This window comes from Lathamus discolor, chromosome Z, assembly GCF_037157495.1.
Source record: "Lathamus discolor isolate bLatDis1 chromosome Z, bLatDis1.hap1, whole genome shotgun sequence".
Taxonomy (NCBI): domain Eukaryota; kingdom Metazoa; phylum Chordata; class Aves; order Psittaciformes; family Psittacidae; genus Lathamus; species Lathamus discolor.
In genome coordinates this window covers 86,867,495-87,011,673 of record NC_088909.1, presented here as the reverse complement: position 1 = coordinate 87,011,673, position 144,179 = coordinate 86,867,495, and the positions used below count along the sequence as shown (strand labels likewise).

Below are 144,179 nucleotides of genomic sequence, written 5' to 3'. Positions count from 1 at the left end.
CCATGTCAGCGACAAAGATGTTGAACACAACTGGTCCCAACACTAACCCCTGAGGGACATCATTTGTCACTGCTCTCCCCTTGGACATAAAGCCATTGACCACAACTCTCTGAGTCTGGCCATCCTTATCCACCGAGTGGTCCATCTGACAAATCCATACCTCTCCAGTTTAGAGACAAGGATGCAATGTGGGACAGTGGCAGACGCTTTGCACAAGTCCACACAGATTATCAGTCACTCTTCCCTTATCTACCAATGTTGTGTCCCCATCATAGAAGGCCACCAAATTTGTCACATGATTTGCCCATAGTAAAGCCATGTTGGCTGTCACCAAACACCCCCTTATTGTCCATCTGCCATAGCAACAGAAACTACTAGGAGGATCTGCTCCATGATCTAGCCAGGCATTGAGGTAAGACTGACTGGCCTGTAGTTCCCTGCCTCTTCCTTTTTTCCTCTTTTTAAAAGTGGGGGTTATGTTTCCCCTTTTCTGGTCGGTGGGAACTTCACCTGACTGCCGTGACTTCTCAAATATGATAGATAATGGCTTGGCAACTTCATCTGCAAGTTCCCTCAGGACCCACAGATGCCTCTCATCAGGTCCCATGGACCTGTGCACCTTCAGACTCCACTGGTGGTCTCAAACCTGTTCTTCCACCACAGGCAGTTCTTCATTCTCTCAGTCCCTGCCTTTGTCTTCTGCAGCTGGGCAGTGTGCCTGAAGCTCTTGCCAGTGAAGACAAAGCAAAAAAAGTCATCGAGTACCTCGGCCTTCTCCATGTCCCGGGTAACCAGGTCTCCTGTTTCCTTCCACAGAAGTCCACGCTTTCTGACATCTTCCTTTTACCCTCACTGTACCTTCAGAGGTTTTTCTTCTTAACAAGGACAAGTTGTCCTTGTTGTCCCTGGTCAGATTTAATTCTATGAGGGCTTTGGTTTTCCTAACTTGATCCTGGCTGCTCAGACATTTTCTCTGTATTCCTCCGAGGCTACCTGTCCTTCCATCTTCTGTAGGCTTCCTTTTTGTGTCTGAGTTTGTCCAGGAGCTCTCGTTCATCCACAGAGACCTCCTGGCATTTTTGTCTGACTTCCTCTTTGTCGGGATGCATTACCAGTGAGCTGGCAGGAGGTAATCCTTAAATATTATAAAGCTTGCTTGGGCCCCTCTTCCCTCCAGTGCTTCATCCCATTGTACCCCACCAAGCAGGTCCCTGAAGAGGCCAAAGTCCACTGTCCTGAGGTCCGGGGCAGCAAGTTTACTGTGCACCCTCCTTGCTGCTCTCAGGATCTTGAGCACCACCATTTCATGGTCACTGCAGCCAAGGCTTCCCTCCAGCTTCACATTACCCACTGTGTTGGTGAGAACAAGGTCCCGCACAGCCTCCTTCCTCGTAACTTCCTCTGTCACTTGGAGAAGGATATTATCAACACATTCCAGGAACCACCTGGGTTGCTTATGCCCTGCTATATTGTCCCTCCAATAGATGTTGGGGTGGTTGAAGTCCCCCATGAGGTCGACAGCTTGTGAATGTGAGGCTGCACCTATCTGTTTAGAGTGCTTCATCCACTTGGTCTTCCTGGTGCGGCAGCCTGTTCTTCCCATGGCATCTCTCTCTGTGCCCAGTGTTAACAAAAAAAGCACTCCAAATAGAGTTAACAACAACTTTTTAAGAGCCTTCCCTATCTGCAGGGTGAAAAGACCTAAAGATTAATTTTGCTAGTCACTGGTATTGGTAAATAACCTAATGTGAAAATTAAAGTCTCTGCTCTAGACATGGGACTCTTTTATCTATGTCAGCTGTTTAGCTGTGATCTTAAATACTGTGTAGAATAATGTGGTCTCTTCATAAAACTGTATTTCCTTAGGCTTTTTCCCCATACTCACCACTAACTTAATTAATGCAGTAGGCAGGGACTAGCAGGAGCTGATTATACTTAACCTCTATAAACATTTGCAGCAAGCAGGGTGCCTACTCCTCTTTGAACCACTTGTAAAACTTGGATAGTATACCATCTGTTCTTAGTATTTTCCCAGGGTGCAAATGTGATCCAGGAAAAACACAATGTTTTGCTAACTGTAAACCAGATACCACAATGGTGATCAGATTCCTGTTTCCTTTAATGGCTTCAGAGTCTTTAAATATGGATCACTTAAACATATGATGACAGTAACATGCATGCAGAAAGCATTAAAGCAAAAAAAAAAAATAAAGGTGGCTCATTAGAACTGATGCTTCTGTTCATGAGTAACAACTGGAGAGCACTGCTTTATATGCACTCATTATTGTGTTCCTCCGAGAAAAGTCAGTACACAGATTTCTCTGAAAAAGGGATGTTTTAGAGACCTCAGTTAAATTTAAAGGTTCCGTCTGAGCAGGCACTTGCTGTGCTGTGGCACTGCTTGCAGCCCATTGCACCATAGAAGCATTCTAGGTCTGCTTGTTACATATCTCTGAGAAGGCAGAAGAGGCGCCCAGTGCTCAGGCTTCACGTGAGCAGTGCCATGACTGCTGCCTCAGTGCCCGGATGTGTCCACAGCTGCTGGGAAGTGTGCTCTGCAGGGGACAAAGCAGTCCTGCTCAGGGAGATGTCTGTAACAGGATGCCCAAGCCTGTGGAGAAAGGGAGGAAGGGGCCCTTCGGAGGAGAGGCTGCCTGCTCTATTGTGTCCAGGTAGAGACTGTGCCCTGCAAGGTCGTTTAAAGGGAGCCCAAGGCCTGGACACGGTCTGCAGCTGAAGCAGGAGCACGGTGCTACCACCTCACCTGCCCTGGCCACTCTGGGTCACTCTTCTCTTGTTCCTCCAGGCCTGAAGCCATGGTCTGCCTGGGTTCAAGGCCAGGGTGCTCAGACTGTTTCACAGAGCACCACCACAGTGTTAGCTGGAAGGGGCTGCTGGAGGGTTCTTGTCCCTTCCAACCCGGAGCAGGACTGTTGCTAGGTCAGATCAAGATGTGTTTAGCCAAGTCCCAGAAAACTTCCAACAAAGTGGCTCCACACTGTCTCCGGTGAGCTGATCTGGTTCTGCATTGCCCCCCCCGGAAAGGAGGCTCTCCCTGTGTGCTGTTTGAACCCCTACAGGAAGACCATTTGGGGTGTTTATCTCTTTCTGTTGAGTTTCCTGAGGCTGTGGGCTGAAATTCACTGCTGTATTTTCTTTCTACTCCACTTCCCAACCTACACGCACACAAAAAACATGCAAGAAAAAACTCCATCCAAAGAAGCACCTCTAGTGTTAGAGGATAAGTGGGCATATGTAACCAAGTGCAATTTATCCTTCAAAAGATCATCATAATAGGCTTTTCCCAGAACCTTTTCAGTGTTTGATACGCAGAAGAGCATGCTGCAGAGAAGAGAGGGTGAGCTGAGGATTTTATTTTAGTTGGTAATGCCAGATTTGAAAGCTCTACAGAACAAGGAGAAAAATCCTGGTTTAAGTGGTACATAATCAGAGCATTAATAAGCCTTCACAATGCTGGGAGATAATACATATGGTACATTATTCAGCACAACAGCTTATTTGAGTGTGCCACATATGCCAAGCAAGATGACATCAGATCTCAAGAATCTACATTGCACATTGCTAAGCTGATAACCATGACAGTTCTGAAAAGTGGGAGGAAAAGGATAAATAGAGTTTTGAGCAGAGGGTGGCAAATGAATTTCAACAACTGGAATATGAGAACAAAAAAGTTTACTTGGTGAAATGGGGGAACTTGAGTAGCTGGGAAGGATTCTGTCCTCTTCGGGTGTCAGAAAATGCAGACATCTAGATTGGGGTTTGGTCACTGTCACAGAGGCTAAGCTCTGGGTTTAACTGGCTTGTTTTTGGTGGAGAGAGATCTCTTTTCTTACGATTAGCATAAGCACAAATAATCCGTTGAAGAACTGAACATTTACTATTAATAACATGTTGGAGTTACTATAAATTTCTGTCATGAACTGCTAGTATATTCAGTAGGACACTATAAGCCCTATGCTGTGTATTACAATGGAGTTTTTTCCAGTCTTGCTACCTTGCTCCCTTCAGCATATATTTGTTCAGCACTGCAACCCCAGTAGTGATGGTAATAGCTACTACTGAAGTAGATCAAAGTATATGCTGCATGACATCCTTTCACCCACCACTGGGTATGAAATAAAGGAATTGTTCAAGTGTATGAAGTAACTATTTAAATCATATTTGAACATGAAATAAAACCTGTGCTGTAGCCAACTGAAACAGCATGGAAAATTTGTAGAGTTAGATGGTAACTGCCTGAATTGGAGTCCAGCCAGTAAATCCAAGCTAGCATCCTAATGCTAAAGCTTTACTAGACACTCACTCCTACAGAGAGAAAGGCATTCCTGAAATAGGAACAGCAATAAGCAGTGAGGACTTCTCTTTCATGCCTTATGTCAAAGACCTGCGGCACACTCCAATCACACTCTTTCAAAGTGGACTTTGCTTAGCCAGCCACTGCCACCACAAGTTGCAGCATGAAGTGGTCCTTGGAGGGCTGTCATCCAAACACTATCCTGCTTCATTGGCAAAAGATGACAAATGATGGGGTGGCTGCTGTTGACATAAGAGTTACTACGTTGCACAGATGCAGTCCAGCTGAAATAGTATGAAACTTTAGCAGATCCCAGTCCGGGGACAGGCGAGGTGGAGGCACAAGAGCACTGCCCAAGGAAGTGTCTATGTGGCAGTGTCGTGGTTTAAACCCAGCCACACAGCTCGTCCACTCACTCCTCCCCCTTCTTTTCCTCCCTCTACTCCCGGAGAGACGGAGAGGGGAATCGAAAAGAATGCAACTCCCAAAGGTTGAGATAAGAACAGTTTAGTAACTAAGGTATAACACAAATCACTACTGCTACCACCAGTAATGATAATGATAAAGGAAATAACAAGAGGAAATAATACAACACCTCAGCACCAGCCGACCAATAACTTGCTCCCCCCACACCCAACCAAGCACCGGCCGATACCTTGTCCAACCCTGCAGTGCCCCAGCCCTTCCGGGTAACTCCCAGTTACCTGGGCATGACGTGCTGTGGCATGGAATACCCCTTTGGCTAGTTTGGGTCAGGTGTCCTGTCTCTGCTTCCTGCCAGCTCTCCCTCCTCCCTGGCAGAGCATGAGGCTCAGGAAGTCCTTGGTCAGACTAAAACATTTGTGTTATCAGCTCTGTTCCCAGGCTGAAAGTCAAAACACAGCGCTGCACCAGCTACTAAGAAGGAGAAAAATGACTGCTACTGCTGAACCCAGGACACACATGAAACATGGTTGAAAGCCAGTGCAGAGCTCCTCAGGCAGTCCTGCTTTGCTGTTTGTTAAACACTGAGCTTCTCCTTTTGCTGGAACAGCTCTGGCAGGTGAGAGTAAACCAATGAGCACAGCAGGTCAGACCAGCAGGCAACCTTGGACAATCTTTGACATAATGGTCATCACACTACTCCCTGGAAATGAGAAAGACCAGGATGAACCTGGACTTCCCTCACACTGAGATGCTGAACATAGATATGATAGTCCAGGTTCACATAATGGCTTCCTGACAACAGTGGGACTGTTGTCATGGTGACAATATGGTGGAACTTCTGGGCCAGCATGTTTATGTCCAGCCTGCTAACTGCTATGGGGCCGTGCTGAGCACACGGCTGAGATCTTTCCTAATGTGGGGTTTTAGATGCTGTTGCCTCTTAAACACTATCTCAGCTTCATCTCATCTCTGTTCTAATTCTCATCTCCCATTGGCAGTGGAGACATCTAAATGATCCCCATGGCTGCACACACAGCCGGTATTCGTGGCCCTGGAAGCCCCATATCAGCCTCCCAGTGTGTCTGAGAGCCACAAGACACACACCACATACAGTGGAGAGCTGAGGTATGGTTAAGTGACTGGCAGGGAGAGGCTGACCAAGGTTCCTTACTTAATTATAGGCTGCAGCTGTGCACATAGCTGCATCCCAGTGCTGTGGAACACTGGAGTAATTTCTGCTGCAGATCAGGCCACCCAAACACTGCACACCAGCACACCTCCATGGGACCAAGCTTCCCTTTTGCACAGCTGTTCTTCCAGAGATGTGGCCAGCCCTCCCTGCCTCACAGCATTTCAAAACCAGCATGACAAGCTCTCACAAACTCACAGCTAAAATTCACTGGTTTCACACATTTTTGCACAGTGGAATTCCCTCTCAGGAGAGGAAAATCAGTGGCTCTAAATCTTCTCCCTTCTCTGCTCCAGTGGCTTCTCAGTTTGTCTCCCTGCTTCTAGTAATGGTCACTCCAGGGAAACAGAAACGAGAGATCACCTCCTAGATAGCACAGGGGATGAAAACAAACCCAAAACCAAATGCAGGGTTCATGCTCCACTTCAGAGCACTGCCTTCTCTGTGACTGCTGGTGAGGCCTCTGAGAGAATACAGAGAGCACCGCAACATGTCACGTCTTCTCCTTAGGGGCAGTGTGTCTTCCTGGCTGAGAATCAAATGAAAGACTAATCTTTTTCTGAGCTGTTTCAGAAAAGACCCATTCACCAGAGCACTGACCTAGCTGCCTACTCAGCTTTGGTCTGTGCCCAGAATGTGCACTGTTCACTGCAGAGCTCTGTTCCATGATCTGGATGGCACTGTGATATCAGAGAGGCTTGGGTAACGCTGTGACTTGCAGGAGGATGCATTTCATGGGGTGTTAGGTTAGGAGTTTAGGTATATTTAAATTGACTTTATTGTCTTCAGCCATTGCTGTTCTGACCACCTGAGCAGAGAACTCCATCTGCCCGTATCAGACCTTTGCTGGGAGATCAGACAGGACCCCAGTCGCCCTTTTCCATGCAGACTGGTGGTTAATGCGCATTTAACACTGGTCTGTGGGCCTGTTGATGTTTTTTGGAGGATGTTTTGGTCCACAGCATCAGCAAGCATTTCACACTCTTGGCACATGCTTACAGGATGCTGGGCTCAAACTCACTTGAGACTAACTGTACTCTGGTGGGAAATGAAGACCATCATCATCATCATCATCGCTTGACTTTGCGAATGAAGATTTGGGAAGGGCTTTACCCATGCTTACTACAAGCGTGCTGATGACTAAAAAGGCCAATGTGGGATAGGCAAATCCAGCTGCAGAAAGCACAGCGAAAGGTCTCCTTGGGTGGTATAGGCAGGGTGCAATTCTTTCTACGTTGTCTTTACTCCTCGAGACTAATTCTGCATGTGTTCTCAAAGGAGACAATGGCATGATGGAGCACCTGAACCACCTGCATGCAGGGTTGGGTCTGCGACTTCCAATGCCCCTTATCACCTGCCGTTTTGTCCCTTGCCTGTCGCTACAGGGCTTTGCAAGTGTGGGCAAACCCTTTGGGCCTGCGCAGTGGATTTTTTAGATGAGGCACAGCGTGCACGGAACTGACCACACTCTTTACACCTGGGGTTCATCTGCCAGCACCTAGCGAGCTTGGACAGTGACAGCAAAGTCCTCAGGTCGTAGGTTTGGTTAGGGTGTCCTTCTCTTAGATGGATGGCCTTGCAGGGCTATATGAGCTCCATTTCCTGGGTTTGAAGTTAGAGTTGTCCTTCTCCTAGGATGGTTGCCAGAAGGCTGGTGAGCCCATCCTGCCCATGGACACACTTTGTCTGACCCTTCAGTTGAGACCTGTCTGGCATGGGAGACCCTACTGGAGGCATATGCCACCACCAGCATAGCTCCTAACCTCACAAGGGCACAAAAGCTCTTTCCCCATGGCAAGGGGGTGTCTGTGAAAGAGAGATGAAGACCACTGGTGTGGTTTAGAGCTTATAAGCTTGTACCTCAGCTTATAGACTCGAAAAAAAGAGAGGAAAAAGTGCAATAGAAACTACTAAGGAAAGAAATAGAGGAAGAATTTATCATCAAGTAGAAAGGCAAATTCTTGAGGAATTCTTGAGGAATACAGGAAACTGTATTTGTACTGCAGTCCTTTGGAAACCAGAGATATTTCAGAGCAATTAGAAGTTACACTTGTTATTTATTTAAATACCAGCAGTGCTTTTCTTATGCCTGTTACCCAGCCAAGAAAAAAGAACAACTGATACCACGCCTGAAGCTGATACTGCCAGGCTTTCCAGGGGCTACTGGAAAGTGTTTTGAATGGATAGAATCACAGAATGGTTTGGGTTGGAAGGACCTTAAAGATCATCCAGTTCCAACCCTCCTGCCACAGGCAGGGACGATGCCCTGATGTCTATATGATCGCTTCTTAACACTGTTGGGGAAATCTCCACAAAGGGGTTCCTGAGGCTCTCCTGTTCCCATGAGCTGCCCCGTTCTGTGAGCTGGAGTGGGGTTCGTGCTATGGGACAAGTTGGTTGTGTCGGACAGCCTTTTCCCTCCAGGTGGAGACAGTGACCAGCTTTGAGTTTGTTTTTTTCCCCAAAGTGTTTCCAGGGACAAAATGTTGATGTTGTAACTGCATTTCTTCCTGCTCTGAAAAAGCAGATGTGCTTTTTCAGATGAGCAGAGCTGATTGTTGTATAAACACTCAGCATTTTATAACAAAAACACCCTTTGCTTCTTCCTAAACAAAACCACTCAGCTGTGTCCCTGCCATGGGCAAGAACATCAAACTTCTCAAACATCAGCAGTTTTTGAACTTTTGGAAAGTTAACACCAACTGAAAAGGCAATCGAAGTGTTTTTGTAAGGTGATCTTAAGTATATGCCTTTGCATTATACCATGTCTCTGACAAAAATATAAACTAGTATTCATTAGGAGAAACATGTCTTTCAAGCTGGTTAGCTTGATGGGACACTGAACTAAGGAAAGGAAAATTCTATTTTTTCCCAACACAGGATTGCTTTGGACAGCATTGCTGAGTTTATAAACTGTGGAGCTAGTGAGTCCTTCTGCAGCAGAGGAAGATGGGGGTGACAGACGTCCTAATGGTGTCCTGCCCTGCCTGGCTGTGACTGCAGGGCCTCACAGCAGCCCTTTGCCTGCACCCAGCACATTACTCCATCCCCACCCCAGAGCTCCCCATCCCCTCCAGAGTATGGAAGTGGAAGGGTTTGTGCTGCTGTCCATAGCACTGCAGGGCATGGTGGGGCCAGCGGACTTGTGCTGTGTCAGTTTTGCTGTCACCTCCTACAAGCCTTTTCGCTAGGGCTTTAGATGAATTGTACTGTATGTAGCAGAGAGTAAAACCTATTGCAAATTCAGTGTGCTGGGCTTCACCAACTGTGGATTTAAAATATGAGCAGATGGAGAAAACCTTCATATTTACTTCTAATTACTTCTCACGTTGTTAAAACCCTCCATAGAAAGCTAAACTAGAAAAGATGGTGAGAAGCATGAGATTTTAGGTTTTACAAGGCACAAAAAGCCTCCCCAGTCAAAATGGTTATACAACAGTCTTTTCTATTTACATCAGCATTTAAGGATTATCACCCCTGGAGCTAACCAACTGCTCCATGACCCCGCAGTCTGGAAACTGCTACAATAGGAAGACATACATACACCTGTGTACAGTGTCACCTACACTGGGCCATGTGCTACTCTGTTGTACTTGGACTTCTTACCGTCTCTCTGTGCTGTACATCATTTGACAATACTGTATCTCAAGAGTTTCCCCATTACGAAATGGGCCAAAAAATAGCACGAGAGTGTTGTCACATACTTGAGATTCCTTTGTTTTGTTTTTATCCTTGAAAAAAAGTGATATTCAAGGTCCTAATCTTTGCTGAAGGACCCCACTCCCCAGGCTTCTAAAGTCAATCCAAAAGTACTCGTAATTGTTTAAACTCATCTTCAGATACCAATTGCTTTTTGTTCTGCCCCTTACCTGGTTATTTTACCTTAGCATGGCCACTAATCCCATTATTTCTAATCACAGGTTTTGCTTACCTTACTGAGATTAAGTGCCAGGCAGTGCATCACTGCCTGAAAGCTCTACTAGAAATGACACACATGGGTCGATATGGGAATGTATGCTACAGTTCTTACTGGCACCAGAGATAAGGTTCCCCTGGAGTGCAGTAGGAATGGGTCATGAGACCCAGGGACTATAATTTGCTACAACTTTGTGTCCTGCCTAGTGTTAAAGGATCCCAGCCAGCAGACATTCAAGGCACCATTGCTGTGAAAAATATTGCAGCAGCAGGACTTACTGATTAAATGAGGCACATCACAAAATAGGTTAGAGGTTGTAGTGGTGTCAGAGTCATTAGGTGGCAATATGCATCCCTCCAATAGCTGGTGTCATGCAGCCCAACCAGTCTCAGGATACCTATTTCAACAAATCCCCTCCCATGCCATCGAGAAAGGGGAGGAGGAAGGCTGTGCCAGTTATAGCAGCTACTCTCAGTGTGAGGAGCAGTGGGATTTTCTTTGCATTAGCCTCCATTCATCCATGCTTATAAAGAGTTCTTTCCTTAACAGGATAACCTGGCAAACGTGAGCCAGTACTGTATATTAAGTAGCAAATGTTGCTCATTTTGGTATACCAATGTCCTTGGCTTATTGAGATCATCACTGAAAAAAATATTCCCATTACCTTGCTTTGGAAAAAGCTCACTTTCATTCTCCACCATTTAAGTCCTGTCAACATATATAGTGTAAAAACCTTGTGGTTTAACACAGCTATTTTAATATTGATTCAGCTTATGTCAGCTGGGACTAGATCTCTCCCCAGTTCATCTATTTGCCTGTCTTATCCATCTGTCTATAAGTCTAATTTGTTACGCAGACATTTCATTCCAATATGGTCTTATTATATACTATGGGAACATCCTTTGCTGATCCATGCTTCAAGCAGAGAACAGCACTTAGGTTTTCAAAAGTTATTGCAGCCAACAGGGCAAATGATAGATAGCAATGGAGGATCACAGATGAACCAGTGCCTAAACACAAGAAAAATTAAAGAACAGCTTTCTTAAATCTCAGCAGAAACGTCTATGTGCAACATTCTGGGTTTGGCTGTTAAAACAGCCTTGTATGTATTTGCATTCAAACTATTGCAGTCTTTAGTATGTTGTGAAGGTAGCTACAACATAAAAAATGAGAATAGAGCATATGGCAACACTGTCCTGACTAGATTTCTCCGTTGTTTTATTTGCTTAATAGCTCATTACACAGAATAAAGAGTGAGTTTTCAAAGCCATAGATTCAGTTACCCTAACACTGTAGATTTAAAGAGCCAGAGATATAATAAATGCCTGGCCAGCATTCTTCAAATATAACCCCCAGATAGCTGAATTTAAAAAAAAAAAACCCTATACCAAGAGCTGGCCAAAAATATTTCTAAGAGTTAATAAACCAAATTATAATATTAACCTATACAGTACGAACTGTTCTATAAGAATGAAACTATTTTAAGAGATGAGAATGTAATATATTCCTCCTTCCCCCTTCCTGGCATTAAAATTATTAGGTTATTTTTGAAACATGAAAATAAAAAAACAACTCTTAAAATCGGTTTTGCCATAAACAGTACCAGCTCAGACCTATCCCTTTTATTACAAATAAAATTGCCATAGTATAACCCCAAGATCTACCACACATCTTTGCACATATAGCTTCTCCACCATTTGTTGGTAGAAAAAGGAGCAAAATGTGCCTGTTAGTCTACAGGCTTTAATTAGCTCAGATGAACAGCACATCCACGGGATCATTTTAAACATACAGGAATAGTAGGTTTCTGAAAGAAGCAAACCAGTGATGACATTTGGATGAATTCTGATGAGAACTCTCTGGGAGCTGAACAGACTGGAGAAAGTTCATAGGGCTTGTTCTGCTTTCCATTGTTCTTACACGCACACCGATACTAATTAATTCATTTGGTAGTCAAAAGACAAAAGAGAAAAGACATTGAGATATATTTTACAAGCTTTGATTCTGCAGTGTTTTTAGTACCTTAACAAATATAGCATTGCTGAATCCAGAATGGCCTTTGAGTGTATAACACAAAACTGAGTCGATGCCAGTAGCAGAGATGGGCTTTGGATGTTGTTAGCACAGCAGTCACAGCAACCTAGGGCTTGCTAAAGAGCCTGAGTGAGCATGGCAGCAGTGAGCCCACACAGATAGCTGCTGTGGCTAACTGGTTAGCTAGCTTAAAACATGTTCCCATGCACCTGCAGAGGAAGCTCAAACGTTTCAGCTATGTAAGGTGGCCCTCCCTTTGTCCATGCACTGCCTCCTGTGGGCAGCATGGGGGCAAACCCCGAAGAGAGGCTCTGGAGCAGATCCCACATTCACTGTAATCCAAAGCATCCTCTTCTCCATCTGCATTACTATGCACGGTCCTCTTTTGTAACAATCCTGATACTCAGGAAAATGGCAGCAGCTACAAGAGAGAGAGAAAAAAGGGAAGGAAGGAGCTGAAGAGTAGTCACCCTCCCTGCTGTTCCTGGACTGAATAACTAATACACTTTTTATATTCTATCACATTGCCTGTTAGCAGCACAGATGGTAAAAAATACCCCCGAATGCAAAGGAGTGCAAAATAAAGATGTAACCATGTGGTACCTAGACAGGCTGACTGTGTGGGGTAAGCAAACACAGTACATTTGAATACAGCTAAATGGCAAATCATCCATTGAAGACTGCAAAGCATAGTGTAGGTTTGCAGGATAAGGGAAGTCATCCCAGCGGTTTGAAGAAGGACGTGGGGTTGTAGGAAATATTTAGCTAATCGCAAGCTTCCTGTGTGACAGGGGGCCACAAGTGCTTAAGTAGAATGTGAAAATGGGCCTGCATCCAGTGCAGAGAAGTTGCCACATGTATGTCTGACATTGGTGCAACTCCTCAATTGCTCAGCTGGCTCCTGATACCTGCAGTTCAAGAGGGATGCTGGTGAATTAGAGGCTGTCAGAGCAGAGCTAGGACTGGTTAACAGATCAGAAAATGCCTTCTACTAAAGACTGCTGGAGCTCAAATCTGTGCAACTTAGAAAAATAAAATGGGGGTTTGGATGTTCTTGATGACAGTCTAAGAATACTTGTAAGGGCGCAGAAATAGGTTGTTAATTTTAATTGTTCTGACAGTGAATGGTATAGGCAGATTGGATAGCCAGGTATTTAGATGTGACAAAGTCAACCAGAAATACAGCACTGCGTTCTTCACAGGGAGAATATTTAGGTTTGGGGACCTCTTTGCAGTGTTGCAGTGGTTCCATCTCCATGTTGTAAAATGGAAAGGCCAGATTTTCTAACTGGTCCACTGCAATGCAAGCTGAAGTTAATTCAGGATGCTTATCTGACCTGAGTTTTAGAAAAGATCAGACTGGATGATCACAGCACATCTTCTGGGTGGTCAGCACTGAGATACCAGCCTTCCTTGGCCCCGCTTTCATGAGACTACAGCTCATCTACATGCACTCAGCCTCCATTTTAGCCACACAATTAAGGCTTGGTCCTGGAAGTATATAACTCAAGAGATCTGGCCTACAAACAAGGGAGAAATCAAAAGGTTTCAGTGCCTGAAATTAGATATTGCTATTGTCTGTAGCAGCATGCAACTTGTTTGCTAATGAGCTCATTAATCCCTCTCTCTCTGAAGATCTTGCCTTTCAGCTTAGATAAAAGCTTTTCTCCAAGGAGACTTCTTCCTTGGCTGCTTTTCTTCCCCAGGAAGTAAGGTGAAAGCCATGGAGAAAGGTGTTGTGTCTTGAGTCAGGATTTTGGCATTTGTTGACTAGGGCAGCTAGGGCATTCCCTCAACATCCCAAGTCATAGTAACACTGGATAATTTCTGATCTCAGGCCTTTGCTTGGGGGGTGTGTGTGTGTGTGTGTGCTGAAACTGCTCAGCAGTTGGAGGGGAGCTCAATCTTATTTGTGAGATTGTGCTTGTGCTCTTGCTTCCTAACCCTGAAACTTGGGTGGATCACAACATCTGTTATGGAGCCCTAGGAGCAGGTGATGCGGGAATGAAGCCATGTGCATTATACACACCACTATTTTTGTTGCTGCATCTAGCCTTTGAGAGGAATCCATGTGAATGTTTCCAAAGCCCTCGTTAGGATTAGCTTTTACATCGGGCCCATTCATGCTCCTGCATTTTTGTTTACTCTCTTTTTGAGGGACTCCAGAGGCCAGAAGACTGGAGTCCAGTAATGGGATTGAGACTATGGTCTATATAGGCCCAGGGACTCCACAGGGACAGGGCAGAGCTGCTGAAGATTGAACACTGGGATCTAAACCCCTTACCTATGATTCTGTAGGCAAACCTGACGTGATGGTTTTGCTACTCCCTAACAACATACTTGTGCTTCCCTGAAGGGGAGGTTTTGGCTCTAGATTTGGGGTGTGGGAAGGAAAACAGTTGCACTGCTTTGATAGGGAAGAACTCATCAGTAAAGGCCTGATCTTTACATTAGGGTGGAGGTGGGACTGAGAGGCAGTGGGGAGGAGAGAAAACCTCAACTATTTTGATAAGTTAAAGGTGGCAGGTGCCTATTTTCTAACACTGTTACACAACCATTTTGCATATCCCTTTTCTTCTGGCCCTCAACATATGGGAAGAACATTATTTCTTCCTTTTTTTAAAACAGATGGAGGCTGCTGGTCGCCACAGCTCTGTTGACAGTCAGTTCACTATTTGGAACATACATGGACTTGGTAAAATATACTCCTCTTATGAACCAGCTAATCTTTGAAATTAAAGTTTCCTGAGTTTCCTGCACCATCTTCAAAGAAAACAGTCAGTGCTTTTTTCCCCCCTTTTAACAAATGGTCTAGAAGTCAAATAACTCAGAAAACAGGAAATTAAATGAATTGCTGCAAAATCCTGCAGATGATTCTAATTTCATTTTTACAGCTAATAAAGAGAACATGTTTTTATACAAAACCATAGAATAACTACAATGCTAGATTTTTTTTTTTTTGCATGTAATTTATTTACTTACACTATACTTAGTGTCAAAGTCCTTTGTCTGTAACCTGTATTAATAATAAAAGGAAACAGGTATCCTTCACATAAGGTCTTTGCAGCACATGTCTCACAAGGACTTCATCATGACACTCTCTGGAAGCTTGCCAACTTATCAGTGAGATCTTTTGAGCTCAGTGTTCAAGAAACAGGCTTCTACAGACATAGCAGCAGAAACTGGAGTAGTTTTTAAATAAAGACAGGCCCAGTGATGATTTATGGAAGATTAAGGACACATCTTCCTAAAGAATGAAGGAAGCTCTGCTAACAGACTGAAAGTATTACTACTTGCTGTACCACTCCAACATTTCTGTTCACTGAAAATGATTGGCACACCTCTGCTATGCTGAAAACAGCAGATGGCACAGTGTCTCTCTGTTGGGAATGTTGGCCTCAACCCAGGCAGGTATCATCAAAAAAGTGGTCATGACTGCTTCATATCCTGGCTGAAGCTCCAGCCGAGAAGCCAGCTCTGGATATAAACAGCAAGTGAACCAATCTGAAGTGCAGCTTCCTACTGGCATATCCCTCCAATTTAATTTTCAGTTGTTTTTCTTAAAAGAGACTTCTTCAGGCCTAGCACCTTCCATATGAATCAAGAATTTGTGACTTCTTAAAGAATATAAAATGATGCTCAGTATTTTGTGAAACCAAGTACCACTGAGATACCCAGAGTGGGGTTGTATGGGCATTACTGTGTGATAATGGAAACTTGGTGAGAAAACCTGCCATATGGTATGGTTTAAAAGTCTTCACCCCCAAGCTAACCTGATACCTCCTGGCAGGTGCAGAGATTTGTAACAGAAATATTCCAATTCTAAAATGAAGTGAAAATATGTGTGTGAAAGCATGAGAAAAAAATAGAACAAGGGTTAGAAGAATGGCCTGTGCTCATAGCCAAAGACATGACTGTGAGATAAAGCCAGTAAACAAGGAGGAATGTGTTGTTTACCAAGACCAGAGAGCCTGTGCTCTGATAAAGCCATTCTCTGATGCCAGGAGGAATGACAACAGTACAGTCTGGTGCACTTGCCATTCTTCTTCAGCTCTCCCAACAGGACAACAGACCACAATTACACAGATAACTAAACTTGGAATAAAAGTCAGGAAAATTTCCTATATGTCTTGCTGCTTTGGAATATGTGCTTGTTAGAGTGTCAGTGGGTATAAGCAATTTACACACAGATTTGTAAACTTGTGGCCCTTTTATAGGGTCTTGTGCTTAGCCTTCTTACACTAATTTCCTACACAGACAGTAAATAACACTTTAATTTACAACTGGGAACTTCATCTAAAGGAGCCCACCCCTGAAGTTTTATTAAGAGATACTTGCTTTTCTCAACATTAGATCTCAAAAAGCAGTAACTGACAACCTGTTATACCTAGGGGCCACGGCAGCTAACTCCCACCTGCAAGACGTTTTGATTGTTGATTGAGAAGGATGACAGCATGTGGATTAAAAAAAAGAAAAAAGGTGTATTTGCACTTTCAAAATGTCATTAGTCAAATGGCAGCCTAGACCTGTAACTCCAAAGATGTAAATCAATGCCCATTTGGGAGCTCAGGGCACATAGTTCTTCTCTTTCACCTAGTAAGAAATTATCAGAAGCAGTCAGAAGGAAAACTCCCTGCTGTTCCTGACCTGGAAAGAATGCTGGGGCTGAAATGCTATTGCCTGAGGTGCCAACACAAATAGCTAGAAGGAAAAGTCAGCTCCATAGCATGGAGGGGTGGGAGAGGGGAAAGAATGGAGTAGGTTACCACAGTAGCAGAGGAAAGATTCAACACCGCAGGGTTCTGTTCCACTATTTAATGGAAATGGCTTCTGATGAAGTGAGAATAAACAAAGTGCCAGAAATCAAGCTTTACGCTTGGTATGTCTCATTACTAGCTGGAAGGTACAAAGGCCAAGAGAAAGTGTTTATAAAGAAATGAGAAAAGTGTCCATACTTTAGAAAAATAAGTAGAAATGTCTTTGCTAACTGCAAGGCAGGTAGTCTGAAGTAAACAAGTAGCAGTAAAAGGGGGAGCTTGCCCTGGGATCTGACTTTCTTAGCATTGAAGTGTATGCAGAGCAAGTGCTTTGAATCTGGGTGCAGGACAGAGGCAGCTGTAATGAAGACCCCACAAAAGGTGAGGTCTGTCATATTATTAGGAAAACATGGAGTAGCCTGACTGGAAGACAGAGTGAATCAAAGCAGATGAAACAGATTCCAACTGAGGGTGACCAGAGTGTCATTCCTGAGTTGCAATTCTGAATTGCAGAGCTCCTCAGGAGAAGTGGTATCTATAGCTTGATATCTGCAATATTCTTTTTATATTCAAAGCAATGCTTATACCAGCTGGATTACAACAAGAAACCTGGAAACTGTTCAAAGATGAACCTTCAGCCCATGACTGGAATGATTCGGGGTCACATTCCTTGGTAGCTGGAGGGGCTACCTTGAATCAAGGATGATTCAAAAACTTTGGCAAGCTGCAAAGGCAAGATGCATGCTAGGTCTGGACGCAGTCTGTACAGATTTAACTGGACCACTGAAACAGAATGGAGGTTTTGTATTGCCTATTTGGCACAAATTTCACTTGTGTACAGTATCAGTGTGTCACAGGGGCTTCAGAAATTCTTCAAAGGAGTGCAAGTTTCTAACACCAAGGAGGGACTTAACCTCTGTTTGTACGATGTTTAGGTAAGGGAAACCATCACATTCGTAACATGCAGTTAAAAGACAATTGAAGACACCAATTGAGAATTATGTGAAAGAAATGCACATCATCCAAAAAAGCCAGCTACTATTCTTATGGCCTGTGACTGATACATGAAGGGAAGAGCACACTCAAAATGGGTGAAACCTGAAATGTCACAACTAAAAGTATGTCAGAACTGCCGCAGTCCCCCATAAGATACACTTACAGAAGAATATAATGATTAAGCTGATCTCAGACAGTTTCTTGAAAGAAGACCCAGAAATGCCTGTGAGGATTTCTTCTGACCACATCCTGCAAGCTGTATTTGATGTCATTTCCAAGCCCACACCCACTGTCATGAGTTCTGCTGCTGGTGAGTGCAATACAAGCTATGCATAGATGAGTGGAAGCCTGGATCAAATTGTTCAGCTGGTTATCTGGCACTAAATATTTAGTCAAATTCTTTGCCTAATTCAGGGATCATTCAGCTACCTGTGAGATAGATACTTGCTAAGGAAGTGTAGATTCTCAGTATCTTCAAGAGCACAATAGGTCACAAGTACCTTGTAGCCTGAATAGACAGGAGCTGAATAGACTAAGAAGTAGTGATTCTCTCCCAGTATTTTCTTCTAACTCACAAGTAAATGAGCTGCCAGAGAGAGCAATGCATATCCATATGAAAAGAAAAAAAAACCAACAATAATTCAGAGACTTCATCTTGCTTACCAGAACAACCCTTTTATATAAGACAGCATTACAAGGCCAGGTCAGTAGCTACAGGTTGAAAAGATCAGAACAATGCACTACACGGTTTTAGGGGTAAACCCAATCCTGTTATAGGTAAAGCACATGGGGCTGAGAGACACAAACCTACAAAGATTTAGGCAAGGTAATTTAAACTGTCAGATGGCACAATATGACCAACCCAGACTTAACAAATTCTGATGAAAACCTGGATCATCAAAAAATACTGGGCAACACTGATTAAGAGCTGCCCCCAGGGAACACATCTAACCAAAACACAGCTGAGCATGCAATATGAAGGTTGAGAGGAATTTTCTGATGAAACACTTTCTCTCAAAACCTGCCCACTTCAGAGTAGCCAAGAGCTTGCTGGTCTGAGCTTGCAACAGGAATTGCAAGATGGTAGTTAAGTTGCCTGTTCTTAACAACAGTAACATCATTGAATGGTGTCAACTGCAAAGGATGTCTGAAGATCATCTGGTCCAGCACCTTGCTCTGACTCCATCAGTTCTCTTCTCTGGACCTACCAATCATACTTGAATTTCTGTTAACAATTAAGCATCAGAGTCCCAGTAACTGGAACTTTATATGATATGGCTGGACTCAGCAACTACTGGTTGGTTTTGGGTGGGTGAGACAGCATTTTTTTCCTGCCCAAAGCTCTTAGTCTCACCGCAGTTTGGAAGAGTATTACCACTGAAACCTTTAAGAAATCCTTGTGTCTTCCCAGGAGCACAGTGTCTAATAGGAACAGAGTAATTCTTCACCTGGCTGTAAACACAACTGAACGTATCTCATCAACAGCTTTATGGGCTTGTTGCAGGGAAGATTTGAGAAGACTTTCAGAGGCTGTAATGAGACACCTTCAGAAGATAAAAAAAGTGAAAATACTCCTGAGTGGCACATTACATCTCAATGATGGGTGAAGCTGGCAATTCATGCTAAGCATTGCACTATTTTAAAATAGCAGTTCCAATTAAAGACTGCTCACTGTTTTCACAAGTTTCAGCAAGTGACCACTGAATGAAATTAGCTCCCCTGCTACTGCAGAGGGCAGTCAAATGCCTCTGTCATGGAGCAGGCCTCTGTCTGGGAGGGATGCCGTACAAATGCAGACAAAAGCAAGTCTCCAGGCTCTGTGTCCTCACCTTTGTCACAGTGTGTCCTGCAGCCCACAGATACCAACAACTTATCTGACTAATACCTTTGCTCTGCTCTAGAACCCTTTGGGATTTTCTTGTTTTCCTGAAAGCCCATTGGATGTGCCCCTTTCTAGAGCCTCTATCTACATACAGGTTCTTCTGAATGAGATATCTGTTGAGGCATGAAGACCTGACTCAGAGGAATGCACAGAGTGGTGTTCAGACAACCTTCCCAGGGATTATCTTCTCAAGAGATGTGGAACCAATACTGCTTGTCCACAATGGTCATCATCCTTGGGCTGTTGTAAGTTTATGTATCATTACCGGAGTCAGTTCTTTTTTTGGTAAATCAGAACAGCATTGGGTTAAAATATTGTAAAGTCAATAATATCTATATGCTATGACAGGAACTGAATCTGTAATGGTAAGTTTCAAAAATAGCAAATCTGCAAAATAAAGACTCATGACAACTGGAAAAGATCAGAGCAGAATTAACTGCACCCATGGTTTGCAATAAAATCCGATTGTGGATATCAGACATCTGCAGTCATTATCAACAAGTATGACATATTATGGCTAAACTTCTCAGCAAATTTCAGACTACATTCCTGGTAATCTCCCAGTTTTTCCACTAGGTACCTATCAATAAAGCCTAGGGATCTGAGAGGATATCCAGATATAAAATTGCAATTTCTATTGCTTTAAGCCTGAAAGATGATACATATTTTTCTAGCATGTCGTAGTATCTGGAATTCTCACTGGTGATCCTTCCGACACAGCCTTTTGTGGGACACGCTTTATTTGCTGCCAGACTGCCACAGTGAAGTTTCAGCTATATAAATGTGGTGAAATTTAGCCTTTTCATGCATCCATTACCGGTAAGAAGGCAGAATATGACCTCACAAGGAATTCCTGCATTGTCTTATTATAGAGTATCTTGACCATTCTGGCCCTTTCTCAAACCTAGTACAAAAGCTGCTTATAGAATACATTCAGTGCAAAAAAAGTTCATTCTCCCTTATCTTTCTGATACCCTTTGCAGGTCTAGCAAATCTGAATTGCTGAAAATTTTCCATTTCTCAGTCCTTCCACTTCTCCTTAACAATCAGTTCAAACTAGCTCAATAAAAATTGAGACCAGTTGCTACTGAAGACAAAATTCATTTCTCTTGTAGGCCCAGAATAACACCCTACTTCTCTATTTGCCCAGACGTACCTTTTTCCAACACTTACTTTTCTTCTCTCTCTGACAGCTTATAAATTCAGGTCATTGATTTCTTCTATGTTTATACCTTCGGTGTAGTATAAAACAGCTGAAACACTAGCACATTACATTTTTAAGGTGTATGACCAGATGGTATCCAATATGGCTAGAAGCAAAGGGCAAAGGCAGGAAATCCAACCACAGACTAGTTGCTGGCTGAGGGAACGTAACATTCGTGCAGGGAGCAGAGTTAAAGATGGCACAGAGCTTGAGTTTGCTGTAGCATTCCTAAAGAGAAAGGCTTGTTCAAAATTCCCTCAACAAGTGGAATAAAAATGGTTGAAATCTAGACACTGAATGTGTTGATGTCTGTTCTAAATGGACAACAAATACAAGATGCTGATCTTACCACTGCTAGGCATGCTTTACTCTTACACAGTTTCTAGACAACGTGAGTGTGGGCTGGTGCCCTTTTCATGGCACAAAGGTTTGCAAGAACTTTGAGTTTTCAGGCTCAAGTTTTCCCTGTTCACGCTCAGAAAACAGCTTCCTAGCAAGCAACACTACCTGCTGACCATGACACAGAAGGATATCAGGTCATCATTTTGAACATTTTGGTGCTGCTAGGCTGTCATCAGAAGCAACAGCCATTCAGATAGATGCTTATTGCTGGTTGTTTGAAAAACGAAACTGAAATTCTCCTGTTCTCTTAATTGCAGTTTATGGTCAGAATATTTTTCTTTCATGGATGTTGAAATGAAGTTTCACCACAGCAAGCCATTAGATCAAGTAGTTGGGTAACAGCTAAAAGAGCTAATGTGGCAGAGTAGGTCTACACGATCCCATTCCTCTATTCCTGCTTTTGCTCGGCTTAGGTGGATGTGACAGAGTAAGGGTAAGGGTAAACCATGTCAGGATCAAAAGAATGTCTTCCTTGGCACAAATCAGAGTAAGTAAGAAAGAAAAAAATAATAACTAGAGCCTGCAAAGGGGATGCATTTTTGCAGCAGTAGAAAAGAGAAGTAGGGAAGCTCCCCCCACTCCATGTGTACAAGGAGAGGCCGTGTTGCTTGCAAAGCTTTGTCAGACCACAGTGGCAAAAAGAGGAGCACTTCTAGGTTTTAGCAAGGATGCAGGAACAGTCTAATCCACTACAACAGCCATACAAGTAGTTAGCTAAAACAGAGTACTCACAAGCTAATCAGACTACTGCTTTGGGCTAAGCATGCTTACTATGACACTGTCCCACTTCCTCACCCTTCATCAGGCAGTTTCTCCTTGTTTGCTCCCTGCAGAGCCTCACCCAAGAAGAGTGTCTTCTTGAGTGACCACGCTGGGAGCTAATGGAGTTTAAGCACATTTGTTCCTCCATCCTTGCTGCTGTTCTTGGTTCAGCTATTCATTGCATGGTACGTGATATAGAAGCACTGATACATTGAAATTGCTTTCCAAAAGCAAGAACTATCCACACATTGTTTTACTATGCACATGCAAATGATTATGCAGTCATACCAACTATAGTCTAGCCTTCCAGGTTATTTACATCTAGACTTCAAAGACTGCTCTACTGGGCAGGGGATATTTAGTGGTCCCTAGAACTAGTTATTTGGTTGGACTACTACAAACTCATGAACTGTAATGAGACAGCTGTTTGAGGCTCCTACATCCCCACACTTCATGAATCTCCACCCCACAGTGACTTGTACCATGTGTTATGAAGGTCAGTCATTTAGCAATACACACAAAGAGGAAACACTTTGTAACTTTCTGTAAGCCCAGGAGTATTACCAGACTAAGAACATCAGATGTCTTCACTAAGGTACAGACCTCCAGACTGATGGCTCATAGGAAGCCTCAGGTGTTACTCTGACAAATACTGGATTCCAAGAAAGAAATCAGAGCTCTTTTCTGCAACAGCTCAGTAATGAAGAGCACAAGAAAATACTTGGTAAACACATTATTCATGGAGAGGAAACAGCTCTTTCACAGTTCTGGGAAAAGAAATTATTTACTCTAATTTTGATGTTGGAGTCTGCAGACAATCACTCTAACATAGTTCTTTTTATCATCATAATAATATGCTTTCTTTTTGTACTGCTTATTTTTTCCCTGGTAGGTATGACATATTATGCTCTTGGGTTCCTTTAAGAACTCTTTCTCTCTCAGTGGTGGTTTCTAGAACCATTCATTTTTATCCTGTCCTCACTTTACTGCTTAAGCATTTGTACCACTTTAGCATTCCATCTATTTAAATTGAAATCTTACCCAATCCAATAAGGGCTGTTTTCTCCCTGTTTAGACTGATGATGTGGCAGGATTAGAATCTCATCTGGGCTGCTATAGGGTATCTTGGTGGGAGAGCTGGAACTCAGTGTTAAATCTCTGCAAGAAGAAAATGTTCCAAAACCATGCAGATTGCTCACAGCGCTTCCTACTCCAAACATCCTCACTCCCACTGGAAAGAAAAGCAGCACAGAAAGGTGGCAGTGCTTGTAAGCTATGCGACTAGAGCAAGATCTTCTCAGAGGAATAGCTTCAGAGCAGCCTCTGGCTTCACCAATTTGTGTATGACACCATTAATAAAAGTGAAGCTACAAGTGGGCCCGGCTGATATGAGATGAGGACTTTCCCTCTTGATTTTTTGTAACTGGTATAAAATCTCCAGTTTAGTGGCCCAGCAGTCATAGCTGGTGCTGAATACACAGGAGAGGATCTTTTCTATCTGTCTCAGGGTTGAGGCAAGTTGAAGACCTGGCATCTGAAGACCAGAGACCAGGACCTTCTAGAAGTCTACAGCACCATCAGGATTGGGAGACAAGTAAAAGCTACAAGCCCTGGCATTCTCATTTAGCACTGCCCCATTAAGCATTATTCTTTGCTAAAAATAATACCAACCTCATGTAGCTGGCCTTGGGAGGTATTTCAGTTAAAACTTTTCCCAAATAAGTGAAGAAAGGAGGGTGCTAAAATGTGCCCAGTTTGGGCAATACTAGAGTAAAAATAAATAAATAAAGTGCAATAGAGAGCATTTACTTTTTAATTTTTTTCTTCTATTTCTTAACTGTTTCTCCAGAATAGCAGTTTTGTGAAAGAGACATTTTTGTAAAGGGCCTGTTGTATATTGTACCGTCTCAAGGGTGTTGCCTCAAGATACCCAGACGGAGGATTTGAAAGTATCCTGACAGAAGATCTGTACTGAGGTTTTTCAAATATGGTGGTGCTCAAGTCAGGATCTGCTCCCCAGAGCACCTACTGTTCTCACTTGTAGGTTTAGCTCAGGTCTGTTACTGTCTACTCTGCTCTTCTGAACTGCCTAATATCCTCAGACTTTAAGAATTTAACCCAGTGGTTATTATATCTATATAACATAAATAAATATACACATATACGAAGAAAATATTTCTTCTTCTAGTATTCCCAAAAAAACCTAGCTGACTTCTTAACTCCAATGAGGTACTGGGTAACTAAAGAGTCTACTTCAGTTACCCTGGATACTCAGGTATCCAGCATACTGATGTAGTAGTCTGTAGTAGAAACATATCTCTCTCTGGTTGAGTTTCCAGATGATCAAACATCCTGCAGATAGTAAGTTTGAATTCCTTGAAGCCAGTCTTCTATTTTCTAGATGGATATGAAGCATTACCTTAGGTCCTTAGACACAGTCCTTCCATAATAACCTTCATCCCACAGAACAGAGTGAAAACACATCCCAAGCCAGACACTCGTGGATAAGTTTGTCACTTCTTCCAGGTGAACAAAGGGTTATGTTAATATCCTACCTTGTTAACTTGATAGTGCCTCTTCACTATTTTTCCCCTGAGGATTGCTTTTTTCTCCCCTCAGTCTTTTTGGGATCTCCACTTGTCTTCATGTTAAGGTGCAAGCTTCTTAATTTACTTGTGATACCTGCACTCCCCAACTTTTGAAATGTCCCATTTTGAACAGAGAATTAATGCTTTAAGTAAATAAAATCATTTGCTTTCTGGGCAGAATGTATTAAAAAAAAAAACCCCACCCTGCTTACTGTTATTCCTTCTTAATATTTTTTTTTTCAAAAGAAAGCCACAGTAATATTCCAGGTCCACATCTGTCAAGCATATACACAGATCAGAACCATACCACGGAACATTCAGCTGTTGAAAAGACTTGATTTCTAAATTTTCCTAATGTGTTAAGGCACTAGCTGATATAAAAAACTTCCCACAGAACATGGACACAATCAATTACACCATCAGTAAAAACAAACACCATTTTTCCAGTCAAATCTAATAAGTTAAGGCAACTCCACTCATTTCTGCTTAATAAAGATCCCAAATTGTTTGTGCTAGTATACTGCTTTTGTTTTAAATCCTATCAGTGCAAAAAGGCAGAAACCAATTATCAGTTTATTAGTGTGTTAAGGTGTTAGTAATTCTTATTGTATAATGAATCAATGTTTCTGTGTTAGCCTTCGGTCACTGATTGAGAAACACACTTAAACATAGACTTAACTCCAATTATGGGAACAGTTATCTGAAGTTAAGCATGTATTCAAGCGTGAAATTATAAAATGCATGTCATGTTCAGCATAAGAGCTATCAAACAAAAGGCACTGTGAAGCAAGATAAAATTCAAGCTGACATGTCTCCTACTGATGTAGCTTTTCAAAAGGTACAGATACTTCCATTTCTGTTCCTGTCCCCATTACTGTGTTGTTCGTTTGTGGCAAATCAATCCAGGATAGCTTTGTCGGGAGAGCAGCAAAGGAATTGCTGCAGGTCCCAGAGCGAACTGTTAGGTAGCAGTGCAAAGTACACAATGCAACGGTAGAAGAAGGGGCATGCCCAGCCCCAACATCTGCTTGGAGCCCCCCGCACTGCCATTGTAGCTTTGAGCCATCCATGTGTGAGACTAAGCTAAGAGTGCCCTAAGCCTGTAGAATGGTAAGACATGAAGAAGTTACTCTGCAAAGAGCTCTGTATGGAGATGAGCAGTATATACTTCTCACTGAGATTTCAGGCCTCCAGCCCATGGGGAAAACAAGCAGAGCTGAGCAGTGCCTGTGCAGCAGTCATGACTCTGGTCAATGCCAGGCTAAGTCAGGTGATTTCAAGCTGACGCAGCAAAGTTCACCAGCACCCAGTACTGATGGCAGGGTCTGCAGCCTGGTCAGTCCTGATACAGGCAGCATGATTGCCTATAGAGTTTCTGTACTGCAGCCTGCAGTACAGCAGCCTGCCTATATCCATACCCTGGAAGCGGGGATGCAGACAGCAGTATCACCTCACTTTTCTCCCCAGAAAAGAAGAACTAATAGGTTTCACTTCCCTGAAGTGATTAATTCTGTCAAGTTTTATCCTAAATGCAATAGCAAACAAGTAAAGATAGGTAACATTTGCTGTATCAGAGAGTTTTATTGCCTGCCTTTATAGCACTGCTATTTCTTGGGGCTGTCCCATATTGTACCAATCAGTGGCCTACTAAGCAGTACCAGATTAATGAAGTACAGTAAATTCACTGTTTTAAAAGCCTTCAACTTGACAGAAATCTTCATGTGAGCAGAACAATGCATTTTGAACCAAATAACTAATTTTAAGCATCCTTTTCTTATGTCAGTTAAAGGTAGTTCCTATTAGAGAGAGAGGGGGGAAAAAAATAAAAATGAAGAGGGCACAACTCTTATCCAGTACTTTTTCTTTGCCACGTGCATGTTGGCTCTATTTCCTGACATTTTGGGGTGGGAGATTTTGACTCTATTACTGTATCCTCTGGAGAATTCGTGACCTAACTAATGTTCTTACAAAGAGGTAAAAATGGGATGACTAAGATCAAAAGTGATTTCCTCTGTGTTACTGCTGAAGGCAATCTTTATTGAATCACTCATTTTTAGAGGAGGGAGAAGGAGAATTAAAATTCTTTGCCCTTAAATCTGTGGACAGTGTTTTTTACACTTAACAAGCAAAACATGATACAGAGGACCACAGCATTCACCACCATGTTACACCCTCATTGGGTTGTGAAGCCCCTGAAGGCACTCAAGCATGATGCTGCTCCAAATGCAAACCAAGAGGTTGAAGCACACAGATGCCTGTGCCCCTCAGACCCTCTGTGTCTGGCCTCTTCCCCATGCTTCTGACATTTCTGCACCTCTTCCACCATGTCTCCCAATCCTGCTGAAATGAGAGGAATACAGTTAACACACTCACTGGCTCCATCCGTTGTGTTAGCAGTCCATCTATTAGTAACCATTAGGTGATTTAGCTTCATGCTACCATAGTGCATCTATGGCATCTTCCACCCTAAAGATGCCCCAAAATGGCAGGAGGTGATGTTGGATGGGTGAAGCTCTTTACACAGTTCTTGGGAGCCTGCACCAGGTAGTAATGGTGGAAAAGCTGATGTCTCTCTGTGTCTCACAAACAGTGCAATTTCATCATTTTGCACCAGTGTTTGCCCTCCAGAAATGCTACTGACAATGCCAGTGTTTCAGTGGAAACATCTTGTTTCAGCCACATCAGTATGGCTTTTATTTCACTGTCATCAGCACCCTCTGGTTTTGCAGGGCAACCAAACCAAAAAATTCTTGTCAAAGGCATGTTTGTTTTTTGACTGTTTGTTTTTTGACACAAGGATCTCTTCACCAGATCCATGGTTCTTTCTTCTTGCTACTAGCTCCCTGCATTGAGCAGCATGCTGCAGAAACACAGGTGTATGTGAGGGCAGGTTCAGTGCCCACTGGCTGTATTGGTGGCATAGAAAAACTTGCCACTTTCCTTTCTCATTAGCAGACCAAAGTTATCAAAGGCACCTTGTAAACATGGGTTTTGTTTGTTTGCTTGTTTTTTCCCAGACAATTGTTTTTCTTCTATGGGCTCAAATCAATTTCTTCTTTGACAATAAAATAAAAAATCAATAAGATGTTTTTTAAATCTGTAGCTGGTAAGAAGCATTGCAAAGGCTGATAGGTGTTGCCATTTTGGGGTCCTGCAACATTTCATGAGATATGGCTTTCTCAGGAGCTGGTCTGAAACTCTTACACCATGCAATGAACTAGGGAGCATCTCAAAGCTCAGTAGTATTTACTAAAAGTGTGAAGGGTGCTTTAAAAGTTTGCTGTCTCTGATGTGGATACACAGCAAAACTAGAGGAAAACAACCTCCTCTAAACAAGCCTCAAGAGCTCACCAGACCATGAACCATAATCATACCAGTCTATGACTTTGGCAGAAAATGTGACATTATGGACAATATACCAGAACTGTTAATTTTATATTTCATCAGTTCTGGAAAGTGTTTGGGAGTTAGAGCAGTACACAGCAGACTAAGATGCAATGCTGAGTCTATCTCAGCTCCCTAGAGAAATGAGGTAGGATTAATTTTTACACATTCACATCACAGTTACTTGCAACTTGTTTTCATGTAAGTAATCAATATACTCTGAGAGGAACTTGCACAGCCTCTCTTGAACACCTATTTTGGTACCTAAATTAGGGATACAGACTTGGGCTCATACCCTCCTATCTTTAATGAGCTGCCTAAGGTGATAAGGGTGGGAATACAAGTGCTCTTTGACTCAGTAAAGGGACTGGAGCAATGTGCAGAGGACAAATGGGTCCAACTGAAAGCAAGATCATCTTCTCAGCTGCCACCTCTCTCCACTTACCTCACACACATCTCTGGGCAAACTCACTTCTAACTTAGGCATCTCGGTCAAGTGGGCCATATAGCCCTGTACAGACAGCTGTGGCAATGCATCCATGGACATGCCTTTAAGTGCTTGTCCTCAAGCTCTGGGATCAGTGCCACTAATTTGTGTCTAAATCTTAACCATTACTATGCATTAAATCTGCCAGTTTCAAGTCAATATATTCTCTTCCTAACAATCTCCTGTTTTGGTGTTGACAAAACCTTAAATATATACAAATATTTAAATATACACAAACTATTTTGAAAATAAGAAGCTTTAAGAAGAAGAAAACCAGATCCTATATTACTGTGGCCAAGTCTCTGTCCTGAGCCCAAGTATGCCCAGAGGCTGCAGCACTGAACCTGAAATGCAAGAGCACTGTAGTATGAGGACTGAAGAGGCTTAGGACACTTTTTGAAGCAGCAGAGCAACAAAAGATTGCAGAGATGTCTCACGGGTTGATTCAGAGTCTTCAGGTGAGGAGTTTCACCATCTTTACTGAACTGACAGCATACCCCAAGGGAGAAGCATGGGTTTAACCTGGGTGAATGTTCTTCCCAATTTGTTCACATGTCTCTAGAAGGCTCATTTCTCATACAAACGTTTTCTTCTTTTCTTTTCTTTTTTTTTTTTTTCCCCCGGTCTCATGCTCTTTGATCTGTAGAGGATAGAAAGTCCTTGACTGTAGGCTCCCACTTCTTCTACTTCCTACCCATGGATATATATGGTATAACATTTAAAGATGCAACATTTTATGTGCATGCTTACGTGGACGGAAAGTCAGGGGCTAGGTTGAGACACATCTGGAACTCTGTCCCTGCTCTGAGCCCATTTTCTGCCTACATCCTTTCTCCTTTTTGGCTCTCCCCAGATGATTTCACTCTGTTATTATTTTTGATTTTTGATGTCTTTCCTCCTCTTCCAGCCGCTCTTTTCCTTTCATTCACCTGCTTCTTCTGTAAGCTCCCTGAGCACCTTTGTTTCTCTCACAGAGGTGGCAGCATAGAAGTTGCTTGTCTATTTTTATCTCCATTTTATTTTTCTTTTTTTTTTCTTGGTGGAGGGTTTTTTTGTTGCTCATGTTGTTTTGTTTTTAGGTGTTTTTTTCCGTGGCCCTCCTTTTTTTTTTTTTTTTTTTGTCCTCTCTCCAGTATGTGTTTTTCTTCTTTCAGTTCCCCCTTCTGAATCACTTTTCTGTTTTGGTCTTTGCAGAACCATTATCCTCTGAATTGTCTTTGCTCTTGACTATTCAACACCCTCTGGGCTGACTCAGCCCAGGCTGTGTGGGAACTGATTGGGAATGAATCAGCAGCTCAGTGCTCAGAAGGGAATTAACAATCTATTTACTCTCAGATGATTCCTGTCTCTCCACCTCCATCTCCAGTGACCATTTTCCAAATAAAACTATTTATAATCCTCAGATATATGAACAGGCAGAGTGCTAGAGAGTGGCTGGAAAAGTTGCGTTAAGGCAGTAGGTGGCTGAAACCATTAAAAGTTTCAAGTGGCAATAGCTAAAATTAGTCCAAGTGGAGAGAAGATTATTAGCTAGGAGACTTAAGGGTCCTACGCAGCAGGTGGTCTGTTTCCAGAAATCAAAATGTTCTAAAACCCAGAAAATATCTTTCACATTGAAGTGCTATTTTTATTCAACTCCAATTACAAAAAAATGGTCTTCCCTCATGCAGAGGTATCACAAAGCAGTAACAGATACAAGTACATATGGAGGGTGAAAACATCTGTAGTATACAAGAACTTTCTGTGACAATGTTCTGAAGTACAGTTCCTGAATACTTCATCTCCAGCACCTCTCTAGAAAGAAAAGCCCCTTTCCAGACATGTACTTGGAGCAGCCAAAGGATGAAAACCATGAACAGAACACACAGAACCTATTCTTCAGCAAAGCCAGTTTCCTCTACCTTTGCTTCTGGAAAAATGCTCTTATTAATTGGATACTTTCTAATTAGTTTTCATAGTTTAATATTATTGTACTGCCTGCTGTTCCTAGCACACAGGATTTGTGAACATATGGGAATATACTGCCTACCGTTGACCAGGGGATATACCAGGAGGTAGGTCTGTTAAAGTCAGGTCTTGCAAAGCCATGAAGGGGATATAGGTGATTAGAGGACTGATTCTGCAGAAGAGGTGAAATCTATACAATGTACTGTAAAGACCAAGAAACAACAAAGTGAAAAGGTGAAGTTACACATAGGTAGAACATGGTTTTATACATCGGAGGACTTATTCTGCAGAGGAGAGGGAGCAGTTTCTGAATGGCTGTTTCTGGAATGGCTGCTTAGAGAAAAGGATAATCACCCATGAAAAATGTTTCTTGAAAATTCAACAAGACTCTTGTGCTTCCTGCTCTGTCCTTTGCCTCAGCTGAACATCCGTCCATGTCTGACCTGTAATTACAGTACTGCCAAATGAAAAACATGGAAGGGACAGTACAAAACACAATACCAAAGCTGGAACAGAAAGCATTTGCTTTGAGGAAGCATCCTTTGATTTGCAAGATGAAGGGGCAAACCCTTATTTAAAAGGAAATGCCTTAAAGTATTCTCCTTCTGGCATCTGGTAAACATTAAGTTTTTAACCAGTTCAGTCTGAAATGGGCTTTGAATATTAGTGCTAGAAGCAGCCCTCCTTGTTAATACACTATCATAGACCTGCCACAAAAGAATGGCAAGAGACCAAGACAGCATAAATTGCTAATAACCCAATTCCTTGAAATAAAAATGGAGCACAGGAGAACCACTTGCTTGGCTTCCACTTTCAAAATGATTCCCAGTTGATTAGAAAGCCACTTAAGAGAGCTGTGAGTACAGAAGAAAAATAAGACGATTCAGGTTTTTGATAGATTTTCTTGTCCCCACAAAGGCAGGTAATAGACTGACTTCAAGAAATATTTAGCAGAGTTGAAGGAATTACTGGTCCTTCAGTTATCGTTTGTGCAACGCTGGAAGGGAGCGGGGGAGGGGGGGGAAAGAAATACTAGTTTTTTAAAACAGACTAATTTCTTACAGGTCAAACCCATTTTAATGGCTTTTAGATTTCAGAGCCTAATGTTTTAATTAACAACAGCTGAGCTTTATAGAGCAATCTCTGAAGAAAAACAATTCAGCTGTTTATAATCACACTGACCTTCCTAGCAAGTATCTGGAGGGCTGAAAATAGAAATATTTTAGGGTAAAGAAAATATGAGATCTTACTATTTGCCTTTTGTTCTTCACTGCTTCACTTGAGGAACAATCCCATTACAATATCAAATCATCTAGCTGTTGCATAGTTAGATTATTAATAAAAATATGTCCTAAGAAAGTTGGCTAAGGTTTCCAAATGACAGCGTGTTTCAGTGTCACATGATGTGATTTTGTTGGCACTGGTTACAGAGAAAGAAAAACAACCAGAAAAGAAGGAACTCTGAATTAAAAAACAGAGCAGTTTTGTCTTTTCTCTGCAGAGAGAATCACTAAGGGATTGGCATTTCCACTCAACAAAAAAATCAATTGATTAGCCTTTCAGCCGCTTATGGTCTCAGTGCAGTGGGAGCAGGATACAGACTCCTTCTAGGCTCCTTTCTTCTGCCTGAACTTTTTTTTTTTTTTGAGGACCATCTGTTCTGCATATCAAATTCATAAGAGAAAAATCTTTTCAGTTTTAGAACTTTAAATCACTTTATCTCCCTCTTCCATTTCCTTAGTCTTCTTGTTAGTTCTAATTTTAAACATATACTTGATATTAAAAGTCAGAGAATATGTTCAAGTGAGGGGTTGTGTGGCCAGTCAGTGAGACTGTATACACTTAAGAGTTTAAGGATACACCTTTGGACTTTAGTGCTTGTTCTGTTTTGGCTTGCTGTAGCCATAGCAGAAGTACAAGTGTGGTGGGGGTAGTTTACAAAACCCCACACAGTGGTCTCCTGAAGCCCACTGTCTAAAGCACAGGTGGGAGGCAGGGACGTGTGTGGCTGTATGTGAAGCCAACCAAGAAGCATTAACTACCTACATAATGTTCTACTGGGGCTAAAGGTTCAGACTAGGCAGCACAAATATGAATCCATCATCTCTTCCAAAGGGCTGAAATTCTGTCAGCACAGAGCCTGGCCTGGATTTTGGGACACGTTTAAGAAGAAGTGGCATGAGAGAAAACTCAAATGGAGAAATAGACCAGAGCTCCATTGGTGGTAGCTGCTGCTGCCTATAAAGGACAAGGGACAGAAAAAAAATGGTTTAGGCTGTGCAGAGGGGAAAGGACAGCATCATGAAGACTGAAATATCTTTTTATGCACTTGCAGCATTGGGGCATAAAAGAGCAGACTGCCAGATGGCTCATCCCAAGCCTAGAGAAGGTGTGCTATGTCCCACACAAAGATTACCAACCCCACAAAACGGCAGAGTAATTGCGAGGTCACTCCTCATCATGCTATCTTTCAGCAAAGGAATGATTTTTTTTTTTTTCCCAAAGAGGGGATCAGGAGTGACTCAGACTGCCTGGTATTTAAATGGTATTGGGAACCTGGCCTCTGTAGACACTAATGACTTCAGTCATTGACACAGTGAAGGTATTTTTTGCTACAGTTTCTGGCATGCATTCATAAATGTTACCATACCACCAAAAATCTGCTCAGAGTGGACTCTCAGATGACAGCAGCTGGAACCAACCAAAACCTGTTAAAGACTTGCTTAAAAGGAGCAATTCCTTGTGTTCCATTCACAAGCACAGTCCTCAGTTATGTGGATCTGGACACTGACAATTCCTTAGATCTTTCAGTCAGTATCCAGCAGAAAAGAGGGTGTGACTGACATGGTCTTCTCTGCATGATCTTCCTTCTGGAACTATCACATAATGTCTTTTCTTGCATATCACTACATGCCTTTCAAGACAGAGAATGATCACTATAATGTCTTCTGACAGAAAATGGTATGAACAAACAGTGCCACATCACTGTGACATGCACAGGACCACACTACCAATTTTGCACCACAAAAAAATGATTAAAAAAAAAAAAAAAAAAAAAAAAAAAAAAAGGGCTGTGTCTAGCACAGGCTGGTGCCCTGGATGCCACAAACCAAAGAGTGCCATTGGCAGTGCACTGCTATAACACACTCCCAAACTGCAGTACAGGTAAAGGAAATAGGGTATCACTGGAATATCATCTTCTGTCTAATCCCAGCTGTTGGGTACTGATGGCATCTGGCCACAAGACTTCTTTATGTGAAGGATCAAGCTGGTCCAGGAATGGCAAAGTCCAATATGAGGTGTAAAACAATCTTTCCCTCTGCCAGCTCTATACAAAGCACTGTTATGAGAGCATAAAAGTAGATGAACTGTCAGTGAACTCACAGGATATTCCTCCTGTAATCTCTGCTAAAGTTCTTTTTCCAAAATCTTATAGTTTCAGATGAGCAATGTTTTTGTACTAGTTCTTGGTACGGCATACTGGAAAGGAAAACAGTTTTGCCCTGCTTACTTACAAATATGTTTTGCTCAGTCTTTAGAGCAAAACAAAAGATAAACACAGCACAACTGTCTTAACTGAAAGACACATTTGAACAAAATTTCATTTCTCAACACCCATCAGGTGTAATAACGTCTTTTAAAACAGTAACACCATAGGGCTGGGATCCTTCAAACTCCTTATCAGATGAAGGAAAACAGACACTCCAGTGGGAAAAGTAACGATGCACCTAATCTTGGGTCCTGACTACACTTCCATGCATTTCAAGACTTCTGTTCTTCTTGCAATACATTGCCCCCTTATGGACAATAGGTGACCAGAGACATCAACAAAACAGACTCTTGAAAAATCCCTATTATTTACAAACTATTTATTGGAAAAATAAGTGTTTCTCATCTCCAAAAGATCCAGATGGAAGAAGGATTACTGTAACAAGTAGGAAAAGGAGGCCAGGAGAGTTGTTGTGAATCCACTGCTATTCCAGAGCAACTTTAATGGTTTGGATGCTGGAACAGAAACCTACACAAGAGCTTGGTGACAGTCACAGTGACAAAAGGCTGTTGGAAGACCGAACTGGAGCCCAAAACTACCCTAACAATAGGAAGAGGGTGAAAATCCTGAGGAACAAGAATAAATTCTCTGAACTTAGGTAAGAATATGTAGTTGCACATGCACAGGGTGGGAAAGATTTGTTTTGAAGCAGTATTTCAACAATGGTTCTGTAGCACATTGTTCTATTGGACAAAAGGCAAACATTTTGTGGGGGTAAAAAAATGTAAGAAAGACTTAAAGAAAAAACCTCTTCTTGACTCTGTACTAGGTGGACTCTATTTCTTATACTAGGCAGAAATTCTTGTATTATGGTATGAAAAAAACCCAACCAAACAAAAAAATCCAGAACCACAAAAAAAGCAGAGTGGTTGGAGAGCATCTAAAGAAGGAAAAGTCATTGTTCAGAGGTGTGGAAAATATAACTCTTGAGAAAGCTGAATAAAAATCGAATTTAGGCAAGGATTGAGCAGAGACACAACAATGTAAAATCTGCAAACTAGAAGGAAATAGATGTTTTTGCATGCTGCTTATGAGAAAGGTCAGTGCTTATCTCATAGCAAGGAACATTTACATTTGGCACAAGTTAAATTCTGGAGCCGTAAGGAATACCAAGTACCAGATTGCTTGTCAGAGAGGTTACAGAATTTAAAATCCTGTTGAGCAAGAAAATCTCCTGGAGCAAAGAGATGATGAATTCTGCACAGCAGCCTTCAAGACTGTGGGCCTAAAAATAGCTCCAAAATGTTGCCACAGAGACCATATAAGATGCTGGTTAAGACTGCCTTAATATTTATAGAAGGAATTCCAAGGCAACTTCTTAGTATTTACAGAAAGGACCCTAAGAAGTGTTAGAGCAAAATAAATCACACATCAGAATGGACCTATTAAAGGACAATGAAAATGGCAGAAAAAAATGAGAGGTGTGGCATGAGTTAGCTAGAATGTTATCAGAGATTCAGAGTCAGTTTTTAACATAAAGAACATACGAACCACAGCTGAGAGCACATTTTTAACTTCTGTCTCCTCTTCATGTACAGTGTCTTGTTTTCATGGCAGAGAAAGAGCACTAGAAGAAGATCAGTAGACACTGCACCTTATGGAGCAGGTACCCTGTGGTAATTTTACAGGTCAGGTGAAAGACCCCACTACACCAAGCAAGTAGTGAGACTCAGCTGGCCCCAGCTCCTCACTGGGTGCATGGCCAATGTTTCTCAAGGCTGGGCTAATGCTACTTGGGCTGAGAAAATGAATAAATTGGAGTGTATAAAAGAGAACACTTTCAGAACAGCTTGGATTCTGACACAGGGCAGAACTATAAGCAATAATCTTATTGAGGAAAGAAGTGAGGCTTCCTTATGGCCCCAGAACATTGGGGAAATCTTCAAGGCAGTGGCTGGCTTCGAGATGTGCTTAGGTCAGATAGTGACACAGATAATTATGTGAGGAATAAAGCCATTGGTATCTTGGAAATGAGTGTGCTGAAAGCCACTCACTTTACAGTTTCAGCTCTCCTCCTTCTTCAGTGTAAGTCACAGCAACCAACTCCCAGGCTGCAAAAGATTAGCTTTCTCCTGAAGAAGCTCTTGGTTGCTAAGCAGTAACTGTGTGGGCACTAGGCCTCCACAAAATTTTGAGGATCTGCCTCACCAGAATGTCATAATGAAGCTCAAACATCCTACTGAGATGTGATTACAAGCAAAGTTTCCATTATACGGTACTAATTTTACTGCAGAAGCTTAAAATAGGGTTTTTAGAAGGGGTTAGAGAGGAGACTTTTGTTGAGAGCTCAGGCAGATGGATTCAGCAAGGCAATCAATGACATGAAATGTAGTTGGAAGATGGTAACTAACCCAGGGCTCAATACTGGGTTCGATATTGTTTGATGCCTTTATTAATGAATTAGATGAGGAGGCAGAATATACCCTAGAATGTATCTCAGAATATGCCCATTAGAAAGGTTGCTAAAGGCACGAAACTGAGGAGAGGCTGATATGCTAGGGGCTGGGCTGCCAAGCGGAGGGACCTTGAAAGGCTGGAGAAGGTGATAAGGTGGAAGGAACATCAAAACTTCTGCAAGGACAATTGCAAATTCCTGCCCCTGGGGAGGAATAAGAGCCAGTATACACTGGCGACGGCGGCAGATACACAGGAAAGGACCTGGGGTGTTGGTGGTCCACCAGGACTACGGACCTGCTCTTGGAGCGCTGCTTTTGTGCAGAGCTCTGTGTGGCTGGGGGGCTCCGTGTCCCACACGCGGCTGTCTGTGGCAGTGGGCAGTCCTGAGGACTCCTGGCCAGTTCCTCTGCGTTTCCTGACCACCTCCTTCAGGTACCCAGTGCCAGCTCCAGTCGTGTGGGTTTCCTGGGAGAGGCAGAGGAGTGGGGATCTGGGACGCTGGGCAGCGTCTCTGAGGGCAGCTGAGGGGGCCAGGCAGGGCGGGAGGGCAGCCCTCGGGGCTGGCAGCCCCCGGGGGCCAGGCAGGGCGGGAGGGCAGCCCTTGGGGCTGGCGGCCCCCGGGGGCCAGCAGGGCGGGAGGGCAGCCTTTGGGGCTGGCGGCCCCCGGGGGCCAGCAGGGCGGAGGGCAGCCTTTGGGGCTGGCGGCCCCCGGGGGCCAGCAGGGCGGAGGGCAGCCTTTGGGGCTGGCGGCCCCCGGGGGCCAGCAGGGCGGAGGGCAGCCTTTGGGGCTGGTGGTCCCCAGGGCCAAGCAGGGCGGAGGGCAGCCTTTGGGGCTGGCAGCCCCCGGGGGCCAGGCAGGGCGGGAGGGCAGCCCTCGGGGCTGGCAGCCCCCGGGGGCCAGGCAGGGCGGGAGGGCAGCCCTTGGGGCTGGCGGCCCCCGGGGGCCAGCAGGGCGGAGGGCAGCCTTTGGGGCTGGTGGTCCCCAGGGCCAAGCAGGGCGGAGGGCAGCCTTTGGGGCTGGCGGCCCCCGGGGGCCAGCAGGGCGGGAGGGCAGCCTTTGGGGCTGGCGGCCCCCGGGGGCCAGCAGGGCGGAGGGCAGCCTTTGGGGCTGGTGGTCCCCAGGGCCAAGCAGGGCGGAGGGCAGCCTTTGGGGCTGGCGGCCCCCGGGGGCCAGGCAGGGCGGAGGGCAGCCCTTGGGGCTGGCTGTCCCCGGGGGCCAAGCTGGGCAGAGGGCAGCCTTTGGGGCGGGCGGCCCCCGGGGGCCAGCAGGGCGGAGGGCAGCCCTTGGGGCGGGTGGTCCCCAGGGCCAAGCAGGGCGGGAGGGCAGACTTTGGGGCTGGTGGTCCCCAGGGGCCAGGCAGGGCGGGAGGGCAGACTTTGGGGCTGGCTGTCCCCAGCGCTGCTTCTGCTGCCGCTTCTCAGCCCACCAGCAGTACCCTTTGGGAGGCCCTTTCCTCCCCTGTCCCACCGCTTTCTGAGCCTTCTTTCTCCGTTTCCACTGCTAGCACTAGGAAAGCCCTGAACTTCTCTCCCTGCAGAAGATGGTGCTGAGTCCTGAGGAGCGTCTGCAGCAGAGCAGCTCTGCCACGATGGCTGGCAGGAGGCGGCTGGAGCGGGCGGGGAGGCAGGAAGCAGCGCCAGACGTCCCGTGCACCATCTGCATGAGCACCATCAGCGATGCAGCGTACGTGGACGGGTGCCTGCACAGCTTCTGCTTCGGCTGCATCCAGCAGTGGGCCGCCAGGAGAGCGGTGTGCCCCCTCTGCAGGAGGCCTTTCGACCGCCTCCTGCACACGGTGCGGGCGGACGACGACTACGAGGAGTACGTGGTCAGCTCGTCCGCCCGCCCGCCGAGGTCTGTGTCCAGGGCGCAGGTGTACAGCCACCTGCGCTCAAGGCCCAGCATTCCCAGGCCCGTGAGGAGGAGAAGGGGCTTTGCGGGGAGGCTCCGCGGGCCGTCGGCTGACGCAGCCTCATGGCGCTCCGGCTCCCCCACTCAGCAGGATGCAGGCGAGCGCCCGGCAGGCCCGGCAGAGGCACCCATCCGGCGCTACGACCTGGATGCTGTAACGGGGCAGCTGTTCACCTTCATGCAAAGTCAGTGAAGATCAGAACACCATTCTTTTGAGTGGGATTCAAGAGGGAATGGCACTGTTTTGTAAAGCAGGGTATATAATGAAAGCTCTAGACCCATCTCATTCGAGTTAATGGGTAACTTGCAATTATGCGACTCAGAAATGTTGCCCTGTCTTCTGCTGTTCTCCATTGAAGTTCTACATAGCCCATTTTTCTGATAATGAAATACCTTTCCTCTCAAACTCAGTTATGAAAACTCGTGTGCTGGCATAAAACTGCCCTAATACTCAGTGGGGGCACCAGGGTCATTCCAGGAGTGAGATCAGAGAAAAAAGTGTTCTAAAATTTGGCAGTCCTTATTGTGAAGCCATACTCGTATGATGTACTCCCATACATGCATCCTTTGACTCTGGAGACTAAAGTAGGAGAAAGTGAGAGCTCTTCTCACAGTCCTGCAGTCACTGGATTGGACACTTGCAAAACCAGAATTCAGTGTTGTCACTATAGGCTGCAGGAAAAATGAGAGGAAAATGCCATACTTGCTATGGCTCCTAGCTTGCTTATTGTAGATGTTGTATGTGCTGGTTATAGAAGTTACTCTTGGTGGGTGCAAGGATGATGCAAGCAGAATATAAACATTTTAAAAGTAAGAAGTAATCCCATACTGGCTAATTCAGGAAAGAAGGATTGAACAAGCTATTGGGTGACTTACCACAGTGGTGAGCCAACCAAAGAGGCTTTGCTAGTCAAGGAGGCTTCATTGAGGGGAGATGACATATTGTGTACTCTGGTGTACCAGATCTGGCCTGGATTCATGGTACAAGTACCTTCCACACCTCAGGGACTACAGAGTGCTAGATGAATACAGAAAGTCAAGAACTTCTATAAGAAGCAGTTTTTAATTAGAAAAAAAAAAAAAAAGGCTGTTTGTCAAAGATGGACTGTGCAAATTTCAGTAATACTTGCAGAACAATAATTGTACTCTTCCAGAATTACATAGCTGTTGAAAATTGTTGTTAAGGTGAGTCCACACCGCAGCTACCATTTTTGGCTGTGGTTAGGAGTTACTGCTTCATGGAGAACAGCTCTTTCACGTGCCAGCACATTCTGTACACTTTCTGCCACCTAATTTGAAACTTGCCCTTTGTCATTACAGTCTTTTTGTTCCTTTAACTATAGAAGCCATGGGCTGAGAGGAGTGATTTCACAGTTTACTCTGCTGCACCTCTATGGGACTAAGAAAGTGCAACTGCTTCCAGCATCATGGTCCTTTTCAGCAGCTCCCTTTGTGGCAGTCCTGAGGAAGCTGGCCTTGCCAGCAGCATCTGTCTTTCCTCTTACGGTTAACCTTGTGTCTGTTGGTTTATTCTCTTCTGCCTACAAAGCAGACTGGAAGCCTCAGCTGAAGCAAGTGGTGAATCGAGGACAGCTGTTCCACAGCTCTCAAGTGCGGGGGGTATCCAGGGAACCAGACTACGTCAAGCCATAGTGTGGGAACTGTCACTCTGGATTCATTTCAGTGCCACGAGTCTGCGCATAAGCAATTCATTGGTTTCATATACAGTCTGGTTAATTGTACATTGAAAAGACGAGTTAAATATGCAGTTACACATCTGTTACAGGTTGACAAAAAATATGACCCTGGTCCTAACATCCAGTGTATATCTCTTGCCTATTTGCTCCTTTGTGCAGTAAAAGTTAGCATTCACACCTTTGTTGGGTGAAGACTATAACATCTCCAAGCTTTTGCTTCCCTATGCTAACATCCTGTTGTCTACTTTGTTAGCATTCTTTTAAGTGTTATAGCCACAATGCCTTTTCCTGCAGCCATTACTTCATCATCTTTAATGGCCTTCATAATCACTGCACTGCAGATAGTAGAGCTGCCTTGCAGTTTCAAGGTAGTATATGACCAGAGCATGTGTGTTACCTTAAAACACATACTTATCTATAAAAGTCAGAATACTCTTTTAAGCTTGGAAAGTTAAAGCCAATCTGTTTAACTCAAGATCAAAACTATACTAATTAAGGGAAGAGTTTCACTACCGTGAAGACCCTAAATTATTTTTACTCTTGTTTCAAAACCAACAGTGTAAAAGCGATTACAAAGACAGAGCTCTGTATAACTACTTGGGATTTCTTGTACCTTGTTTCGCTGTTAGCAGAGATCTGGCACTTTTTAAAGATTAAGAATTAGAAGGCAAGCATGGGGTAGAAAAACAAAAGATGCTTCTTTACAGTGGGGTGCAACTGCATGGTACTCAGTGCAGTAACTGGAGAAGAGAACTTTTTTTGAGTTTTTTTGTTTTGTTTTGTTTTTTTTTTTTGTTTCTGGTAAAGTGAATGTGACCTACCTGTGTTTGTCCTGTTAACTCAAACAGAAGAACATCAGGCATGATTAAGGTGCGAATTCAGCCCTTCCAGCATGAATGTTTCTTGAAGCAGAAATACTCTTTGGGTGGACTCTAACTGTTATGGTCCTTCTGTGGGGATTTCCAGTATCCAGCAGCTGTGGAAGAATAACTAGAAGAAAAGCTGGTGGCATTTTCCCACAATGGATATGCAAGTATTCTGGGAATCCTGGACTTTGAGAAATTGTCTCACTTATTGCTCTTTAACTGGCTAAATGAGCCACATGTGATCAGCAAGCCCAACCCATTCAGGATCCAATGAACTTACTGAATGTGTGCAGAAATAACTGCAGTGCCATGCAGCAAATCTGAGTCTTGCTGCATTGAAATCACAGAATGTAGCATCAGTTTCTGTTGCAGAAGCGTAAAAAGAAATATATGGCCTCAAGCTAAAAAAATCATAGAATCATAGAATCATAGAATAGTTAAAGTTGGAAAGGACCTTAAGATCATCTAGGTCCAACCCCCCTGCCATGGGCAGGGACACTTCACACGGAAGCATGCTAACCAAGGCTTCATCCAATCTGGCAAATTTTAATGCAGTTAATTTAAATTTAAAATTAAATTTTAAATGCAATTTTAAACATAAGCTCTTTGTCACCCAGTTAAGAAAGCTCAAGTCCTGGTTTAACTTTCAAAATACACTTCTGTGCTCCAGAAAGTAATGTTTTTTCTGTACCTGGGCAAGCTATTAATATGTGATTCTGTGTAGGCCTGCTGTGCCTGAACCACAGAAAACTTTCAACACATTCTCTTTGTTTTGAAAGGAAAGCCCTCACTTGGTATGTTAAGTATTGATATAGATTACTTCTCAAGTCATTTAATAGTAATTTATACTGCTAGTGGCACATCTTGAACGTCGTATTTTTATTATTATACATTTCAGAAAAAAAAAGCCTTAATGTGTAAAGATAATGATACTGGTAGCCAGTGTGGGACACCAACAACAGTGGATTCTGCTGGAGCAGGAGCAAACCTCCCACTCTTGTTACAATGTAGTCAGAGTTTATTGGTATTTGTTACTTTTTTTGTCATTTTACAGCTAGAATTTTTTCAGCAACTTTCTTTTGTGTCTTTCTCATTCTACAGTTACAGTTTTTTTCCATAATTTTCTTTAGTTTTAAAAGATACTGAAGAGCAGACAAACACATATCTAAAAGACAACTACAGAATTAGGTAAAGTAATATCTGTTAATTTTACTGCAAAATGTAGTTCTCTGTGGTGAATATGAAAATAAGAGTTGTACCTTCTGAGCCAGGCTTATGAAGTGATGTGAGATGATAGATTTTTACAGCTTTAGAAGACTGGGTTATATGAAGCGATGCTCAGATACCGGTCTCCTTTTGCCAGCCCCAGCATTAAAAGACACACTGGCTTCCAGGTACTGTGCTGTGGAGTGGTCTCTGGTCAGAAAATGCTACTTTCCACTATGGCTGAAAATTGGACAAACTCAAAGTTTTCAAGTTCAATCTCTCTTCCACAGCACATGGCTGGAAGTGGAAGAGATGCTATCACTTCCTTGGTAGTTTTGTGACTATTCGAGCATACAGAGTTTTTTGATAGCTACTAAGTCCATCAGCAAAATGACAGTAATGGAATTGTGATTCCACCACAGAATGTGATTTTTCAAATCCAATTTAAACCTCAACACTGCAGAGGTCCTATTTATTATGCTGAAATGAGGATTATTCAGAAAAATCATAATTTCACATTCTTAAATCCATCTTTGCGTATCTATTGAAAACCCTGCAGTGCTAATAAAAATGATATTTCACATGGATATCACAGACAATATCACACTACTGTGGCTTTAGCAACAATTTAGTGGTAATGTGCCTTACTGGGTCTGTCTTAGTGATAACAGGCTTAGTGATAACATGTAATTAAGTTCTACAACAGTGTATATGTGGAGTTTAATGTACCTATTTCTAAAATAAGGTGTCACTAGACCATTTTCAGTACAAACCATTATATTCCACTGACATTTCCCTTTTAAAAAGGAGCTAGTAGAAAAGCAAATTTGTGCCTGCATGCACGTGCACCACACAAGCTGTAGTTTGCAGACGCATTGCCAATTTCCTCTGCCTGATGTTGCATGGAAACATTAAACTCTGGAGCAGAAAGACCTAAGTGAGGTTTGTGGATCAATACTACTGATACTAGCAATATTCCAGTTCAGCACTATTTTGACAGTAGAAATTAATGTTTCTCTTCTTACAGTCAGGCCTAGTCTCAGTGTGCAAGGGTTTATGAGCCTAATTGAAACCTGCTGAAATGAAAAGAGATTGTTCCTTTTAATGCAATGTGTTTCTGCTCAGTCCAAAAGTTTATTAACAATATTTACAGTGTTAGGCATCAGCTTTTGTACTTTCGTCTTTTTGGGGGTGAAAATAAACATTACTGGCTAAATTTTCTTACAGTTCTTTGTGTAACTCTTAAAATAAATTTCTGTGTAAATCTAAACATGGACTGATGACCAGACTCTGTACACATACCACACAAGCCTGTCAGCATTTGCACAAAGTCTTAGTTACTATCAACCAAGCTAACTAACATGCATTGCTGAAAAATAACTCACGCTGTTTCTGAGGTATTTCTAAATGCTAAATTCATGAAGCACAAGAAAAATACAGTGACTGGGAGTTTTTTGTCTTTCTTTGTAGTATACATGGCTACAAACTATGATGGCCAGAAAAAAAATGAATGAATAAAATCTCAGTTCATATGAATGCAAAGTCATATGGACCACACTGTAAATTCAAGCCTCTGTAGACAGTTACCTTCGGGAAAGTGGATTTCTGACCTTAGTGCCACTTCATGTCCACAAGGCATTTGAAAGATCATAGCAGATGTACCTCTTGGCTTTCCAAGGGCGTCAGAGTTTGCACCAGGTTTTGTAAGTCCTAGCAGCTTAATGGTGGCTTTCAGGATCCGCTTTCCTCACTAATATGAGTTTTCTCCCTGTACTGAATCTTAACTCTTGTATATTGTTTTTTTTTCAGTGTGCACTCTGTGTCATCTCTCTGCACAGGATATTCTCCCTAGGCATTTCTTCATTGCACATATCTTAATGCAGGCTAGATCTAGACATTCACGTTAATTCTGTTTTGGTTCTTTGAGTGACATTTTCAATTTAAAATAATTTATCCAGCTTTCACATAAACAGTAAATACAGTTTTTGATGCTGCCCAACCTAAAAGCTGAATCTTATACAACAATTATGAAGAAAAAAGAGTCAGGCAGCTTTTCAAAATGAACCAAATATTTCTAAGGATGAGGTGCCTCCAATAAAAACATTTTGTCAAGCTCAAATGTTGTAGTAGTACCTGAGTGATAATGCGTAACAACAGACAGAGCTTTCACTTTTCATGTTAAAACCACTATTTACTAATACACGGTTGCCTTCAGCAAGGCAATTGCTTCTTTCCTTCATTGAAAAAGCTACCTAAATAATTTCATGTCATTTTGCTTACCTTCTCACTGTTCCCTTGGCAATACATTGTGTTTGTGCCCATGAAGCAATCCCACACTTGGGTTAGCAGTAACCAAAGTGAGGAGAATGCAGATAAAATTGCCCCAGTGCTGGGATTTTTCAGGTTTAGTTTAAAACACCACATTAAGCTCTGGAGATAACCAAACATGAGGTGAGCTCACTGGCTGTGGGAGCCTGAGGAATGCACCCTGCCAGCACCACTGACCTGCGTCTTAGTTTACCACCATCTGCTCTGTGTGAGCTTACAGCCTGAGTGAGCTTTCTGCCTCCTCCTCCTCAGACTTCATGATAATGCTACCCCCAATACCCTTTCTGTCTTCCTTCCCAAGTTAATCCTGGACATTTTTCTCACCATCCTCCACACCTCTACAAAACACTCACTTGAGGCAACGGGGCAGGAGCCTGCTTTTTCATTCCACTCTCTCCCTGGCAAGGACTCAGAACTGGCACTCTTTAATTGAAAAGCCAAAAAGAGCTCTGGCTTAAAATAAATGGTCACAGGATCTTGTTTATCTTGCCTGAACTGTTTCACCTGAGTCTGGTACAACAGTGTGCAGTGTGACTTCTTCAGGACACAAACCATATAGCAGGCTGAAGCAGCACTCACATGCCTTGGTGGTGTTAAATCATAAATTAAACAGCAGCAGCAGACACCTCTTCTCAGCATAAAAAGCAGAAGCTTCCCTGTAGCTCATCTAAATACTCTCGTTAGAGGCAAACTGTCTCCGTTAGGATCCTGAAATCAGCTTTACTTCGGGGAGTACAGCTTTTCAGCTGAGCTCAGAAATGAGTCCGGCAGCGCAGTTCCCCTGCGGCAGTAATCTCCAGAGCAGGCACAGCTTGAAAAGCATTGCCTGCCTGCCTTAAGATTAATTTCCCCCCATTTCACTGGAGTTCTTCGGCACCACTGGCATTTGTGCATTCAGCCCTGGGGGCAGGCAAGAAGACTGCTGTACCACCAATGTGTGAAGTACTTAGAAAAATGGTTTGAAAAAGCCAAGAGGGAAAATCAGCATCCTATTCCTCTGTGAAGTCAATCATTTTCAGCCTGCCTGTTTTGACAGCCCTAAAACACTGCGCCATGCTGCTGTGATTGATGCCAGTGGTAGTGTACATAAGAAGAGAAAGCAGGGCAGACGCAGAGAAATGTCCACAAGCCTGACATTAGGAGCATCAAATCTGTGAGTGCAAAGGTAAAAACCAATGATGGAAAAAGAGTGGTCCACACAAGTTGCTGGTAATTTATCTGTTCTCTAAGGTCCCAGGTGGCAACACCATCAAAACCACTTATCCAACATATTGAGGTTGAAAAACATAGAGGAAGACTTTTACCACTACTCTTAAGTTTCCTCATACATGTGTTTCCTGAGTAGGTATTCGCAGGCACAGATACTTGCTGACACAGTTAGGTTACTGTCTGTTAGTCTGCTGTGTGCAGGTAGGAGTTGTAAACTCACGCTTTGTATGACTGATATGAAGACCAGGCTGGGACATACCATTTTATAAATGTGGAGGTTTCTAAGTTTCCAGGTTTTCTGAACTTGTGCATTTAAAGAGTTGGCAAACAATAACACAAAATATATTAAGCAGCAGAATGTTTCAGTTGTTGAAATCGTTGCAACAGTTTTCAAACATCACCTTTGACTGTCCTGGCAAATGATGAAATGATGGCTTTCATATATATTGCAGTGAGAAATGCATTTATTTCATATGCAGGCTCATCATACACTTTAAAAAGACAGCTAGCAGTATCATTATTTTCACAGGGAAAGTACATTTCCCCTGCTTCATGTTTATATCTAACAACACTTGTTTATCCCCTTAAAAGTACTGCTGTGTATATCACTAGGTGCTTCTCCATCTGAAGGACATGATTTTCTCCCCAGGCTCAGGGTGATTATGTGGCCGAGCACTAACTACAATTACTGGTGATGTTGGGGAGAGCTGTGTGTGTAGCATTCATCAGTGAAGACTGGACATCCTGCCCTGGAACCCCTCTTCCCCTCCCTGTCCCCTAACACTGTAATTGTCAGTTTTCCGGAGAGTGTGAAGCAGGGGATTAGCTGTGCTTCACGAACTCCGGCAGCTCCATGCCTGTGCACAGGGTAAGCACTCCAGCCTTCTCCAGGGCAAAGGCTGGGTGAGCAGCATCAGTGAATTTGTGCCTGATGGTGAACAGCACGAGTCCTTTCTCTGCATTGAAGAATAACAGTCTGCTGCCACTGTAATCCAACAGGATGCCAATCCTGGCTGGGTGTTCTGTCACACGAACATCGCTCATCACACCACTGTGAAGAAATCTATAAAGAAAGCTGTGGGAAAATGGAAACCAGAATACAGTGAGCCTCTTCGTGTCAATTTACCAGAAATAACCTACAGTTTAATTCCCACCTATTAACAGGTGGCCACATAAAGCAGCCTATCACGTGGCAACAGCATTTTGCTCAGTATGTAAGCAAAGAGAATATGGCAATGCTTCAAAGCCCTGCCATATCACTGGGCACCTGTGGACTCTTAGGGTAAAAGCAGACTTGCTGTAATCATATTCATCTGTATCTTTCTTATTATATATCTTTGTGGGGATTTAAACATGATCTATGCTTTGGCAAAACCTTTTGTATCTCAGATGTTTCATTTAGCTAGTTATGTTCATGCATCTATATGATTTCACACTAGAAAGAACCACTTATTTTGAATCAAGAGCATCTTTACACAATTAACAGGTCTCACAAACCTCCGAGCAGGCACTGGCCTGATAAAGACTACCTACACCACAGCAGTGGGCCTGCAGTCCTGCCACAGTGACTGCTGAGTGCCTATCACTGTGCAGAACAAGGCAAGAGAAGGCATTCCCTGTGGAGGCTTGACATCTCCTGAAGATGGAAATAGATTCTAAAAGACTGCATTTATGGAAATAAATACACTTGCTAGGATTTTGTGAAGCAGTTCAGGATATGAACATAGAATGACAAAGCAGTGGCAAATTAATTTTTTAAATTTTATTCACCGAATGGGTGGGGGGTGGTAAAGTGGTCTTTATTAATGTGATCTAATTAATTTGAGATTGATTTTATTTTTTAAGTTACTTTATAAGATTTTTTTATTTTAATTAAGAGCTTAAATTAATTAAATTAATATTTTAATTTATTTTATAAAGCTCCTTTCTAGCATCATAGAAATACAGAATAGTTAGGGTTGGAAAGGACCTTAAGATCACTAAGTTCCCCCCTGCCATGGGCAGGGACATCACACACTAAACCCAATATCACTCAAGTATCCTTTTCTTATTACACAAATTTGCAGAAAGAAAACAGAACAATCCTTTCTGCTCGTGATTCTTGAAGCTGGCCAGCTTTATTAATGTGAATGACAAGTAACTTCCCAAGCAGCTAGACTGACTTAGCTTTACCTGGTTTGTGTAGGACAGCACCGCATGCACCAAGAAATATCACTCATCCCCAGGATGCTGCTCTGCGGTATTGCCTTGTAACAAATCCCAATCCTGTACCTTCTGCAGCCAGAGACAATGATTTCCCAGTAATGATGTCCCTGAGCAGGCAGCAGCTCACCCAGGACTGAAGGAAACCTGTTTGGGGAAGGGGCATAGAGTAAAGTGAGTGTGCCAGTGGACCAGCCATATTGGTTTGATATTTCTTTCAGTCATGTCATGCAGCATCATCTAGAATTACTAATGGATTTCATTGTGTTCTTCTGACTGCACGGGTTTATGAAGGACTTGAATGTTGTCACTGAGAGTAATTTCATCTTTGCGCTGAGATGGACTCATCTTAAGGAGTAAAACCATACAAATTAACCCAAAATTATATGAAATCAGGACTTGGCTTCATATAACTCAGGGTAAACCATGACAAGCTAGCAAAAGGTGGAAAAGATGACTTTGGAGGCAAAAAGTGGATCTAAAATTTAGAAAGCATGTTCAGACTAGAACGTATGGTTATTTTAAGTAGACACAGTGACAAACATCTTGTGTGTGTTCAACTGTAGCAGTAAAAATAGTTCATAAGCCAGTAATAGCTCATTACCTTGTAAGAAGCCATATCAGCATGGCACAACTTACACAAGGGAACCTGTGCTTGTGGTGGGACTGATATCAATATGTTAAGAAAAAAAAATAAAATCAAAAAAAATCCTGTTTGCAATGGGTGGAGTTAGCCTGGTACAACTCTTTTAAGCATATCCCAGGAGTATTTCCTAGCTCTCCAAAGCCACAAATGCTTTGGAGAACATTACCAATAATGTACTTACTAGAGGAGCAAAGTATGGAAGATGGATTACTTTCAGCCACAATATATTAAAAAATAAGCCCACAAATCTGGCCTTCTTGAGGCAGCAACAAATTGCTTTGAGGCTGAAGTGCTCTGAAGGATGAGCAGTCACCACGGACTTAGGCAAACCCGGAAGTCCCAGGAGGTACCACTGCCTTTGACTTTCTGGCAACACTGAACTCTTCCCACTGTCTACCTCAATGCTACTGCTGGCTTTATCAAGGTATTGCAGTGCTTGATATGGGGGTCAATCACATGAAGTCCAGGGGCTGCATGACTGAAACAATTCAGTTCTATAGAATTAGTTACTGTCATATGAAAGCAATCTAAGGCAAAAATAAGAGTGAGGCACCCATCCTGAACCCCACTGGGTGATCCTGCTCATCATGCTGCTACTCACCCAGTGAATTTGGCTTTTTCAGGAAGGCGGATCACTGTTGCATTAGAGGAGATCTGCAAAGCCGGATGGGCTGTGTTACTCAGCAGGTGAAATCGAGTTCCTGGAATCATTAGTGGCAAAGAAACACCAGTTCTAAGAGGCTGGCCATGTTAATATGAGATGAATCATAAAATGAACAGTTATTGCCCTCTTAGTAGGATAGAGTTGTGCCTGCTGGCAGGTAGGAGTGACAGAAAATTTGGCGCAAATGCAAGGTCTTCTAGGTTGTGCCTGACTGAGATGGCAGTCCAATATTCAGAAATGTAGCTAGGTGATGAAGCAGTTTTTCAGTATTTGAGAAGTTTGAATAACTCTCAATCAATTGCTTTTTCAAAATAGGAAATTTGAGTTTTGAGACTGGTTTAGAGGAATCATAAATGGTTTAACACTTTTTACCTGGAAACCTTGAAGTTTAAATAATCCATTACATTTTAAAACTGCTTTGCATGCTTCCTCATCCCTGAAACCTAAAGTCCATAAGGTTTTAATTGTGAGGGTTTTTTTTAAGGTCATGGCATCTTTTATCAGAATGAACTCTGCCAAACTCAAGCAAACTGAGACCCCTGAAGAATATTTAATAATTTCATATTTCTGACAATTAAATATTTTTGCTAACCCTGGTCACATCAGTTGGTCGGAGGTCATATCAGTTTTACTTTTACATAAATACAAAAGTTTCAATTGAAGTAGTCCCTAACTTGCTAATTTTAAGCAGATGAAGTATAGTTGCTTTTATCTTAAAAACTTGCTCACTCCCATATCAGAAAGCTCAGGTATGGCTTCTGGAGGAAAATGCCATCTTTGTGTGCTTTGCCCCTCCATCCCATTGTTTTTGTATCATATCAGAAAGTGGCGATCTACCTTTAGTTGAGATGAGAGCTGCTTCACTTTGTTCACTTGTCCCAAATGGGTTGACAGCTCTCAAGTAGAAGAAATAGTTCACATTGGGCTCCAGGGATACTTTCAGTTCAGGCTGCTTTATTCCAGCAAAAGATCTGCAAATTTTGAAGATTTTCATACATTAAAATGTATCATATATCCAAACCAGGAAAGACTAATGTGTGCAAAGAGCTAGGACACCTAATGGTATTGTTGACTGCTGAAACAACAGGCATCCCAGAAAAATTCCAAATCAGAAAAGCAAACACTTTTTTCACAAACAACTGAGTTATGCAGGAGCTTTGGCATTTTACTTCGGGGATCCTCCTTACTTTGCCTGAGAAATTTTCAGGCCTTTGTTCCTGGACCACATTCTCACCCAGTGCAGTCATTTTGTGTAATGCTCACTTTATGTTCATTTTGCAGTGTAAATCATCACATAAAATGCAAGCAGCACAGAACCAAATTCTCATCTGCCTCCTGTGAAAAGTCTGCTTTACAAAATGAACAAACTTCTAAAGAAAGAAAAACCCTTTTAATTAATTCAGTTGCATGATAGTGAGTGCACATGCTGTGTTTGCACTGTCTGGGTAAATGATCCAGATCCAAAACAATGGATACCCTTATCTGAAACCACACAGAGACCTTGTACTTGTTATTATCTGCTCACAAATTGTTCATCAACAAAGCCTCATCTCTATCTCCCTCACAGTACCATGAACTCTAACAGGCTGGTTTTGTAAGAGGCATCAGCAGGGGAACTGCCTCTGCACAGTGCCCTGCTTTGACTAAGTCTCCCCTTTGCGGCGCCTCAAAAGCTCCAGCCTCACGTCCTCAGCGCTGATGTCTTGACACACTGCAGGAAAGCGAGAGTCAGCACCCACTCAAGTCTGCTTCACATGCGCTTTGAAGTGCCAGTGAAAGTACTTTGGGTGACTAGAAAGATGCCAATTTTATTTTCCATATTGTCAGGAGTATGAAAGATTGGCTTAAAAAGTTCACATACACTGGATCCTGACAGTATATACTCTCTGCATTGTATGACTGCAGGTAAAGACTATTTACCTATATAAAGTAGATAATTTCCCCTCAAAAATGCTTATAGGAATCTTCAAGGCAAGTGTTTAAATTCATGAGCAGGAGAAGTTCTTTGGAGAGCATGAACGCACTTTTCACGTCAGGTTTGACAGTGGAGCCCAGGATGGCCACACTCCTGTGGATAACATCTCTAACAGAAACTAGATTAAACAAGTTACCTTTTCCAGCACTAACTACTGTGACCCCAGAGAACGTAAGGCAGGTAAATAAGCAGTCAGATCATATCCCTGCTATTCATTCGCAGTGACTGTTTTTCTGCATGTGTCCCACCAGAGAGCAGTACAATCTGAAGAATAATCAGTGCTCATCCACCAGGACTTTTCACATGCCTGCCTCTGCTGCATTTCTCACAGAAAAGGTAAAAAACCACAGCCCTACACACACCAAATTCCTGCTAACACTACATAGACCTCTATGACTAAGAGGATGGTATTGTGAGGAAAGACTGGTGCATCATCCTTATTAGTCTGTAAGAGGTATTCTTGTACTAACATCTGAGATTAAAGAGATTGAAAGCATTGAGAAAAAGCAATGGTTTCTCCTGTGATCTATCTTTTTCAATCTGAAAGAATTTCGGAGAGTTTGGGGTTCTTGTGCCATCAGTGTGGGGCCATGCCACCTCTGGGGAATGTGTTACATTAACACTGGGACTGATGCGGTAAAAAGAAGTGGTTTAGCCAAACACTGTAGCAATTGAAGGGTTTGCTTCACCTCCAAGACTAATGAAAGTCCTGACCATGAGAGAACTTCAGCAAGGCACTGGGAGTTTGGCAGGCTGGTAGGTTCTTATTGAAAGGTTAAGGGAAGAGGTGGAACCTGAGGAACTGCCTGATGAGAACCTTTAGACTTGAAAGAGCAAAAAGGCTTGTCTGACTACAGGAGACAAGAGAAAAAGGAAAGATGAGTCACAAAGGAAAATACAAGATGGGAACTGAGCAAGAAGGCCTATGCAACAGAAGTAAGAGAAAGGAAAACTGGGATAGCAGTAGAGGAAGGGGAAAACTGGGCACATAGGCTTTGAAGAGATTTGTCTAGGCTTCATACACAGCTCTCACCCTATCTACTTCTTAAAGCACCATCCTGACATCTTTGATGTGAATCTGAAGCACAGACCACCAGAAAGAAGTTTTGAGCAAATAGTTAAAAGTGAGATAAAGGGAGGATACACTAAGCTATTTGTCAGAAGCTGTTTGTGGGAACATGTAGATCAACATGTCTTAAGCACAGTGATGCCTTCCATATATGACTCTCTCTTCTGGAAAATGCTGTGTAAGTCAGTATCCTTCCAAAGAAATTGGATCTTCTTTTTCACTATGTGCTTTCTAACTGATTATTAACTAATAAAACAAAAAATCTTTTATAAATCCAAGTAGACAGATACATTCTGGTGTAATGAGTAGAACTGGGGTATTCATATTCTGCGGCCTGGATCCCAGAGCCTGGGTATTTAGAGAAGATTTTGGGTCCAGCCAATTGCAGAATAGAGTCAGCTATCAAAGTTCAGACTTTGGTCTCTTTCAAGTCTGAAATTCTCCACATCAGAATTTGGTTTCATGTTTAGATCTGAGAGCATGTCTCTTTTCAGCTGTAATAGTGAAACAAAAAAAGTCTGTACATTAAGCAGACCTGGCCAGTAAAACAGCGATCAGATGTTCAAATAGCATTCTCTGCTTGGTAATCTATTTTAGCGAGCTCTAAGCTGCCTAAGAATAAGAGACTATCAATTTTAGCTACAATTAAGGCTTAAAAAAATAATTCTGCTGCTGCCAACTAATGAAACAGAATATGCCAACAAGAAGAAATTTCATCTGCTATGCTCTGAGCCACATCCAAGCTCACAAGAGGCTGTGTGTAAAGAAGAAACAGGTCTTGCTATCTGTACCCTCTTTTTCTGTTTTGAGGATGGAGAGAAGGGTGGAAGTGAATATTGAAGGCTCTTCAGCAGTCATTTTGGTTTGTCATGGTTCAGGCTGACCCTGCAATCAGTGTTAAAAAAACAAGGATGAGGAGAAAGTATGATTAGTGCTTCGCTTACAGCAAACAGGTCATGCGTAGGAGAAGGGAAGGAAAAATGCATCCTGAATGAGGTAGGGTAAGCCTGTTTCATTTCCGAGTTCTTGTAACAAGCTTTGCAGTTAGACCTTACTTAAGCTCACCTTAAGTATTGAACTGTGTAATTTTGGTCATGAAAGAAAGAAATCCACCTACAACGTTTCTAATGTCAGCTATTTTCTACTTTATATACATCTGCCCACTTCATAGATGATTGGAAATGTAATGATATTATTATCAAAGTATGAGGCATCATGGTCTTCAGCCTAAATATCCCCACAATTACTTGGCATCATGATACAAAATTTAGTGCAGTTTGCACTGTCCCCCCAATTTCTTGGTATCATGATACAAAATTAAGTTCACAGAAATTAAAAAACATTTGAAGTTACACATTTAAAGGATGTCTTATTAATGTCTCTCTTTCTAAGAGTAATCCAAGTCTCAAGATGAAGTCTCCAGATTTCAGGTATGTGCTATTCAAAGCAGAACAGAAAGAAGTTACATGTTTATTGACCTTTAAATTGCAAAGGAATATTATAATAGCAGTTGTTTGTTAAATTTATGATTTCCGTCGTTTTAGGGAAATCTGATGCTGTGTTTTGATGCATGTTTCTCTCATCAGCATCCTCATTTATTTCAAGGAAAAAATGTCTAGAGGACATTTTTTAATATTGCATGAACTCAGCAAATGATATGCCTCACAGTGATTCAGAACGCCCTCTGTGCTGTAATTGTCATTTCCACCCCCAAGATCCCACTGAAACAGCACCTCCAGACCTGTGCTGCTACCATCAATGTGGAGTTAGAGCTGAAAGTATTTAAACTTCTCAAGATACATGTGGAAGCACAAAGAAGAGGTGCAGCATGAGCTGAAAAGAAGGCACTGAAGCCAAAAATAAAGAACAAGTAGCTCTCAGTCCACTCCCAGCTGTGCCACATGCTTCCATTCTCCTCCCTTGTTCCAGCTCTGGCTATTTTGGTTTAGATCACTGAAGAACCACCTACAATGGTCCTCACTGCTATCTGAGAGAGTAAGTCCAGCACAGGGACTGAGGGAGGGGAGGAGGAGAAAGGGGAAGAAGATTCCCTATTTTCCATACCTCATTTCCTGAGCTGGGAGGACAGTCATGTGCGCGCACAACAGGAGGGAGGCTGGCTCTCTCTTTTCCAGCCTTGGACCTGCTGTGTATGTAGACAGAAAATTCCAGCTGCGACAAGTGCCATTCTCTCACTGGCAGAGAGGATGACAGTCAGTCCCTTCCACTTTTATGAACTCACCACATGCTATACTAATTTCTGCCCCCTTGTCACGATGTGGTACATGGTTTCCATTTGAACAGTCCATATACCTAATCCCTTGACTACATTTCTCACGGTTTTCCATCTTCCACCCACAGCTCCATTGACTTCTCAACACAAAGAGGCTGAGCAGCAACAAAATAGCAGAGCTCTGGAAATGGAAAGAAACATTTCAAAGCCTCATAAAGATTGTGGAAAAAGAATCAACCTGGGAAGGAGATTTAAAATGACGGAAGAAGGCCAGGGACTCATTGTTGCAGAAGATTTCAGATAATTTTCTGTGAAAACATGTCCTTCAGGTGGCAAGCTGACGGGGAGAGAGAGAACCCAGCAAGGAAAACATGGTGTTTTGAAAGAAACTTTTGATGATGGTTTATCTCCATATGTGCTTCAAACTCTCTCCTTGGGTACAGGGGGCTGGTCCAGGACTGCTCTAGAGACCTCCTTGGAGATATTCAAAAGCTGCCTGGGCAATTGGCTCTAGGTGGCCCTGCTTGAGTAAGGTGCTGGACCAGATGACTCCAAAGCTCCCTTCCAACTCAACCATGCTGTGATTCTGTGACATGCTGCAGCCCAGATGAGGGGCTTCACACTTGTCTCCTGTTCAATGGGGGCATTTCTCCCTGCCTGCTCCCTTGGCAGTGCCCTTTGCCTTGGGTGAATTCCCAGAAGGGCACCTGTGAAAGCGGCTTTGCGGAGTGGAACCATGCCACTTTCTCCAGGACTACCCTTGGATGTCCTTCTCTGACAACTGCTTTTATGCTGTGCCCCTGCTGCAGCTGTATGAAGTTTCCAGGGTTGCTGAGAAGTGTGTCTGAACTCCCATCCAAGGGTGGGGAAATAGCTCAGCTACAGGGCTGCCACAAGCATGTGAGGCACAGGCTGCCTGATGAAGGGCTCCACATTTGGCTGGTCCCCAGGATGCATGTTGCTCAGGAAACCTGCAAAGGACAAACTTGAAGCCTTCAAGGAAAGCAACCAGAAGAAACTACAGCATTTCCAGGCCCTGGAAAATGCTAGGTGTGCATAAAGATACAGGTGCTACCTGATACAGGTACTAGACATAGGAACATTAAGCTCCCTACAAGTATTTCCAGAAGGCAGCTTCTCTCTATGTCAGCTACATAACGAATTGATTTCTAGTCCTAACTTGCACACTGGTGGCCTTGGATGGGAGCAATACAGCCAGTATGCCCCATCTACCAGCAGGCTCTTCTTTTCCCTTGGCTTTAAGCAAAAAAATAAATAGAAATCTAAAAAAAAAAAAATTCTCCATCACTGTAACATCTTGTGCCATTTCAGAAGCTTTCCAGGTTGATCTCAGGGGGGTGCTTTTGAAAAATGAAAGAGGGGCATTGCTTTGAGGAAAAAGAAGTGGTAAAATATGGTCTTTGGCACTGTAAAAAGAGGTCAGAGTCCTTCTACAAATACAGAATTTTAAATTACAGCAATTCTGAGAAAATTCATTATTTTATCCCATGGGAATTTTTCATGCTTGGCATAATAAAAGGCGAAGTTCTGCCCACAAGGAAGCCAAAAAGTCAAATGTGACTCAGTATAATTATGAACATGTTAGATTTCACACAAGGTCACTTGAGAAAGGGAATGGGTCAGTTCTGGCAGCTTTCTGCCACAGTTATCTCCACACAAGTGAACTTTTTGGTGCTATCGACACTTCACTCACAGATAGCAGAAACAGGCACACTTTCTGGTTCAGTTTTGAGAAAAAGAGGCAATTCCAGTTAACAGCAAAGAAATTCAAGGGCAAACATGCAGCACAGGTTTTGGGACAAGCTACATTATCCCTGACCAATAGCAACTTTGGCAGGTTGACAGGGACCTGATGACCTCATGAAATATGTATTAAACAGAACAGGTCATGGCTGCTCTCCAAGAGCCAGGAGAGCTGAGTAAGACCTCTTCTTGTTTGCATCAATGCAGCATGCTGATACTGCGTGAAAAAAAGGTCTCCGCGCCTTGCAGAATTTATTCCAGTTTTTAGCCCACTTTTGTGAGGAGAAGCGCACTCACAATTTCACTGTCATACTTGTCTACCGAAACCTGTGAACCCTTATTTCACTTAACTAATTCTGACTGCAGAAGATGGAGCTCTTCCCTTTCTGCCACATCTCCATGATATAGATGTAAATTAGCCCCTGAGTGAAGATCTTAATCACAGTCCCCTGGAGGTGAAGAAGACAAACTCAGCTGGGCTTTGGCTTTTCCACAGCAGTACTGCAAGTCACCCCCTGCTTCCCAGAGCGTCTCAGACCATTGCAACTGTACTTTTCTGGAATGTTGCTGTCCTTTTTAAACAAACCAGTATCTCTGAGGACATACAGAGCACCACATGATTTTCTCTGCATTTCAACATAGTGGATGGTTTCATGGCTCAGTGGTGCCTATGTCCCTCCTCCCCATCTCCTCCATGCAGCACAGACTTAGCTTAGGGGAAACCAGAGAGGGTCTGGCAGAAGCAGACACCACCCCCAATCTCAAAGCTGCTCATTGGGTTGCTCTTTGACCCCTGTGGCATGCCTGAACAGCCTGGCAGTGCTGAGCTCAGGGGTGCTTTGGGAGCCATCTGCTTGCACATCCAGACAGTGCAGATGGGTCACCAGTGTTATACCCACATCACCCTAACTATGCCCCAAGCAGGATCCTATCTTGTTCACCACAAAGCAGGGAGCAAACTGGGCCAGGCTCCTCCATCTCATTCCTTTCCATGGAGCACAGCTGCTCTCTCCTGTCCTGCCTGGGGCCGGGGCAGCTGTGAGACAGTGCTTGCTTCCCTGACAGCATGGCCCTGCAACTTCTGGATGATGGCAGACAGTGCTGTCCCCAGGGGTTTGGCACCGAAGGAAAGGGATTGCCTGGTTAAGCAGAATGAAAAGAAAGTATTTTTATGTCTCAGCCTAATCTTGTAGATTAGTGTCTGTCTTGTAAATTCCTCAGCATGCAGAAGCAGATTTTGTCCATGGTTGAAGGCAGAATAATCCCCTGTGTAATGACCCATGGTCCAGGGGACTCTCATTAGCAGGTGCCTAATCGGACCACAGCACTGACCTGAGACCCTCTCCTTCTGGCGAGTGCTGTCGGCAGTACTCCAAGGTGAAGGACTCCACCGACGCCGAGCCAGCGCACCAGCGGACAGTGGCCGTGTCCCAGCACACAGTGCAGTCCTCGGCCTTGATGGTGGGGACTGAGGGTGCTGCGGACACAGAAACAGGTTAGCCATACCACAAGGAGGGCACCAGCAGCTGGAGGAGGATGCTGGCAAGGGAAAGGAAGAGTCATCTCCCCCCAGAACCCCACAGAATAGTTAGTTTTGCCCATTCTGCAATGATCTTCTGCTTGTTTGTGTTTCAAAGGCAGAGGGCAATATTACAGGGAAAAAAAGCCCTACTGGGAAAGTCATTGCGAATATTCATGCATTTCTGTACATCTTTAGAATGCATGTGTAAATTTTTATGCATTTCTTCAAATACATTTTCCTTATTTCTGCCAATCTTTAATGAGCAGAGCACCAAGGCAGTACTGCTTACAGCTCTCCCTGCATCACCTCAATCATGTCTTCAGCAGATTCTGCTTGAACTGCATCAGAAACAAATGTGCTGCTGCAGAACTGACAGGCAGATGCTGATTTTCTGTCTAATTATGTCCTGTTTGTTTTTGCAATTCTAAAATTTGCTCCTGTAATTTCTCTTTTAGAGCCTCAGATTAAGAATTTCAGGACCAACTACAGGACAGAAAACGGAATGTAAAATAATGCACTGAATGCAAGTAATCTAAAGGCAATGTATGAAACTGCACATCCAACATTGTAAGCTGAAAATGCATTAGATGTACTCACTTTCTCTTTCCCTTTACAGGGAAAAACAACATAAACAAACCTTAAAAACCTGTTGTTGAAACTCATATAAACAGTCTTAATGCCAACTGTCACAAGAAAGGTTATTAATTAAGAAAAGGTCACAGAATGCTATCTTGCTCTTACAGACATAAGGTTCCAAATAGGAGGCAGAAGACAAAAGCAGAAATTAGACAATTTTATGACAACATCATCTTATAGAACTGCAACAAGCATTCCGGGTACATTCTGTTTTATAAGCAAAATAATTTGTTTTCAGCAGAAAAGGAAAGAAAAACACCCAGAAGTACATAATGATTTCATGGTTTAGTTTAGCTGTTCAGGTTAAGATGTACTTGTTTTACTGCAGGAACAGACATCCTCGGTAGGTATTCAACAGAACAATGATTCCGTGGAATAGATTCTCATCTGGCAATACATCTGCGTACCTCCCTTAGAAACAGTCACTTAATTATCTTCTGAAATATCTGATTACTGTCTGGTTTTAAATGCATCTGTTCCTAGAGAATAAAAAAATTAATAGCTAAATCCTCTAATACCTGCATTCGGCAACTAAACACATACCCATTTGTGTGTGAGCAGTCAGGATGTCCCAGCCATCAAGCTCTTTTTTCCTTTTTTTTTTTTTTTAATTATCTGTCTAAAGAGCGGATGGAGCGAGCACACCAGAAGAAGTTGTTACTGTGCTTGGATTGTTCAAACAATGTCTCTAGATTTGCAAAGAGCCTTCGTCTGGAGATCAGTTTGGGATGGACAGGACGGGGAGGGCGGGTAGAGGGATACTTGCTGCCTTGAGCATCATTCCCTCAGGGAAAATACTTATGCGAAACAGCATACTCCCCAGGGGAGGGGAGGACAAGCTGTGAGTTTGGGAGGTGGAGAAGCAGCAGACAGGAGGTGCTGGGGCGATGTTGCAGCAGCACCTGCCTGAATTCTCCACAACTTCCCAGGCCCACTGCCGCCTCCATGGGTGCAATCCCAACACAGAAACCTTATAGGGGCTATTAATGTGTATGTTCCTGTAACTGTATAAACCATCAAATTACTTTCTAGTATGTGCCAACTTCTGATCTGAAGTACTAAAAATACACTCTGAATTATTGCTTCTGAATTCATTGGGTTACTTGAAGAATCAAAGTATTCTATATATCAAAGTAGCTGAGCTCATATGGAAGAACTGATTTCCACTTCTGGTGCTCATCTTTCCATCCTCTGTGATAACAGCATGCAGGGGTTTTGCATCAGTCAGTGCTTAGCAGTGTCCTGCAGGTCCATTTGAGGCTCAGTGCACTCCGGAGGGAGTTCAGCTCAGCTTGAAGGAAGGTATTTAGTGAGCCTTCGTTTGATCTATTTATTTTCTTAAAGAAACAGGCCAAAGCAAGGCATCAAAGACTTAAGGAAATTAACAACTTCAGAAAGCTTCAGTTTTGGGAAAAAGAATGGTGAGCCTGATACCAAAAGGCAAAGACAGTTCTTATAAATAGCAGCTTTGGAGAGGTGAGAACCCCTTTCAAAATTATGATTTATTAGCTAGTAATAACTCATTATTATTTGACCATTTCACAGAAATTCTGCACCATGCTGACAATTAAATTGTTGAGGCCATACATTTTTAATTTCTGCTTTGAATTCTCTGGAAAATAATATTTGCTAAAGCTACAAATAGTAAATTGGATATCAAAGAGAATTATCGACAAATTTCAAGTCTAGTGGATTAAGTAAAAGGCTTGGTTGCTGCCAAGTAATTTCATCAGTCTCATACAAAATTATTTCATTATGAAATTGCTAAATACCCTTGTCTGTATTTTGTGACTGCAAGAACAGAATGATTGTTTTAACACTGTAGATCTAAAAATATTATCTGTCAAGAGGGTCTCAGACACAAGATGCTTCACCTTGCCCGTAACTCAAGATGCAATAGTTTTGTCAATACAAATTATTAAAGACATTAAAGCTCAAAAAATTAATCAGTCAAATGAAGCTCATAAACAGTACTTGTCTGATTACTCATCTTAATTTATACCACTTAAACAGCAGCAAAGCCTCTCAGCTACACCTGAGATTTGTGTCCCACTGAGCTAGATGCAGTATGTAAGCTCAGTAAAGCGGGCCTTCTCTTGAAAAGTTAATCATGTAAATCAATGCAACATGGATGCATTTGGAAGGGTGGCAGAGAGGCAAGACATGCAGCTGTCACCTCCATCTTTCACAGGAGAAACCGCAGCAGGGAGCAGCTGGGTGCCTTTCCCAGAGTGTTGCAGTGCACTCAAATTCATAATGTGCTTGCCCAGTGCCCTTGTCACAAGGCCTGAGACTGAAAATGTTTTCAGATCTGAATGCCTGCAATTTTCCTTCTAGCTGCAATTATGTACTATATCTTAGCAAAACCAGAAATGACCGTAAGTTGCCTGCTATCTGCCAGATGGGTTAAATGAAGCAGCTTATTCTGTTTCAGAAGAACTGTTCTGGACTTCTGAAAGGATGTGATGCTTATAACAATCAAATATCAAAATATGTACATACCTGTTTTGAAAATCGCTTTTTCGCTGGGTAAGCTGCAGCCTGTGCCATTCACAGCCATGACCCACACACTGTAGCAGCGATCTGGCTCCAGGTCCTCCAAAATGCAGTGACTCTCCTTCACTGTCACTCTGTACTCTTCCACCAAAGCTAGGAGAACATACACACGCGCAGGACATTACACTCATGTTGCAGTGGTGGGGACTATGACTGTGCCTCTCAAATAACATGTGAAAAACAGTCAATTAAAAAACAAATCCAGAAAGTGTTTACTCTGAGTCAATTTTGACAGTTTCTGAGTTGAGTGCACTCAAATGCCATTGATGGGAAGGGGAGATTATGGCTCTCAGTTCTACTGAGGACTAGATTGAAAATTTGGGACATACATTCAGCAGTTATGAACCCTGGTTATGAACCTGCTTTATAACATAACAATTTCTCAAAATGGACTTCATAGCCCCTAGGTATAAATTAGATACTAGAAAAAGCCCTTAGCATACTTTAGCATGCACACAGTACACACAAACCCACATACACAAAGACACCCATGGATTTATGCAGAGCCCAGTTGCTTATAAGGACTTTACAATCAGTCTGATCTTATTAACGAATGAACAATGTAATCCCATTTCTCAATTTTGTATTTAACATCTGAAATATTTGAATGTCATTTTGAAAAAAAAATCTTTGTCAAATGTGGAAATACTAGTTACCTTTTCCTGTAATTTTTTATTAGGACACACTCCCAAAGTATATGCAGGGCCCTAAAAACTGAATTAAGCCCATCCCTTTGAGAGGTCTCTTATCAGTCCCCATGAGCATCCACAGGGCAGCATGGACACATCCTCACTGAAGATCAGTCCACTTCAATAAAAGGACATCTCAACAGTGATGTTACTGCTCCTCTGCAAACAACTGCCCTGCACTACACAGACCATGATGTTTATCTTGCATTCTGGGGGACAAAAAGGTGGGGCAGGAGTGGCACCTATGTCCACTTTCCTCCAGTGTCACCCACCCTTAGTGATACACACGAGGTCCTCACAGTGCCTTTTCTTTCTGTGTCCTGGGCCCTCCGCTGCAGCTTGGCCTCCCCTCTGCTGACCCCAGACCCCTGCTGTCATGAAGGCAAGACCTTACTCACCCCCTGCATCTTTGTTGGCTTGCAGCTCCTCCATACAGTAGACCTGGAAGCAGTCAATGGCATCCCCATCGTTCACAGCCCAGTAGACAGCAATTGAGGTGCTGGTGGCTGAGTTTGGTTCCTGAGGTATGACAGTCGGTGTCTGCGGGGCTGAGAAGGAAAGTCGCCCGTTGTTATTCAAACTCCGGCATTTTCAGCCAAATTACCTACAGGTTTGTGAGGCAACCCAGAAGCTTATTTTCACTCAGGTTGCTTATTTCCATAGAGCAATTACAGAAAGCACATGAAATATGGAATATTGGTTCAGTTTTAGAGCAACAGGTCCCCCTAAACTAGGAACAGAATAAAGTAATTGTTCAATGTTGCAATCTGTCCATTTCCCTTGCGGTCTGGACAAAATAAGATCCATTCTTAGTACTAGCAGCCCCTGCACCCAGCACAAAGCCTGTGCCCATACCCTGCCCAGCTCTTGGGGCTCTTCCCCATGTGGCAGGACTATCATGCAGATGAGTCATTGCACGGTTGTTCATTTCCAGCCTTCAGGAAGGAGGCTCCTAGGGCTGTGGTAATCCTGGGGGCACAGAACTGCCATATAGCTCCAGCAACCCCTCTGCTTTCCCTAAGAGACCTGCTCTCTTCAGTCACAGGGAGAGCTCTCCAGCTCTGAACCCCACTTTGAGGTACATTTGCTGATGAAACCCCAAGAGGCTCCTGATAAATTCAGGCCACCTCCTTGAAAAGTCCAGGAGACGCTGTAGCCTAATGCAGGCTCTTTTGGATGACTGCCTTCTCCATTATGTGACTTTACCTTGCAGCACAGGCACCAGAGAATAGGACACACTATGAAGAGGATGCCCATGAAACCAGAGACTGCAAGCACTTGTTTGTAGCAAATATGGGATAGCTCCATGATGGAAAACTTGCAGAAAAAGAAAGCTGCCTTCAGAGACAGATGTATGTAGCTGATCCCAGAACAGTGGGAAGGGGAAAGGACCTGCCATACCAGGAAAGGTTTGATGCGATGTGTCAAATCCACTGACACTGACAGCAGCAGAGATGTGCAAAGGAAGGCTCAACAGCACAGGGGAGCAGGAGGCTTCCTGCAGCCTTGGGTCCACATCTGCCCAGAGGTGGATTCCTACTGCAGATGCACAACTAGGTGCTCCTGTCTGGCATGGTCATTTTGCCCACACACCCAGCGGACGGAGAATCCTTGGTGCACAGGTGCACCTGAACTCTGCCAAAGCACGTGAAACCCATAGGACAACTAGAAGCACCCCTCACACCTCAAAGACCTCCAAGGCTCCCAAGATCTCACATAAACTTTATCTCCTGATTAGCACAGATCTATTCCAGATGAGATATTGTTCCCCTCTATTATGGTGTAAGAAAGAGGGAGGGGAAGAAAGAAACAAAAAGCCCTAAAAGATGTTCATTGTTAGAGTGATTGCAGGGAATGAAAATACATGGTTCTATTTCTTCACCCAGTAAATTTCCATATTGCACGAATTCTCAGAATCTCAGCAGAAAGCTTTCACTTTTTTCAGTTATCTTCACAGTAATGATGATGATCCCCTGTGGCACGAACAAGGCAAATGCAGATGCTGACTGTTTCCTTATGATTTATACAGAGAGCTACCAGTGCAGTAGGATTACATCTGTTTCCCATTGAAATAAAAATTATCCTTCTTATTGCTAAAAACAGGCTGCATTTTGTCTTTTGACTTTCTAGAGTTGGTCAATTTAAAAATTGATTGTCTTTAGGAAGACTTCTTTTCAGCAGACCCAGTGGGGAAACCAGCTATTTTTTTTTCTGTGAAGTTGCCTAGAAACTGCTATGTAAGATCACAGGAACCCCACAACTGCAAGATTTATTATTATGCCAAATCGGAACAGAAGCTATGTTAATGAATGAAACTTCTGCGGAAAAAAGAAAAAAACACAAAACTTATAGATCAAAATTCAGTTTGGTTACCTTGAGAAACATTTGATTTCTAATTTTCTTTTCGCATAGTCTAAAGCAAACTTTTGAAAGCAAATGATTTCAAAGCAAAAAGTTGAACTATTTTTTTCAGAAACAGAACATTTATTTGTTATCCAAGTGCTGATCCCTTTGTAAATTAGGTTTAGTCAAAGAAATATTTGCACCACAAGTTTGAATAAATCATGTTTTTCAACAGAAAAATGTGATGATTTCTCACCAGTTCATTTTTCATTGAAGTACTATGCTGTAAGGAAGTTTTTCCTTCATGGCACCTAACAGGCCCCAGGAAAAAAATAATAATCCCAAATGTTTTATGGATATTTACCCCTTTCCAATGTAATGAGGAATAACGTTTCTTTGGCTGTGTTCATTGAAGAAGAAGAGTAGTTACATTCCTCTGTGACGCTAATGGAAGATTGTTACAACCAACAAAGGTCCTGGCCTTCTGATATGAAAGGGCAGGACTCATGGCAAGCTTTGGAAATAACATTTTTTCCATTTTTAAATTATTCCCACTCTTCTTGTGTCAGAGCCTGGGTTCCAATATGCTCAACAACACGCTGAAAGGTTGGTTTTTTTCCTTATGCATTTGGTAATGGGGATGGTTTACATGAAAGGAGGAAGAATTTGAGGGAAAAGAACTTTTAGTTAGTGGATATGGAAAATTTGGAAGTGGAGAGTCTTTGGAAGAAAGATGTTTCTAGGGTGGTGAAAATAAAGTTCTAAGAAATTGTTCAGTAAAAGTCTATACTTTCTGAAAGCAAAATACGTGCATTGGAGAAATGGCAAATTCACATGTTTTTCATCAAATGCCTTCAGTCAAAAAATATTCTGAGAGTGTCTGACATTTACCGCCAGTATGTGATAAATGATGGACTCAAGGTGTTTGAGTCCAAAGAAAGTTTTGTGTGGGCATTTGCCTCTGTCTGCCTTCAGGAAGGGTGTAATCTTGGAGGGGAAAAAACCCCAAATTGTCTATTGCTCAACAAACTAAAAATCACAATAACAATTGGGATACTTGGTGATGGAAGTGAGGAATGAAAACCAAGTACTTAGAAAGAGAAGAAAGTATGAAGGATGAGTCATTTCAAAGATTGCTTTCTAGTGGACAGTCATTTCCAGTTTGTCAAACTGGTCTAGAGCCATTTGGTGTTCAGCAGACACAGTAGCTAATGCAGATCAAACTGAAAAGTGATCTCAGCAGCTTAGAGAAAACCATGCTGGAGTGACTTGTGAGGAAAGGAAATAGAGCATGGCAAAATGTTTTTGCCCTCCTGGGTGACCTTGCCCATAAGTAGCAGCCCAGAGGGAAAGAATGGTTGCACCTATGGGACTGCAAGAGTAGGTTTTAGAACTAAACCAGGACGCATTGCATGTGTGCACCACTAAGTTAACTCTGACCAACAGTGGGTTACAAAAAAGATCTTTTCATCTGATTTCCCCCCCAGAATGACTCCAAGGTAATGCTGCTTGCAGAAATGCCTGTCCAACTTCACCTGAGAAGGCTGGAGTGCCACAGACAAATCCATACAAATCTGATGAGGTCATTAAGGTCTCAGAAATACTCAGGTCTAATAAAAGTGGTGGTGTGGAGAAGAGAGAAGACCTCTCAAAGTGACACTCCTGAGTGCACTCAGCTCTTATTAGACACTGGAGAGTCTGCACAAGAGAGCACTTATCCAATGTCCCATTATACACCTGAAAATCCAGACAGGAAACAAAGTACTTTAGGGAAATTGATAGTCTAGTTCCAGTGCTCGGGGACCAAACACGTGAGAAAGAGGCTTCTCTCGAAAAGCTGGAAAAGACTGTGATGGCGATGGTGCATGTGGCAGTGAATGGGAGGTGACAAAGCAGGGCAGCAGGATGCAAACATTCTCTTCAGAAAGAAACACTGGAGTGAGACCCTATTATGAGGAAAATGCACCCACAAATTGGTGCTGACAAGCACTTCACTGACAGCAGTCGAGACCCAGATAATTTCTATAGGTGTATTTACAGGCAGAGCAGGCAGCCCACACAGACAGGACACAAAATGTCAGATAGAGATGAATAAACTTTATCATGTGCAGTTTTCACAGCTGCCCTCAGAAGCAGGGACTGTTTTCAGGTACAGTTAACCACTTTCCCTTCATGTCCTGTGGGGGTTTCATGTGCCTCCCAGGGACCTCAGCCATCAGTCAACCCCCTGCTCTCCTCCCTACACCAGTGATGCTGGTGCAGTCCCCCTTTGCAGGAAGATAGCTCAGGATACCCTAGGACAGGCTCTTCTATCCCCATCTGCAAGTGAATAGCAACTTTAGCCAGAGGAGATTCACAGATAGAGGCCTGCTGCTAGTCTGAAACGATGCAAGAATCCCCCAGTTTAGCACTTTTCTCTCTGCTGCTGTGTCCTACTATAAGCAAAACACTTGTGCACAATTAGACTTCATTTTACATTCAACTCTGATTGCTAATTACATGGTTTGCAAATTTATACTTCTCAAATAGATTCTGTTTTTAGCTTCCTGAAATTTCCAAAGCATTGCCAAAATGTTAGCTTTTGTAAAGACGATATTTAGAGATTCTTACCAGCCACATGTTTTAAGGAGTGCTGGTTGCTTTGTCCTGGACTATCCGCATAGTGCTCAAACAGTGAAAAAGCACTGGGCAACTTTTCTAAGGAGAGGGTGGTATCCATTGCGCGGAGTAACCTATTTGGAAGAAAACACATAGCTGTTTGTATAAGTTCTTTGTAGCACCACATAGTTTTCTGAAGGCCAGAACAAAGACCATGCAACATACTCTTTAAGTATTTCTCCATGAACTTGAGGACCACATGCGATGAGAAGCTGTTTCCCTGATTTTGAACATTTAGAGTATACTGTGGTTTCAGACCATGAGCACAGTGAGAGTGCTGTGCATATGATCTGTATGCACTTAACCTATGAGAACGTCAGGATTTGAAGTTCACAGCAGGACTTCCAAGAGCATGGGGCTTAGGACTTACTAACACAGTGCCTTTAAAGGTTACAAACTTTGGAGCTAAATTACAGCAGCTGACTCCAAACATGTAATGTAAAGCAGCTGCTTGTGACAAGCGAAAAAACTACATGAGGAGGAAGATAGATCTCACTTAATTAGCCCGTATTTGCTGAGTTCACTATAGGAAGAAAAAACAACATATTTTTAACTCTGAGGCAGAAGCAGCTTCAAGGAAATGAGAGATTATTTTTTCAAGGCCACTGTATTTTACCTCCCCCCCCCTTTTTTTTCAGTTACTGAAGTTATTGATTCTGCATAATCTTAACAAAGCAAAACAAATCTAAAATATACTTTCTTTAGAAAAACATGCATTGTTATATAGTTTTGTTCTTAGCATTTTTTAGCAAGTCAGGTATTCTCAAAGCAATTACCATGCACAAACCAGAATAAACCTATGTTTAGTGTATAAGTAAACAAGTAAAGACCGAGCATACAGAAAGCTCTGGAAAATTGTTTTGTTGCATTATACCTGCTCTCTTCTTATGCAATAAACTACATGCAGATACGTGGCTAGCCTCTCAGATTGTGATTTACAACAGGTGAGTCCAAATTTATAGTCCTAATTCTGCAGATTAATAGAAACCATCAAGGCGTGTTTGGCACATTCTCTTCAGACCACTGACCTGGGTTTGTAAGTTGACTGCAAACCGGAACCCTCGTGTCACTGTTATACCCCAGTCCATGTCATCACATGTATTGCTCTGATGGCTGAGGCAGCAATGACAAGGGTATGTCTGATATGCACTGTACAATACCCAGACCCTTTGGGCAAAGTCAGTGGTGGTGATGTCGGCAAAGCAGATTTAGAGGCTTGCATAGGAGGAGCCTGGAGCCAGCCTGTCTGAATATCTGTAGTTCATCTTGGAAAACTTACTGGTGAAATACAGGCTTATATTTTCTCATAGAGGATGGGCCTTACCAAAATGACTCCCTTGAGGATATCACACATTGCAGAAAGGTGTTTGTGACTGTATGCATTTACTGCTCTGCGCAGGTGGGCCAGGATGCAGCTGTGATGAGGCATCATCCTTCTGTGGCACACATCCTGAATCAGGCAGTGCCAAGGAAGAGGTGTGGGAAAACATCAGTTCATAGTCCCTGGTAAGACTTGGAAAGCTACTTAATCTTTTTTTTTTTTTTTTCTTTTTTTCTTTTTTTCTTTTTTTCTGAAATTGTACTCAGAAATACAGTCCAACAACCCCAGCCTTGTGAGTGACATTTTGCATTATAACCTTCCAGAGACCAGCTAATACAGAACCAGACTAGTGAAACAAGAACACAACACTGATGTGTAAGAGATGGAAGCACAGCCAGAATGTTTTTTAGTATAGTTGTGTATAATAACTACAAGGAAAATCTTATTAAAAATGTCTGTGCGGAGATTTAAAATTCAGCTGACATTTTAAAATGCTATTTGTTTAATTGATATATTGCAGAACATGTGCAAAATGCCTCAAAACTAGTCAGTTACAGCAACAAGTATAAAACCTATAAAAACTATATTAGCAATGTGTTTTCAAAGCTTGCAAATACTAAATGAAGCATCCAGCATGCTAGGCCTAATACTCACTACTGTGCAGTTAACCCATATTTCATATACCTTTTATTTAATTCTTTCGATGACTAGAGGAGGAAAAAAGAAATGTATTAACAGTTTTCAAAACCCTGAAAATGTTGAAGAACCACTCATCAAACAGTCTTGCTTCTCTCCACGTGCATAAAATACACACAGATTTATTGACTCGATGACGTCTGTGATGCTGCTTATTCATGCCAGCAGAGAATTTGAATTCTTAAGAATATTCCACTTCAAAGCTCTGGCTCAGCAGGCTATTAGAGTCTAAATCTGGCTTTAAGATCCCAAGGGGTCATTATTCAATATTCAGGTTTAAAGATGGGAGCATGGTCAAATACCTTCTTAAACCAAGGCTTTCATAGGGAAGAAATCACCAGCACATTAAGAACACTTCAATTCAAATTCTGGCTGAAATATCTTTCAGAACTTTTTACTAGTAGAAGTTGGGTGAGATTTATACTCATGCAGTGAGAGTTTCTTCCATGCTCCATGAAACTTCAGCTAACATTTCCTGGCTCATGGACAGAAAAGTTTATGCCCTTTATCACAAACAGAAACAGACTTGGAATCTAATAAAACCGACAAAAGAATTTTAGAATACAAAGTTATCTTTTTGCCAAACCACTGATCCAGTACCTCACAAAGTTCAGGAAAATAAGCTATATAATATTTTTCATCCACCCCGAAATAGCCAATCTACCACAACATTCACTTGATTACAAGGTACTAAGGCGTTATGCAGCTTGGAGTAGGGGAGAAAGCAAAATATTGCTCCACCATTTCTGTAACTGCTGGTATATGGGCTGGGGGCTTGTACTTGGAAAGCAGTTTTATTTTGCATGAATGATCAGTTTTAGACAATAGTTTGAACTTTTCATTTCTTCCCAGGACAGTTTCTCTGCAACTTCCGGATGGTGTGGTAATTCTGTAACAGGAGAAGTTTATCATCACAGAAGTCCCATCCCCTTCGAGACTGCTGAGAAGACTTTTAGAGCAGAAAGTGTCAGTGCCTTATGGACAAGCCTTGCAGCACAAGAATAATCCCGGAGGATCAGGCTGTTAATGGTTAACCAGCAACACCCTTTGAAACCAGCTTGTGACTGTATGAACTAGGTAATTCCAGTCACGCAGATTCACAAGGAGTGGTTTTTATGTCCAGAAAGGACTATTACAGACATGCACTTCAAATGCACATTCCTACACCTAGCCCATTGTCATGGTTTAACCATCATCAGCAGCCTAGCACCACACAGCCACTCTCAGTTTTTCAGCATTAAGCGTTTATCACAGCCTCAGTAATTTGAATGTATAACTACTGTCTGCATCTGCTTATTTAAGAAAACTCACACAAACCCCACAACCCAACAACTCTGCTTCAAACAAGCCGTTCGATTACACTTTGCTGTTTCACTTTAGCTTTTATTCTCTGCTTCACACAAGCCCTTCAATTACACTTTCCTGTTTCACCTTATTTTTTTTCATAAAGTACCTTTTACTCTAGTATTTCATACTCCTTAGTTGATAATTAATTCTATATAAATTATCAAACCATCTCTTGGCCTTCCCTTCACTAAAAACAACCATTTTAATGGCACATGTCAAATTTTCATCCTGTGAATCATCTTTGCAATTCTTTCTGAGCCTTCACATAACAAAAGCAAATGATCTCTCAGTTTCAGAGTGGAATAGCTGAGCTTGCAGGATCTAGCTATATTTACAAATAAAAAGGAAGGTAAACAATGCATTCTTAGTCTAGGTACAGTAAAAGTGATTTCCTAACTAGTATCATAAAAGCTACAGTATGAAAGCCATTTTTACTTACATTTAGGAAAACAAATCCATCTAGCTCTTCCATTTCTTTTACTGTTGTCTCCAAAGTTTCCTTTGCTGCATCAACAGTTTGCTGGAAGTTAACCATCTGCTCATACAGGTACTCCATTTTCATCTTCTTCACTTCCTCAAAGTTCTCTGATTTCTCATCATACTGTGCTACCATTTTCTTAAGCATCTCTTCATTCTGCTTTTCTAGTAACTCTGCATTTTTCTTACAATTTTCCTGCAAAATAAAAACAGATGTAAAGTGATCTGCAGAATAAAATTACAACTTTTGATGAATACATAGCAATTCTCAATTAACCGTACACGAGCCATCCACCAGAAGCTTTCTGGCATCCTGGCAATAAGAGAACTTTTTTCTGTAAGCAAGCTCATCTGGAAGAAATAATGGTAGAGAAGTACATTAAAAACAATGACAGATTTTGTTTTGTTTTGGTTTTGTTTTTTTTTTTTTGTGGGTTTTTTGTTTGTTTTTATTGTTACTGTTTAAAATTAAACTTCTATATTTAAGCACTGAGTCAGGAAGTCTGACTATAAAATAGCTAAAAATCTGTACTTTAGACAGAAATTAATACAGTCCTCTAGGCTTACAAACTTGAGCATTAACAACTTAAGACATCGGGCAGCTCATTTAAATGCTTTGCACAGCATTCTGAATAAAGACACAAACAGTGTGAGCTTTTTATAAGCATAAACAAAATTAATAGAACTTTTTCCTCCAGTGCTTGGCAGTCACATATTCTACTTTGCAATAACGTGCAAAAAAAAGCAATCTTTTTCTTCCCCTGAAGTTAACACCTTAAAGTGGGAGAAGCCAATTTGAGGACTGGAGAAACAGCCCATTTTAGGGGAAACAATGACACTCCAAAACAAGGCAAGCATATTTTAGAGGTGATTTTGTAGAAGGAAAGAAAATTAGTGTAATAATCACCGGGCTTACCTCAACAGAGTTAAATAGCGATTCAATATCACCCACAAACTCTTCAATCTTCATTGACTTTTCTTCCAGTGCTATTAGCAATTCACTTAACTGATCCTGAAATTTAAAATATTTCAGTAACATAAGCATGTTATTCTATAAAGTTTTACATGCAACTTTTTTTTAGGTGAGTATTTTTGCTTTGCCATGAGCCAACCATCGGAACAATTGCTAAATTAAGTTCAAGTATCGCTCTGGCTACAAAGACAAGCACAGAAATAGCAGCTGGAACAGTCACAGAACTGTTTCCAAACCAAAAAAAGTGAGCTCAGTTCAACAAGGTGCTGAGTGTCAATACAAGTTGTTGAAAGTTACAAATTCCAGTGCAGCTCTTCTAGAGACTGAGGGTGCTCAGAGCCTCAGGAGGGTCCTCGAGAGATCACAGGAACATAAACAGGAAGATAATGCAGGTAATTAGGAGACTAGATTATGCAATGTCAATATTTTTTTTAATCAGAGTTTTAAAGACATTGCCTATAAACCAGAATTCACCAGAATCTGTGGTTGACTTAGATGTGGAAAGAAAAGCAGTCCATAGGACAACAATTATTAGAGATGACTCAGAACCTTTTCTTAGTCCTTCTTGACCTTTTGTGAAAGCAAGCTGGCCATCTGCTCAGGTGCAGTTTATGATTTATAAGAATACTTTTGTTTAAGTAGCTGGCATAAATGTAGAAGGAAGGTTAACTTCCTTTGGTAACAGCTTCCTAATACGGCAAACTTCTACAGCTAGGTCTGTTGAAAACTAGCAGATGATGTTCCATTAATTATAAATGTCACATTGAACTGTACAACTGGAACCTCACTTTATAAATACTTAGGGCTAATCACCAAGGTTCAGAGGCAAACTTCTGTTTGTCAAGATAACCTATAAAATCTGACAGATGTCATCATAGCTCATTTCATTTACTGCAAAGCTATATTCCTACAGTTAAAATTCAGTTGACAAGTATTTTGTTATCTTAATGTTTTCTCAGTAATCATGAATAGAAGTAACAAGAAACATACAAATGCCATCTCAGAGTAACCTGAGCCCCTAGTGCTGGAAATCATGTGAAGCCGAACCTGTGTTGTGGCCAGATTTAGTACTAGCTTTATGTCCACAATCCACAGCCAGGAAACGATACCATGGGATGTTTATTTGCAGCCTAACTTGACTCACTGCAATGCAGGTACATTCAAGGGATGGCTAGGCCTGTGGCTTTATTTCTGACTTACCAGTGGCTAATTACCACTTCTAAGTCAAGCATGAATGGCCTTATATAAAAGGCAACTCTGCTGTCATGGAGACAGTTTGCAAATACGGATATTTGAAACTGCCACATTGACTCCTCCTGTTTTGAATTTATATTTTTTGCACATGAATCAACATAAAGATAACATAAATACTATTGGTACAAGCCCTTCTGGAATTTTAGTGAAATTATACAAAATCTGTGTTACCATCAACCGAACATGTGCCAGGAAACAGACCTCACTTTTCAGATACTGGGGTGAGATTAAATAGCTGGTAAACAAGAAATTAACTTTTGTATATTTGTACCTGAACAAATCTGATATGGGAAAAGTGAAACATCACATGCATGCTGTTTTCACAAGAACTGCTATTTAATGAAGAATAGCTTGGTAGGAATGAAAGCATTTTCACTAGTATTTATAGCAAAGGACTGGGCTATTGAAATGGAGGGTATTTTTATCTGTCTTTTATAGTGGTACAGCTTAGAGATAGTGGGAAGAAATAGGTTTTGTCTTACCTGTCCTACAGCTAAAACACTATTGGCAGAAAAGAACATGAGCTGAACTGCAAATGAGGATGGTGTTTCAACAGAACTGTGTAACTTACCTAACATCTCCAAGCAACCAATACAAGTAACTAGGACAGGGAATATTTATGATGATACTGGTCCTCATATATGGAGGTTTCTCTACCTTGTCAGGTGAAATTAATGGCCTTTACTAAAATTATCTTTTCATAGAAACAACACTCTTTCTCCCCCTACACACAGAAACCAGAACAAACTTACACAAGTGAGGCGGCTAAAAGGTGGGAAGCCTGGTAACAGCTACATGTAAGCAAAGTCATTCAAATTTCTGAACAAATAAAAATAACAACTTACCAAGCTTAGGACTCTAGAGAATACCTTAATAGGATAGTCTCCATTCAAGATCTCTAACAGGTCTTTAGGAATAGTTTTTGTTTTGTAGATACTGTGACAGACTCTGAACTGATCTCTGACATTTCTTCCCTAAAAACACAGGGGGTCTGGAGAAATATGCCCCAGTATCTCCTTCCCTCGCCCAAATTAGTTCTTACCTTCATCTTGGTTGCAGCATCATCTAGTGTTGTAACTTCATGGTCTTTATGTTCTCCAAAAAGCTTGTCAATAGCAGATATTGGGCATCTGCAGTGGTAACAATATGTGTCTGCTTGCACTTTCTTCAGTTCTCTTTGCGGGCTTTCAACTTGCGGAATGTTTGTTGCTGATTTTTCAGGATACATCACCACAAAGCCTGAATCTTCAAGTTCAACAGGTGTTCTTTGCTCTGGTTCATCGACAAACTCATAACTATCACCAGCATGCTCAAAGGAGTCCCTGTCTTCAAACAATAGCTCCTCATGTGTCAATTGAGATGATATTTCATCTTGCAGAAGTTCTTCTTGTGTTATTACATCATAGTCCATTGACTCAGCAAGATCTTCATAAAAGTCAGGGTGCTGTTCCTCTCTTTGCTGAATGTCTGGCTTCTCTGTTTGCTGAATGGTAGGGACACAGGCAAGATTTTCTTGAGTATATTGATCATCTTCACTGTCTTCAACAGGAGCCATGGCATATGGGACATATTTTTCCATTTGAGGAACTGCTGTTACGTTGTGCGTTTGTTCCTGCTTATTACCAGCTTCTTGAGATGTAGCTCCCTGATAATCCGCTAGTTGACCATAAGCTTGATGACTTGATTGCTCTGGCAGCTCCTCAGTTGTTTCTACAGGTACATTTTCTTCTTCTCTTTGTTCACTTGTGTCAGTTCTTGCACCTGAAAGAAATACGTTGCTTCCAAAAGGAATGGCATGCATTGGTTTGCAAATTGTTGCTTTAATGTCACTGTCAACTTGGACTTTCCCTCTCTTCACAACACTCTTTTCAGGCAGAACCTCAGTTCTGACATGCTCAAAATTATCAGGACCCTGCTTGTGTTTGTCCTCAGGAATCTGAACTGAAATTCCTCCACTAAAGGATTCGTCCTCTGGCATCTGATCTTTTTCAGGCCCTGTGGCCTTGCTTGGAATTTCATCTTTGAGAATGTATTTTTCAAAATATATTCCTGTTCCATCATCTGTGTCTGAATTTCTACTAGGGAAAGATGCATTAGAATTACCGCTTTCCTCATCAGAGGGAGTCTCATCCTTTGTCTTTTCTCCTACTGCTTCTGCATAGAGGTCCTTATATAGAAATGACAGAGCAGGTGGCTCCTCTAGAAGCTCTGGATTAACTGCAGCAACAGTGGTAGGGAACAGCAGAGATCTTTCTAGCACTCCTTCTTCTGAATCAAAGAGCGGGGTCCCTGGTGACTTCCGTTCATCTTCTACAGTTGTAGCACTTTTGCTGCTAGTATCAACTGATTTCTGTAGAGGTAAAGGATTTGAAACATCTGCATAAGACTGAATTTTGCTTTCTCCTTTCACTGTACCATAGAAGACTTCATCCAGATCCTCAAGTAAGGAAAACTCCTCTTCCAAAGTATCTCCCTCGGTGCTTTCTTTAAAAGACGTAGCTTCTTCCACAGCTTCATTGGGATCTTCTGTCACAGGAAACAATGACCTTGGTCTTTCAAAATGTGGCTTAATTGGGGATTTGTCATCTATCAAAGTATATTTTTCAAAGTAATCCATATCAGCCATACCATTATTAGGATCCAACACCGCATAATCATTGTCTTCTGGCAACATGGGATTTTCTTGTGTTTCTTCAGTTTCTTCAACATCATCATTTTTTACCAATTCTTTCAGTTCATGGCTTGCAGGTTCTCCCAACACTGAACTTTCTGAAATTTCTGTGGTTGTTCCAGAAGCTTGGGCTCTATGGCTATCATCAGCCACTTTTCTTTTAAATGAAGGATTTGTTTCTAAGTATTCTAGTTTATCTGGCATGTATTTACTTTCTTCTTGATCCACAGAAGAAATATGTGTAGGAACATGAATATTGAGGATTTCATAACCTTCTGAAATTATATTAAACAAATCTTTTTGTTCACTAGTCTCTGGAGCATGCTGATTGCCTTCTAAAACACTTGCTTGCTCTGTTTCTTCCTCTTCTCCTTTCAGGTAATGTTCAGGCACTTCAGATACAGTGTCTACCTCTGGATGTTTCATTGCTTCCATTTTTACAGGGTTTCCAGTACTAGTTTTGTGCCCTGGAACTTCTTCTGGACCTGGATTATCTCCTACCAGAAATGGCAGATCATACCTCTGTGTTCTGTGATTAGTGTCTGAGGACATTCCATAGGAAATTGCACTTGACACCGAACTAGAAACTCTAAATATATGTCCTGTATTCTTTGCAGCATCATGAACTGTAAGTTCTGTGCAACTTCCAGCTGGGAATTGTTTCAATCCAATATCAGAAGTGGCATTTGGAGAAAGCTGATCTTCTCTCCTGTCTACATCTGCAGCTCTTATTGGACTAATTGAGCGGGCCTTCACCTCTTCTGCTAGCCAGCTAGCTAGCCCAAAGGATGGAGTATCTGGCTTCAGCTTTTCATCAGAACTAGAGCTAATGGACTTCCTCTCTTCTGAAGAAAGGCTTCCCTCAGAATAATGCTGAGTTTCATGTGTCACAGTTTTATTCACAAGATCGGATGAAGCAGCTTCCAGATGCTCTAAGGATGCATGCTTTTGGTCTGCAAAATATCGTTGCATTTCATGTCTATACTCTCCTTCAGTATAAATGCCTGAAACTGTGTTAGATTGCTTTCCAAGCATGCCTACTACATCAGATAAAGATGGAATATTTTGTTTCTCTTCATCATCAGTAAAAGCCACTGATACTGACTTTTCAGGTAATGTTTGAAAAGGTACAAATGATTCTGATAACACTGCATGCTGGTCTGCTACAGCAGTTACCTTTGACTTTGTGGTCATCAACCTTGGCACTGTCTGCCCTTCAGGTTGCATTTCTTGCTTATGTTGCTCAGTAGGGAATTCAGGGGGATTTATTAGCTGCTCTGATGACAAATATTTTGGGTCCAACAAACTATCTTGAGGTTGTTGCTCATCTTGGCCTTCTGTGTGTATTAGAGATGTACTCCCCAACTGCACTGTCTGCAGGCTTGATGGTTTAGGTGAATAGAGCTGAGTTTTCTGCAATTCTTTTCCATCATGTGGTGGAATTACATGTTTACACTCTGATTGTGCAGACTGTGAAACAACTAGTTGCATGCTTTGCTTTTCTTGTTCAGCAAGGGACCATGTGGGAACCAAATATTCAGAGGCTGGTTTTGAATAAGGTGGAATTTCTTGCTGAGATGTTTCATCAGCTGAATAAAATGGAACTGGAGGTCTGGACTCCATTTTTGAAGGTACAGTTAAATAATCTTGACTTTCTAGAGTTTCTGTTTTATCTGTAGAATATGGTAAATTTAACTGTTCAGATTCTAATTGCATAGATGTATGGAAGTAATGTGGAGTCTGTTCTCTCTCCTTTTCAGGTAAATTTACATGTTCAGCCTCTGACTGCGCAGCCAAAGGCAAATGTTGTTCATTTTTTATATTCTCTGTTTCTTTTCTTACAAAGAAGAAGCCTGACTCAGGCTGAGCAGTTTCTGACTGCTCTGTTTTACAATGGGTGTAAGATAAATCTAACTGCTTGGGGGACAGGCCCCCAGTTACAGATGAAGACTTCGGACTTCCTTCCGGTTTTGTTTCAGAGACAGAATGTGAAACACCCAAAGGCACTGTCTGTTCAGTAAGAGATGAATACAGCTGAATTTTTTGACTCTCTGCTTCCTCAGTGTAAAAGGAGAAATCTTGTTGCTCAGTTCCCAGCTGAGCAGTTAGAGATGAAGTAGGCCCACTGTCTTGCTTCTCTGAATGTCCTCTCCATAGGGCCATTTCATGCTTTTCTACTTTGTCAGTAGAACTTAATAAATCCGACCGCTCAAAGTCAAGTTTTGCAGTTTTGTGCTCCTTAATGCTGCCAGAGGTATATGATACAGAAGTTTTTTCTGGTTGCTCTGTTTCAACAACAGAGTACTGCAAATTAATGCTCTGCACTTCAGTTTGGGCCCCATCCCTCCCTTCTGTTTTACCCGTGAAATACAGTGTCTCAGGATGTTCCAGCTGGGCAGTCTGTGGTTGCTCTTCTTTGACATAGGAGAACAATAAATCTGGTGGTTTCATTCCATGAGTTTCTTCCTTGCCAAGAGGATATGTGAAATCTGGACATTCTGATTTTAGTTCTTCTGGTTGTGACTGCTCTGATTTTCCTGTGGAATATGAAAAATCAGGAGGTACAAACCCTGCTTGTGCGGTTTCCTGTTCTTCTGGTTTGGAAAGTGAATGTGGTTGCACTAAGTCTAGCTGTGAAGCTGGTTTTTGCTGTTCTTCACCAAAGGACTGCAAAAAGCCAGGCTGGGCCATTCCCTTTTCCTCTACTTTGCTGAAAGACTCCAAAAGCTCTTGCTGTTGCAGTATTTCTTGGCAAGGTTTTGAGTGCTCTGAATTGCCAGCTGGATAGGATATATCCATTTCTTTCACCTTTGGTTGTTCAATTTCATGGCACTCCTGTTGACCAACAGAATATGACACATCTGGATAATTTGATTTCTGATATGTAGCTTTCTCTTCTGTTCCTCTAACAGGATAAGATAGCTGTGGATGCCACAACTCTGGCGATACCATCTCTTCTCTTTTGCCAGAAAAATGCAATGAACTTGTATGCTCCAGTTCACCTTGCTCAATTTGGATTTCATCTGTTTTACCAAAGGCGTATGTTAAATCTTGTTGTTCTAAGTTCATTTGTGTTGTTTCTTGTGACAGTGTTTTACAAATAGAATATGATGAACTGGGAAGTTCCCACTCCGGATGTTCTATACCTTGTTGCTTTGTTTTTCCAATGGGATGGGGTCTTACAGGCTGCTCTGATTTCCACTGTGTAGCTGCTGGCTGCTCTATTTTGTCACTAGAATATGACAAATATGGATGCTCAAGCTCTGTTTGTACTGTTCCTTGTCGTTCTGTTTTGCCAGTGAAATGTGGCAAGTCCTGATGATCTACTTCCATTTGAACAGTTTGTGGTTGTTCTGTATTCCCAGGGTAAGATGATAACTCTGGTGGTCCTAACCCAAGTTGTGTGGTTTCTTGTTGCTGTGGTTTATGAGCGGAATATGATAAATCTGAATGCTCCAACTCTTGTTTTGCCATTTCTTGTTGATCTTTTTTGCCAGAGGAATACAAGAATTCCGGGAATTCCCCTTCCAGTGGGGCCCTATATGGTTGTTCTGCTGTGCCATGAGAACTTGAAAACATTGGCTGTTGCAATTTCAGTTGTACTGTTTCATCTGGGTGTAACGTATAGCTTCGCCTCTCCTGTTTGATCTCCAGTTGTGTATGTCGTTTTTCTTCACTAACAGAAGAGGACAAATCAGGGTTCTGTACTTTTGCCGTGGCATCTGAGATATCTGGATGTTCAGACGCCAGTGGGGCAGCCCATGACGGTTTTGTTTTGACAAAAGGCTGCGGCAAATCATGTCCTTTCAACTCTGCCTGTGTCGTTTTATGAGGTTCCGCTGTGCCAACAGAGAATGACAAATCTGTGTATTTTGATCTTGCTTGAGAATTTTCTAGGCCTTCTGTTTTCCTCACAGAGCACTGCAGCTCATGGTGTTCTGCCTGCATTCCTCCACCTTCCCATTGCTCTTCTCTGCTCAGAGATGATGAAAAATCACCTGGCTGGTCCTGCTCTGTTTGAATCTTTTCTTCTTGTTGTTCAGCACCAGTGGAATGCAATAAATCTGGACACTCCAAATCCACTTCAGCAATTTGATGTTGTTGTGTTTCATCAATTGAACATGATAAATCCATTATTTCTGCCTCTGATTCTATGATTTCATGGTGTTCTAATCTGCCAGCAGATAAATCTGAACAGCTTGATTTCGCATGTGCAGTTTCTTGCTCTGCTTCACTAACAGAGTAAGATAACTGTGAATGTCCCAGTTCTGGCTGTGCTTTCTTGCCTTGTCCACCTGTTTTGAAAGAATGCAAGAAGCCTGGCTGCTCCTCTTGTGCAGTCTGTGCTTGTTCTGTTTTGCACGGCCAAGGTGATATATCTGGATTTCCTAACACCAGTTGTGTAGCGTCTTGTGTTTGTGTTTTATCAATGAAATATGGTAAATCAGGTTGACTCGGCTGTGGTTTTGACACTTCTCTTTGCTCCACTTTCCCACTATGAGATGATGCATCTGGGGCTCCTAATTTCTCTTCTGCAGCTCCTGGATGCTCTGCTCTGCTGACAAACTGTCCCTCGTTAGGGCATTCCAAGGCTGTATGCTCCATCCCTCGCAGCCCCACTGTGTCAGCGGGGGATGCCAAGTTTGCGTGGCCCAGCTCCAGCTGGGCAGGTGGGAGTTGCTCTGTTTTGTCTTGAACATAGAATGCATCTGGCTGTTCCAAACCCAGCTGAGTTGTTTCCTGCTCTTTGTCCAGGGAACATGTCGAGGGAACAGGCTGTTCAGGTTTCACTTGTGCAGTTTGCAGTCCTCCTGCTTTGGAAAGGGAATAAGGCAAGTCGGGACCTCCCTGTCCTGGTTCTGCCAATTCTTTTGTCAAACCCACAGAATGGGCCAAATGTGGAATTTCCACTTCTGGCTGAACTGTTTTCTTTGTTTTTCCAAAGGGGTAGGTTTGCTCTGTTTCTTGTACTCTTCGTTGTACCTCTGTGTTGTCCAGAGGATATATCACATCAGTGTGCTCTGCCTCTTGTGATGCCATTTCATCATCTGACCTGTCAATGGAAAATGACAAATCTGGTTGTTCCAAGTCTTTCTGGGCATGTTTTAATTGTTCTGTTTTACCAAGAGTATGTGATAACTTTTCTTGCTCTGACTGTTGTGTTGTGGTTTGCTTTTGCTTTTCTCTGCCAACAGAAATTTTTCTCTGTTTCTGATCCAACAGTACTACTTCTTGTCGGCTTGTCTCATCAGTGGAATGCGACAAATCAGGATGTTTCATTTCCCATGCTGCAATCTCTGGATCATTTGGTTTGCCATGGGAATATGCCAAATCTGGATATTTTGAGTCTATTTGTGCTGTTGTGGGAGAAGCTCTTTTTCTAGCCACTTTAGGCAATTCTTGATGTTTAGACTCAAACTCTTGAGCTTCCTGTTCCTGGGCTTTACTGAAGGAAAATAGTAAGTCTGGATATTTTGCATCCGGCTGTGAAGTTTCTTGGTGGTTTCTTTGGCTATCAGAACATGACAAATTTGGGTATTCAGATTCCACTTCCATTCTTTCATCTTGTACTTCTTCACCCAGGGTTCCTGGTGAATCCAAATTTTCTGATTGTCGTGTTTCTCTCTTGGAGTGTGAGAGCTCTGATTGTTCCCACTCAGGCTCTGCGATGTTGCCTGGTTTTGTTTCACCACTGTTGCATGAAAAATCTGGATGTTCCATCACCAGTGGTGCAGTTTCTTGTTGCTTCAAATGAAATGGTAAGGTCGGATGTTTCGACTTTTTTTCTTGTTGTTCAGCTTTGCTTAAAGTATATGATAAATCTAGATATTCTGAGCTCATTTCCATTTCCAATGGAGCTTCTTTTCCACCAGAAGTTGGCAAAAATGTTTGCTCCAGCTCTGGATGTACTATTTCTTGTTGCTTTGTTTTGCCAGTAAAATGTGAAGGAAATGGTTGCTCTGATTTGTGTTGTGTCATTTCCTCCTGCGTTTCTGTACTTACATAAAATGTCTGTTCCTGATATGCTGGCTCTGTTTGCATTTCTTCTTGTATTTTTTCACTGAAAGAATATGGCAAAGACGGATGCACTAACTCTGGTTCAGCTATTTCTTGCTGTTCCAAAGTAATTTGGTCTATGACCTGTGGCTCTTCTTTTTGCCAAGTTTCTGACAAATCCGAATACTCCATTTCCACTTGCATAGCTTTTTGTTGAGCTGTCTCTTGCTGTTCCAGCTCTCTTTGTGCTATATTTTGTTGTTCCATTCTGCCAGAGGAGTATGATATATCTGCCTGGACCATATCCAGTGGTGGTGTTTCTTGTTGCTGACTACCAGCAGTGGAACAGGAGGGAAGCAACTGCTCCTGCTCCATCTGTGCCACTTCCCAGGGCCTCATACTGTCAGTCATATGAGAGGACCCTAAAGATCCTGTCTCCACTCCTCCTTGCATTACTTCTCCAGTGCTAAATGAGAAACCCTGATTTTCTGAAGCTAGCTGTACTTTTTCATGTTGTTGGTCTTTACTTAAGAAACATGATGGCTCTGGACCTTCTGAGTCTCTTTGTACGGTTTCCTGTGCTGTTTCTCCCTGGGAATATGGTGAATCTCCTTGTTCCAACATTGGTTGCAGTATTTCCTGTTGTTCTGTTTTGCCAGTGGAATATGATGTCTCTGGCTGTTCTGCCTTCAGCTCTAAGGTTTTATGTCGCTGTTCTTTTCCAGCAGAATGTGACAACACTAAATGCTCTGTGTGCAGTTGAGCAGTTTCTCCTTGCACTCCCTCGGCACAGGAATACAGCTTACCTCTAGGCTGTGAATCCTGCTGTACAGGCTGCAGCTGTTCTCCTTTATCACCAAAATATGATGCATGATAATTGTCCAAATCTGCTTCTGCCAGTTCTTGCTGCTTTGATTTGTTCATGGGATATGGTAAATCCAAATGTGTTGTTTCCATATACCCAGTTTGCTGTGCCTCAGCTTTTCTGGTGGAATCGAATATATCTGGATGTACCAGCTGGATTTCTGTAGTGTTTTCTTTCTCTGCTTCTTCCATCAAACATGATAAATCTGAAGATACCTGTGTGAGCTGTGCTGATTCTTCTTGCTCTGCTTCTTCAAGGAAATAAGACTCTGGCTGTTCCAGTCCAAAAGGAACAGATTTTTCTTTCTCTGTTTCTCCCTTAGAAAATAAAAACTCTTGGTGTTTCATTTCTAGCTGTGCACTTTCTGATTTCTCCTCTTCTTCCCTGGAAAAATCAAAGCCTGGATGACTCGTCTCTATCTGTGCATTCTCCAATTCTTCCATTTCTTCTCTGGAATATGGGAAATCTGGGTGCCCCATCTTCAAATGTCCACTTTCTGATTCTGCAATTTCTTTGCTGGAATATGAGAAATCTGGGTGCTCTGTCTCCAACTGTACCTTTTCTAAATCCTCTATTTCTTCCCTGGAAAAAGAGAAGTCTGGATGCTTCATCTCCAGCTGCGAACTCTCTGACTCCACTGTTTCTTCTCCGGAATACGAGAAATCTGGGTGCTCTGTCTCGAGTTGTGTACTTTCTGATTTCTCCAGTTCTTCCCTGGAAAAAGAGAAGTCTGGAAGCTCCATCTCCAGCTGCGAACTCTCTGACTCCACTGTTTCCTCCCCGGAACACGAGAAATCTGGGTGCTCTGCCTCGAGTTGTGTACTTTCTGATTTCTCCAGTTCTTCCCTGGAAAAAGAAAAGTCCGGATGCTCCACCTCCATCTGCACACTCTCCAGTTCTGCTGTTTCTTTCTTGGGAAAAGAGAAGTCTGGATGTTCTGTCTCCATCTGTGTTCTCTCTGACTCCCCAGGTTTTTTGCTGAAATATGATAAATCTGGATGCTTCATCTCCATTTGCACATTCTCTGCTTGTTTGTTCTTTGCAATGGAAAAATCGGGGTGATCCAAATCTACTGCTTTATTTGTAGCTGGAATTTTCTGAGTTTCTTCTGTTTCTGTGTGAACGGGATATGAAATGCCAAAATATTTAGAATCTATCTTTTCAGGAATAGGTGGCTTTAGTTTTATCCTTTCCTCCTCTGTTTTCTGAAGAGAGGATGAAAAGTCTTTTTCAGACTTTGTTTGCTTCTCTAAGTGAACATCTTGGGTTTCCAGTGGTGGGGTCTTTTGATCCTCTTTCTTTTTAGCAGAATACAACAGACCCGAAGTCTCTGTTTCTGACAGTGTATTTGTTGCTGAAGGATACTCAGTTTCTTTCTCCTCTGTTTCATCTGCAGAATGTGGTAATAACACTTGTTCAGACTCAGGCTGTGCAGTTTCTGGTGACTGCGGAATAACATCCTCCTGTCTTGTTTCAGATAGAGTGGAATATTTGGATTTAGCTGATGGAGCACTAGGTAAGTGAGACTCAACTGCTGACTTCTGCGCTTCCCACTCAGGATATTCTGACACAGATGCTGTAGGCAAAATATGCTGGGTACTTTGCCTATCTAATTCATCCACAAAATCGTCTGAAACAGACTGTGGCGCAGAACTGGGCTTAAGTTCCTGCTCCTTTGGTTCATTCAGATGATCTGCGGCTTTTAGTAGGGATTGGTCTGATTTCTTGTTCGCATTTTCAGCTGAGGGAAGAGGCACTTGTTTCTCTGACTTATCACCAGACTGTAATGAAATGGAAGTTGTTTGCTCTGGTATCTTGGCCACAGGTAAATGATCTTGCGGCTTTCTGGCTTCTTCAGGAGGGCAGGACTTCAGCAAGTCTCTCTCTCCGGACTTCTCAGAGTCTTTTCTTTCTTCATGTTGAAGAGTTTTTTCTGCACCAAAGCTTGAAAATCTGCTTGCTTTATCTTTCGTTTTAGTGGGTTTAATATTTTCAGGTGAAACATCACCTTTAGCAGTAAGCCGCTTTTCAAGAGGCATTGCTGGTGAAGAATAGCCTTGATTTGCATGTGCTGTGGGTTGTTGTCTTTGCTCCCTTCTTCTCTCTGATGGTGTTTCAAGATTTCTGCTTCTTATTCTCTGAAAAGGTTTAGGATGTTTTGCTTCTGAAAGTGAACGGAACTTCTGCAGTCTTTCCTTTACTGATGTTTCAAGGAACTGTTCAGAATCTCCTGAAACTGAGCTGCTTCTCTGGATTCTGGTTTTCTCCAATGCTTCAGTGTCTGGAGCAGTCCCTCCAAAAATTGAGTTGAACAGCTGGATTCTAGCTTGTACTGGCCCTCCAAGGATTGGCCCTACTTTTCTCAGTCTATTCTCTCTAAATATTGATCTTATTGGAGCACGTTTTACTGGCTCTTCTACGATGTCCTCTGCATCTTCTTTGTCATCCATTTCCTCATCTGTATCTTGTGCTTCCACCTGCTCAACATTCAACACGGAAGCCTGCACATCTCCTAGAACAGTTCTTGGTTCTTGCCTCTGCACTCCAGAAGAGTCACGTTTTTTATTGCCCTGGCCTCCTTTCAGGCTCATAGACATTGACGCCCTATTTGAAGGTTTGTGCTTCCTTTTCCGAACAATCTTGCCTTCATCCATAATAAAGATAACTTTTCCTGGAGGAGAACCTACCGGTGAACTTTCCATGCTGTAAAGATCAGAAGTTGTACTAGTTTCTGAGGCCCAGGGAGTAGAACACCTGCTCGAGCTGGTTTCCCAGGTTATCCCGCTGTCTTCACTTTGAACTGTTACCATAGAAAAGGAAGGGTTAGTCATGATGTACTGCAGCTTGGGTTTCACATCTTCGCTTTGGATAACATCTTTTAAACTAAAAACCAAAAGAACAAAAGAGAAAAACAAAGCTGTAAAAACACACAACAAATTAAATTACCGCAGTAAACAGAAATACTTTTTGAAGGTCTAAAAATACTTCATGTGCATAAATTTTGAAACACATGCATAAGTTGTATTTCCTTTGACAAATGTATTTTAGACAAACTTTTGTAAAGCTGCATGTTGCAAGGTTAATTCAATGAAGGGGAGGTGTTTAAAACTCTCGACAATGCAGGAAAAACAGTCTTTCATATGACCTTGTTTTGCCAAAGTGAGATTGAACTGATTCTGGGGCTACTCTCTGGTGCGTGGTTATCTCACAGTATAATTTAAACTTTGCATTAAACACTTACAAGATACTGTCAGTGTTTTAATAGCACCCACACTTGCTTTGCCAAAGTGTAAATGATTCTGCAATGCTCAAAGGAGTAGAGAATCTATCCTCTAGATATCCTAGGGTTTCATTCTCTAAGCACTCTACATATTTAAGTAATTTGGAATATATTCAACAACAAAAATATACTGAGCCCTCCCCAAAATAAATTAACAATGTTTTATAGACCTAATTTTAGATATCATGATAAATAATCAATTCACTATCCCATGCTGCAATCAAATATCTCTCACTTAAAAAAAAGGCAAGAGAAACATTTTCAGTGAACCTAGAAAAAAGCAGTATTGGAAATAAGAGCTTAAAGAATAGTAAAAGCAATTAAAAGACATAATACTATGCTATTTTTAAATTTAATTTAAGGTTGCAATAGTTCCAACAAAAAAGCATAGAAAAGGTAATCAAAACACTCAACCCTAGTATTTCTTGAGTAGACAGTAGTTTATTTCAGGAAATCATATTAGTAGCTGATGCAACAAAAGGCAGAGTATCTGCTAGCAAAGGCAGAGGCTCAGTACAGCAAGTGGTGAAGTCTGTTAATCCCACAGAACAGTGTAAACCTATGGCCACACAACATCTTCCACTGAACAGGGGAAGGGTCACTTTCCAGCTAATTGGGTAAAGCACCTCTTCAGCAAGGCTGAAGAATTCTGGCTCCTGACCATGTGCTCAGAGAAGCAGAACCCGCCTGACCAACTGCCACAGGCTGTGACCCAGCACCATGCGGCTGCCAGAGGTGCCTGCAGGCTGCAGAGACAGGGGACACCCCTGAGGAGCAGTCAGCACAGCGCTGGAAGGCACAAAGCACCTGGCCGAAGGCAGATGTCTTTGAAGGAGGAGAAGAGGGAACCCTGAGGAACGCCATAATCACTTCATCAAGCAAACTCTGCAAAGCACTAGTGAAGGGCACTCAACAAAACTGCTCAGTATGGATTGTAAACAGAAAGATAACCCCGACACTGGGACTGCTGGCCTTATATTCCCGTGCATTTGCCCTGATGTCCTGAGGACTAACAGAAGACTGAGGTCATCCTGTGGGACAGCAGCCTGACCAGGCAGTCATATCAGCTTCCAGTGACGGGGTTTAAAGCCAACTGTGGTGACTGGGCTGGCCTGGAGACCATGAGCAGCAAGACAGCTTGGACTGAAGCCCACAGTTCAAAGAGATTCTGACAGTACAATATTAAATAATCACATCTTAGCCAAGCAAAGCGCACAAAACCAATCAACCCTTAAACAAATACAAACCCCAGAATGTACAGTGGATTATCTGCCTTGGCGCAGTACTCCCTCACAAGGCTAGCTCCATAAGGTAAAATTTACAGGTTAGAGGAAGAGGCAAGGCAAACAAATCTATGCCAATTTTGCTGTTAGCTTTTCCTTTGCCAGCATCATGGCTTGGTGTTAGATTGACTGAAGCATAACAAAATAAAAATAGAATAAATAAAATAAAGCAGTACTAAGGAAGCTTTCAGGTCTTACTTAAACCTATTTTTCTGCACTACCTGGTGTTATTAAGTAAAAGCCCGTGCAGAACAGAGCAGCACTCCCACTTCAGCTAATAGTGAGTAAGAATGGGCTGCCCTGGCCCTGCCTATGCAAAAAGCTTGAAATAGTCACAACACTGTCTCATTCCCAATGTTGCAGTCACAATCCATATTCCTCTACACTGCAATGAGATGGTGCTTCATATCTTTAAGGCCAGAAGGAAAGACATGTAAGTTAAACATTTCCCTGCAATATATATTCAAATGGTGCCCTAGTTTTATACACAATCTGCATGTTGCACAGCAGTAGCTGAAAGACCCCTCTCTAGTCAGCGAAGTGTCTGCCATTGCCATGTTTCAGATCCATAGATGCAGATACGAAGCCACTGACACCCAGGGACAAGAGCCAGTGCTACCTGTTTTCCAAGCAGACGTTTCACACCCAGTCCTGCCGGCACATGTGCTGTCAGTTTGGTCACTGCTAGGGCACTGGCACAAACCTTTTATTAATTCTTGGAGACACTGACAACTGGTTCTTTGCTTCTTGTCTTAAAGGCTCAGAACCCAATTTTCCTTATCGCCTCCCCTGCTTCCCACAGGTCTCTGCTTCTCCGTATGACTTCCGTGCCGTGCCCACAGGGATTACAGGTTTCTACTCCGGACTGGCAGGCTGGGCACACGCTCCCTTATGCATTGTACCAGGGAGGAGTTTTCACCTCCCCATCTGCCGGGGCAGCCACATTCAGACGTGCTGAGCGAGGTCTGTCCATCTGCGCTGCACCACCACTGCCCGCGAGACACGCTGCCTGCTGCCGGCTTCCTAACCCCCCCGAGCCTCCCTTCGCTCTCTGCACGTCAGACCTCGTCACTCCTGCTGCCACCAAAACCCCTCGCAAGCCGAAAACAACCCTGATGAAGTGACTGACATGTCAAGCTGTGGCAGCGGCCTGCAATGACAAATCTCTCATTCCCTGAAGACCCCTACTTCACCTCTGCTGGCACAGTGCAGGGGGGTGGGCACTGGTATTGGCCAGCTTGCCTGCCCAGCTGAAGGAAATACTTGTTTTTCTGTGTTTCTGGCTCTGTAAATTCCTGCAGCTTCTGCCTTTACCATGCTGCTCCTTTCCCCCAACAGCAATCGGTATGCTCAGCGAGGTCTCTGCCTATTGCTGTGCATTTGCTAGTGCTACAGCTTGTCCATCTTCTTCTTCAGGGTAAGAGAACAAGAAGCTAGAGAAAGTCACTGTTTTAAAGCCAGCCTTTCATTTGTTAGCCTACTGCTGACTTCCTTCTGTGTGCTCCTTCTGATGCTTCTTCTGGCAACACGCGTCTGTCCAAGTTCAAATAACAATTACCCAAAAGCAGTAAGAGAGCTGCTCGCTTTGATATAAAGTTGATTTTTATTAAGAGTAGCTGGGATCCAGGAGCTGGGCCTCTCTCACACACTTTGTTCCACGCCCAACCCCTGAAAACGTCTGGGGAGGAACGTTTGCTGGAGACTCCACAGCACCTCCGTGCCCCAGAGGTCTGCCTCGCTCCTGAATTCTGGATTTTCCACCATACAGGCTGCGGAGGGAGCACAGGTACTGAACAAACACTTAGGTCCGGGTGTGAGACTTCCTTTACACTGTGATTTAATCACTTCGAGATGTAACAGGGAACTCCTTGAAGTGTGTTATTTCAGACCCAAACTGCAAGGTAGACCTCTATCAAGGACTCAGTTAATATCACCCAAAAGGCTGCTGAGACATAAGACACAGAGGTCCCGGTCACCAGTGCCGGCAGGGCCTGGGGTGCTTGGTGGGGTGGCCAGCTGCAGCAAACCCATCTCGACGTTCCACCATGTCCAGCTGCTCCCTGTGCCCTTCTGCCGGAGCCTCTGCCCCATCGTGCTGGAGACAGCACACGCAGGGCAAAGGGAAGCCTCCACTTCCCTCTGCTCTCGCATTCCCTGCACCAGAACCTGCAGCCTTCCTCGCGGCCCAAGGCAGGTGCTGTGCATCCCATCTAGGAAACTAAAAACTGCACACCCCCTTTCCCTGCGTCTTTCTCCGCTGTGAGGAGCGTATGGAAAACTTTTCCTAGGGAAGGCAAATCCCTAGCACTCACTTTCTCACCACCCCGTCTGCTATCATTCTATCCCTTCACTCCCCTGGGTGCTGCAGCATCCCCCACGTGGCTGGCAGTTCCCTTCACTGTGCTTGCCCTCTCATCCATTTCACCTTCGCTAAGCTAGACTTAGCTCTAAAGCTTCCATACCTATGCTCTCCTTGTGGAAGTACTGCTTCAATAAACAAAAATAAAGATAATGATGATAATAATAATAATACAGAACTCCAGGATTTTCTCCCCATTTACTGGCCTCAGGTCATCATGAAATGAGTCCCATACCCATTCCAGATAAACCAGCTTCCTGGAAACACGTATAAATTGGCTGCAGAGCCATTTTTACATAAGCCTTGTACACAGACAAATCCAGAGACCTTTCCACTGCAAAAGGAAATCATTTGGGAGCAGTCTGAGAGACACAACTGTGTCATATCATCTCAACCATCAGTTAGAGACACAGATAATCCAGTGGGTACGCAAACAAGTTAACCAGTAAACTATTTCTGCATAGCTAGGCTTAATTCTCATGTCTATCAATGTAAAAATTGAAACCTATTAACTTCATACTCGTGTTTACCTTAAAACACACAATACACGCTTTCAAAATATTTTCCCTGTTTAGACGATCAATTCCATGTGGAGCTAGAAACAAAAGTCACCTGCCACAATCCTTCTCAGTCAGTAAAACACCCAAAGGCAAGAAAAGATTGCATGAACCCTCTGAAGATCAGTGAGTGATTTATGCGGACAAGGATACGATGCCTTATCACATCTTTATAATAGGTTCTGATGCCGCATGTCAGTCTCATTACTTGCATAAAAACCTGTGTTAGGAAACTGAATTATTTAAAAATTACACCAAAAAGGGTAAGAAAGATGTGAAAACAAAACTTTTCTGCTTTTTTCATGCATGCATCATAATCTGGGGGCAAGTCAAAAACTCGGACACAGGTTTATTCCCTGCGCTGCTGCAGAGGGACTGGTGTGGAAGCGGAGTGGGGTTGGTCAGGGCTCAGGGGTTGGTGTCCCAGAGGAGCAGCAGGGCTCTTTTGCTTCTTTCACACCAGCCCTTGCTGACCTTGGGCGAGCCATCTTGCTGCGTAACTCTCTTCTAAAATAGGTACGAGGCTACTTAGCATGCTCGAAAGGTGGAGATAGGAGCCAGTGGGGAATTTCCCCGCTCACTGCAATGTTGCACAACCAGGTGCCGTTCAACTGCGTGCAGAGGAGAGAGACAAAAGCAGCGGAGCGCTTGGGGTTGTTATAAATAAACCAGTGACCGCAGAGTCCAGGACAGGCTGTCTTCAGCCAAGTTGGCATACTGGCCACACCTCCCCTAAGCTGCATTTTCAAAGCACACACACAGACACAGAGATCTGTTCTGCAACAGCGGCTTGCAACCCTGTTTGTCAACAAATAATTAGCTTCCAGCCTGAGTATGTCCCAGGGGCTCGGACCAGCTGCTCTTGGTTAGCCAGCACCTCCCAGGAGCCCTGCCCAGGCGCTCGGCGCTGAAGTCCTTAATCTCAACAACCGTCTGACATTTGCAACAACAAGATTTAAGCAGTTGAGGAGTCAGTTTTATTTAACCTCACTGAGCCACTGCTGAGCGCACGGTGCAGTCACCATATCTGCGCCAAACCCAAACTTTACATTGCCTTTAACCCAATTAAACTATTCAAATGGACTTAAAGTCATCGCTGAGCACAGCTGTTAAAAACCTCTCTGGTAGACTCTGGCCTTTCTTATTAGTAAGGCAGTTAAGGATAGACATAAACTCTGCAGTGCTTAATATAACTGAGCGCTGAAGGGAATGGTTGCTGTTTTAATTAAGCAGTGAGATGTAGTGCCCGTGTTTGCACTGTGCAGGCTGATAGCCAGCAGCAAGACCCAGCTGCAGGGAGCTGTTAACAGGCACCCATGGAGAAGCTGTCCTAGCACGAGCAGTAAATAACTGAGGCTCCGCAGATTTCCCTTTCTTTTAGGGGAAAGCCAGCCGCTCCCGCTCATGTTTTACAATTTGAGTTTTATTATTCATATTTAGTTGCAGAGTCTACGCAGCTGTGTTTTAGCTGCCTGCAGCCAGTAGCTCCACTCCAGCGTCTTCAACGGGTTTTCTCATGGCGTTGCACCCATGCTCAAGCAGTGTTTTTCAGTGCATCACCCCTCTGTCTGCCAGGATGGGACTAAAGAGACAGCATCCGCCCCTGGAGAAATGCAGCGTTACATACTGGGGGTGTCCCAGTGTTTTCTCTGGAAAACCAGCTCTCTATTCCCCCACAAGGGGCTTTTCCTACTGTCCTGGGCTGCGTTTCCCTGTTTGGCTTTCATTCCCGCAGCACCTCGGGTGGGTTAGGCTGTGCAGAGACCCCACACCTTTCTCTAGCCATCTTTTTTCTCCCAGTAACTTGTGTAATGTCAGAAAGTGCTTTGAACTGATACACCACGAGTGGTTTGTAAATGCAGGACGGCTCCACAGCAGTGAGGTTTTAGGCACTGTATGACCCAAATCTCTCTCTCAAAAAAGTTTCTGGAGATACCTGACAGCAGTAATGTCTTTGGCTCTGCCTACAGCATCCACCCAAACCCAACAGCCTGTACTCAAGATGAGAAGAGATCTCGACCCGACATGTGCTGGGGCACTGTCAGGCCTCATGGTCTCTGTCTGAACCTTCAGCGCTGGCACAGCCAGAGGGCTCTGTCTGTATGGATCAGGTTGCAGACAGCTCCCGTTCTTCGCAGGACCAGGGCCATGCACTGGGTGGCCAGCCACGGCCTCAATTGTTATTTTGCTGATGGTAGGACCACAGCACTAGGACAACAAACTGTTTTGTGCGAGACTTAAGGGAAAAAAAGGAAGGAAAAAAGTAAAGTGGTGAAATATTTCTCATTTCACCCCAAAAATCAGTCACACAAATTGTAACCGGCAGTGGAGAGAGGCATACAGAAGGATTTTCCTTTTTTGGGAGGAAGAGACTTAGGAGGGAGGGACAAATGGGAAGGAAGAATGGGCGTCAAAAGGAAAAAAATTCAATGCACCATTGTAATCTTTGACCATTTTCTCCCTGACAAGCTACTCTACGGAGCGTTTAAGATTGATATGTGACAAACAGTAAGCCAGAGAGGGAGGAGTAGAGGGAGATGCCACTTTAGCTGGCACGCCAGAGGATCTTTAAATAGAAAAGCCTGTAGGGAACTCAGGGCAGGCACTTACTGCACAAAACTCCATTACAGCCGTACCCAACCACAAAAACCTAGTTAACAGACAGCCCCTTCTCTCCCCCCAACTCCCCCCAGCAGTTGGGTAAGAGGAGGGGGAAAGGCATTACAACCAGCACTGCGCCCCAGTCCTGGCATCTCCCTGGGCTCGTACTTTGGGGTGCCACTGCCAGCTCCCCCCAAGGCTGCGGGTCCCTGGGGAGGCAGTACCTGTTAGCCAGCTCCTCAGCTTCCTCTGGGTCCACAGACTCTTCCTCCTCCTCCTCTTCTTCTTCTTCCTCCTCCTCCTCCTCCTCCTCCTCTCCCTCTTCTCCATCCCCTATGAAGGAGGAGGTCTCAGACGCCCTGTCACACTCGGCGCTGCGGTTCTGCTCCATATCCTTCCCAGCTCAGGCCCCCGCCGGTGATTTTTACCCTCGACCCTGTCCTCCCCAGGGTTGCCTGAAGCAACTGTCATCCCCAGCAGCTCTCGCTTCTCCTGACTCAGGGCAGTCTTTAAATAGAAGGCAGCGAAGTTACAGCATCGAGTCGCTGCTGATCCTACCCTGGGTCCTAGCACCAACCGGGTGCCAGGACACGTGGCAAAACCTGACGTCCATCGGTCCGGCTGCTCACCCCCTTCACCTGCCCAGCACTGCCACTGCGGTTGTGTTACAGCACAGACGGGGCAGCCGGGCAGCGGCAGGGAGGAAGGGGACCCATCAGACCTTCCCAACGCCACCTCTAGCAAACCTGGGGGGGATGGCATAGATGAAGCAGAAGGGCAGTTCTCGTGGCCCCAAGAAAAAGTGCATTTAGTACATTTAAAAGGAAGTTCCACCCATGAACACAAACAGAGTACCTCAAATTTGAGCTAGAGGGGTCAAATGTGATTCCATAATTGTAATTACTAGGGGATAAGCCTAGGACACATACCTTTAATGTATCACACTGTAAAAGGTATCCGATGCACTGTAGTTTTTAACAACACATGGAATATATCTGTACCCAAATATTTGTTGATGTGCTAAATCACAGAACATTTCAAATGTCTTCTTTGAGAGTATTAGAGCTAATTTTAATTTAAAGCAAATACAAAACTACATTACCATGTAGGGTTTAGGCTAAGCCATGCTTATACTTTATTCCACACAAAACACGCTGCTTTTCATGGATAAAATGGAAATATTTCCAACCTGTACTAGCTAAAGTAATGAGGGTTTTAATTATTTTTTAGAAAAGCAGTAGAGCCATCAAAACTCTGATTCTAAATAAAGAACTTCTTTCAGGTATGAAATACTGTAAACACAGTATACCTCTAATATACCCCCCCCCCTTTTTTTTTTTTGTTCTTCAAATAAATAGCTGGTCATAAATCAGTCAAACTCTTCCAAGTGCCTATGGGAGTACAAGTACAGAAACACCCAAGCAGGTATTTCTGAGTACAAACTCTCTCTGCAATGCTAAATAAAAATCTACAGAGAGATTCATTTGAGGTAAAATATTTCCTAACAGTGATTATAGATAAAACCTGCTTGTTCTCTTTTCCTACCCACTGAGGTATACAGTTCATGAAGTCAGAACGTAATTTCCCAAAGAAGTGTACTTCCCTTTTATGGTGGGGTTACAGAACTGATGGACACCGGTAGAGCAGTTGATGTCATCTACCTGGACTTGTGCAAAGTGTTTGACACTGTCCCACACAACATCCTTGTCTCTAAACTGGGGAGACATCAATTTGATGGATGGACCACTCGGTGGATAAAGAACTGGATGGATGGCTGCACATAAAGAATTGTGGTCAATGGCTCGATGTCCGGCTGGAGACCAGTAACAAGTGGCTCAGTGATCCTCAGGGATCGGTGTTGGGACTGCTCTTGTTCAGCATCTTGGTTGGTGACATGGACAGTGGGATTGAGTGCACCCTCAGCAAGTTTGCCGATGACACCAACCCGTGTGGTTTGGTTGATATGCTCTGGAGGGAAGGGATGCCATCCAGAGGGACCTTGACACGCTTGTGAGGTGGGCTGATGCCAACCTTATGAAGTTTAACCACGACAAGTGCAAGGTCCTGCACTTGGGTTGGAGCAATCCCAGGCACAGCTACAGGTTGGGCAGAGAAGAGATTCAGAGCAGCCCTGAGGAGAAGGACTTGGGGGTGCTGGTCGATGAGAAAATGAACATGAGCCGGCTGCAGTGTGTGCTCGCAGCCCAGAAAGCCAACCGTATCCTGGGCTGCATCAAAAGGAGCGTGACCAGCAGGTTGAAGGAGGTGATCCTGCCCCTCTACTCTGCTCTTGTGAGACCTCACCTGGAGTGTTGTGTGCAGTTCTGGTGTCCTCAGCATAAAAAGGACATGGAACTGTTGGAACAAGTCCAGAGGAGGGCCACGAGGATGATCAGGGGACTGGAGCACCTCCCGTATGAAGACAGGCTGAGGAAGTTGGGGCTGTTCAGCCTGGAGAAGAGAAGGCTGCATGGGCACCTAATAGCAGCCTTCCAGTACCTGAAGGGGGCCTATAGGGATGCTGGGGAGGGACTCTTCGTCAGGGACTGTAGTGATAGGACAAGGGATAACAGGTTAAAACTGAATCAGGGGAAGTTTAGATTGGATATAAGGAGGAAATTCTTTCCTGTGAGGGTGGTGAGGCACTGGGATCGGTTGCCCAGGGAAGTTGTGAGTGCTCCATCCCTGGTGGTGCTCAAGGCCAAGTTGGACAGAGCACTGGGTGGCATGGTTTAGTGGGAGATATCCCTGCCCATGGCAGGGGGGTTGGAACTAAGGTCCTTTCCAACCCTAACTATTCTATGATTCCACAATTCTACTTGAAATAGATACTAATTTAAACTCTGTATTTCAGCGTGAGCACAGAGACAGTGTAGACAGCGCAATGAAAATTAACGTAGAGGACTTCACATTCTTTATACATGAAAGACGAGCATTACAATGTTTTACACAGGCCAGGCTGGCCGGGGCTTTGAACAATGTGGTCTAGTGGAAGATGTCTTCAGCACAAGAGGAATGCACGTACCCTTTTACCAGAATAAATTCTGTCTGGACCTAGTGCCTTCCCTTCTGTACTTCTCATAATTTAATTTGACCTGTAAGTTGACCAAAATAGTGTATTATTTCATATTCTTCCTACAAACATCATACTCTAAAATCAACGAGGGAAAGATTTATATCAAAACACACAAGGATTAGAGAAAACAAGACAAACTTAACAAAAACAAACACTACAAAATACACAAGACAACTCAGAGCCAGTATCGGCCATTAAATCCAGAGTGAGATTCTCTGATGGATTCAAATTTAACTCAAAGTATACTACAAATCGAGCCCAGTGACCTAAGTTCAAGTAAAGCATTGGTTTGAAATAAGCATCTGGGATGGTATTGACAAATGCTAAATTCAGGTTATCTACAAATCATCTTACATCCTTTTACCATGGCTGCCCATTTCTCCCTAACAACCATGCCAGCCCATAATTTGAGCCTTGAAATCAGTTTATATTGAATTCTTCACAAAGGATTTCTTAAAAGTAACCTCTCACATTCTCAGAACACCTAAAGGTACAGAGAGTACACTTACAAAATCACATTTAGAAGAAGGGAAAGCAAAAGGGCTAGAAGAGAAACTTCAAGTTTCACAGTATATGACTTGTGACAGTTCTGGTGCTACTGTTACTGAATGGGAAGCTCTCGCTAATGATCAGTCCTCCCATACACCTCTGAGCCTGTTAATTAAAAGCACTGCTAGAGAACTAAAGACTGTTCCTGAAATCCTAGATGAGAATGTAGTAGCTTATGACATTATATAAAGTGAGAAATGATAGGCAAAACCAATGCCAAAATGAGCAGCCAAATCTAATCCTAAAATAATAGAGCTGAAGAAAAGCATTTTTATTTCAAGGCGGTAAGAAGCCTCGAAGAAGTTTCTGTGTCCCTGCCCATGGCAGGAGTGTGGAATTAGATGGTCTTTAGGATCCCTTCCAACCCAGACCATTCTAAGTTAGCATCTTGCATACATGCTGAAAGCTTGGTCAGTCATGAAAAATACCTTTTACCAAAGGTCTCTTAGAAAAAAAATATTCTTGCTAGTGTGTATGCCAAGGGATAGGTGTGTGAATGCCTTTATTTCGAAGCTGAGAAGGGAAAACTTCACACTAAGATTAATGACAGCCATTAGTGGATTTCTTGCTCTGGATGTGGGCCCAGAGCAGATGAAAATCCAGGTCATTAAATCTCTGAACAATTTCAGACTACACAAAACTGAATCTAAAGTTAGTTAAAGTTCAGCTCCTACTCACTTCCCCAAAACCATTTATTTTGTGGTATTTTATTTGAATTGCTCTGACAAAAGTTGCAGTCTACCATTTAACAAATATCATTATGTTCACCCACAGAAAGTTGTGCTGCTCGTTTGCCTTGACAGGAAAACAATACAATGCACTATCTGGTGAGGTTTATTTTCCAGAACTCTCAGATTTTTAGTAACATGCAACAGCACTGCCACTTTCTGTTCTCCTGCCACTAGCCTCTTTCTCTATAACCTAAACCCCCTTGTACCCCTTGCTTAGGTAACAAATTACCATGGAGTTTCCTGCAGCAAACAGACTTGACCCTAAACAATTAGGGAAAATTACCATCTAGACTTTATATCTCTAATTACTGATGTAGCTTACCAGAAGTTCACAAACTTGAGGAGAAAAAAAAAAAAAACCCACAAAAGGATTCCTTTGAAAGACACAGGACACCTTGGTTACAGATCATGACTGTACTCAAAAGATCACTGAGCTGGTGTGTCAATTTTTATGGAGTTGCACAGCAGTACCGCAATCTTTTCAAACGTCCTTTTTAAATCATGAAGAAGCAGTTTCAAACATAAAGAAACAATTCAAGGTGTGAGGTACTCACACATTAGGTGATGCAATGCAAACTCATATGACAGACATGCTTAAAGTTTGGTGCTGCATGTCCAGCTCACCTGAAATACACTTTTGGAAAGTCGGAACATGTATGTCCCTTCTCAGCCTGCATTGGTTAAGTTTTCTAGACAGCTAGGCAGCACGTTTTTAAAAAACAGGGCAGCTTTTCCTCTCCCCAGAATCCACCTATGGCTTGTAGAGCACCTCTGAATCCAGGCATCATGCTGTACTAAAACCTTGTGCTTCCATTTTACATAAAGCAGATCAAAGTGAATGTTTTCAAGAGACCAAGTCTACCAACCTATACAGAGGAAGAGCAGTTACGTGGAACAGTCACATGGAGGGAGAACATTTTATTGGGATGCTAGAGTCAGATTAAAACTGATTGTTTAAATTTCAGAAGGAAGCTAATTTAAGAAGTAAGCCATAGTCTTACCTAGACTAGATCATGATGAAGTATGTAATAAGTAACCTCACAGCACGAAAATAGTTCACAATTTCTAGACCTTCTAAATTGTAAAACTTTAAGTAAATTAAGCTTTAAGAGTTTGCACAAGATAGTGTTTGTCATTTTACACAGTTTTAAGGGTTTTCACCATCTCTTTTAGAGACAGCAATAGATGCAACATTTACCTCTACGCAGACACAACGCAGAATACACACAGAGAAGTTCATGATTTGCAACAGCGGCTTTACAGACCACTTCCTCTTCTACCTAATTATAGGTAATACTATAAATAAGCAGTATAAATACTGGAAAAATAAGATCTATCTTCAATGTATAAATTTTACTTCGTTTGACACCATACAAAATATTAAGCTTAAAAAAATAAATTATAAGTACAGTTTTAACAATTAATTGGTCTTCAATAAGAAAAACATGAGAAGCATAAATTGTGCTTCAGGAGGTCTAAAAAAAAAGTTCACAACTTTTCTGGAAAAGCTAAAAAGCTAAAATTTAAGGTTATTTATTTAAAGTCAATTTGCAGAGCCTGACCAACATAAAAACACTTACACAAAATCAGAATAGAAGCCCACTTTAGTGTAGCAGAGGTAGGACTGTGGGGTGTTCTGTTTGTGGGGTTTTTTTTTTGTGATTTTTTTTTTGTTTGTTTTCCAAAGCAGGCATTACTACTAAATCAAATATTTAAAAGCAAGCATTAAAAAGTATTTTGGCTACTCTGTGTGAATAGGGAGCATTTATATATATTGATTTGTCCTTTTTTATTTCAACTTCTTAGCAGTAGAATTGTTGCTTAAAATTCCAGTTTAGATTACAGTTTATGTTATCTAGAAAATCACAAACCCAAATCTAGCTTGATTTTCAGAAATTGTTTCTTGTTAGGTCATGTAAAAGGGAAGCTTTTAAAACTGGAAAGTGCCAAGTTGAGCAGAAGGGCTTACTGCAATTAAGCAGATGCAAAGCATGTGCTGTTTCTTCATCAAGAAGCAGGTACTGTGTGCAGTGCCTTAACGATTTGGTCAGATACACACTGCTTAGCTCTAAATATCTTTATTTCATGGTTAAAAATGTCTGAATTAATGTTTATATTCCCATACTTTCCTTAAAACCCTGTGATTTGCTGTGAGTTTCCTCCAGAAACAGACAACACAAGAATTTTCAGAAAACCTATCTTTTAATGACCAGCAGTATTAACAGTAATGAAATACATCATCTTTCTTATAAAGAGTTTCTTAAAGTTTACAAGAAAAGACACATTATAAGACAACTACCCATGGGGTAACTGCCTCTTGATTTTGATACTTTTTATTTCAGCCGGATCCAGTAAGAAGAAAGTGAAAGTTGGTTATCCTTTCAGTATGGCTGTTCTTAAAGGTAATATACAGTTCAGGTCTTTCTTGTTTCGTAACAAACGCCAAGACTGCAGGGAAAAAAGTGTAAGGTTTTAAAAGGCAATTAAAAAAAAAAAAAGAAAAGAAATCTCTGCCATTAATACTTAAATACCATTGTAAGCAGTAAGCCCCATAGATCCACAAATATAAGGCTTGTCTTTTACCCTTCGTGAAAAAAAGAGGGGGGCTTGAGTGTTGTGTGGCTTGGTTGTTGTTTTTGTTTTTGTTTTTTTTTTTTTTTCTTTTTTCTTTTTCCCAGGGAAGAAAATACCCCAAAAGATATACAAAATGCAATGAACTATTGAGGAAAGTACAGCTTTTCAAGAAGAGAGTGGATTTGTGGAGACTCAGACTGTAACATTATTTAAGCATTACATTGATATTCTGACTGCAAAATAATTGTTGCAAATTCATACATGTCAAATTTCCTAATACAAGATGTTATGCACTGACACTTCCAGAACTTAATTGGCTTTAAAACAGGTTATTTCAATTTTCTTCTATGTTCTAGTGTGAATTCCAAGACACATCTAAAGGTCATGAACCTGCAAATAACTACAGTGACCCTCCTATCTTTATGCAGAATACACTTAAACCACAACGTACAATGAAAACCACAGGAAGAATAATCTCTCAAGGACAATGAGACAAACAGATTCCTTAGGCTTCTTTAAAAAAACTGCAGGATATTAATCCTACAATTGCAGTTTTAAGCAACTGTCATTCCTTATGGACTTAAGCCTGATGCTTAATGTCTGCCATTCCTCTTACTAAATAATTTTCCAGGTGTTTTTAAAAAAAACCCACATTTTTATTTATATATAGTACAAAACCTAGAGATATTCTTAAAACAAACATGAGAAACAAGCAGGCTCAATGCTAGCGTTTGCCTAACTACCTTGAAAACCAAAGTGACTGGAAAAATTAAACAAGATACAATATTTACCTTCAGAAATTGACTCCTGATTAAATCAAACTTCTGTTTTTCATGCACAGCTCTAGCAGTGTTTGTTCTATCAAAGGGCTCTGCAAGATAAACCACAAATACTGAAAGTGTTAAAGAAATCTACAGCTAGGCTGTCTTCACCGAGCAAGTATTCAGACAAAACCCGTCAGGGTCAACATATCGCTGCTTCACAAGAGTGCTTTGAGTGGTTGATTTCACTTTGCTCCTCAACCTTTATTTCTACATAACATTAATGGGAAAAAGAACCCCAAACCAATACTGAAAAAAAAAAAACCACCAAAAAACCAACCAAAAAAACCCACAAAAAAACCAAGCCCTGCACCCTGGATGCACCTATGGTACATAGTCCATAATAAAGTCAGACTATTATATCTATTGAAGCACACTTCTACTGTGATAAACTTATGCATCAGTAATTGTTTGTTACTGTTTAATAATCTGTGTTGACACAGCAGAATATGACTTTGCATATTAAAATGTTTTGAAATTTACTACACATGCCTCTTGGAACTGTTCAGATTCATCTCATTCAACAGCTTCTTAGTGAAATACAAGGATATACTGTAAACTATTCATTATAAATTTTTCTATAAGATGTATCAACTGCTGTAAAAACAGGTTTTATCAGTTCATCCCCATTCTACAGTTTCCATTCATAAATTAACAATTTGGGACTTCTAACATACTTTAGACACACATTTATGCGACATTTTCCCCACCCCCATTTTTTCTTTTTGCCAACATCATTAATACTTTGGAACTTTTTTTTTTTAATTTAAAGATTACAAAACTACTCCTTGCTACTGATAGGGTTGCCGACATTAAAGCAATAGATACTAAAAAATTTGTAATGCAGAGACTACACATTACAATCCACTACAAAACAGATTTTATATGTTTTTTTTTTTTTTTTGCCTTGCTAGTGAACTGCTAAAAAACATGGTATATTTCACAATGGCAGAAAGTATGAAAGTCCTTAAGGGACACAGAACCACAGAAATAAGCCTTAACGCAAATAAAAAACAGAGCACAATTTATTGAGTGAGCCTAAATACAGTGCTACATGCAGAATTATAGTAATTTGCAGGCATAGACTTATGCAAGCTATAAACAACTACATTTAAAATATTAATATATGTAGTAATACCAATAACTGAAATTTTAATCTGCTAAATGGAAAAATCTGGCAAAGACTTGGAAAACATAATATGATAACATGTTTAGCTAGCTTTTAAAAGCTTCTTCTCAAAGTACACAGAATTTTATCTACACAATTTTTTAAACTATTTTAGCTTAAGAGCTGTAAAAGCATGAAGTGTACTTCAAGATGAAATAGGAAATTAATTTTTCCCTTCCAATTCAGAAGTAAAAGCTTGGTATGTGAGGCTAAAACCCACTCTCAATTCAGTCTTGAAGCACATTGTAACAAGAAGGAATCAGATGCACCACCTTCTAGATAATTTTGCTTTTTTGATAGTTCAAATGCAAAACACACTTTTTATTAAAAGTTGTGGGTAAACAAGCCCATTTAATAAAAATTCTAAAGTGACTATTTTCCATGCTGATATTCTATTTCCAACCTGCAGAAAGAAAACCTAAATACTGAACCACCTCATAATTTCATTAAAAAATTGAGAGCTCAAAACACACAGCTCCCCCCCCAACACAGCAGATCAGCATCATGTGACAGCAGCAGACACAGCTGCCCAGCATTATCACCTCCCACATTCAGACCAGAGCCTTGCCAAAGCCTGCACTATGCTCTCCTGAATCATTTCAGTTGTGCAGATCCTCCAGTTCTCACTTTTTTCAACTCTTGAGACTGCAGTCAAGCATGCAGTCATCATTCAGTGTATTTTTTTTCCCCTTATGACTGGTAACTTGCTCCAGAATCAGAACGGTTTGGGTTGGAAGTAACCTTAAAGATCATCTCATTCCACCCCCCCCATCATGGGCAGGGACACCTTCTACTAGACCAGGTTGCTCAAAGCCCTGTCCAGCCCTTGAGTACTGCCAGGGGTGGGACACATCCCAAACATTATCCTAAAACTTCAACCTGATCATAATAGCCTGCATTTATTTAAGGCCAGAATCCAGGCCACCTCTCCTATTTCAAAACTTTGCTCTTTACCCAGTGTCCCAAATCATCTACTTCTAATACTGCTCCCATTCCACCTTGGTTTTTTATCCTTCCCCTGTTGTGTTCCGATTCTCATTCTTTGTGTTGTTTCCAGTTACACAGCACCTCTCAGTTCCTTCTTTTCTACTCTTTTTGTTTTCCTAACAACTGAATTCTTCTCATGGTTTATTATGTTTTCTTTCCTTGGTCCAAGCTTTATCTCTTATGTGTGCTAACTGTTCAGCTTCTCCATGCAGATTCCCAGAGCAGCTGAAAAGCCATCAAGATCCCTTGAAGCAGGTTAGCTGTATAGTGCTACAGCCAGTTCAGCCTGCACTTAACTAAGAAGGCTGAACTCCAAAACTTAGGCTGGGTTTACCCTCCAGTTCTGGAATTCATCATACAGTCTCTGCAGAAACTGCACATTCATAAGCCAGACAAAAATAGTAGCCACAAGGGGATCAACATACACATAATCTAGTCACTGCTAGGACTTGGGATGCCAGAGCATTTCTAGAATAAAGAATATTCTTAGAGAGTGAATCTGAATATGTGCCTGATACGATTTTTCAGAAGCTTAATTTTGGCAAAACTGACGACTATGTTTGCAGAGCAGGAAAACATACACTACTGTCATAGAGGACATTCCTTGTCAAAGCTCTAATCCCTGTTCCAAAAGTAACAGGGTAATGAGTGCTCTTGAAGAAAAGGTCAGGAGAACTATTTTTAAACGCTATAGAACTAAAAGCTTCCTTCTCAAATGTTTTTGGTGGGACTGTTTCCAGAACTGTTTACACTGGTTATTTAATTTTCTACATAAATATATTATGTCTGCATTATTAAAACAGAACCAAGGTAAAATTTAATTGACAGATTAATGCATTTAGTGTCTTAACAGTTAAAAATGGTAATGCAGCCTTCATTTTACCTTCTATACAAATAAATCTGTTTCTCCATTCACTGTCATCAGGTCTGCGGATAGCTTTGCCCTCACGAACTGAAATCACCTTATTGCTCCAACTGTGGAAAAGAAAAACAATTTACAGAACTTTTAACTCTTGATTTTAAATTAATATCAGTTAAAAAGTCAAATTGCTATATCATAAGCCTGCATAACACAGTTCTTGATAATTATCAGTAACTTAGTGTGACAGTCTTATCTTTAAAATTCACTATATGAGCAAGGAATAATGGCTAGGAAATAAATTTCCAAACAAAAAAATCTGCAAACCAGAACATCACAAGTATCATATAGTCACAACAAAGTAATTTTTTCAAAAAATAGCATCAATTCTAATATGGACACCTATATTTATTTCTAAGTTAAAAAAATTACAGTCTATATCAGTAGGGAGAAAAGAAACAGAGTTAAAGTGCAGATGAAGTCACATACTGCATTCCATTAAGAAGATATTTAAAAGTATAAAACCATATAAAGGTAACTTGCTTACAGAATTCCTGGTGCAAGGAACTTAGTATTATAACATGCTAACGCTTTCCAATACTGAAATTTTAGATACGAATTTTAGACCTCCTACAAGAACAACAGCAGAACTCAAATATATTCAAATATATATCTGAAGATATTCTACCATTTTCTGCACAGAGTTTTACAATAACAGAACCATAGGAAATTATCACACTGAGGAACAGCAGGCTGCTTACAAGGCAATCTTTACCATGTGCCAAGCATCTTTATAATTGTTATGATGCTTGGCCCAACAATACGCCAAAGGTAACAGAAGCCGAAGCAACCACTTACAGTTTTATATTCCTACCTACCCAGCCAGTTTTCAGCTGCTCTTAACTAAACCAGAGAAATACCATACCAGTGAAACGTCTCAATCACCAGTTACATGTCACCAAATGCCCTCCACTAAATGGTGCTTTGAAATAGCCAGACAACATACTGCAAGCTGTACTGATGTTATATACACCTGACACAATCTGACTGAATCAATCTTTTGACATAATGCAAAGAAAGGAGCTTGGCTCTGTGCATCAACCCCCTGCAGTAAATCTCAATTGTAAATCAAAATACAGTCTGTAATTCATCACTTATGTTTGGAAGAACTCTGTGCTCTTCAGGCTGAGGACCAGCTGTCATAACTTCATTAGGTTGGTGGTGATCAGGCATTTTACACCAGCTAAAAATCCATGCTTGTAAATTGTGCAGACTATCTTGGATATAACTCATGATTAAAACCACTTACGAAAGTCAGCTGTTTGAGTAACTGTGCTTCCACAGCACATGTACATTGTTTTTCTATTTAAGAATATGAATAGGGCCTATTTCAAAAAGGTGCCGGACACAGCACATGAAGTATGTCTTAGGATACCTCAGATTACTTATTCACCCACGGTAGTGTGTAGATTTCATACATTCTTCTGAAAAGTAGTACAGGATATCACCATTTCTAGTATTCAATGAATACTAACACTTTCATTCTAACCCATCACTCTCGCTCTCCTTAATTCTCCTAGTAGACTACTTTTGCAGAAGTAAGAGGCATTGTGAAGCACCAAATACTTTCCTATCATGTCTTTTTAATAAACTACCATCAACATAAACTTAACAAGAAATTCAGATTAATTGCTCAAAAAACCCCACAAAAACCAAACCTCAAACAAACAATTTGACTAGAGCATCAAAGAACCTTTAACTGCAGCTCCAGAACATTGGTCATGAACAGAAGCTGACTGCCTTTTCTGACAGCTTTTTTAAAAATCAGAGAGATCCACGCCGGGGAGGAGAGGTGGGGGTAGGGAGACGAAGGGCGCTGGGAGAAAGACATACAATTAAGTTATTTGATCTGTGTTTGGTTAAACCAGGCAGTATTGTTTCACTTTGAACATGTAATTCTTCTCTTGACTTCTTTTTTCACTAGGTAATAGTTGGCCTGGTACCTCAGCAAAAAATAAATGCATTTATAATACACTGGTTTAACCAATGACAACAACAACAAAAAAAGTGTCATTTCTAGCTATATAAAGAGCTTTTAATATAAACTTGAAACCAACTACTTTATCTAATAGCCTCATTAAACCTTCACTAGCCTTGCCTTGGTACTAAAATCTGCCTGAATCAGAAATGAATTGCCAATAGCAAATGATTTGTACATACATTTTAACCATTTTGGCTTGCACAAAATAACTTCGTTGGTGTCAGCATGTCCTGGGTTCAGCTTAAACCATGATACAGCACAAAGCAAATATTCTCTGCATACACACTTTCAGTCCATAAGTTAACAACAACCATTTAAACAGCTATTTCAATTATCAGTTATTTCTCGTGTCACTGCCTGTAGCAGGTATGTGCTTCTCATGGAGAAATCAAGAATTTAGAAGAAAAAGACCAGGCATTTCCAGGTGTAACTGTGTATGAATACACCACAAATAGATTAAAAGGCTTATCTTTCCAGAGCATTCTTAAAAGCCAAAGCCACTTGCGTAAACACACTAAGATGGGTACAGACTGCCAGCATATTTAATTCAGTATACTAATAAAAAAATGATTTCGTTTCCTGACCAATTCTACCCTGAAGACAGCCATGAGCAACTGTATTTTATATTTTGTCACAATAGTCATACAATAGTTAGGTTTGGAAAGGACCTTAAGATCATCTAGTTCCACCCCCCTGCCATGGGGTGTACCCGATCTTTTGGCATGTCCATCAAATATAACTTAAATCATTGAGTGATCTTAAACAACTGATACATAACTTGAAATAACACATTGAAGAGAACTACAGTCCCAAAGGACATTCTGTAGGCTCCTCAGCAGTAACTTCAGGGGAGCAAAGCTTTGCTTCAAGGTCTCGCTTTGTAAAGAGACAGCCAAGTGAAAACCTGCTGCCTTCACTCACAGGAATGAAACCAGACACTCCTTTCAGAGGGCCTGGTAAACATGGACCAGTTTCCAAATACCTTCTTTTGCGAACACCTCCATACATTTTTTTTCACTTGGTCACATTCACTGTGTGATCTGCAGACCTTTAATAGTTTCAAATACTTAAAGTTAGAATGGAGTTATAGCATACTTCTAGCCAGCTGTATCATGAGAAACATTTTGCAGACTTTGATTCTTATGGTAAGCTAATTATAAATGTCAGCAATTCAAGCTTTGCCATACATAGTAAGTCCAGTATATGCAGCAATTTCCAAATCACATTTCCAGTAACTTATGAAGGAGAATACAAATTACTTCTTATGGACACAGTGAAGACCCCAGAGCAGGACTGTGGAATGGGCCCTGTATGATAATACATAGTAATCATCAATTTTCTGAAACAGCTTGTAGTCTAAATAAACAAAACAGATTAAAAGCATAAAGAAAAAACAAAAATTAACAGAGCACAAGGAGATGAACTTATTCATGGCTGCACAGCATGCAAGGCTCCTCTTTCTTCCTTTGTGCTCTGCTCTTTGGGCCCATCCTGCCCTTAAATATTACTCATTACATCAACTAAAACGAAACACAGAATCTAAACTGAAATACCTACTGGCCTTTGCTAGAATAAGGTGGAAGTTTAAAACAACCTCTTTTATGTTTAAAACATGTTTTAAAAAAACATCTCCATCTTCCCTTCATCTTTCTGACCAAAACATGTAAAATAATTGATCAGTTAAGCATTCCAGCAAGTGGCATCAATGACTGGCTCTGTCCAAAATGATAGTCTTCATATATGATCTCATCATTCTTCACTACATGCTCTTCTTTCAGCAAATCAGATCCTGCATATCAAACCTGGCAGTTTTGTGTCTTACTCCATAGATAGGAAACTACAGAAGTCACTTTCATGACAATTGTAGTAGTATTCTCCTTAGTAATCTTATCAAACATGTCACAGTTCAATAATGGAAGTTCACTGTCACAGTACAGGTTAATGACATGGCTTAGTGTGAGGTGTCCCTGCCCATGGCAGGGGGTTGGAACAAGATGATCTTAGGGTCCTTTCCAACCCTAACTATTCTATGATTCTATTCTAATTAAATGTAACCTAACTTAACAGGCAGTATCTGAAGTATTACCTCAAAATTTCTGTAAATTAGTAAATATTTTACAGGGAAAGTAAACACTGAAAAAAAGTACTGATTATAGCAAAGAATTATTTAACATATTCAGGAGTAAAATACTAGTTCCTCCATAAAAGGCAGAACCTGTGTTACGTGTATTTAAGTCCTATCCTCATTCCCACCTGTAACATTTCCATCAGCTGTGGACTGCACAACACTGTACTTGGCTCATTTGCTGGCTATCACAGACAAACTCACAAATGTTTAAACACCATGATCTGCCCACCTTTTCCCCACTTGGTCATTATTTTGGGTTTCTCTTCTCCAGCCAGTTACTAGGTTTTATGAAACTATACAGACTTATCTTTGAGACACATCCTACTCCTTTCAAACAGGATTTATAGTTATCAGGTATACACAGATGGTTAAGTAAGCAGTACCCCTGACTAAGTTCTATTTCTGTAGCAGAAAGTGTTATAAATAATACAGGTTACTGCATTAGGTGCATCATTTCCTGATAGATGTCTCAGCCATGCAACATTTTCAATACAGGAATTCTAATGGGTATTATTTATTATTTTTTTTTTTTTTTTAAACAGAGTATCCCCAGTCAAAGGTTTAAATACTTAACAGGGAATTAACACTTGAAAAAAAAAAGCCAGACTTTTTTTTTTTTTTGTTGGTTGGTTGTTTTAAAAAAATCTTTTCATCCCTTGAGGTCAGCAACTATCCTATCTTCGTTGTCCATTTTTTCAAACTTGGTTTTAACCAGAAGCTCCCCTGTGCCTCTCTGATTAGGTAATATATTTTCCTCATGAACATCATGAAAGATAATACTCAGAAATCACCATCAGTTCAAGTACAGATATGGCAGCCTTTTTACTCTTCATACTTCTTAGAATAATGGAAAAGATATTTACTTTCACATATGAGAAGATTAACAGCCAGTTGTACAGACAAGTAGTAAAGGATGCATCTAGTCCAACATATCTTCCAGCTTCTAGTCCAACTTGATTATCTTCCAGCTGTATTTTCTAATCTACCTATTTAGCAAACAGCACCTTGCCAGCTGAAAAGACAGGTACTCAGAAGGAACTTTTATGACAAAAGACCATTCCCTTATCTGCAGAGACTGAAGAAAAATCCTTTATGTGAAAATCTCTCAGAATCAGGCATAAGCATGCACAAAGTGCAATCAGTACATGAATTGCCACAGGCCATACGGATTTAGATTATATATTCCATATGTGGATGTTTTAAGGATTTCATGATAATTTCTAACATTAACTAAAATATGAACACTTCAAAAATTATAATGCGTATCTAGCAGTCACACGTTTTGTTCTCCTTCCAGAAAATGGTTATGAGGCTCATACACAGGACAGCAACATGTATCAACCAACTGCCTCAAACAAGTTCTTCAGAAGATCTTTAAGCTTATTGAAATATCACCATTTTATATTTTATACAAACATTTTTCTAAAAAATTCTCAAGTGACAGTTTGGAAGAATGTTTGTAATATACAGCTTTCTCAGATGCCCTCACAAATTTAGCTTCTCCTTCTCTTCTACAAGAAAGTCCAGATGCCAAATTAAACTCAGATTCTAGCAAACCAACAAGGTTAGCAAGCCAACTGTATATAGGTGAATTCTTCTCCAGGTGTGGCCTAGTGATTTACTGCCTGGTCAGTTACTTCCATTGACCTGGGATGAAGACGACAAGTGCAGATACTAATAATTCATTAGTAATTCATACCATAATCTATACATTAAGCTACCACTAAGATGACTAGACCTTTCTCACACACGGCTAGGCAGTGTTAGAATAGTGTAATATAACAAAACTCAGCTATTTTAAAGTATAAAGCTCTCTAACTTCCAGCAGCTATTTTAGACAATAGGATGCGTGGCTAAGCAAAAGATGTCAGACAGTCTTTATGATTAAAGGACATTCCAGTTGCCCTTTAATCTTTCCACTCATTTCCTCTGTTAGTTATCACTCCCGCATTACTGCTATTCTCTCAAGAGTTATAAAGCGCTGATATATTGAATAGAAGGAATCAAAGCTTTGCATATTCTAAAACACTAAGATGAGCTTTTACTTACTCAAATTCTGCAGCATAGTATTTGAAGAAGCCTATTAGCAATTCTCCAAGGCTTGATCCGTTTTTTGAGGGGTATGGAGGAATGGTACGTGGAGCTTCATGAATATGATGCAACTCCATAGTAGAATCAAAAGATTCCTGCCAAAATAAAATCAGAGAATAGATATACACACCCCCTCCCTCCCCAAGTCGCAGTAAAAAAGATGCCTGTCATTCGCTTATTAGAAATCAAGGACAACTTATAAGCAAAGGACACTTTCTGTTGTACTCCTCTGTTGGATGCTAGTTATTTTCCCTGAACTCAGGCAGAACCATCTTGCATAGGAGTGTGTGAGACTACCCCTTGCCTCTATTTGCCTAAGAATTTTAACTGAGAATCTTTGAACTGGACTTGCATTTACACACTAGTAAAACCACATGAGCAGAAGCTGAGTAAAGTAGCCTGCACTGAGATGGCCACAGCTGAAGTGAAGTAAGGTAGGTGAAGCTAATGCAATTATCACCAAGGTCCCACAGCTGTGGTATCGGAACAATCTGAAAGGAAGGCCTGACTTATTTTGCCCACAGCACAGAGTTAAAATTGGACATGAAACCCAACAGGCTCCAATATGAACCTGCATTCTCCCACCTAATGAGTTCAAGGACTGCAACAGCACCTCCTCTAGACAACCTATCTGAAAGAATAAAAAAGAAATTAGTTATCCAAAATATCCTGAATGTAGAGAATGCAGCATTTAAGCTGAAGTATGCTTTTCTTGGGGAGGTGGAAAGGGGAGAGAAAAGGTCAGATTTTCTATAAGCAGAAGTCACAGTTGCCAGCTTAAAAAAAGGCATCTACACAAGAATAAATTAGCATGAGTTTAGATCTGCTATACTGTTTAGGTGTCCATTATATCCTTCAGGCTCTTCTAAAAGACTGGGGTACATGCAGGAGACTATCTTCTCTTGCTAGTGGAACAATTTTTAAAGCCTCATGCTACATTTACAGCAATATTGTATATTTCAAGGAAAATGAACCCAAGATACACAAGAGCAAGCTTTACATTCACATAAATATATCTATTTAAATGTAGGGACCTATTCAGTCATTATCTTCCCTTGCATTTTGTTGTTTTAAAGAGTAGTTTCAGGCACAACTCAAACTTAATAGTACTAGAAAAATCACTGGAAGTACTATACACTGTAATATTATTTCCACATTCACAGCTAGCAGTGCTTCCTCTGAAAAAAAAGTGCGGTACGCAATGAAACCAGTAGGACTGGAAAGCATGGTATTCCATCCATTTTGCCAATTCTAGCAAAACTTCCTGGAACCTTGAGCAATACCTTCTTGGAAAGACTATTCTTCCGGCTAAGAAAAAGTTTCAAGTCTTGTTCTCACATCATATAACTTTACATATAAAATATTATAGTTAGCAGAGCTCAGAATTTAACAGCTTACTATCCAACAAACCAAAAACATACAAACATAAAAAGCAGATATGGAGCATATAAAGATCATAAAAAGGAACAGTTGTACTTCTGTTATACAGTATATACAGTTAATCAGACAGGTATTAGAGTGAAAGTCACTCCTTGCCCATTCCCACAGAAAGTTGTAGAAGAGCCACAAAAACTGAATTTAGTATTAGCGGCATAACAACTCACAAGGAAATGGACACCAAAAGCAAGAAACAAGACCAAGGGCTGCTGAGCTCCATAAAATACAGAAATGCAATTCAATTACTACAACAGATGCCTACTAAAACTAGAGAGGATGGCATCCTGCGCAGCTAGAAAGTTAGACTTTGGGATACTATGTTCAGAATAATAAATAATCTGTTTTCTTTAGCAGTATTACAAGCTTGAGGAGAATGTCTATTTCATCAACTGTTAACAAGTCTTACTGAAAAAGTCCTGAAAATTGTATTTGATATCCTTCTGTTCTTTGTTGTTTTCTGGATGTAAGCATATACACACTGGCACGCATACATTTCCCTTTTTTGCTGTTAAGTTTTACTACAACCTCTATTTGCTATATTGTCTTTTGCTATTACTGTAACTGTTGATTTGCTTTCTTATTATTCAAATGCTCTACAAACACTAATGAAAATTAGTTAGTTGTGATCAATATATAAATCATAAATAAAATGTCCTTAAGATCAAGACTGATAAGTAAAAGCAACATTCTCTGTAAGCTTTGACCTCTGGCAAATACACAGGCAAAACATTTCAGAAGCCATAATGCTCATGCTTTGTAATTATTACTGCAAGTAATAAGACCAGAATTGCTTTGGCATATTTCTCATTTTCACTTTAAAATTCTTTGCAGTATCAGTATTAAGAAATTGTAACTTTCACAATTCAATTATTTTTGGTCAGTTGTTTCCATTAGGAATACATATCTCCCAATTTCTGACACAATTAAAAAAAATATTAATCCATAGTTTTGATTTGGTTTTATAGTAATCATGTATAAAACATTATTTTATTAGTAATCCTAGAAAATTTAGTCCAAAGGCAAGATAATTAACAAGAACAGAAAAAAACCCCTACTTTGATAAGGGTAAAAAATGCTATTCTTACAACAGTGTTCCAGAAACACAGGAACCTGCAAGTGATATACCACTTTCACATGACACATGATAAATTGTTGCATTTAGTACAAATTCATTAGATTTTTCAGCTTATGGTATTGTATACTTGCTTTAATCACTTAAGTCATTTTATATAGTACTCTGAAGGCCTGTATGCAAGTAAAAAACACAAAAATAAATATTTGCATTATTTTAACAAAGAAATAAAAAGTTACCAATTCCTACAGTTGTTTAAGTTACATGCTGCACAAAACTTAAAATACTACAGCATATGAGATTTAAGCAAACATAATTAGCATATTTAGCAATTCAGAAAACCCATCAGATAAAGCCAAGTGTACAAGAACTGAAGCCAAGTGTACAAGAAATGAAGAACAGATTTAAATGCTTTTGAGTACTAACAATGAAGAAATAAGAAGGTATTTAGTATGGTAAAAGAATCAGAGGAAAATATAAAGACCATACAGATTTAGTACAGGTACGCCTACGTAGGTTTACAAAACAGAAATAAAACTGCAGTACTATAGCTTGAAGCTCTCTTCTGCATTTGATTATCCTAATTACTCAAAATGGCTGACACCACAGTATCTCCTCCCTGATGTACAGTGTCATCAAATATTCCCATTTCAGCATTATAGGAAATATATGCAAAGAAAGAATGACTTTCTGATACCACCTCAGCACAATTACCAGCAACAGCAAAAACCAACATAGGCAGGGACACTGAACTATTGCAAGTATATATAAAGAAAAAATTTAAAAGTGGCATATGACAGGAAAGGTAAGGAGGAAGGAACTGAGAAATTCCTGTAAGTTACAGCATAGAACTATTCAGCAACAGCTCTTTTGTTTCCAGACAAATATTTAAGATGCTAGCTCTTATTTCTAGGTAATCTTCCCGAGATTAAGTCTCACTAATTAGAGTCCTAATTCTGCAGAGGATCAAAGCATACTGATTCACAGAGTTCTCTGGAGATCAACAGAGTATGATCTGCACATAACAGCAAAGTACCACAAGGTGTTTTCTTGTTGGACTAAAGTCCAATTTTGTAGTCTCAAAGGTCTCCTGAGTAAACATCTATCATTCATTCTCTGCACTCAGAAGTATCAGGCAACTTAATAGCTGTGAGAAGGTACGGAATTCTGGAACACCACAGCTGGATGAAAAAACGTTACTTGACGTATTACGAAATAAGAATCATAGAGTTACCGATGACCCAGGGATATTTTCAGGCCAGCATAAAGAAAACTAGCTCAGTGGTTCTCATTAGCACTCATTTTCAACTGCGTGTGAAATCTTGTCATATATAACAGGCTGTTTTCACTAAATAATCAGAAGCAGCAATAGCCTTTTTCATGCTTATATTCAGCGTATCAATGATAAGGCTTACAGACTGTGTTTAACTTAATCCACTAGTGATATTTAAGAATTCATATATTTTAGATAAGCAGTTTCATACACATGTGACACAGTAAATTCGTAAGAAACACTTACTGGGTACATTTTCTGGAGAGATGGAAGGACAGGTTCAGGTAGGGCTGTAAAAAAAAAAAAGTTTAAAGTTGCTGTGATTCAAGTAATTCACAGGAAACAATATCGTATCATCTACATCAAAAGGTTGGACTGAGATTCCATTTTAAAAACACAGAATCATAGAATGGTTAGGGTTGGAAAGGACTTTAAGATCTATCTGTTTCATGCATGTTGTAAAGTAACAGTTATTCAGCAAATCTTTCTATTACTATATTTTGTATATGGGAGTACAAGGAGTTAATTCAGCTAAGGGAAGCTGTTACTCAGATACTGCTATTTGTAGAAGACATGAAAAATTCTACAGCAGCTGCATACAACATCACTAGAAGAAAGTCATCTAGATTACCCAAAGGGAAAAAAAAAAAAAAAAAGGAAAAAAGAGAGCTTTACTCTTTTTTTTTTTCCTAATGTCTAACACATTATGATTCTATCACAGCATAGGAAGTGTCCAGATACTGCAAAAGCACACATCATTCTTCAGCTGCAAAGTATTACATACTGTCATAAGCAACCTAAAGACAAAATGCCCAACATACATAGTAGACATAGCTAGCAAAATCCCCTCAAAATACATAAAAAGTCTAATGCTGTAAACTGGTCTACTAAATGGCAAACAGGTTATAAAGATTAGGCATATATTAATGATACTAACAAACACAAAATGAACTGAACAGTTTTAACTTTCATAACAGTTGTGAAGGGGAGAGCATCTATTGCACACTTAATAGGGATATGAAGAACTAGGAGAAAAAAACAAAACACAGACCCTGTCTCACAGGTTAGGTGGTCCTACAGATCGACAGAAAAATCCCAAAGCATTCACATCCCACTCAAAGCCTTAGAGCAGCTACAGAACTGTTAGAGCACTCCTCATATTAAAACTTTAACATCATGTTATCAGCATGTTTTTGTTTGTTTTTTAAACAATTGGTCTACATCATTCACTAGGAAGAATAATGATTTAAGCTCAGCATACAGGATTTTGACCTGAGACTTAATTTACCCTTAAGACAAGGTGTCATAGGGGAAGAGATGTTACAGATCCTTTTTCCATACGGACTTAGAAACAGAATGACAGAATTTTCAGAATGTACTTAGGTTGTCTTCAAAGAGTATACTATATTAGCTAGTGGGATTGCTGAGAATATGATCACAGCTGCTTTAATATTTTTATTTTGTTTGTGGGTGTTTAAAAATATGCAAGAGCATCTTATTTCTGAAGCATTTTGGAAAATTTCCAGTTCTCTGCCACACTAAAATAAAAAGAAAAAACCTCTAAGCAATACAAGCAATCAAGACATTTTATCTTGGTCTGTATGCTATACTAAGAGGATGGAATTAAGGGTAAAATTTATTACCTACCACTGGCATTTGCCACATGAATTTTTATCTTCTTACTGTACAAGATAGTTGGACCTGTTACCTGGAGGGAAGTTCACGTACGAGGCATTGACCTATCTACAAAATAAACTCATAACACACTAATTGTATGTCCAAAAACATCCACAAGAAAAGGAGCGTGACCAGCAGGTCGAAGGAGGTGATCCTGCCCCTCTACTCTGCTTTTGTGGGACCTCACCTGGAGTATTGTGTGCAGTTCTGGTGTCCTCAACATAAAAAGGACATGGAACTGCTGGAACAAGTCCAGAGGAGGGCCACGAGGATGATCAGGGGACTGGAGCACCTCCCGTATGAAGATAGGCTGAGAAAGTTGGGGCTTTTCAGCCTGGAGAAGAGAAGGCTGCGTGGAGACCTCATAGCAGCCTTCCAGTATCTGAAGGGTGCCTATAGGGATGCTGGGGAGGGACTCTTCATTAGAGACTGTAGTGACAGGACAAGGGGTAATGGGTTAAAACTTAAACAGGGGAAGTTTAGATTGGATATAAGGAAGAAATTCTTTCCTGTTAGGGTGGTGAGGCACTGGAATGGGTTGCCCAGGGAGGCTGTGAATGCTCCATCCCTGGCAGTGTCCAAGGCCAGGTTGGACAGAGCCTTGGGTGGCATGGTTTAGTGTGAGATGTCCCTGCCCATGGCAGGGGGGTTGGAATTAGATGATTTTAAGGTCCTTTCCAACCCTAACTATTCTATGATTCTATGATTCTAAGAACATGGAAATGGATTAAGTAGTAAAGGAAAGAAATTTGCCTAGTAAAGGCAGGGATACTATTCTCTGCAAATGGAAGCTTTTAATTTTATTTTGTTTACCCTCACCAGTAACATCTCTATTAGAAATTCTACTATTAGAAATTCTATGACTACAAGCTACTCTCAGTAGCATCACATGCATGTAGCAGAAATGTAAAAAAACCTGAAACAACCCAACAACTACAGGTTAAAATCTGTACAAGTAAGAATCTAGTTAGCTGCTGCTAGATACACGTCCAGAGCCACGCTTCAGTCTTTTTTATCACAAAAGGCTGACAAAGGCACAGGTAAAAGGCTCCTCTTTGGTTTGCAGACTGCTGATCCTTCCCAAGCAGCTGACTGATGACAGTTTAGGATGAAAAGGATTATTTGAACTTTTTTTCCCCTTCACTAGACAGCTGTGGCAGCTGCCACAGATAACTACAGCAAATGCCCTCATGCTTGCAGGGTTGTTAACATTCTGGCAAGCCCACACATTTATACTTCCTTGTAACTCCTACTTGCTTCCCTTTTGTGCATTACTTTAATGCACAGCTCAGTAATTGGCTATCCATGACTGCACACAGCACCCAATACAAGTCTCTAGAGTAACTGTGATACAATGAAAATAGATTTAGAGAATAAGTTTCCAAGTGAAAAGTCCTATTTCCATTAAATGTGTAACACTACCAAATGCTTACCAAGTCACTGTTAAGATGGTCACTAATGCCTAGATGTATCTTTACTATGTAAAGATTCTTTTTCTCTTCTGCTCATGCTCCACCTTTGCACAGAAATCTTCACATCCAGAATCACTTTGGCATTTTTAAAGCTCATTGTATTTTCATCTCCTCCAAATCAACATATTTTGTTTGATTCCCTCTTCCCCTGATGTGTATTGAGGACCTACATTGAAGTATTTCATCACCTGTAGTATGGTTTCAGAGCTGTGACCACAGACTTGGCCACATTTTCTTTTCTTTCCACAGAAACAAAGAAATCCATGGAATTCCACCATAGCAGATGAAGAGAAAAATACCCAACACAGTCATTAAATAGACTGCCTTATGTCCTACTGTCCTCATGATTGGTAACATTAAGAACAAGCGCAAGTATAGGCATCAAAGAATTCAGAAGCAATGAAACCAACTGGATCCCAAATACACAAAATGTCCTTCTAGGTCCCTCTGCCACATATACACTGCTCAGCTGCAAGCAAGCCATCGGCTTAAGTCAACTATCATGTAAGGCTTTCCACTCTAGTACAGAGTGGGTGTAGCACAATCTAGAGACTCATAAATAGTTGGCTATCCACTCTACAGCTAGTATCTATTTTCCAAGCCAAACAAGCTGTCAGAAGAGCTGAACATTCTTCTACCCAGGTCAAAAAAAAAAAAAAAAACAACCCCACACCAACCCTTCCCCCCCAAAAAACCCCAACAAAACCAACCAAAAAAAAACCCCAAACAAACCAAAAACAACTAAACAAACAAAATAAAATCCACACAAACCGACAAAGAGGAAACATCCAAAATAAGAGCCAATGCAATCTGTCCGCAGATGTGACCATAAAATGTTAAGAACTGGTTGTCATTAAAATGACACTAACAAAAATAATCAGCACGTTACAAGGAAGTTAAAACAAAGATGTAAAATAAATACAAGCAGCAAAATACACAGTTTATACTACAAAACCAACAGGAATTAATAAAATATTTCTACAGGCATGTTACATCACACGATGTACACCTCTGGGGTTCCTTGTGCTCCTTTCTAAAGTCACCTGTCTCACAGTAGAAGACTCATGCTAAGCTAAATAAGCTATTAAATGATGCCTTAAGTCTTAAGCAAGAATTGTAAACTACAAAAATCACAAACATAGACTTCCTCTAATGTAAGGAGGAAAGACGGGGATAAGCCAGGCTGAATGGGCCTTTGAGTAGCAACCTGGTCTAGTGGAAGGTGTCTCTGCCCATGGTAGGGGTGGCTGGAACTAGATGATCTTTAAGGTCCCTTCCAACCTAACCATTCTGTGATCATCATTCTATCAGCTTGTTTCAGTCTATTCCTTGAAAACATTTCTGGACTGCATGGGTTTGTTGAATTTTCCCAGGTAAAGGTCTCCAGCTCCACACAGATGTTCAATGTTTCAATATAGTGAAGTCGCAAGAAAAGATACTGCCACTGACAGGAAAATATCCCAGCTTCTGGGTTGGGATACAATGGTCTTTAACATCTGTCACCTTACAGAAGACACTAATCAGTGAAAAAAATGTAATCACATGGTAGTGGATTCTGTACTCCCATGTGTCATTGAGGACACTGTTCTTCCATGTTCAGTCCTTCGAAGGAAGACAGAAAAGTGACCCCACAGCATTTGTTATGCCTTTGAATTTTCTTAGTTCCCAAATGAAACCTAACAAAACAAACCCCCCCAAAATTATGTTTAGGTTTTTCCCTTTCTTAAAAAGCAGATTTTTGCTAACTAGAACTTGAGTTTTAAACACAAGTTATACAGTATTCTGCAGGTACACTGACTTTTTATTTTTCACCCTTTCAAAAGCTGGGAACTCTGCCTTCAGAGAACAGGTCAACTTGCAGCATTAAGGAAATGGAGTAAACCCACATTTTTCTGTGTGAAAGATGACTCCTGCCAGTGTTTAATTTTATTGAACAGGAGAACTATATAAATATGAACTTAAAAAGGCCAGTTTCAAGATGTAAAAAAAAAAAAATAAAAAAAAAATAAATATATATATACTTACTCTGTAAATAGTGCAAAACCATCAACACAAGACTATAGCTGCTTAAAGTACCACGACTGGCATCATTTATGTCATGAAAACGTGCCCACTTCTTAACAACAAGTACTAATGGACGAACTCGATCTTCTACTGCAAGTAAAATAAATACATCACAAAAATACCCACATTTAACTAGATAGCACTCAATGTTTGTTTCTACTTGATCAACACAGTATTTTTTATTCTAAAGTTATCTTTTTTCAACCATTTTATAGAACTTAGTTGTTCTACAGTTACTATACACCTTATAAAAATCAGAGAACAGTATTTCCATTTGAAAACAGATACATTACAAGGGGTATGCCAGGTAACTTGCAGATAAGACAAAACTGGATGCATCAGTCAATGCAGCAGTGTCACATTCTACTTTTAAGTTCTGTCCAGTTCATTGTACTAATTTTCCTAATTAACTTGCAGCCAGGACAGATAACAACTATTTTTTTTTAGGTTCTAAAAACCTCAAGGGCAGGGAAAAGAACTCTCCTGGCTGGAGGACACAGAGCTCATTCTTAAGATTTCCTCATGATCTATGAAAGCACTAACCCCTGCATACAAACATTAATTTTAAATTTGCCTTGGCTTCAATGGCTTTTATGTAGATGAGATGTTAGATGCAAGAAGTCATCAAATCAAGATATATGCTTTCATGAGGAAAGACATAAATACAGCCATATTTCAGGTATGATCTTCTGAACTTCTGAGCAATATCGACAGCCTTTTAATTAAAGTAGCAGTCTGTTGCAGGGAGATGTCACCATCCTAGAGTAAATTTAATTTATTATTAAACAGGTCCAGCTCCTACAGTTTCTCCTCACAAGAGAGATGCTCCAACCCCGATCATCCTTGTGGCCCTCCACTAGATCCTCTCCAGTAGCTCCTTGCCTTTCTTGTGCTGAGGAGCCCAGAACTGGACACAGTTCAATTCAGTTGCAGACATGCCTACTTAGGCAGAAAACTGGTAGTACAACAGCACAGACTTTAGTTTCTAGCTCTGCTTAATCTACCTGCATTATCTGTGGATAAAATTAACGAAGTTTCTAATTATATATAAAATATAAATTACTAAATTTATAAAAAATACTTATTGGCCTCATAAAAGTAGACCGCAAGGCAGAACAGAAGAAAAGGTGGGACACAAGGACCCCTTCCACTGCTCTTTTCACAGCTGGAAAGTTTTCTGTCCTACAGTGAATTTTTGAGAGGAATAAGGGACATTTCCATAACTTTTTTAAGCTTGGGAGGAAATCCTTTTCCAGGCATATGCCTTCCTGAATATATGAAAAAAAATCAGTTAACCAACTGATCCAGGACAAGTTGAAGTCTCTCCCAGTAATGTGAATACAGAAAACTGAAACTACTCTTGACTGAAATATTAGTAAAAGTTAACTAGTAAAGGTAACTTCTACTAATCACATTCTACCCTAAATGGAAATATGCAAGGGCTGAAGAATTTGGTAAAGGAAGAACTGAAAATGGCCTAGAAAAACTACGCAGAGGTCCACTGCTTAGGTATTTATCTGCCAAATGACATTGTGGTGCTGAGTAAGAGTGCTGTTCTTATTACTTCTTCAGAAATCTGTTTCACAATCTCTCCCCATAATGCAAACTCCAGAGGAGACACAAACCAGTTTTGTTTTGGGCTAGTATAAAAACTGAAGCAGTAAGTCAGATTTTCCAAGGAAAGACCCTGTAATAGCATACAGACACAGCTAGCTGTCAGCTATACATCCTACCAGTGGCTATAAGGCAGTAAGAGAACTGGAGATTATACCACTAAATAATCATTAGCGTAGTAATCTTGTTACCGGCAGAGTACTGAAGCACCCTGTAGTATAAATGTGGACCTTAATATGAAGTATCTTTGTTATCTTCTGAATATTATAATATTCAATTTAAAACATATATTGGTTTTCTCTATTTATGTAGAATGAGCAACAAGAATGTATCTTGAAACTATCCGATGCAGTCAATTAGGTAATTTTATATATATAGTAACCTAATATATTCAACTGAGTTTTAATAGTCTATTAATACCAAAATATAATTTCAAAAAGCAAGACGTATAGAAACAAGAAAATATATAAAAAACTTACTGTATGCATAGGTTCTTAGAAGGAATGTATTTCTTATTCCCACAACACTGTTTACATTCAAGTCAAACTCCACACAGCTGTTGGTAAGGAGAAAACAAAAAGGATTAGATATCATGGTATTAAATTTCAGAGTATTTATTACCTGCTTAGTGATAGCGGTGGAGGAATATAACTTTACGATGGTACTCTAGAAACTGTCTCCAGAGTTTTGATGCTGTGATTTCTACTCTGTTTTTGTTTATAGTACTTGAATTCCATTGTTAGAAAAAAAATATACTTGTTGATTTACAGTAAGAATACACACAGATCCAAATTTAGACCTTAGGATAACTTAATATGTCAAATTTTGATTCTTAACAAATCTTCCTCCAAACTAGACTTGCACTACATGATTTACTATGGACAAGTTTTGAAGCCAGGAAGGATTCTGAGGTATTAGCTTAGAAAACTATGCTGATGAACTGTGACAGAGAACTGGAAGAGGTCAAACAGTAAGACTCTCTTTTTTGCAATGATTTTCAGAGATAATCAGCAAGTACTTTAAAATTAAAGATGTTTATTAGTAAGCACTGCATGTTTTGTGATAAAACAGTTTTCATAACTGTTTCATGCTGTTAACAGCAAGTAAGAAAGAGGCAAACAAACATTCCCTGCTTTATTTATATCACAGTAAGTTTGATTTTCATACCACATCTAGAGCTTAATGACTCACAATACTAAAAAAACAGATATTAAATTCATAGTCAGAAAGCTACAGCAACACCGCATCTCCCAACAAGAGTAGCCTGCTATTGACAAAGAATTAGCTATTTGCAGTGTACAGCTATTTCCATTTTATATATCCAAGCCTCATTCACATAGCATCTGCTTGTTTGAATACTTCTTTAGATTGTCTTGAATTATTGTATTGAGTTTATTAAACTGGACAAAATATTAATTTGATGCCCATGAAAGTTTTTTATACCATTAAATATATAAATATATATATATAAATATATATACCAATAAATATATACCATTAAATATAGTAAGTTGTTATCTGTATTAAAAAATACTACATAATTTTAAACATGAATTAATACCAAGCATGACTTTTAGATTTTTTTAAGAGCACAGTACATAATAGAAAAGGAAATAAACAACCTAGAGCTACTGTTTGACATTTGTAAAAACAAGCATAAACACCAGTAAGAATATTAGTTGTATGTGCAAATATAATAAAGAAAAATATTAGGCTACATGTGTAATTCCAATTAACCCAAATTGACGAGATTACTATTTACTAGATACTGATTAAGCAAGTTCCACTGCAGTTATTTTGTACTTTAATATGCACATTTAATAGACGTTACAATTATGGCGGGCGAAGATTTTATACTGTTGGGACTCAAGTTCTACTAAAAGCATTACAGGAGAGAAAAAAAAAGTCAACTGCACATCAAATGTGGTAGAAGAAGCAGCTTTTGCATCCTCTGTAGTACAGAAATCTTGTTAATTAATCAAAGGCTTGTCTGGCAGCAGAATCTGCATTCAAGATATGTCTTTATGTACAATGGATCTTCCTTATGTTACAGCACTAGAAAAAACCCTTTAAGATGAAAAAGGAAAACAAACACAAACTGAATGCTTTCTCATTCACTAAATCAAGTGGGAAATGGCTATTTTCTGGAATATGTGGACCATCGGCAACACATTAGATCCAGATGCAGAGACACCACCCATTGAATTCTACCATCTTCTCCCAGCAGACAGGCATCAAATCTGGCTTTTACAGGGAACTTGTCACATTTAGTTTCTGGTTTTGGCTAAAACAAGCTTAGGGTACAGAATATCCAACCCATTTTCAAAACCACTGTGAAAAATGGAATAAACATGCATGTATATATATACACACATACATATATAAGTCTGTGAAAGACAAAGGCCGGTAAGAAATTAGGAGACTGGTAATTGCATAACAAGACAAAACACAGGTGATCTGGCAGGTTAAGTAACATAAAGATAACTGGAAAGAGGTGTAGGGGAGAAACCAACCAAACCAAACCAACACCTACATGCCCCCCACCCCCCCCCAAAAAAAAAAAACAACAAAACAACCCACTCCAAACCAACAACAGTCCCTTTCACCCAAAAAAACCCAAAATACTAGAATTCAACCCAAAGTCATGTCATTTCCCACTGCTCCGCCCTTCAAGAAAAACAATGCAGGAAACCAGATGGTGAATAGTACTGTGGGTTTTTTCCTTCTGAAAAAATGTAAAGGGTGGTTCCTAGCTTAAGCAGATTATACATTGATTTACTAGGAAATAATTCTTTAAATCCTGTCCATAACGTGTATGAATATCATGACTGTTACTGGTTGGATTTTTGTTGGTTTGGGTTTTTTTTTTGGTTTTGAGGGTTTTTTTATTTTTTTGTTTGTTTGGTTTGGGTTTTATTGTTGTTTTTTTTCTGCAAGTGACTACAGTATGTACTACAAATGCAGAAAAAGATTGCTGGGGTTGGGAAGTACCTCTGAGATCATGCAGCCCAAACCCCATGCAAAGGCAGGGCCACCTAAAGCAGGTTACACAGGAACACATCCAGGTGGGTTTTGAATGTCTCCAGAGATGGAGACTCCACAACTTCCCTGGGCAGCCTGTTCAAGTGCTCTGCCACCCTCAATGTAAAGAAGTTCTTCCTTGTGTTGAGGTGAAACCTGTGGTTTAGTTTATGGCCATTGTTCCTCGTCCTGTCACTGGGTACCACTTGAAAGACCCTTGCACCATCCTCCTGACACCCACCTTTGAGGTATCTATATGCATTAAGGAGAACCCCTCTCAGTCTCCTCTCAGCTAAACAGGCCCAGCTCCTGCAGTCTCTTCTCATAAGAGAGATGCTCCAGAGCCTTGATCACCCCTGTGGCCCTTCGCTGGACTCTCTCCAGTAGCTCCTTGTCTGTTTTGTACTGAGGAGCCCAGAACTGGACACAGGACTCCAGATGTGGCCTCACCAGGGTCGAACAGAGGGGGAGGGTCACCTCTTTCAACCTGCTGGCCACACTCCTCCCCATGCACCCCACTGTTACACTTGGCCCTCCTGGCTGCAGGGGCACACTGGCAGCTCATAGTCAACTTGTCATGCACCAACACTCCCAGGTCCGTCTCAGCTGAACTGCTCTACAGCAGGTTAGCACCCATCTGTCCTGGTCCTTGGGGTTCTTCCTCCCCAGGTGCAGTGCCCTACACTTGCCCTTGTTGAACCTCATTAAGTTTCTCCCTGCTCAATCCTCCAGCCCATCGAGGTCCTGCTGAACGGCAGCACAGCCTCCAGGTGTATCAGCCACTGCTCCCAGCTTTGTATCATCAGGAAAAAAAAAACCAACCTAAAATTCAGGGCATTGATAAACTGGACCCAGTACTGATCCCTGTGGAACACCACTGACTACAGGCCTCCAACTGGATTCTGTTCTGCTGGTCACAACCCTCCGAACTCTGCCATTCAGCCAGCTCTCAATCCACCTCACTGTTCATTTATCTAGTCCCATTTCCTAACCTTACCTATGAGGATGTATGGGAGACAGTGCCAAAAGCCTTCCTGAAGTCAAGGCAGATAACATCCGCTGCTCTCCCCTTGTCAACTACCCTGCCATGTCATCTTAGAAGTCTTAGACTGGTCAAGCAAGATTTCCCCTTGGTGAACCCCTGCTGACTACTCCTGATGACCTTTTTTGCTTTTTTTATTCTGCATGCTTGGTGATGACCTACAGAGCAGCCTGTTCCATCACCTTTCCAGGTATAGACATGAAACTGACTGGCTGGTAGCTGCAATAACCACTTCCATCCTTAAGGCTTCTTTTTAAAGTTTATTCTCCAACTTAAAATTGCTACAAACCCACGACTTATTCAGTATTTGTACCAGGAATTTACCACTTAGTGTGCACATTACATAGTATATATAACTATATAATACAAACTTTGGCTTGACAAGTTCAGTAGCTTCAGAAAGTGTGGGAAAAACAACATCTGTATTATTAAATGAGAAAGAAGATAAAAATTATTCAAATTTTAAAAGGTAAGCAAGTATACAGAAGTAAATACAGAAACAGATGTAACTGAAAGCATAAAGAAAAATCCTAACAAGTGTTACATAATCTCAGATGCAAGAAAAGCTTAAACAGATGATATTTATTAATCTGAATTGTGAACATGACACTTTCAGTTATATCAGCCCAGGGCTTCTGTCCTGATAAAGGTGTATCGTCTTAAAGCATATTATGATATGCTTTTATAAAGAGAGGTCAGAGAAGTGGGCTTATTTGTTTTTTAAAGACAGATAGGGCTGCAAAATTTTAGAAGCATATAGACAGGATGAGACAGATACAAGAGAGTTCTTCAAACTCCCACTTACAATGAATAGCCAAACTATGTTATTACATGAAGGTGATACATGTAAGCCTTATAAAATCTAAGCCCATAAATATAGGGAGATTTAAACATCACTCACACTTCCAACCAACTTCAGCGCTTTGCCCAACTTTTTCCTTTGTCAAATACTTTTACCACATACAATAAGAAATAAAGTTGTTCTCTGTCCTAGTACATCCCTCTTGATTACTCATTTTCACGTCTTTGTAATGAAGATACAATGAATACAGTAATATACAACACATCCACTTCTCTCAATTCCTCCCACCTCCTAAAAAAAGTCATACTGAACAGAACATGCAATGCTACTTTGTTAAATGCAGAATACCTCCCCAGAAGACAGCAGAATATACTATTTTAGAATATACTATTAGAATATATAGTATTTAGAATATATAGTATTAGAATATTTAGTATTTAGAATATACTATTAGAATATATAGTATTTAGAATATATAGTATTAGAATATTTAGTATTTAGAATATACTATTAGAATATATAGTATTTAGAATATATAGTATTTTAGAATATACTATTCTAAAATACGCATTTTTTTCAATCAAGAAGACCATCACAAGAAACTACAGTTTACTGTTGTGTGTAAACACTGTGAATTAGTCCTTAAGTCTATCAATAGTTATGTTTACAAAGTAGCACAATTACCTTTCACAACAGTTCTCTTCCTACCATTGTTTTGGCAACTGTGTACAAATAACCCATAAAAGTGTGAGGTATTGCTACTAATACACATCACAAACTTAACAACATCTCAACCATGTGAGGCATTTCACACCACCAAGGAAGTCAGCTGACTGCCACTGCACGGTAAGTGTACAAATTTGCAATATAACAACTATAGCACAACACAGATAAACAAACCATGACTTCAGTGGATTTGCTCATGCGGACAGCACACATATAGGGTACTTCACCACATCAGAATCTAAAAAATTGTTTTGAACAGAATACTTGCCTGACTTTATCCCTGAACCTCACTATTGGCACTTTTGCTCGAATCAGCTGAGGTCTCTCAATGTAGGCTGCTGGAAGGGGGAAAAATATGCAATTAAGTTTCAAGTAAGATGTTGATCTTAAAAAAAAAAAAGATCCTAAAGTGGAGTCATACTGACTGATTTCTAGCAAATAGTAGCTTATTAAATTTAGCAAAAATATTCTCAGAAGGGTTGTGCTAAACTAAGTAATCTTTAGCAACTGCAGAAAAAACACAATCTAGGAAAATGTGTGTGGAAAAATAATTACTAAATATTAGAGAAAAATGTAAGTGGAAGATTTTTCTGTGGGAAGCATATTCAAGAAATTTGAACATAAGGGATGCAGCTCTACAGTGCCTTCACTGAGCAGTACTTGTAACAGAAGTCCTGAATAGTTGCAATTAAGGTTCAAAAAGAAGGGAGCCAGCGACTTAGGCCCAGCTGTACATTATAGCAATGGGCACATGATCAGCTACATAATTTTTAATTGTACTTAGTTTGCTTACAGTTGAATTATATATTTTACTGATAAATAATGAAGACAGCTTTCCTCACTATGCATTGATTATGCTTAAAACTTACTTTAAAAAACTGTTTATCTGACTTATAAAGTACATATCAAGAAATACATACCTTATTGAATTGAAACACTTTCCAAATATAAGCTTTATCTGCCTTTTGCTTTAATGGTGATAGGACAGGCAATAAACACATAATACAATCACAGGACTGCATCTCAGGTGATTATCTACACATTACTGACACATAGGCTTAACACCAGACCATCCCACCCGAACATACTAAGGTGTGACAGTCATACAGTTCCACCAAATACACCTTTGCACTGAGCTCCCTGAAACTGTTCTGTCAGTCATATCACCCACAATTTCCCTATTCTTAATGATATCTCAGGGTATATTTAGTTGTCCCCACGATCCTGAATAAGAAATGCACCCAAGAAAGTAATGGAAAAGACAAAGAAAAGCAGAGCCTGTAGGTCACATATGAATTTGGGCAAAAGGCATGAACCTTAGCACAGTCGAGATACAGTCTGTAAATGAACTAAATCCAAATGGAAAGACCCATATAGCAAAACCTTTCATTTTTGAATCAGGTGAACATTTTCAGATAACATCTGTAAGCTATGTTCACAGAGCACCTATACACAAACACACTGACAGACAGCTAGATGTAAGAAATCATGCCCATGTTAAGATTATGAAGAGATGATGCAAGAGGTTCTGGATCTACATACCCAGAACTAGGACAGTCTGACAAGAGCAGTAATATCAGCAGTGTTTTGCCCTGCCTTACTTTCAAACAACATTTAGATTAAACGAAACTGACCAAAGCCACTTGCAAGAAACAGATAATTATCAAAAAAAGCATTAGAAATGAGCAATGGCACAAACAAAAAACCTTCAGGGATCACTCACACATGAACATGTCTTTCCAATACTCATATTCCCCAGCAAACAAACTTGATTTTGTCTAAAGAGCTGTTGCAGAATACAGCCTCTTGGAAAACAAGTAAGCTTATGTAGATGCTCTCTTTCTGATTACTGAAAACACAACTATTTTATCACTGTACTTCTCAGAAAGCACCAGAATGACATATATCCTAGGCTAACCCAGACTAAGTTCTGGGCTTCCTAATGTAAACATCAATATACAACAGCAATAAGCCATTAAGTATCAGCTACCCATTCTATACCAGATCTGTCAAGTCTCTCCAAGCAAGCTGCAGAGATCCAGGTATGCACATCTGCCACTAAAGAAATTCTGAAGTCTGCATTTAAACTTATTGTTTGTCCATTCCTTTTACCATTGCAGGATAGTTCAGAACAGCAATCTAAGGAGTCGCATTAAAGAACATACCACAAGTCTGAGAAGTAAGGGGAGGGCAGTCACTTATAGCCATAAATGACAGGGCCTTTTCTAATTCCACAAGGATGGCATAAAAGCTGCTTTGAAGTTAATGTATTCACATTTAATTCAGGAACTGCCCCAAACAAGAACTTAAAAGAATTATGAATTAACCTGTTTTGCTTATATGCACTGGTACTGTCAACATTTAGTATTTTCTTCAGTAGGCAGCTATGTTAATTATTTCACTGGTATCAAGGTCCCCTATCTCCCACCCTCCTCAATTCTACAGAGTCTGCTCTGAGTGACATTTTAAAAATTCTTAAGAGCATTGTTCCCAGGAAAGCATTGCAATCTAAAGAAGCAAAGGAGTTCACTGACAGAGGTGTTCCTAACAGAAACCTACTTCTCTGCTCATGCCCTCCCATTCCACCAGGGTCCACAATTCAACAGTCATTTTAGATGCTATCCATTCTTGAAGTCCGCTAGTTTGCAAGGCAACTGTTACATTTTTTTGATTACTATCGATCAGCACCAAGATAGGTAGCATTACTAAACATTTATAGCTTTTCTCCAAACAATACTGTGATTAGAAGCTAGATAAGATTCAATTACATACATTAGTTACAACTGTGCATCAGTATCTCTTTCAGAATTGCCAGTGATCTTACCACCTCACTGTAGCCAGGAACTTACAAAGACTAGTACTGAAGAGCTTTTGGACTAAGCTGAGTATGTTTCTTGCTTCAGTCTTCTGATTTACCTAGAACATGATATTAAAATTACAGTATCTCTCATTTAAATGTTCCAAGTAATCACACTTTACTTTTCAAATAAAATTAATTCCGAGTAAGACATCAGCATGTATACCAAAACATTCCATAGCCTACATATACCTTTAGTGTGGCAAACACCACAGAGAACAATTCGCATTCAATATGCAAAGCTACTATGAGACATTCACAAATCACAGGATTTTATGAAAACATAGCCCCACTTACAGAAAAGTGTCCTCTCCTTCCTTTACAATGATACTTCCATTCTTTCAAAATTATGCTTTAGATTTTTTGTTACATCTTTTCCTCAACATAAACTCAACTCAAACATTTCCACTCAAAAACAGTTCAGATATTTTGTATATCAAATTTGTACTTATGCCTGCTCACTAAAATTACTATGAATCTAAACAATGAAACAAAAAAACACAAGAAGTTTATCCTGCATCTGAGGCAGCATTCTCTAAATTCTCTTCATGATTCTAGGCAACTTACTTCCCTGTTTTGCTGTGTTTTCCACTTACAGAGCAAATGTAATGCTTATTTTTTAATGTTGTGTTGGCCTAAAGGGTTTATAGGGTTAAATTCATATCTGCAACATTATCTGTCCCACAGTTCATAGGTATTATAAATGCAAAAATAATCAAAAGGATATGAGCATTGTTTCACATTTTAGAATCCAGCCTTATAAAAGCACAGGTATTTTAAAAAGATACTTTATTTATGTTTTATATTACTTACTGGTTCTTCTTTAACCACGAGGCACAAGTCACCATCACTGGTATGAGTCCCAAACCCATTCAGGGAGGACCCAACCAAAAAGAGTCTGCTGTCTGTAATAGAGGAATCACAGAATAAAAACTGATGTGATGCATCATAGTTCAAGAAGAAGGAAGAACCACAAACCTAAAGAACATTCAAATTGATAGTAACCAAATTCAAAACATACGTGGAAAAAGTCGCTGAATTTCTGTCTGGAGTTGTGCTCTGCAGACCTCCTTTTTGTGCAAATCACTGGTTTGTTGTTGACATGCTTGAAATAACTCCAAAACCTGCCGACTTAACTAGATACACATATTCAAAAAGTAAAGACACAGAAAAATGAACATCCTTTCCTGACAGAGATGTAATTACATGAAATACAGAAGACTGTATTTTGCATGACCTATTACATTGTCTAGAGTTAAACTGCGCTGGAATTCATATTGAACAACTCCCCAAAAGAAATTCCTGCAAAGTTTTTAAATTTAAATTTCCTCAATCTGTTATAAATTGTCTACCCACATAAAGTATTTTCTGCATTATTAACATCTGCAGCCTTTCAAGGAATAAGCAGTATCTCATGGCTTTAACATCAACAGTTTGCCTACAAGCAACAAGGAGAAAAATAAATATTAAAACTGATTAGCTTTTTTTTTTTAATCCCACAGAAACTACTGAAGATGTGGTAGAAGTCAGATCTTTGGTGGAAGGAGATATCAATTGTTTCTCTTTCACGACTTATATTCTATGATCAACAGGCATTTTATACTAAAAAAAAAAATCTGTCACATTGGTGCAGAAGTATGAAGACTGACGAGCCACGTTTTGGGTTTTTTTTTTAACTAAAAAAAGAACAAAAATCACAGTAGCAACTCCACTGTCCACCTAAATAAGACATTCTCTTTTCTATTACAGCATAGCTAAAATAGTAACTTGTATCTCCTGATGAGAGGCACAAAACATCTTTACAGGCCCAATATCCTATTTACTCAAAACAGGCTTCTCTGACATTACTAGGGTGGCCTTTTTTCATCAGTATTCTCACTACCCCCCATCAGGTGACAAATGGACCTTTCCTCCAATTTCTACTTCTTGGAGCAGACATACGGGTTTCCTGATATTAGTATTGAAACTAAACAATCCCCTACCCCCAAAATATGCTCCAAACCCAAGCACACAGGAATGCCACACAGTACCATAGTGGCAGCCATGTTTACTGATAATCCTCATAGATATTGAACCCTGCCTACTCAGAAGGCAGGTGTAATGCACAGACATACAAAGATACTACCTTATCTTTGGCCACAGGGAGAGTGGTTTCTGTAGGTTCTGGAAACAAAGTATATCGAACCAGAGGTACACATCCAGTTAAATCTGGGATGTGATGTGCACGGAAGAGTGGAGATTGAACTGATCCTGGAAAAGAGTATCTACGTTCTTCTGGTAAAAGCACTGCTTGGTTAACTACAGCCGTTTCAGAATGATGTGAATGCGATCGGTGCCGCTTGACATTATACTGAACACTTTGTTCACTTAGTCTCCTAAAAAGCAAACAAACAAAAACCAAATGCAAACCAAACTAAATACCCCCAAATAAAAACACAAAAGGGGGACACAGTAATTCCTCTAGTTTGCAAGTTCCAAGTTATGATTAAAAGACAGTTGCTACAAACTAAAAACACCACTGCTTAATTGCATGACTATTAAAAGCAAGTAATCTACAGAACAAAAGGCATGCTCATCCTAGACATTAGATGAAATAAATGTGGTATGGGAAGAAAGAACCCACAACTGCAAAAGTTCGTCATACTATTTCACTGACAACATACTTTTTTTTTTTCTTGTCAAAGATATGCACAGACTATGTAAGGGTACTTTTGTTTTAAATCAATGCAACTGCAGTTGAGAAGTTTTTTGAGTTCTGAATGCCCAGTGATGAATAAAATAAATTCAGTAGTGGGGAGGGGAGGCACAGAAACATCGCAATAGCCATTCAAAATGCAGCATTTGTCTGTTTCTAAGATTGTACAGACAGTTAACTGTGTAATCTGGGCAAAAAAGAAACAGTTATTTGACAAATCAAATTAATGATTGTATTAAGCAACACAGTTATAAACATCACGTCTCATTTCCAGAGAGCAATCTGTATCTCCTTATTAAGTAATTTCTCACAGAATTCAAATACACTTGAAGAGCTATATTTGAAGTGATCTCACAGACAACCCCCTGGCATCCGAACTCTTCATTAAGAATTTGTACAGAAAGCCAGCCAGTGTTCAATACTGTGGCACATCCACAGTACGAATAAGAGAGGACATTCATTAGGGGACTGGAGCACCTCCCATATGAAGACAGGCTGAGAAAGTTGGGGCTGTTCAGCCTGGAGAAGAGAAGGCTGCGTGGAGACCTCATAGCAGCCTTCCAGTGTCTGAAGGGGGCCTATAGGGATGCTGGGGAGGGACTCTTCATTAGAGACTGTAGTGACAGGACAAGGGGGAACGGGTTAAAACTTAAACGGGGGAAGTTTAGATGGGATATAAGGAGGAAATTCTTTCCTGTTAGGGTGGTGAGGCACTGGAATGGGTTGCCCAGGGAAGTTGTGAATGCTCCATCCCTGGCAGTGTCCAAGGCCAGGTCGGACAGAGCCTTAGGTGGCATGGTTTAGTGAGATGTCCCTGCCCATGGCAGGGGGGTTGGAACTTGATGATCTTGAGGTCCTTTCCAAACCTAACTATTCTATGATTCTGTGTTTTGTTTATACATCAAATATCACAAAGTTAAACCTGTATGTGGGTACTCACCCATTTTTCCAATTAAAAAAGCATGAAAACAAATATTCATATGTATCAATGAATTAAGTGTGAATAAAATTATGGTCATTTCTTGTAGTTAGAAAAGCCAGCATCAAAGTAGTTTGGGGACCTGGAAAGACGGCATTTAACTGTTTTCATCAATTTAACTGAAGAGACCTCAAGTCATCATTTCAGTTTTCAAATCTAAGAGAATTTCGGATAACAATACATTATGAGTTCTTTTAAGATTGTGGGTAGGTAACATTAAATCAAGACATAACAATGTTTCAACCTGTTTTGACTGAGAACAACTTGCATGAACTCATGTTCACCAAAAATATCTTAAGAGTCCACTCAAGATCTAAGGATTCACTAACTGACTGCAAATCTCCTAACACAGCATAACTTTCCATAAGCCAGACTGGTCAAGAGAAAATCCCTACAAACACATATCAGCTACTATTTCTGAACTGATAAGAAACGATTTTTATTTTTTCTAGAATGTTAAAAGTAAAACTGTGCATTCACCTCAAATTCCTCTGCTGTAACTAAAGTAACAAAGGAAGATATGTAAATTCAAGTAAGTTTAGTTTTTCAAAAAGCAGAAAAAATACGACTCCATAAAATTCTTCTTTTTAAAAGGAACTTACATATGACTTGAATTTAGGACTTGGTATTTTGGAAAAAAAATCCCAAACAAACAAAAAAACCCCCACAATTCAGACAATCAGGAGAAACATCTAGTGTACCTAGTGTCCAGAAAAACATCACAATTTCCACAAAATATTGAAGGTGCACTCTTACTCTTAACCTGACAAATTAACAGGAAGACAACACTCAATTTGCTAACACATACAGACTACGGTCTATTATAGTATTAAAATAAAACACAAAAATTACAATTCTGTAAGGCTACAGCTGTTGGGAAAGAAAAACATTACTAAGACATTTAATATCAAAATTCTCAAAAGCAGGTACGTGAATGCTTTGAAGGGCCATGACATGGCCCATCAAAAAAACCATTCAGTATTGCAATTTCTAACAACATGCAAGTTGCACGAGAAATTGAGAAGAGATGAGCTTCACTAAGGGCACATTACAACTGGAATTAATCACACAAAGAACTTACTTTCTTCCTCGGAATGACATGGGGGCATCAGACACATTTACTGGACTGCCACTTACATAAGCTGCGGGCTGCAGGGTAGCATCTCGAGTACTTGCAAGGTTACCACTCAAAACAGCCCTGAAAATATTACAGTCAGTAACAATTATTCATATAACTAAGGTGCTTTTTATGGGTTGGTAGTTTTTCTTAAGTGAATGTTAAACTCAGCAAGTCCTGTTATTTATTTATTTTTTGAATTCGAAGCAGTACATCTGTCTTTTCTATTCAAACAAAGAGATACTTCAGTATATATATTTCATTAAAAAAAAAAAAAAGAAGGTCATTCTTCACAGCACAAGTGTTAAGAAGAGGTTAGCAAACAAATTAACATAAGGTACTGTTAAGACCTTAAAGAAGACTATAGTATCTTCAAGTCTAGCCCTTTCTCACCTCCTCCCTGTTTCCCCGGGTAAACAAATACAATTGAAGATGTTTAAAACCAAAGCATGGATTATTAACTCTAACCAGTGCAATGGCATTTCATGCATTATGCACAATGCAAGAGAGCATTAAAACTTGCAGGTCACCAACAGAAATTACGTAGCTCTATTTTACATGACACCTTCCTATATTTTAAAGTTGAATGCAGATTAATGTTAAAGCCAGTGAAAAACATGCTTCGTAAACAGTAATATTTCTTTCAAAAGACAGTCTGAAGCCAATACGTATCAAAACTTTACTGTACTTACACTGCATTCCGAAAATTAAACTGAGTCTCAGTAAGATGCTGCTGAGAGCCAAGAGTGGGTAGCATATTCAGAGGAACCTTATCGAGGAAATTACTCTGTTGTTGATGTTTTGGAGGGAAGGGTGGACAACCCAAGTTGGAGTGATTTGGGAACATGCTCCTTTCTACTTGAAGTGCACATGTATCTTTTTACCTACACTTAAAGAAGGGGAAAAAAAGAAATAAAAAGAAATTAGCCAACAAGAAATACTAGTTACTTTCTAAACACTTGGTTTAAAAATCTAAATAATATAGGATATATATTCAGAGATTGCTGAAAGAATTGTAATTGTAGGCTAGTTTTTTTTCCATTCTGGACAGGACACTAAAAATACTATCTGCTCTTACGTTTTACAAGTACTATGTACTTTATGTTTAAAAGTGAATTATTATTTGCTCCCCTCCATTTTAATTTTAGAAAAATTACATGACACAAGAGTTTTCATCTCAAGGAAATATAACACATTGCAGTAGTATATGTTTCTAACTTCAAACATTCCACAATGAGATTCACAATACACAGAAATAAACACTGGGCTACACCATAAGAACATGAATATGCTTAAATAAGCACATACTCTTACTTAAGAGTATGCTTTAACTCTTAGGTAAGAGTCCTGCAAAGAAGATGCAGGCAGCATTACAATGGGACACTGGCAGATAAATACCAAGGCGTTTATTTGCTCAGGTTTTACCTCGTTCCCGCACTACTAAAGACCTAGTACTACCTACATGGACACTACTGTACTAGCTCCAGAAAAACCTGTCAAGACTAATGCTTTCAGTTTTGGCTGTGTTTTGCTGTTTGGTTTTCGTGGTTTTTTTTTTTTGTTTGTTTATTTTGTTTGTTGTTTATTTTTTTGTTTCTCTTTTTTTTGTTGTTGTTTGTTTTGTGTTTGTGGGGGGGGGTTTGTTTGTTTTGGGTTTTTTTGCTGGGGTTGGGTGAAGCAGGAGAAAGGGGGAGCAGGGAAGTATTATGTATTAATGAAAGTTATTTTGGGGATGTTTACTTTCAATTTTGCTGAAGAATAGAAACCGAACTTTATGACATTTCTACTAGCGACACAATGTAACAACTATTAACACACCCCACTGACCTCTAGGCTGCCCTGGCACTCTCAACATCACACACATAAGCAGCTTATGGAGGTAGCTAATCAGTAACACAACCATGCACCAGAATTCAAGACTGAATTACAGAAGTAACACGTTCGTTTTAGTCTTTGAAGCTGCAAACACCAGATAGGAGGCGTTACCTTCCCAAACCTAAACCAAAACAGTGTAGTAACGCTGCTGTCCCGCAGTAGCGTAGCGGCATTCACAGCGCCCCCCGGCAGAGGTTACCTGGGCAGAACCTCCCAGGCTTCCCACAAAGTTCTACAAACGCTACAATTCAGGCACGCCCGTCGTAGTGGGGTCTGCTTCCAAATAAACGCAGACTTTCCAAGGAAGCACACAAGTGAACGCCGGTACCCTTCCGTGCAGTCAAGCCCAAGAGCGCTCGCCGCTCCCTCAGGGGCCGGAGCTCCGTCAGCGCCTCCAGCCTCAGCGCCCGACGGCTCCGGTCCCCGCCAGAGGCGTCCGCAGCCACCCTCCAGCCCTCGAGTTCCAACCCCCCGGCACCACTCCCCACAGCAACAGGGCACCCCCGCGCAGCGCCGGGAAACTTACGCCGTGGTACGACGGAGGAAGGCGACATCGAAACACCCCAACCCCAACCACCACCCCTCCACGACAGCGCCAGCCAGAACAGGCGAAGACAACTGCGACTGCGCGCAGCTCGCTAACCCGGATATGCAGCCGCCGCCAGGAAGTGCCCTCTCCGCTCCGCTCCATCCCGCGCCACACCGCCGCTGGCCGCGCTCGCTCCCCCTGGCGGCACGGCGGACCACCAGCGGCGCACGGACATGGTGCCGGGCTGTGAGGCGGGGCAGCGGCCGCCCCGGTCCTGCGGAGACACCGACCGGCTCTTGTGAGGGGCGGATTCTCTGTCGCGTCCCTGTAAGGGTGGAACCGAAAGCCCGGGCTCACGGCTTGTGTGTCCTCTGTCCCAGCTGTCATAGCTCGGAACTGGCTTGTCTGCGCAAGCTCTGGCGGCTTCACCGTGTCGAGGTTACAGTGCCTCGCTGACCACCCGTTCTGGCTACGGCCGATAGTCTGGGTGTGTTGCTTTGTAAAGTTCCTGTCCGCTTGTACCGAGCTACTCTTCAGACGTGTGTCAGAAAGCTAATACTGAATAAACAGTGTAAATATGATAAAAGAATTTTAATATTGTAAAAGATAATTTGAATAAAAGTTAAGAATGGCCGCCAGAGATTGTAGGTGTGCTGGGATAAACCCTGAGTCGTGAATGGGCTAAAATGCTTACACCTTGACAGATCCAGAATGCAGAAGGTAAAAGCCAAATCAGGATTTGATTCCCCCCTCTGGAGAACGACAATTCCCTTAAGTGAACTCTTGGTACGCAGCAGGTGGTGAAATGAGCCTGTGCACATACTGACACGCTGTTGAAGCTTCCCTCTTTGAGAGGGAGGGTGTAAACTGGGTCACGCTCACCTCAGATCTTGACTTCAGGGCTTGCTGAGCGCAGGCCAAGTCATCATGCTTAAGGCTCTGGCCACCCATAGATAAACTGAATCGATAAGCAAGAGAGACAAGCACAGGGACCCAGGAAGAGCAGGGCTGCAGATGGACTGGCGAGGAAAGGTTTGGGTTGCAAAAAGAATTCTTCTCTCAGAACTTTCTCATCTTGGCCATGGCTTGGGATCCTTGTACAAGGGTCAGCCCATGGCTATGGTTATCATTATATTTGAGAGACAAACCCTGGTGGCATATATGGAGTGAAGCTAAAAAGGTAGTGCTGAAGGTATGTTTAGCTACAAACAAGTTTCTCTTAATAGTTCTTTATCTCAGCCTTTTTTATTGTTATTTTAGTATTATTCATTTTTTATTTATTTGAGGTCCCAAGACATGGCTTAGGTTAAGGGTTGGGTTTGAGCTCGAGAGAGAAAGCCTAGGGGTCTAGGTGGAGTGGGATTGTAAGAGAAACTGTCAAAGGAAGGTTTGGGCTGCAGAGAATGGGTTCTGAGCAATTTTAGGATTAGAAGAGAGATAGTTCCTAGGGAACTGTCTTGAAGGGGCTGCCTGGGGACAGTTTGGTCTGCATAAGAATTACCCTGGAAAACTTCAGCCAGGACCTTGTTTGGGTTTACTTGGGGTTATGCTCATGAGCACATTTAAGGTGAGGAAAGGAGGGTTGCTAAGGGTCTAACTGATTGCGACTGTTGAGGGAAGGTATGGGCTGCAGGACGAGATCTCTGGGGATTTTTTGATCTGTGGCATATTTGGGGCTGTCTGGTGTTAAAGCTCCATGGACTTCTAGCATTAAGGTTCAAAGAGACAAAGCCTAGGGATCTAGGTGAAAAGGGGCTGCAGACAGGCTGCCACAGGGAGTCATGGGCTGCCAATCCCATTATTTCCTGAGACATTTTTCATCTGTGCCACAGTTTGGGTTCTCTGGGCTTAAGGGCTACATGGCCACTTCAGGGGTTAGAAGAGAGACAAAGCTGAAGGGTCCTGTTGTAGTCAGACTGCAGAAGGGCTACCAAAGGCAAGTTTGTGCATAACAAAGAATTCTCCCGAGAACTTTTCCATCTTGGCTGTGATCTGTGGTCAGTGCACAGCTACAACTAGGGCTAGGGTAATGGATATGATTTACAAATGTTTAAAAGTCCACTGTGAGTTGCTTGTGGGGCGTGGATAGCAAATTTAAATGAGAAGTACTGGGATGAAGGAAGAGCTCTTCCCTGTGAAGGAATTCAATCCCAAGAGAGCTTGCACAGAGGATGAATAGGTCTTTAGTTTCATGAGAATCCTATCAGTGCCCAGTTATGAAGGACTCCAGTTTTCATGTGGAACTCAGCCCAGTTTCTGCTCAAGGCAGAAATTTGTGTCTTACCTATTAAAAGCCAGTGATGCAACTCCTGGTAGCTGGAGTTCTCAGTTTGGCCCATTCTCATGGTGTTCTCCATACCATTTGCCACTTTTCTTGCCATAATCTAGCCATTAACCAATAATATGTAATTTTTCAAGGTTTCTCGCATTTACCATGGGCCTACAATAAATGCAGCCTAATACAGTCGATATACCTGGTAGCAGGCAATGTTTATAGAGTGTATTAAGCATCAATATTTTTTTATACAGTGAAAAGAAAAAAAAATAGCAGTGTGTTTACCTGTGGAGGATTGGCTTGTCGAAAAAGGTCAAAAGGTCACGTTCCCATCAACGAGCTGAAACAAGACATCTGTGTAGAACATGGTGCAAACCTCTCACGCCAGATAATGAGGAACTGAAGGACACCGGCAAACAGCAACATACTATGACCAATCACAGCCAAGGCCACTAAGTGATAAGTGCATGAGAAGGAGGATGGTGGGGGGGTGCACGGTGTAGCTGCAAAAATGTAGAAGCTACAAACCAATGATCTTGTAACATGTAAAAGCTATAAGCCAAGGATCTCTCTGTAACCAAACTATAAACGTGCAAGCAAGGTCTATAAGTATCCATCTGCTTAGCAATAAACGAGACTTGTTGGTCATCATCTGATGAGCTCGTCTCCAGGCGATTCCCACATTTACCTGATTAAAGTAACTTGTGTTGCTGTGTTTTAACTTGTATCCTTTTCCTCCATTCCTTGGCACAAGGCACCCTGGTATTTTGTTACTGCTTTAACCTAGAGCTAAATCTAACTGTGGGGTTTTTTTGGCAGACTGTTCACTCTTCCGGACTTATTCTCCGTGTTTTACCTGCAACCACTTGTCAAAATAGCTGTGCATTTCAGCGAGGCACCTGAAATAACCTGACACATTACAAATCCATGACAGCCTTCTGAGACAAATCGCTGTGCTTTGATGTGCTGAGAGCTGTTCTGTTTTGGTTTTTATTTTCCAGTATGTGCCTTCTTACTTCCTGACCCTGACTGCGATCTTGCAAAGTTAACAGGTTAGATTCCCTTCTGTCAGGAAAGACTTGCAAAGCCTTACTTATGGTTTTAGTCATGAAAGCAAAGAATCAGACCACTGGTCAAAAGATACTCAGCAAGTGTACAGCAAGGAATTGGAGACCTAGCACTAGAGACTCCACCAGATTCTACCCCCCGCCGCACCCCCCCCCCCAAAAAAAAAAAAAAACGAAACCAAAACCCAAAACAAAAAACAAAAAACAAACTATGTTTAGGACTGGTATTGTGTTTCTGCCTCCAAAGAGAAATACTGGTTTAGAATAAAAATTGTGTGTTTATTGTAACAAAACAGTTGGTAAAACTAATTTATTGAGGCAACAACAAAGGAACCAAATGATCAATGAAAGAAATTTACAATCTGTAATGGAAGCAGGGGCTGAATTCAGCCTCTATAAACAATATTTAATTCTGACAGATAGAAAAGAATGTGACTTCCAAGAGGTCTCTGAGAAACCAGCTGCAATCTCTCTCATAGGATGGAAACAATCATGCAACACAGAAGTTCTTGTTCGGTGCTATTTGCGATTTTATGGAAACTTTCAGAATTAAAGTTCTTAAGGTATAGTTGCTGTCTGAAAGTAAACAGTGCTGGAAATTTTGGTCAAAGCACCTCAATGTTCAATAGTTCAAGGAGGAAAAATGAAGGAAAACTCCAGCGCCTGTGTGGAAACATTCATCTAATCTTAAAAAAAGCCTACAGTTTTTTTCTCTGTCTCTTGACACCAGAGAAGGCCTCTGGGAACAGTGATAGGTGTATGTTTAGAATGTGCTTTGCCATAGCAAACAGACTTACGGAAGAGCATTTGATATTGCTGCTTTTAAAAGTGTTACCTGATTAAGAGTGATTAAACACATGGACTCACAGATTCATCCTTTCTCTACTGGAAAATTACTGAACTCACTTGAAACAGTTTCACAACCAGCTGTAATATATGATCATTTATGCTGTTATTAGTCTCCAGCACCGGATCTGAAATAATGAAATTCTGTCAGTACAGTGCTTCATTTTAAGTATGCCATTTTCTTATTTTGTACTGAGACCAAACATGGCAAGTATATTAAAATAAGAAATGTAACTCCAGTGAAATAAATGGAGTTATAACAGGGATTAATATGGTGCAAAATCCACAGTGAAGACTGCAGCTTTTTAATCATGATGCCTATTTGACATGCTTTGCAGCTTGTTTAGAAATCAGGATATTCTGGGATTGAAGCCAAACCAGAGACTTAGGTCTAAACTAAATTCTATGTACCAGGCAAAAAGCAGCCTTTTCTCAGGAAAACAATACAATATTTTAGTAATAATACAAATAACTTAAATTAGATGTACATTATGAAACAATATTAAAAAGGAACAAATAAATTGTTGAAGGTTGGCAGGTGTCCCTGTAAATATCCACTGCATTAAACGCAAGATTCGAAAGTTTAGCAAGTAAATACTGACGGAAAAATTAATTTTCTTAATTGAACAAATGCAGTATTTTTGCAGCATCCTAATTCTGATGTTCCACGTTCAGCCAGGTTCAGTGATGTTCATGTATGCCTTTACAAGCTTGCTTTAGAGCTTTTTAAGAGAGAGATCAGTTGGTATATTTGCTAAGTACAATGCTAATTTTATATATGTACACATATGAGAAACTACATAATTTATGAAATATAATTAGTGCATCATAGGCATTGATATGAAAATGTTAAGTAACAATGCAAACATATATTTTGTATCTATGAAATTCTGACAAAATTATAAAATACAGATTTTGTAAATCTACTGTGCTGATTTATAGCAAAAAATATGTTTGCAGTTATCTTTATTTAGGATGATCTAAAACCCCTTGTCTACATATGAATGATCCCTCCATCTTTTTTCAGATGGGTTGTTTTTACTGTGCAATTTTGGATTACTGAAAATACACTATTTATTTTTTATGAGAATTAAGGCTGTTGTGATAAATGAGCACTGACTAGGTTAATGAGTATATTTGCTAGTAATTTTATTACTTCAGTGCTTTCGGTTTTGTAAATTTCGTAATTAAACTCCTTTAAATACAACTTTTTTTAAAAGAAGGTCTGAGTTCTGGGTCTTACTACATTTTAGTACTTTCGCTTTTGTGTGAATAAAGAAAACTTCTAAAATAAATATAAGGGTCATGAATTTTGTTTGGAAACAGTGGATGATGTCAGTTAATGCTGCACAAGTTTACAACACTGGTTTTGTTTTAATCCACTGGGGGGATATTCAAGTTCCCTGAGTCCTAAATGAGTCAGTAAAGATTTTTAAGGGTTTGCCTGATACCTCAGTTCCTGAGCATTAAGTATTTAAGTAGTGGCTTTGCTGGCAAAGATGTGTGCCTGTCAACTAAGAAATTCCTTAATCTTATCTCCCTGGAGCAGATTACTCAAGATATTACTATTCTGGGTATTACAAGTCTCCTTACACAAAAGCTATTGTAAAGTTTGCCAAATTTCAAAGACATTTAGCAGAACAAGGGCCATTTTCATGTACCATAAAAACTCTGAAATAAAATGTACTAGCGTTTAAGAGTTTTTAATCAAGAAATCCGAACATTTTTGTTAAGTTTAAAGATGACCTTAAACTTCAAAATATGTGTAAAAGTGTTTTCTTCAATGTTTTCTACAAATCCTTACAATAGGAATAACTGAAGACAGTTTTTACTCAGCATTTAAGTAAAGCAGCCTAAGAAGAATGGAAACTATGTGCTTTGGCTTTGAAAACCCAGGCCCCGCTCTCTCAAGGTGCTAGCATTTATGTAAGCTACAAAAGTGACTTTCATTTCAAAATGCATTTTTAGTTACCAAGTCTAATCAAAAGTTGCAGGTTCGAGACTGGAACAATTCTGTCTAATGCATCAATAGTCCACAGCATTACTTTTCCTCACAACCAGCATTTTTCCAAGTACACTTGGTTCTTAAATGAGTTGTAATTTTAATAAGTTTTTTTTTTCCTGTTTTACATTTGCAGACATATTCCTCTTGCCTTGAGTTTTAATGTGGCATTTTTCAGGCCATATAGTTTCTCAGCCAGTTTAGCAGAAGAAATGAAACAGGGCTCCAAAGGGAACTTGCTAGGATCTTATCTGTGAAGAGGCTACCACGTATCCATAATACATCACACCAGCTTGAGGCAAGTTGAGATTTTGTGGTGAGCTATAATTTAGTAGTGTTTCTTCTGAATAATTTATAATGTTGCTGCACAAACTGGGTTAGTGTTAGGAGCCCTAGAAATTACAGGTTTCAAAATAATCTTTCTATTGGTAAAAGTATTTAGCGTAAAATACTGTATTAAAGCAACACTAAAGCTGAGCTTTTGCAATCACAAAATGCAAGAAATGCAATGTTAAAGTTGCCATGGAAGCTTTAACTCTACACCTTTAGGTAGTAGTAGTATGCTATGGTTTTAATTACTTCCTCGTTATACAACTTTGTATTGATGTCCTTTTATTATGTGAATTCTAATTATACTGAATGCAGCTGACTGTATCTTGCACTCTAATATTAAGGCGACTATATCATGTGTATCTAGAAAAGAATATTATGGATAACTTACTGGCCAAGGTATTAAAAGGTGCTTTTTCTGAGCACAGCGTGGTCATCACATTACAGAGTATCATCACAAGAAGAGCAAAATCTTAGAAATCTTAGAAAACACAGGACTTTAAACAAGGCTTATGGTACACTTCTTCAGCAAAGTGTGAAAATAAAGAATCAGTGCTTTACAAATGTGCATTGTTCCCTCCAGTACTTAATCTTGTACTTTACAGGACATAGCTCTTGCTCCTTCTACCCCAGTTTCCTTCCCAAAAGTATGGTGAGTGGTATGAAGCATCTGCAAACTTTACATTGGGCTACAAACCTGAAAATTTTCTGGCCCAGTTCAGAATTCCTGTATCTGCCTGCTAGAGGGGCAGATATATATGAAGTTTTGTCTTCTTTTAATTAGCCAATGGATCAATTGACATGCAAGGAGTGCCCAGATGCTGGACATTGGGAGCCTCAAGTCAAAAGACCTGGCAGAAAGCTAACATCTGTAGCATAGTGTCTTCAAAGCTATAGCAAATTGTATGATACATTGCTCCTCTGTTCCTGACAGCAAGTTTTATGATGTCTGGGAGACTCTGTTTCAGGAGAGAGCGTACTTGCAACTCTAATTTCCAGTATGTTCATTAAAGTTTGGAATTTTATAATAAAAATAGTATAAATAAAAGGATGCACTGATATTTAAAATGCCAAAGTACTAAGATACTTAAACGAGCATCATTAATTTTTGTTTCTCAAACTGCTGGTAGCACTTTTGGTAGGACTGCTTGGGTAATAGTAAATATATTTCTAGAATATATAAATGTTAAAACAGATGAGTATGATGTTCAGGTAAAGTTAAATCTCTGTATCTATAGTTTTCATAGGGAACTACTTCCTAGAAAGCAAAAAAACAGGCTTTAAATGTGGGCAGAGAGCGCATCACTGCCTCCTGAGGGATGGGGTGGCTACCCCATGCCTCCAAACCATGCCATAAGCTGGAAAACAAGATGCCTCTAACCCTTTGCCAAATTCAATTCCTTTTCTTTCTCCTAGGACAAGTAATTTGGAAAAGGACTACCTGAAGTTTGCACATTGACATACTACCTACTCATGTATGTAGGATCTAATGCAGCAGTACTCCACCTTCAAAGGTGTCCTTTCCTGAAAGAATGTTTGCCAACCCCTCTGGCATTTATACAGGTGCTCCATGTTCTGCCCTTGCCCAGGGATTTTTCTCTTGCCATGTAGGTAACTTATTCCCTGGTCTGCTTTCTACCGTGGCAGCATGCTCTTCATGCTCTCCTCTTAAATTTCTCTATTACCTATTTTCACCCCAACATCCTCAAAACAGCAACCAGTTTGTATAGAAAACTATCCAAACTCTATTCCATTCAAAACCTGTACTGCACCCCTCTGTTTCCAGCTGATTATCAGCTTCTTGTACTCCTAGTAACACAGTTTCTTGCGCCCACTAAAATGCTCTCTATTCCAAAATGGTCGCAGGCTTTGTTCCCTCTACTGTCAGCTCCGACTCCGCTCACACCACCAAGTCACTATTGATGAAGCGAATTGGTGCTTCGTCTCTTTTTTTTTTGGTATCAGAATGAATATTCCACATCTCTTGGATCATACTGAAGATTACGACTTCAATAACTTATTACGTCCTTTCCCTCCAGTCTACTTTGGTTGTGTAGGCACTATGGAGGCGAACTTTCTGCAAATGATTTTCCACAAAAGCTGTGGCTGTAGAGGCAACATGGGGTCTCAGAGACCAAAACCTCAGAGTTTCTGCCATGCAAAGGCAGGAGTTGGAGGTTGGTTAACTAGCAGTGTACCATGGGGTCATTGCTGGATCCAGTCTTTTCCTGATGGAGCAATGGTACAGGGTGGCCAGGGAGCTGCTCAAGTCTCCATCCTTGGAGATCTA

General features: G+C 41.1%; 3 protein-coding genes across 9 annotated transcripts; 1 reads left to right on the top strand and 2 right to left on the bottom strand.

Moving 5' to 3' along the window:
* Positions 1 to 36,423: 36,423 nt before the first annotated feature.
* LOC136005671 (E3 ubiquitin-protein ligase Topors-like) lies at positions 36,424 to 43,187 on the top strand. 2 transcript variants are annotated; one of them, XM_065663346.1, is made up of 2 exons: positions 36,424 to 36,668; positions 37,775 to 43,187. In XM_065663346.1, exon 2 carries the CDS (start codon positions 37,778 to 37,780, stop codon positions 38,339 to 38,341), a length of 564 nt encoding a protein of 187 aa, XP_065519418.1. In that variant the 5' UTR covers positions 36,424 to 36,668; positions 37,775 to 37,777; the 3' UTR covers positions 38,342 to 43,187. The 2 variants fall into 2 exon arrangements, with proteins under 2 accessions (XP_065519418.1, XP_065519417.1); XM_065663345.1 differs by having other exon boundaries at positions 37,742 to 43,187.
* Positions 43,188 to 45,900: 2,713 nt separating this feature from the next.
* On the bottom strand, positions 45,901 to 92,582 carry CMYA5 (cardiomyopathy associated 5). Of its 2 annotated transcripts, XM_065662667.1 has the most exons (13): positions 92,317 to 92,582; positions 73,522 to 84,895; positions 71,169 to 71,264; positions 70,215 to 70,448; positions 68,417 to 68,439; positions 66,364 to 66,485; positions 61,809 to 61,958; positions 60,668 to 60,814; positions 57,340 to 57,484; positions 49,804 to 49,937; positions 48,904 to 49,003; positions 47,627 to 47,803; positions 45,901 to 46,529 (listed from the first exon to the last, which is right to left on the bottom strand). In XM_065662667.1, the coding sequence occupies exons 1-13, from the start codon at positions 92,481 to 92,483 to the stop codon at positions 46,277 to 46,279; spliced, it is 13,122 nt and encodes a 4,373-aa protein (XP_065518739.1). In that variant the 5' UTR covers positions 92,484 to 92,582; the 3' UTR covers positions 45,901 to 46,276. The 2 variants fall into 2 exon arrangements, 1 of the variants encoding a protein (XP_065518739.1); XR_010608746.1 differs by lacking the exons at positions 45,901 to 46,529; positions 47,627 to 47,803; positions 48,904 to 49,003; ... (2 more) ...; positions 60,668 to 60,814; positions 68,417 to 68,439 and having other exon boundaries at positions 61,872 to 61,958.
* Positions 92,583 to 98,631: 6,049 nt separating this feature from the next.
* TENT2 (terminal nucleotidyltransferase 2) lies at positions 98,632 to 135,452 on the bottom strand. Of its 5 annotated transcripts, none has more exons than XM_065661848.1 (15): positions 135,367 to 135,452; positions 133,658 to 133,854; positions 132,930 to 133,046; positions 130,300 to 130,549; positions 129,196 to 129,310; positions 128,988 to 129,079; positions 128,167 to 128,233; positions 125,586 to 125,655; positions 120,206 to 120,282; positions 118,074 to 118,202; positions 113,146 to 113,189; positions 109,076 to 109,212; positions 102,882 to 102,973; positions 99,814 to 99,893; positions 98,632 to 98,896 (listed from the first exon to the last, which is right to left on the bottom strand). In XM_065661848.1, exons 2-15 carry the CDS (start codon positions 133,810 to 133,812, stop codon positions 98,822 to 98,824), a joined length of 1,500 nt encoding a protein of 499 aa, XP_065517920.1. In that variant the 5' UTR covers positions 133,813 to 133,854; positions 135,367 to 135,452; the 3' UTR covers positions 98,632 to 98,821. The 5 variants fall into 5 exon arrangements, with proteins under 5 accessions (XP_065517920.1, XP_065517923.1, XP_065517924.1 ...); XM_065661851.1 differs by having other exon boundaries at positions 118,074 to 118,199; XM_065661852.1 differs by having other exon boundaries at positions 125,586 to 125,652.
* Positions 135,453 to 144,179: the final 8,727 nt, after the last annotated feature.

Coding starts and splice junctions, on each gene's coding strand:
- CMYA5 (XM_065662667.1), bottom strand. CDS start 92,483: ATGGAGCAGAACCGCAGCGCCGAGTGTGACAGGGCGTCTGAGACCTCC. Junction 60,815..61,808: donor AGCCAACAAAGATGCAGGGG/GTGAGTAAGGTC, acceptor ATGTTCTCCTAG/CTTTGGTGGAAGAGTACAGA. Junction 47,804..48,903: donor GAAAAAGCCAAATTCACTGG/GTGAGTAGCAGC, acceptor TTCCCCAAACAG/GTTTCCTTCAGTCCTGGGTG.
- LOC136005671 (XM_065663346.1), top strand. CDS start 37,778: ATGGTGCTGAGTCCTGAGGAGCGTCTGCAGCAGAGCAGCTCTGCCACG.
- TENT2 (XM_065661848.1), bottom strand. CDS start 133,812: ATGTTCCCAAATCACTCCAACTTGGGTTGTCCACCCTTCCCTCCAAAA. Junction 133,047..133,657: donor TTTAATTTTCGGAATGCAGT/GTAAGTACAGTA, acceptor TAATATTTTCAG/GGCTGTTTTGAGTGGTAACC. Junction 120,283..125,585: donor AGGTTCAGGGATAAAGTCAG/GCAAGTATTCTG, acceptor CCTTACCAACAG/CTGTGTGGAGTTTGACTTGA.